General features: G+C 42.9%; 6 protein-coding genes and 1 long non-coding RNA gene across 8 annotated transcripts; 6 read left to right on the forward strand and 1 right to left on the reverse strand.

Annotated features, from left to right (window-relative positions):
• Positions 1-6271: 6271 nt before the first annotated feature.
• LOC125716440 (follistatin-related protein 3-like) lies at positions 6272-13826 on the reverse strand. The gene is made up of 5 exons (XM_048988723.1): positions 13524-13826; positions 12441-12626; positions 8940-9155; positions 8031-8258; positions 6272-7882 (listed from the first exon to the last, which is right to left on the reverse strand). Exons 1-5 carry the CDS (start codon positions 13588-13590, stop codon positions 7845-7847), a joined length of 735 nt encoding a protein of 244 aa, XP_048844680.1. The 5' UTR covers positions 13591-13826; the 3' UTR covers positions 6272-7844.
• Positions 13827-16145: 2319 nt separating this feature from the next.
• Positions 16146-23851, forward strand: LOC125716474 (basigin-like). Of its 2 annotated transcripts, none has more exons than XM_048988781.1 (8): positions 16146-16364; positions 19267-19429; positions 20481-20575; positions 20761-20894; positions 21013-21289; positions 22482-22506; positions 22595-22693; positions 23008-23851. In XM_048988781.1, the coding sequence occupies exons 1-7, from the start codon at positions 16307-16309 to the stop codon at positions 22653-22655; spliced, it is 813 nt and encodes a 270-aa protein (XP_048844738.1). In that variant the 5' UTR covers positions 16146-16306; the 3' UTR covers positions 22656-22693; positions 23008-23851. The 2 variants fall into 2 exon arrangements, with proteins under 2 accessions (XP_048844738.1, XP_048844737.1); XM_048988780.1 differs by having other exon boundaries at positions 16149-16364; positions 22595-22668.
• Positions 23852-26068: 2217 nt separating this feature from the next.
• LOC125716473 (potassium/sodium hyperpolarization-activated cyclic nucleotide-gated channel 2-like) lies at positions 26069-53596 on the forward strand. The gene is made up of 9 exons (XM_048988779.1): positions 26069-26336; positions 26508-27644; positions 31523-31946; positions 37147-37308; positions 39327-39545; positions 45416-45562; positions 45958-46198; positions 48186-48350; positions 49516-53596. Exons 2-9 carry the CDS (start codon positions 26542-26544, stop codon positions 50466-50468), a joined length of 3414 nt encoding a protein of 1137 aa, XP_048844736.1. The 5' UTR covers positions 26069-26336; positions 26508-26541; the 3' UTR covers positions 50469-53596.
• A 38-nt stretch (positions 53597-53634) lies between these two features.
• On the forward strand, positions 53635-56423 carry LOC125717158 (uncharacterized). Its single transcript, XR_007384485.1, has 2 exons — positions 53635-56053; positions 56234-56423. It is a non-coding gene; the product is annotated as an uncharacterized LOC125717158 (long non-coding RNA).
• Positions 56424-70960: 14537 nt separating this feature from the next.
• On the forward strand, positions 70961-89359 carry LOC125717150 (fibroblast growth factor 22-like). Its single transcript, XM_048990126.1, has 4 exons — positions 70961-71041; positions 79837-80585; positions 86243-86346; positions 87945-89359. Exons 2-4 carry the CDS (start codon positions 80255-80257, stop codon positions 88140-88142), a joined length of 633 nt encoding a protein of 210 aa, XP_048846083.1. The 5' UTR covers positions 70961-71041; positions 79837-80254; the 3' UTR covers positions 88143-89359.
• Positions 89360-89891: 532 nt separating this feature from the next.
• Positions 89892-99513, forward strand: zmp:0000000521 (spindlin-W). Its single transcript, XM_048988784.1, has 5 exons — positions 89892-90016; positions 92219-92260; positions 92914-93161; positions 93730-93963; positions 96025-99513. The coding sequence occupies exons 2-5, from the start codon at positions 92241-92243 to the stop codon at positions 96228-96230; spliced, it is 708 nt and encodes a 235-aa protein (XP_048844741.1). The 5' UTR covers positions 89892-90016; positions 92219-92240; the 3' UTR covers positions 96231-99513.
• A 2524-nt stretch (positions 99514-102037) lies between these two features.
• On the forward strand, positions 102038-107934 carry LOC125716476 (hydroxysteroid 11-beta-dehydrogenase 1-like protein). The gene is made up of 7 exons (XM_048988783.1): positions 102038-102291; positions 106030-106160; positions 106263-106374; positions 106463-106554; positions 107104-107197; positions 107318-107483; positions 107632-107934. The coding sequence occupies exons 1-7, from the start codon at positions 102186-102188 to the stop codon at positions 107804-107806; spliced, it is 876 nt and encodes a 291-aa protein (XP_048844740.1). The 5' UTR covers positions 102038-102185; the 3' UTR covers positions 107807-107934.
• The last annotated feature ends 15182 nt before the right edge of the window (positions 107935-123116 follow it).

Here is a 123116-nt window from a genome sequence, read left to right on the forward strand (position 1 = left end):
GGAATGTAGGTTTTTCCCTGTGATGGATTCTGCTCACAGGGACAGGTGGGGGCGGATTAACTTCTCTGGGGGCCCTAGGCTGACATGGTATGCCATTGGAGATATTTTTGCATCCGAAAGAGAAAAGAGAAGAAATCATAAACAATGAAACATCAATAATATTCTAATCAAAGTGTGGGTTGCTAGTGTAAAACTTACCGATCTGGGTGGGATCTGGAGTGCTGTAGGTAAAATCTGGTATTGGGGAGGGTTGGTATCACATTGGAGGATCGACAAATCAAAGTTAATAAGTTCAACTATTCTCTCTTTTGTGGAGGTTAGTCTTGATTTTTTTGCAGACGTTCGTTTAATTGTGCTCTCTTCTGCCTCTGTTCACAAGTTGTCTACCGCTTTAGCAAGACAGCACCAGACAAAGGAGTTGTAATGCTAGTTTGGTATCTTTGTGCCGTTTTCTTCTTGATCAGCTACTTTTTGCCAGTGCGAAGACTCAACATGGAATTACAGCCAGGACGGGGGGCAACTTTGTCTATCCTGAGAGCTGTCGCTAAAAAGGCAAATAACATGCATGTTACTATAATTTAAATGATTATATTATGTTATATCCTTAAATGTAACTTATGGAAATTCTGTCTTCATGGGTCCCCTAGTTCTCGGGGCCTCAGACAGACGTTTAGCCCGCCCCTGAGGACAGGCTGACGATAAGTCTGCATCAAATTAATGGTTATGGAAAACGAATGGGCATTGATATTTTTCTCGGCAACAGGAAACAAAATCATTAAATATGCAGATTTATAACCCAGTAATACCTGATCGAAGAGGCTTTGTTTCAGTTAGGTGCTTGAAATATCCAGTATTAACAAATGAAAAATTACAAGTTTTATTGAATTTGGTTCATAGATGTATCAGCTAAGCAAATACAGTTTCTATGCCAGACAGTCAAAGGAAATGTTTAAAGTTTATCTGGGTAGTAAGTGTATATTTGCTCAGAACAAGAAACACAGTTTAGCATTATAACATAGTTAACTTAAGAACAACACAACAAGGATAACCAGGAAACTGTGGTTCTCCAAAAAGTTCAGGTCCCAAAACACCCCAGCCATTCCATGCATTTGTTAAATTTCAACACCAGATCACTTAATTCATTAAATTAGTTAAAAAAAGTCAATGAGGTGTTGATTAGGCAAACAATGTGTGTTAGTGCTTGAGTAAAATAATACATGGGTGTATTGGATGGTTGTGTCAAATACTGGGCTGATGTTAGAAGAGGAGTTGAATGGATTAACTGAAGCTCCTGACTTGTATTTGCATGATTTCACACATTGTGATGCTGACATATGATTGCCTCAGTGAACAGGTGTACCTAATAAAGTGGCCCATGAGTGTACAGTATTTAGCATCTATATTCATAAATCATAGCAAATTTCAGTAAGGTAAAGAATAATGTAAACTAAAACAGATGGAATACAGTTTAAAAACCAAAGGAGCCAGTGAGATGAGAAGCAGCTATTATGGGTGAAACAGACTTTCCTGGGACCAATTAAGCTCCCAGTTAACGAGTGGATCTGCCCCCAGAGGACAGCTGCAAAGTCTGTCTTCTCATTCAGTCTTTTGGGAAGCTTAGGGACGGGTCAAAGGAAGTGGTGGGAGAACCTCTCTCCTGTAGCATCTCGAAGTACATTTACACTGTTATACCAAAAACCATAGAAGATAGTTTAGGGCGGAAATTTATGGTGAGCCGACAAACCTTTAATGACCCTGGAAGTGCGTCATGGAAAACTTCACACTGCTGACCAGTATAAAGTTGGTAACGTATTTTTCTTCCTGAAGTCATTTTGGTCTTGCCTCAATTGTGTTTTATGAATTACCCATCCATCCATGCTCTATTGCTGCTTGTCCTATTCAGGGTCACGGGGGGTCAGAAGTTTATCTGTGCAAGACAGGGAACAGCCCAGGATGAGGCACCAACCCATCACGGAACATTTGCACCAGTCACTCACACACGCACACCTATGGACAATATGGTAACCCCAATTTTCCTCAGCACGTTTTTGGAGTGTGGGGGAGAAGCAGGAGTACCCGGAGGAATCCCCATGACGATAAGGGGGGGAACATGTAAACTCCACACACATAGAACCCTACCGGAGACTCGAACCCTGGTCCCAGAGGCATGAGTGCTAACCACTGCTCCAAGATAGTCCAATTTGCAGTCGTTTCCTGAAATCATTCATTAGGGATTCTTATGGTTGGATCGTGTATTTAAGAAGGTGACAGCCGGGCGTTTTGTGTTTACTTGTGATGTAAAGGTCTTCAGGGGAGCCAGAAGCTGCATGTTAGAAGCTGCATGTTAGAAGCTTCACTCACATACGCAGTAAAGCATTTTTATGAGTGGGAACATCACTGAGCTTCATAAGAAGCTTTAGAAATGAAACAGCTGCAGAAATGTCGTCAATGCACAAGCCATCAGATGTATTATATTATGTCTGACATTCATTAAAACAGGACCGTTTATGGCTGGTCTCTCTTACATAAACAGGAAGCTCAGGAAGCCGCACACTGCAGCCCGAGTTTAATGTGACTCTGCTCTGATTGGTTGCTGGGAGTACATAGCAAACCTCCCACATCACTGATTGGCAGGGTGCCGGGGATTACAGCCACTTAATCACCCAATCAGCATACACTAGAGACCTGAAGTGTTTTAGGTGGCCCGACCCATCCCGAAGATTCTCTGCATGGATTTTTTTGACCTGCGACGGACGCAGCATCCGATGGAGGATTCAGCCCCTGAATTGGGACATAAGGTTGATTGCGGAGAACGCCGTAAGCGACTATTTTGGTAATATGATAGAATCGACGCGTGCTTAGACGGAGGAAACTGCAAGTGTCAGTGAAGAAGGCAACAGCTCAGCAGCCACAACATCCTTGTAAAACTGAGATATTGTGGATAAATACGGTAAAAACGCTTGAAGTATTGCCATCCATACAACATGCATGCTCCTCCAGACGCAAACATCAGCAATTAGTCTAGTGATTTTGGTCCATTCAATTTGTTGCCTTTTTCCTGTGTTGTAAATCTGTTTGTGCAATTTTAGGGGAATTTTAAGCAGAAACCGAGCCTTGACACAATGACTTCAATTTTATTGTGATAATTATCAGTATCAAGTGATATGAAAAACACGATTGTGATACTTCTGCAGCAGTACAGGTGGTCCTGGACCCACCTAGAAGGAGCTCAGCCCACCCATTCAGAGTCACGACGAGCGATACAGTACGATACAGTACGATACAGTGATTGTGTCTGGCAGGTATGTGTGTGCGTGGTTAGATCAGTCAGGGGAAAAATGCTGTTGAGAGGCAAATAGATTTTTCTTTTTCTCTGTTCACTTAGCCTTAGTAATGCCACAGGTCATTTAAAAACTTTGAAATATAGTTGAGGGCAGAGTAATTTTATCTCCAAACAAATCGTTATGGGACTGGCCCACTTGATTTTTACATTATGATTTCTGGCTCCGCTATCGTCGCGATAAACTGTTTTTCCATATCGCCTAGCTGTAGGTGGAGCCCAGGCCCCCTGCAATCCTGGCATTATTAATCTGCTGGACGAGGGTTGGAATATAGTTATTAATTCATTCCAGCGATGACAGCGGATGTTGAAATGCTCTGCTGCACTCTGCGTAACCCATTAATCTGCATCGGGCCTTTGGAGTTTTCGCCAGGCAGATGTCACCTGGTCGGGAGCAGGCAGATGGTTTTCCGTAAAAACATCGTCCTCGCAGTCCTTCATCTTTGATGCACAAGCTAATCTCTCCTTCCCTCGGCAGCATGTGAATTCAAGATTTTCGACATATTTGTACTCCGTTCGATCAGTATGTCCCAGGTTAATGAGTGTGATGCAGAGTGAACTACAGGCCACAATTCTACCCCAAAGCTTTTATGAGAGTTTTCTCATTAAAAAAAGAGGTTCGCAGATTCAGGAGCAGCTCCTCAGTAAGGATGGGAAGCGCCATCGGAGCGGAGGCGGCTCTCATCAGGAAGACGACCTTGCCAGATGAACGCAGGCTTTGCTGAAGGTCATCATCTGGTAAGAGAAGGGATGACGCACGGCTTTGTGAGGCCATCTGGGGCGCGGCGCGGAAATGATTACGATTAGTGCATAATCCGCATGTATACAACGGCGTTTGGTATGACAGCGATGAAGGAATGCGGTGGTCAGTGAGTCAGCCGGGAGTGTGGAGTCACTGAAGAACTGGGTACAGAAACTGTGCTGCCCACAGAAATACGGGTTTCACTGTGGTCACATGACGTGGGCCACGCCCCCCCTGGTAGAACGCGACTTTGGGTTACTGCATGATGTTACACACTCGCTCTTTCTGTAATTACAGCCGTTTTCACACCCTCTGGGGTTGTGAACATGCAGAAGCCTTTCATCACGTAGCCTGTATATTACAAAGCTGTGGGATGTGTTTACAAGGTATTTAGCATTGAATTCAAAGGCTTTACTTGAAAATCCTGATGCTCCTGTCTTGATTGCCTCATTATATACATTACATACAATATAAAGTTATAGACTTACGTCATATTTGAGTAATCAACCAGAAATATAGTATGCACTGAAGCTGCCCTTTCCGTAAGCCGTACTGAAATAATCGCTTTGTTTTTGAATGGTCAGATCATATATTCTCGTATCAGCATTGTAAACTTTAATGGCTGAAGTTGGATGGCATCATATTCCATTTTATTTTGTTTTTTTTTTTTTGCAGAAATTTCAAAAACAAGGGAGAAGGAATGTCGATGACACGATTTTTACTGTTTTTTTTTGCACTTTTTATTGTTTATGTTTAAGAGCAGCAATTGGACCTGAGTTTAAAAGACTGGATCTGAAACTAAACCAGATGCTTCTACAGCCTTTCAAGCAGATGAAAACAAGGCAGGAATATTCCATACGAGCCGACAGATCCAAGTCAGAACGGCACCTCCTCCGCAGCCCCCCACGCCTGCCTCGAGCATGGCTACTTCCCATGGCAGTCGTGGGGCCACCCCAGGAGCCATTCTCCATGGCTATGGACAGCCGCATGCCCCTCTGCAGGCCAGATCCCCGGGTGGACGTGGGGGCCGTGAACTGTTTGCTAGATGTCAGCAGAGCTTCTCCTTGAAGCCTGGACTGCCCTTCATGTCACACATCAGCATGACCCCCCCACATTTAACATAAAATATTAGTATTATGCCAGTGTGCCCCCCCACATTCAAAATGCTTCTGATGCCCCTGATGTCACGCCTCCTTTCAAGAGGTGGAGTCTAGTTTAATCACTTACAACTCAGGAAAATATCAAGAGACCATAGCAAAATCTTTACTTTCACCCAGTTCTCAATTTATGGGTGTGAATCGGTGTAAAATCTAAATTTTTTTGCAAACTCCAGCCTGGCTCTTCCCTGTTTCTCGCTGATGAAGGGCTTCTTCCTTCCTTTATGGGTCTTCAGTCCTGCTTCCAGGAACCTGATACAAACTGTCCTAGCAGAGCACATCACACCACTTAATGTTTCCCACTCCTTTTGAAGGTCACTTGATGTCACGCTCTGATTCACGAGGCACTGTTGGATAAGTTGCTGGTCATCTCTGGCATTAGAAATTGGCTTCCGCCCTCTACCTGTCTGGTTTTTGTCGTTCCCAGTGTCTCCTGTTTCACATTGTTCCTGTGTACTGTGGTCTTAGAAACTCTGAGCCTGGAAACAGCCTGCCGCTTAGTGTAGCCTTCAGCCAGCAGAACCAGGATTAAACCAGAATTCAAAAAGGCAGATTCTTAAAAAATATGGAGTGATCTCAGTTTGTTCAAGAGCTGTGAGATTCAAGCTCACGGGGGCTCAAAGATGGTCCTGGATGAACTGGATCAAATTCCAGACAGAGCTGAGGGGGTGCCAATTTAGCAAGCAACCGGTGCCCCCCACACAGTGGCATATACCATCTGAGACAATGTGACATTGCACAAAGAAGTTTGCCCATGAGGTACTGCATTCAGTATTCAGTCATGCCGAAGCTGAGGTCTCGTTCAGCCATGACACTCTATTCCTGTTACAGGTCCTGTGTCCTGTGTGGTGTAAACCCAGCTCTGCGGTCTGGTACATGTGAAACAGTCTGGCTCTCAAATCACTACTAGGGTGGAAAATGCAATGAAAAACAACACAATTGATCCAGGTCCTCGAAAAAATAAAAAGATCAAAAATGTCAACAGGAAAATGAGTAATGCTGAACTGAACAAAATAAAGAAGACACACAGACTTCGTTGTAATGTGTATTTAAAGGGCAATATAAAAATAATTACCTTGTCTGTCACAATACAATATACCTCTATTAACAAGCAAATTTACAGAACAAGCAGATTTACAACAGATGAAAACACAATCAGATATTGTTGTAATTTTATGAATTATAATGAAAATAAATCTGCAATACAAAACATCTCTGGACACATTTTTATGTGTCCAATCCTTTGTGTTAAAGTAACAGTCCACTGAGTGTTTAGTTATCCAGAGTTGACTTCACAGGCAAAATAATAGCATGTTGGCAAATGAAGTTTGTAACTGGTTGACTGCAGATGGATCAAAGTTCAATTCCAGTCCACGAAAAACATCCACCCACCCACAGAGCCTGTTGATCTCTCAAATGTTACTGCACAACAGTCGAAAAGTAGGATCTGTATATGATACGTACATAACCGAATGATTATCTAAGAATATTCTCAACATGAACCATGATTTAAATTTTGTTCATGCATAATAGATGAACGCAATTAGATTCAAGTACCTAAGAAATAGTTTTGTAATTTTAATATAGTAACATACAAAAAACATCTCACACATTTACAGTATACATTAAAAATTAGTGGTCCATGATTGGTAACCTTGTGTTCTATAAAAATAGGAGATATTTTATTTACAGGTTACATATTTACCATCATTTATGTGTTTACTCTTCAATAATCTCATAATTTTGAAAGATAGCTTTGGAAATATGAAACTTCCACACCCCCTTTTTTACTAGGACAATCAAGTAAAGATTTTGGTAACACTTTACTTGACAGGGCACAAATAATATAGTATTATACTATTAATTGTGTATTAATTAACCAGAAATGAAGTTACATACTGACCTCATGTTAATTCATCATTAATGAATCGTGACGCATGTTTTATCTGAAGTAGTTACTGTATTTGTTACTATACCTGTTAATTCTGTAAACCCTAAAGAAACAAGTAATGAATAACACAAGTGACATACTGATCTCATGTTTGTTCAACATTAATGAATTGACATCTTTTATCTCAAGTAGCTGCTATATTTATGGTTTGTACTTCAGTAGTAACCGAGTTATTACTAAATATTTATTCACTGTCAAATAAAGTGTAACCGAGATCTTATTGTTCTGAAGAGAAGTATGTGTTTGGTTTATATAACCACTCCTGGTTTAGTGACCGAATTCCTTTCCAATGCCCAAGTCTTTAAGCGAAATAGTCACTAAGTGAAAATCATGGTAACTTAGGTGTGATTGCGGTCATGCTTAAAACATTACTGCAGCCTTTTGTTCTCAATTAGTTTCATCCTTTCCACATTCAGAACATTCTATGTCAAAGACCTCCTGACCCCAGCATTCATAATTGTCAGGCATAGGAAATTTGGTCGAAAATGTGCGCGTTGGTCGGAAAATGAATCTTTGATTACCGTCATAAACTGGTCACAAACTGAGGTAGTCGCTGAACAAGGAGTGGTTTCTTTGTTTGTAGGAACAGGAAAATATCCAGGCAGTCTGTACTACGCCAATCGCAGGGAATCCAGAGAAGCTGAACAAGCAGGGCTACAGGGCATTTTCCACAGCACGTTTAAGAGGGATACCTGTGGGAGACAGGACAGCGTCCAATGAGAGCAGCCGGTGATGACCTCACTGATGTGGTGATGACCTCACTGATGTGGTGATGACCTCACTGATGTGGTGATGACCTCACTGACGCAGTTAACAAGGGGTGGGATGCCCCCATCTTACCCGAACATGGGCCATAATGCCGGACGCCAATGGAGCGCCCACGGAAGCAGGTGGCCCGGCGCAGGTGGCAGGCGCTGGCATAGGTGATGTTGTTGTTGCCACAGATGGACCGCTCTGTGATCAGGGGCAATGGGCAGAGGGCAGTGCGGCACATGACACAGTGGGCACTCTCTGTCTGGTCTGTGACACAGGTGTGCGTGCCTGGGCACACAACCTTGGAGCAGTTTTCTGGGGGGGGGGGGTGGGGAGGTGGGCAGAAACATTTGTTACTCCTTCATTCCTCCTTAATTACGCCAATTTAAGTCAAATTGCTTTCATATTCTAAGAACAACAACCGCAACCAATAAACTAGCAATCAACAAATCATTATCAATAATAATAATAATAATAATAATAATAATAATAATAATAGAAGATTCAGTAGGCTGCAGGGGGTGCATCACAAAGCCGGATTTTTGGGTTAGCAAAACGCTAAATGTAGGCGAACGAAGACGAAGTCCATTTAAACTGGGGCACCTTAAATCCAGAAAGTTATCTAGCTGATCAACAGGCCTCAAGTCCCCTGCAACTCTAAGCATGATGAACGGTACAAGTTTGATGGATGGTTAGTAATAATACTCGGTGACAGTCCTCCTGTAATCCGGCTAACTAGCGTCTCTGATTTGCCTAAAGGGTATGATGGTGAGGGTGTGTGCCCTGTGAGGCACTGGCAGCCCACCAGGGTGCATCCCCGCTCCCCCGAACTGGAGCAGTTAGAAAATGGATGGGAGAATGGTGATGATTATACTGATTGCTGATTATTATTATTATAGAAGTTCACCCTTTACACCTAGCCATATTTTGCTTGAATAATTTGTTTGCCAGTAAATGCTTTTGAAGATGCTGTGGCTTCCAGAAGGCTCTGCTTACTCTTACACTCGCCCCGGTACATGACCTCCAGATCCGGCTGACCCTGGCACCGGGACAGCAGCAGGGCGCACTCGTCCCGGTAGGTGCTGCTGTCGCTGCCGCACACAGGCTCCCCCCGAGTCATGTTGGTACAGTCCGGTGAGCACGCGCAGTGGGGCCGGCCGCCCTTCATCTGGCACACCTTCGCCGGGCCGCAGTTCACCCCCTCGCACGTCTCTGTGAAAATGGCATGTCAGGACCGGTCAGGCGCTTTTCATTCTCTTTCCTTTGTACGCCGGCATAAAAGTGCTTCGATAACGTAAGTAATTTCCACTGTGGTAATGATCCTTATAGTTTAAGCACAGCCTGATTTGTGAGAAACTGGGCTCATCACGGAAGAGCTGATTCACAGTTTAACTGGTGAGTATTTGCAGATCACACACCCACTCACTCACTGAGATCACGTCACGGAAATGAACACACATACAGACAAACACCCCCCTACCATAAACAAAGCCTTCCAGGAACTGGAGGAAGAATGAGTCTGGACTGGAACTGATTTTCAACAACGTAATCTAGTGCCTGGTCCAGGCATGGCTGTTAGACTGCGTGGACGTCACATGCTGGGTACATTACACTGGTTAGTCACTGATCTCCAGCACCATTACTCAACTGTAAATTGGTCTTGCCCAGGCACAATCCCCAAATATCCGGTAAAAAGGGATTAACTGTTTTTTGCTAGAAGCTCCTAATATCCAGTTGTTTCCTTGCGTCTGAAGGGCCAGCACTGTCTGCAACAACATCCAGGACTTGTGGCATTTCTTAATTCACACCAACTGGCAGGAAATGGCTATTTCAAAAATTGCCCATTATATACAGGAAAGTGCAGGTTAAAGGTACTGCATAAGTCTGAGTACCAACACTGCTTTGAAACACTGGATAATGAGAGCATGTGTTTGCCTGTTCAGCCGCCTGCTCTGTGTCAGTTCCCCGTTTGACCAACAGGTGCCGCTGGCCATCACGTTTGTTCTTGCTTCCGAGTGTGTTCTCCTGTTCCTTGGGTTGCTACTAAGCAGGCAGCTGTGTCATCCAAGCTCTCTTTTTATCAAGGGTTTACCTTTATAATTTAACATTTATGATTCCTTGTGTAACCTGTGTTAGTTATTATTTGCTATATTTCTGTACCGTTCCTTGTTTTGCTCCCTGTATGCAGTAATATTCAGTTACCCTTATTATTCTAGTCTCTCGTAATGTTTGAACCTTTTGGTATCTGTCGAAAGGCCTTATCTGTGCTTCAATAGTCCTAGTCCTTAATGACTGTTGCTCACACCTGTCTCTCAATGTCATGTGTGTTTTGAAATGCCTGCCCTTCCTTGAGTTTTCAGTCAGTCATTGTGTGCATTTCTGTTGGTGTGTGTCCTGATTTGCTGCTTCACTGCGTACTGCTGCTCCTGGTTCCTATGCATATCGTTGCCTTTGTGTCCTACCTGTGCCCCATAGATGTTAGAATTAGTCTTTGACTGTTCACCTGCTCGTCAGGACCCCTCCTGGTCCCCTTGTTTTCTGGTTTCCCATTTATGTTCAGTTTGCCAAACAGAAAATCCCCTTTGCCTAAGAACTATTTTTGTCAAGCCACACAATAACAGTGTATGAAACTGAACATCCCTTTAGTTATGGAGTAAAAATGCATTAAATAACAAATGAATCTTTAATTAGAAGCAAGTACAGTGGTACCTCAGTATATGTCCTTAATCCATTCCAGATCTTTGGACTTATACCAAACAGGACGTATACCAAATGATTAATCCATTCTATGGAAATAAGAAATCCTATTGTTATTGGCATATTATATATTAATGGGGTTGTATAAAATAATTTAAACACTGCTTAATACTAAAATACATAAACACAAATTTCACCCCCTTTGCAATGTTAGCCGATTTAACATCGTCTTTGTTTTTCACAATCTTAGATGCTGTCGTTCTCGGCATATGCTGCAGCCAAGTCCCGGACACGCATGCCGCCTTCATACTTTTCAACAATCCCTTTTTTCACCTCCTAGGTGATCCTAACCATTTTCTTCATTGCTTGGCTCTTCTCGTTAACTTTCTTAGAACTCATGGTTAATGAATTTACTAAAAAATTACGTAAAAAAACACAAAATCACTTCACAGAGAGTCATAACGCGGGTTGCTCACTGAATGATAGCAACTGGCGAACTGACGCTCGTGGGCAGTCGTGCCTTCATCTCGAGAGCGGTAAATAAGGGTAGCGCACGGTGTCATGATTCATTTTGACCCATACATGTTCTAGCATGTGAGACATACAAACAAAGGTCATATACCAAGCAAAATTTTTCACATCCAAACAGGATGTATACCAAGTTGGACTTATTCCAAAGCAGAAGTATACCAAGGTATACTTGAAGTTCACGTGATATGGGGCCTTTTAACCAGAGTTGGAGCAGAATGAACATGAATCAGGAAAGGGGACCCGAAACTGTGCCCTTCCCACCACCCCTAAGAAAAACTGGGATTTGACAGCAGTTGCTGGCTGCTTAGGTGGCGCCGAGACCTTGAAGCGGACCCCAAAAGAACAGGATACACCTGGAGTCAGTTGGAGCACAAAGCAGAGAATGGAGATGCCTGGAAATGGCTTGTTAGCAGCCTGTGGCCCAGGAGGGGTAACAGGTAGAAGCAGAAGATGAAGGTTCTGGCTGCTTTGTCCTTCTTTACTTTGGCTATCGAATTCCAGGTCGACATTATTTACAGGTCAGAAGCCCATTCATCAGGGAACAGATTTCTGTGAAGAATCTCTCCAAGAACATGTTTCCAGCAGAACGTAAGATTTATCTCGTTCCCTTTATGTGGAGAAGATGGAACGGTCCCAGAGGGTAGCTTTGGCTCCTGATTCCCCAAAGTCCTCATCGACTGAAGGAACATCCAGAACTGGAAGCATATTTAAATGTTTTCCATTTAGAAATAATGATGTTACTATGGTTTGGGATTAAATTATATATAATATAACTATTTAAAAAAAAACACTAGAAAAGCAGAAGCCTGTGGGCACAGATATAACTCATTCAGATCAGAGTTTAGGATTCACTGCTGGGGAATAGGACAGACCTATAAATCTAGACTTGCAACACAGGAAGATTTTCGGCCCTCGGGAGAATTGCGTTTTATAAGAATCCAGAACTTTGCCTGTTTCAAATTGGCAACAGCTTCCACAACGGCATGGAAAAAACAAACTATCCTTAACTGAACTGGAGCCCTTAGCTTTCAGGAGTTAAGCATCTTCAGTCCGAGCAACATGAAATTGTCCAGAATCCCAGGCATTAGTATGTGATTAATAAAAAAATAAAGCCTTTAAGATATTTATTATTGGACGTCCAGGCCGTACATGTACCATATGTACATCGGGAGCTATGGAGGATTTAAACAAGTCCTTTCAATGTTAAATTGACGATGCCAATGTTTTCTCTATAGTCTAAGTGGCAGAGATACCTTATAACGCTCTTACCTTTGCATGGCCTGCAGGGGACCATACCCAGCAATCCAAGCAGGCTGACCTCATTAATGGAAGCGCTACTGTTGGACCAGGCTTTGTCCAGACTGCTCCCGCCACAGCACTCTTCGAAGCTGACCTGTCGCATCAGCACCATAGAGCAGCGCGGCTCACTTCCCTGCTGCAGCCAGCAGAGCCCCCCTATGCGGGACAAGCGTTACGGAACGGTACATACACATACACTACATCCATAAAGTTCATATATATATATATATATATATATATATATATATATATATATATATATATATATATATATATATATATATATACACACACACACGACACTCCCTACATGAGGCATGTAAGGACAATTTACGGAAAACTGTTTTAATTAATGTAACGTTTGGCTGACATCTGAACACAATCTTCCCATCTGGTGCCTATTAACACTCAAATGACTTGGAATTTCACTGCCACGGCGATAAACACTCGCTCATATGGCTGCCAAAGTGCAGTCGCTGATCGGAATATTTTAGTTACACCCGGCAAACGTCAAACATTTGCATCGTGAAGCTTAACAAACAACTGTTGAGCCCTTTTAAAGGCTCAATAGCCCCTTTAAGCTCATTGCGCACCGCTTTTGTTTACTGTTATGTCGTTTTTGAAAAAATCAGATTCAATTTACAATAAAGAATTTCACAATTTTAGAATTAGACAGTAGCATTTATCCATACATCCTATATGATTGTTTTAAAAGTTATATAAGGAATTAAAGTAACGTTTTCTTAATTCCCACTTAAGTCCACTCTTAAAACGACAGGCACACATCTGTGACAATCCCTATAATGCCTATACTATAAAGGTTAAACGTTTTCAGATGAAAATGAGAAAGGTTTAAGGCTTTCAGTTTAAAATTCCTACTGGGAGGGATTTAAAAAAAAAAACAGATAACAAAAACCTAAAAATATCTCTCAGTTTGTGTGCCGGTTCACTATTTTTAAACTAACACGAACGTCAATTCGAAACCCATCAAAACGATAATAGTAAAGTCTGATAACACCAGAAAGATCATATCGGACATATATGAGTACTTACCGTTTGTAGCATAATGTCCGATTATGTCACACAGTATCAGAAAATTCACGGAGAAAGCAATCCTCATGTCGGTCTTTTTTGTAATTTGCAGCTACTATTTGAAATTAAAAGATAAACGTTTTATATATGTTAGTACTTGTTAATAACCAAACGCTGTGACTTGTTGACAGATTGAAAAAGTTTCAAAAGAAGGCTCACGTGAATGAGCCCCGCTCTGCCTCAGTATAAATATTCGAGCTGCCCGCTACTCGGATTGGTGACGGCTTCAGTAAGAGTGGGCGGGACAATGTAAGTAACTTTCAGAAGCATGGAGAAAGCGCAGTTCGGTAGAAGCCAAGGATGCTTGCCGTCGAAGTTGTTCCTTCACATGTATTTTAAGGAATTGGCCTAATTAAGAAGTTGTCTTTTTGGGTGAAATCCCGTATTTCTTCCAGGGGGCTGAGCCAAGGTCGAATCCTAGAATCACCCCTGCTTGTACTGAGGGTAGTAACTGAGGACTGCCCTTTTAGCCTATAGACCACGGGACCTGAAAGTGGGGGCTGCGAGATTATTTCCAGAGCGTGTTTATAAAAATTTTGAAACTTCAACCTGTCAGTTGTTATAAATCTACTGCAGCGTACCCCCACCTTACGTGCAGAGCGGGACCCATACCGTGGGAATGCATGGCCCACACATACATGTCCTGTTGCCTATAGCTTTCTAATCTGGTGATACCCATTAGGTGTACGACTGAATGTAATTTAAAAAAGTTCACTGTGGGCTTTGCCTTTAGTCAACCGACATACGTTGCTTAATTGTATCGGTGTCATTGGTTTTATCATTTGCAAAACGTAATCATTAATAATGTAATAAACACACCAGTATGAATGAGTGTTTCAGATTAAACATAACAGAAAATAAAAACAACGAAGTGCTTGTAATGGATAATGCCAATATGACGACCTCCAGTATTAGGCCTATCTATTATTCCAGAAATCCATATTTCAGTACTTGCTGCTTTTATATATAGGCCTACTATTGCTTATTTACTGTAAACGCTTAGCCTATATTTTTGCTTCTGTTAAAATTTAGTAAAGCGTTTACGAAGCCTATAAGTTTGGACACAAGAAAGATCGGCACCATGGGGAGGGGTGACCATCTGTGGCCCCCTAAAAATAATCAGTCAGAGATGCTGAAAAAGATTGCCATATAAGCCCCGTGCCCCCAAGAGACGTGGCTACAGGTCGTTTGCCACCCCCGCCCCCCGATCCTCAACAGAATAGCCAGAAGCAGAAGCTCTACCAGTTGAGAACAATCTCTAGACTGACCTCTAGTGGCTGTATTACATACTTAAGTATTTTGACTGCTTAGGTCTATAGTGGTGTTCTTGCAGTATGTCTGTTACACCGTCAGAGATTCATAATTTTAATTTACTGTTTGTAAATGAACAGATAGTTACACTGTACATCATTATTCAACCGTATAGGGCATGCAAACATTACGGTTTAGAATTTATTTCAGATTCTTGGGTCGTCTTCCTTGAAAGGGACTAATCCTGTCCTAGTTCAAATTGTCTTAATTTCCTTTGAATTCTTCCTTTGATTGGATAGACTTATTCTTAATTTCTACCCCTTTAGCTTAGCATATGAGTGTTGTTGCTGAAATATATGTTGATTGTGAAGCTGATTTTTATTCAGATTATGTTCAACTTCACCTGCTTACCTAAATGTACTTCCTGGATGACTTGTATTTCTACATTAATATCACAAATAATTGCATTGTCATATTTTATATTTAACTTCCAAGTAAATGGCTTTGATGTGAAATATGGATTGTGAAAGATAATCCATGCAAAGCCATAAAATAAATTATGCAGTTATACAGTACATCATAGTGTCGTTTTAAAGGTTAGCTCAAGCAAAATATATCTTAGCCTTTTGAAAATATATTTATGATTATTGCTTAAGTAATATAACACCTAGTTTTTGTGAAAGTGGCTGAGTTGCTATCATCTAAGAAAGATGTTTCTGTTTCCGTAATGGAAGATGTTGTATTCAATTTCAAAATGAGTTTTTTCTTTATGCATATTCAGTGATAAGTATAGATTATGCCTAGATTGAATGAAACAAATCAGTAGAATTTTTATGTGAACATGCATTGAACTGTGTGTTTTACTGCTGATGTATTAGAATATAATTCTACTTTATTTTGAAATACGAAACACAGGAATATTTCATAATACATGATATCTGTGTATGGGGATATTTTGCCGCGATAAAGCAAAATCCAAAACTTGCTGGGTCAAGACCTAGTTTGAACTCTAGAGAATTTGTTTGAATTAAGTCGTATCATACCAATACCAATCCCCAGTTAGAAAAACAGACTGAAAATTAATTTTGATGAGAATAAAAAAAACCATTAGCAAAGTATGCTAATACAGCCAAAGTGTATGGTCAAAGCCTGGATCACTTTGTAATGCATTTTGTGGATTTGATGGGACATCTGGATTAGTGGTTTAACTAAAGAGAGTCTTGAACATCTTGTCCAATCACAAGTCAACAAGAACAAGACCCCATTTCAAGGCCAGACGCAGGACGGGTGGAGCTTGCGGAAGAACTCGAATCTTTCCACCGGAAGTGAGCGTGCCGGCGTGTGATGCGCACATGCGTACGTGCGCGGCGGGTGTGGAGCAAATAGCCTTCGGTCGGTCGCCTTCTTCTAAAGCGAAGGTTGTTATTAAGGTGAAGTGTTGGTGGCCGAGAGGAGAGGTTTCTGTGCTTTTACGGCTGGGCTAAAATCCGAAAATGATGCTCTTTACGTTCGGGTTTTTCTTTTTATGCCTTTACAAAGCCAGTGCTTCAGGTGAGTTGTTTTTTTAATGTTAATATGTATTACATAACCGAACACGCAGTCTATGTAACGTATTGGCTGCCCCTCGAAAAATAATTAAGCAAACGGAAGTGTCTTTAGGTTATTCGTCAGATTGTTGACGTTAATAATGTTTGCTATTAGCCATTTTTATGTATAAATGTATCTATTGGTTTTGTTTGTAGGGTGGTCACTTTGTTACAGGTGGTATGCGAGAAAATTGTTTGCTGTAAGTAGCTACTTGGTCAACAAGCTAATCATTGCGCGGCGTGTTGGCTACCATAGCGATAAGTGCCAGCAGTAAGTAAAAGATAAGTGGTTCGATGGCCTCCCCGTTTTCCGGGCCGAATCAGTGTTTTAGTAACGAGCAGACATGTTGGCTCCTCACTGCGTTTGGCTTGTGCGTTTCACTGGGCGTGAAATAATGTAGCAGCGTCTGATTCATCTTTGTAATATTTCAAAATGAGTGACTAGTTAAGCTGGGCAGCCTCTTGGCTAACAGCTAAACTGTTAGCGACGATCTGGTCTTAACTAGTATACAGTATAACGTTAGCCCACTAACTGCGTGTATTTATGACCAGAGTCGATGGAAAATGCTTCTGGAGACAAGTTCGAAATGTTACATTAAAGTGTTTTAAGCCGGTTGATGGCACGATGCTTTGATATTTTTTGTATTTTAACCTATTAACTTAAAAAAATAGGTGGATTCAGCGCGCTGTCGATTAAAGTGCTTAACGTAATTGGTTTCAATTCGTTTTAAAGTTGATGTATAACATGCAAGGGTAAATACGTATATTTACGATTAAACTTTCATTATCATAATGTAGACGCCGATTTCGCCCGTCTTAACATAATGGCTTGCACGCCTGCATTGTTCTAGCGGATTAAATTTTAGGCCCCCGCATTAAAATCATTTTTTCCCCTGATAACACGGGTGTCCTTAATACGATATGTCGGGTTACCTTGGATTCAGGGAAAATGAGCGGCAGCACTAAACTTGCTGCAGTTTGACAGTGTTAAATTTTAGGTTACTACATTGACCTTGTGGTAAACTGTTTTGAAACTACTTCTAAAATGTATTATTTATTAACCAAGTGCTATGTCAGCATTTAAGTCATCATTACAATAACGGGAACTGACTGATTTTAAACCATTTGATATGGTTTAGACCCTCTGTGGGTTGTGGTAGATTTTTTTTTGTCTTTACATTTCATGTTTTTTTTCCCTTCCCACATGAAAGATATTGCCACAGTGGTTTAAGGTGAAATGGGGGGTGGGGGTCTGATGGGTCATGTGGGCCTGAGTATTTCAAAGGGACTATTTTGCAATGACTGCCATGTTCTGTTAGGGGGAGTGCATAGCTCAGGGAGTATCGCATTTAAAGTTATGTGCTAATGCATCAATACGTAGCATTTCAGCCCTCGTTTCTGTAATAATGTCCTTGCACACTTTTCCAAACTAAATTTGATTTGAGGAGTCTGTTTAAGATGCTACCACAGTCAAATTCTTATAAAATTGTAGTGAGTTGCTATTCTGTTGAACATATTTCTAATACATTTTCCCACCTTTTTGTGCCACAGTTTCCCCATACCCTTTAAACACTCCTTGCCCGCACATCCACCGAAAATAGTTTCATCTTCACAAATTGTTATAATCATGCTGCTGTGGATTTCACATGTTGATTTACCCTGAATATTTTATTTAAGCTTGTCTGCTTCCCTGACAGGTAAACTGCTGTTAAATCCAGAGCCTCTGTTCACCATTTCATGTTTTGTTTTCTAATTATCTTTTTTTCTTTTCTCTTGTCTGTGCTCCCATTGACCATCAGGCATCTTACCAATGACCCATTTTGATTCTTACCAATGTAGCATTCAGTCAGTTTAGTGAGGTTACCCTTGACCCAAATGGAATATACTGAAGACTGTGGGTAATGTTTTATCTTTTGGGGGGACATGCGGGAGCATGGTGTGAGGGAAGGGGAGGTGCTTAGCGAGAATTTTATCCAGCTGCGTAATTGACTAGGTTGCTGGCTGGTCTTCAGCTCCGAGCTTTCAGTCAGTGGGAGGATCGGCATGCAGCTGTTTGCCCGCTGAGGGCAGTATGTGCTGCCAAACCGTTTTTAGAGGGTGAGCGTGACTTGTTCAGTGCCCCCAGCCCATACTTCTGTTCCCGCTGGCCCCCATGTTCTGCATCCTCCTGCCAGAATTGTTTTAGGGGTGCTGTACCAGCTTTATATCATTCCCTATAAAGGCTGCTGGCTGCTTTAAGCATACCTTCGTTTGAACCCTCTGTCTTGTAGTAGGTTCTCGCCTTTGCATTGTGTCCACATGTCACTTAAACGTGGGGGGCCAGCTTACTGTGACCCCCAGATGGTGTAGCCTTTACTTGGCTTTCCTTTTGTCCGTTATCTAACCAAGACTTGTTTGGTAAGTGCTCCTCTGCATTTCTGTCCATCTCTCCTTTCGTCTCTCCTGTGTTCGTTTGCTGTGGACTTCTGGTTTTGCATTGCTCCCGTTCAACGTACCTGTTTATGAGGTTGGGAGAGCTGTCTCAGTGGTGCTGGTTAGTGGAGCCCAGCATTGTGCATGTGAGTTTTCATTGCATCTGGTTTAGTTGGAAGATGACACCAGTTGCCTCCAGTTGACAGTGACTTGTTGGGACCATTCCCAGCAGCTGACGTTGCCTTTTAAGCAGGCTAATTTATTAGCTGAGGGCTAGAATGCAATGAAAACTGCAGGCGCTCCAACCATCCGGATAGTTCTGGATCCATTAGTGTGGTTAGTTTGCATAGTATATGCTTCTTTGCCACCTCTGAGACACTATGGCCCTTGGTAAACCTAGGTTGTAGTGAATGTCACACGCGCGTCACTAACTTAAAATTGATGTTGTTCTGCAGATATTGTGGCCGCACCCCTGGAAGTGTACAATGCCACTTCTGCCGTTCTAACCTGTAACTTCAGCAGCACCGAGTGGGTGGTCAAGAGTCACTACTGGACCAAAAATGATAAGATTATCGAGGCTACGAAGAAGGACTCTTCAGCAAGGCACATGGAGTACAGGTATGAGACTAACCCCTTTTGTCTAACGGGGGGTGTCGTTTGCTTGTGCGAGTGACCGGTTGTTTGAGGCTTCTCTGTTCGAGTCTTTTTTTTTTTTTTTTTTTTTTTAAACTGGGACACCTGACGCAGGGTCCAAAGACCATTGGAGAATGCTAGTGTTTGCCAAGTTCCTAAGATGTAAACTGAGTACTGATCAGTTTGTTAAACCTATGGGGCTCTGGCATCCAAGGGCTGTCTTAGTGCTGCTTAGAGTCAACAAGATTCTAAACTTTAAAGCATAGTGTTTACTGCCGGAGAAGGAGTCCTGATAGATGACCTTTAACCCCCCTCCCTTGCCATTGGTTTATTGATGATTGGGGCTTTTCTTCTGATTTAGGCCTGACAGTCTGGTTAAGGAGAATGGGGTGCGTGAATGCTGCCCGCAGTTGAGTTGCTGACGGAGCACTTTAGTAATGTGTGATTGCTATTAGCAGACGCGATATAATAACTAGACAGTTGTTAATTATTGCTTGCCCTTCGAATTACAGCTCTGTGCTGTGTGGCTTTGTGCATGCGTAATTTGGGAGAGAAGCGCACTTACCGTCATTCCCATATCATCACCTGGCTGCACAGCCTTAATTTTGGTTCACGTTTTAAAATAAAATGATCTGAAATATGATTCAACACTAGGTTAAGGATTTGGTCTGTTTTAATTTTACTAAGTTTGTAATGTAAATGTAAGAATGCAAATTTTAGTGAGCTTCACAAACGACTCTGTGTGGAAATTGTTCTGCAGCAAGGCTCTCAAAAGGCCTTTTTTCGATCCTTTGTGTGTGAATGTAAAGTGTGTTATATAAACCTTGTTTGATACACCTGTGGTTTCAGCTAGCTAGAACCAAGTGGAATTCAGCTGTAATTTGAGGAGAAACTTCTCCACTTGCAGCCCCCTTCTGGATTTCACCTGTTTTTTGTCTAGTTTTGAACATGGAAAATCTGTGGTCTTGTGTGACTTTTCACTGAATCTGTCATTGAATGTTCTGGTGCCATCCTCATTTTGCTTTCTTAATGCTAGGTTGGACAAAATTGATCCTGCTTCTGGAGGAGTGTATGCCTGCGTCTTTACTTTTGTAGATGGTCACACCGAACATAAGACTATCGAAGTCAAAAGTAAGTAATTCATATTCAAATTAATCGGTAAATGAATCATTTGGCTTGACCTCACTTGCGTGGAACTGCATGGTGGTTGGACAACCTAGTGAATAATGTATTTCTTTTTGGAAAATGTAATTTTGGCTCCCTGTGGGGGGCGATTTTTGTAATAATGGATAATATAATAATGGTTTCTACTTCAGCTGTTCCCCATGTGGGAGCGTCCAAACATTCTGAACATGGCAATGAGAAGGATAAGGGTGTCTTGGTATGTGTCAGCCATGGGTATCCATTGCCTAACACTTGGGTTTGGTTGATCAAGGATGACATGCACGAGGTATGTGCTTGTTTTTGCTGTATTTTTTTTTTCTGTGTGTGTTGGTTACTGGCTTGAATTGTTTATCTTTCGTAGAGGTATTTTAGTTTTTCCTCCCCCCCCCTTCATCCTAACACAGAAAATAATTACCAATAACACTGAAAAGTATGAGATAAAGAGCACACCCAACAAAACGACCCTGAATATCTTTGATCTGGACATCCAACTCGATGCCGCCACATACGTGTGTCGTGGGATCAACGAACTCGGCGTGGAGGAGGACAGCATTCAGCTGCGTGTGCGCAGTCGGCTGGCTGCCCTTTGGCCCTTCCTTGGCATTGTGGCGGAGGTCATTGTCCTCATCGCCGTGATTTTCATTTACGAGAAGCGCAGGAAGCCCGACGAGATCAGCGACGGTATGCTTCCTTTTTCTCCACTCCCAACTCTAACACAATATGTCATCTGTCCCTGACAGAAGTGCTGCAGCTCCTCATATCTATGCTAATAGTTCAGGTTAAAATTCGGAATGTGGGCTTCTAATGTCTTATTGCCACAACTACACTGCTTAAAATTTTCTTTATTTTTGGATCTTTAATACAGTTGTAAATTTCATTTCCTTGTGTGTCAAGTTCTGTTTTTCTTTTAGTTTCTGTTCCAATGTTTATTCACTGATTTTGTTATTTGTTGCGGCTTTTTACACATTGGTAAGTTAAACCTGCATGATAGATTGAAGTGGGTTTCCTTTTTAGCCCCCTTACCCCCCCGATAAATTAATTTAATGCTGGCTTATTAGTAACTAAATTGCTTATGGTTGCAGAAATTTTAAAATGACTCTCTCCCTGGTTGCCTTTCAAAGAAAGGTCTGGTGCCGGTGGAAGTCTGCATCTCTTTCTGGCCCTATGTGCACTGTTGCACAGTAGGGTGTCTGGCAGAGGCAGTTCTGCATGAAAAGCTGACACATGATATAGTTGAGATGTTTGTCCCATGTAGCTTCTGTGCTGGTTGGGGTGGAGTCCTGTTTTTGCGATTCGCTCCTTCCCCCCACCCAAGGACCTGTGCTTGCATTTTGCCGCAGCTAGATTGTATATTAAGATCATAATTAACAAAACGCAGTTTTCATTTTGCTTAAAGGTTGGCTTGACTTGGTTTTATTTTAGCATGTTTTAAAATCCAAAAAAAATCCTGTACCTTTAGCAAGTTGAAGGTGAAACTCAGACTAAGGTTTTATAGACTTGAACCAGAGGCGGATAGTTCGGGTCCAGAAAGTATAAATCCAGATCATGATTTTCTTCCACCCAGTTAAGTATTCTTTGGCTGCCTCTTTATACTCAACTGGTTGGCTGCAACAAAATCTTGGTCTGGATTTTTACTTTGTGAATCTGAACTATCCACCACCTGACTTGCTCTAGTGATTTCTTCCTGATTAATAGCCTTAGGCCCATATTGCTCTGGCTAAGAGTGTGAAAATGACTTCCTGTGTGATGTGGGTGTTATGCTATTTAGCTGTGTGCTGTTTTCTGATGGTTATGCTAAGTTTGGTGTTTATCCTGTGTGCAACTAAACTAATTGAATGTCTTTCACTCCTTATGTGCGGATGGCATCCTGTAGATGACGACTCAGGTGCTGCTCCTCTGTAAGTAAAACATTTGTTTTTGCGTCTTGATGACGTTACCTGCTTTGAGTTGGAGTCTGAGTTGTCTGCGTTTTTTTTCCCCCTACAGGAAAGGCGATACCACTGCCAATCACACAGACAAGAACATCCGGCAGAGGAACTCCAACTGAATGGCGTCCTCAGGTGTGAGAGCTGTTCCGCTGCTGTGGTACTGATGCGATTTGCTTTTGCTCGATCCTGACCTCACTTTCAGTAGTGTTGACTGCTCCCTTTTTTTGTCATATTGCTCATTTCTCTTTGCCTATGTCTGATCCAAAAATAAAATTTCCTTGTGGTTTAAGGATTATCGGAAGCTGAATTATTGCTGAAACAGCTTGTAAATTTTGCATCCCAATTACCATATCATTTGCCAAACAAAAGAAGACCTGGATGGGGCTGTATGTTGCACGTTAAGTTCCGGTTATTTAATTTGTAGATGTATCACAATGGTGATTTTATTAACTTTTTTTTTTGTCCTTGCAGGAATCTAGGAGACTACAATCCAGAAGCATCATCATGCGGAATTGCATTAATTCTAGATCGCCGTTGGTGTTGAAATATCACAGATTTTTAGTGTAGATGCACACGCCCAGGGTTGAGTGAGTGGTCTCCTAGATGCGCTAGTGCTTTTTTGCCCTTGTATTAATGTTGCTGCTTTGACAGCCAAGCTACTGTACATCTTGAATTTAGGGTGTCGTTGTGGAGGGGAAACTACAGCATGGTTACTGCTTTGCATTTTCATTTTCGGTGTGTTAATATCAATACCTGAATGTGTGTTATGTAAATCTAGGGTTTTCGTCCTCCTGTTTTTTTGTGTTTTGCCACATTTTAATTGCCAGACTAACAACTTGTGCTAAAGACCCACATTTGAAATGGATTTTTCTAAAAGCACATGGGTCCACATGCTTGCCTGTGTTCAATCTTAGCACGGAAGCTTTGGGTGGCTCCGATTTTACAGCTTGCATGTGTTTTCTTAAGACAATTTATTACAGTGCTTTAATGACCTCTTTTTGTGCACATTTTATAAGTAATTGTAATATGTTCTTCACCCCCCCCAGAATCTCATATCTGCCATTGTGGACTTTAAGTGCATAATGTAACATGGCTGACTCCATGTGAAATTTATTTGACCAGTTTGTTGGGGAGGGGGTTGATCATGATGACCAAGTGGGATATAATGTTGAGGTATGTTAGCGAGAAAGCTTAAAGTCCGTTATGCCATCTAATTTCTGAAGCATTAATTTGAATTGTGACTGGTTGTCAAATTTTATTCTAAAGCATGTTGACACCAAGGACATTTTGTGGAACATTAAAGAGACAATTAATACGTGTGTGTGTGATTTTATGTGTGGGGGGGGGCACTGTGTATAATGCAGTGCCCTTAAATCGTGGGGAGGCTCTGAAAGATGCACGGTGGGTTGGGGGTGCCATGTACAGTCTTTGCTTGATTTAATTCAGTGGGAAACAATAGAGTCTACTGGTGCCGAACATAGATGATTTCACCCATCGTGCTAATCGGAGACTTATTTCACCATTACCGTCATGTGGCGTGACCGGGCTGTGATTGTCTGACGTGTGTAAAGGTAAGGCACCCCTGGGCAGTGGCGTCCTCTTGTATTTCGGGTTTGAGCGTTTCCATTGTACATTAACCTTGTGGTGTCAGTGATGTCCTTGTGAATCACCCAACCGCCGACAGATGCTATCAGCGGTGGTATTAAGTCGTTTTGTGATGCTTCCCATTTCAGCTACTGGCTCTTGTTTTTTGCAGCAAGTGCTTTGCGACGCTCTGCATGCAGTGCTGCATTCAGTCATCGCGGGAATAGTGTCTCTCCTCCGCACACGCTTCTAACACGTGTAAAAGATGTGTAAATGGCTTCGGGTAATATTGTCATTTTTTCCTGGGTTTTATTAAACGGTGCCGCACTGTTAAGGCCATTACACTGCCTCATGTCTTTAGCTCCTGGCTTCTTTGAGTCCCTCTGCACATTGACAGTACGAAAATCCTATTTCTCCTCTCCTCGTGTACTTGCCCACACAGGTTGTGAATCCTAATATTCCCAATCGCCAGTCAATAGCTCTACATTAAATACAGTATCTCACCCCAGTGAAATTGGAGCATTATGATAATGGCTTGGCTTAAGGGTTGAGGTTTTTGCAAGTTTTGCAGGTCATTCTTATGTCAAAGACAAAGCTCCATTTGAATTCATCTAGATTATGGGTATTGTGGGCAGTTGCCCACTGTCCTGTCTGTTTCCTTTGCATACTCTGGCTTTGTCCCAAAGTCCAGATATGCACAGAGGTTTACTGGTGTCTCCAAGTTGTCCATAGTATGTTTTTGTATGTATATCCCCCGCATTCGTCCAGGGTACACCCCAGCCTTGTGGCTCCAGGCCCACTGAGAACCTGACCAGGATAACTGCTTAGAGGATGAATTCCCAAGGTTCCCCATGTGACGTATTTGTACTGTCCCATTTTCAATGGGCACTTTCATTTAAAGCATAGCGAGGAACCAGGCTGACAGCCGAGCACAGCACAGCACTCCCTTGTCTGAATCATTTTCATGTCAAATCATAGATGTAACAGTGATGTTCCCATTTCAAGTTTTGTCACACATGCAAAGACTGTATATGTGTGTAGTGAAATGCTTTCCTCACTCCCTCCACTGAAAAGACCTAAAACGAAAAAAAATTTTTTAAATTAGATCAAACAGTAGGGCAAAACATAAAAGCGATAATTTAATTATGTGCATTTGTATTAGTAGTTTGTCAGAACAGAGTGGTGACGGTACAGAATGTGCGGTGTGTTAGCTCTTATGAGCCCTCGTTTAGTAAGCAGGCTGCCTGAGGGCAGAAACTCAATCTAAGTCTCTTAGTATCGGCCTCTGGGTTGAGGTAGCATCTCCCTGACTGCAGCAGAGAGAGAAGGCTGTTGGGATGGGTTGGGCATTGTATTATTTTTCCTTTGCTTCACCCCTACACCACCTGCTGTAGGCGTGCTACAGGCTGGGAAGTTTACACCCTGCGCTCAGCTCTGCTTTCCTGCTTGCTGCGTAACTGGTGAGGTTCCTGGCCTGGATACTACCGCCGGTGCCGTTGCAGAATGCCGGAGTCGCATTCACTGGCCACATTTCCTCATTGTCATTGCAAGATAACAGTACGATCAACCGAAGGAGCATAAATCCCCCGTCTTGCCATTCATACCCTGCCTGTCACATTGTTTTCATGTGACCTTGTATAATTTCCATGTACTCTCTGCACAATGTTTTATGAAGGTAAGTGTATAAAACATATAACGTTTAACGAAAAAATTTGTGCGCACAAAAGCGAATTATATTTCTGATTTGTTGAAATTTGTCATTTAAGCAGAAAGTTCTTGTAAACTGCAAGCACAAATCCAGCTTTATTGTAAAATCGATCGAAAATGTTTACCTTGCATTGATTTGTAGCAGTCAATGCTCCCTTTTAAACACGAGAGGGCGCCAGGATACCATCTGAACTCCCAAATATCCACGGCAATCGAGCCTTTTAAAACTTGGCTTTCTAAAAACCTGCAAATGATGTCATCACTAAAACAACGGCATTATACCATACCATTTTGTGACACCTTATAAACGCGATATTTATTTTCAAAATAAGTGAAATGAAATACAATCTATTTATGTAAGCTTCTTATTAAAGAAACACCGTTAAAATATAAAATGTCTACCTACTTTGGGATATACTACAAATAATGAAAATTACATTTGAACGTCCCAACATTATCTGATTATGTGTGAAAGCTATTGAATTGAAATTGAAAACTAAAGATCCTTGGTAGGTCTAAAAATGGATATGCGTCTAACTAACCTTGTGAAACCGCTATGCACAACGGTATAGTTTACAAAAAAGTCACGTATGTTTCCGTTTTCTCCCCCTGTCCATGTCTCTCGCTCGCCGTCCCTCTCTCTCCCTCCCCTCTCTCCTCTCGTCTGGGTTTCTCTCAAGATAATTGGAGGCAAAATTTGATCTTCCCAATGTCATGGACAAAAAGGAGGTTTCTCCGGGCTGCGCGGCTGCAATGAAAAGGAAGGCGAGCGGCAGCCGGGGCAGCCATAGCGGCGCTGCAGAATCTGCGCCGGACGGTGCCGTAAACGCGAACGCTACCGAGGACTGCCCGTCGCCTGCCTCCGGCACTATCGATGACCGGCCCGCTCCATATTTAAAGCCTCGGGCTGACAGGAGTGCCGTCATGGACGAAGCAGAGGACGGCGAGGAGGAGCTGAGATTCCAGCAGCCGCGGCTGCGTCGCTCTGGTGGCAGTGGGAGCAGCGGCGGCGGCGGCGGCGGCGGTGGCAGCATCAGGATGAAGAACTTTAAGCCAGGAGGGGGAGTTGCGGCGACGGCGAGCAAGAAGTCGAGCAGCGAGCTCTCTCTTCTGCAATGCGAGGCGTCCGAGGCGACCGCTACCTCCTCCGAGGTCTGCTCGGGAGATGGTGCTGTACGAGGCGGCATGGATAGGGGCATAGCAGGAGACACGCCTACGGGGGGACCGCCGACTGCGGCGGCTGCCAACGCAGGTGGACAGGGAAGCCCAACTCCCGTCACGGGCATGAAATGCAACAAAAACGGGGAGTGCAGGAGAGACTCCGGCACTACGGGCAGCCTGTGTTCCGGCATCTCAAAGCAGGACAAAATGAGCACTAGAGGAGGGGAGGACGCGAGTAAGCGGGGTGTCACCAATTCAACCGCCAGCATGGACGGCTCGGCAGCCCCCGTTGGGTCCCTTGCACAGGGACAGGGGGGTGACACTCTGGTCTCCGAGAAAAAGGACTCGAAGGTCTCTTTTTCCAACGCGCCCAGCAGAAAAGCATCGTCTGCCATCCACGGCCAGAGTCAAACCCGGCAGGCCAGAAATTCTGTCACGTTTCATAAGTCCGAAGATGGACCTCAGATCGTGGCCGAGGACGCTGAGCACCGAGGCAGTCAGGCCAGCTTCATGCAGCGGCAGTTCAGCAGTATGCTGCAGCCAGGAGTTAACAAATTCTCCTTACGTATGTTTGGAAGTCAAAAGGCAGTAGAACGGGAACAGGAGCGGGTTAAATCAGCGGGCAACTGGATTATTCATCCTTACAGCGATTTCAGGTAAGGGGTTGAATTGTACTGGCCACATGGCCACATCCCAACGTGACAGGAAACTACTGGACGGAGCTCACTTAAGTACAGCTAGCCGGTTCTTCTCGGCTCGTGTAAATTTAAGTGAGAATAAAAGGACCAGAGCGATGGGGCGAATTACTTTTCACTGGGGTCTTTTTAAGGTGCTCGTCACGTGCGAAATTTCTAAGCTCGCGCGGTGGCGTCTCGCACTTGGGATGAGGCTCGCGAGTCGTTACGCGGTTTTCTGCAACGTGAACATAACCGGTCTGGTGACTTTTAAAGGCATTTTGTAGATATGAACTATATATATATATATATATATATATATATATATATATATATATATATATATATATATATATATATATATATATATATATATATATAATGCGGTTTTCTACTATTGTTCTTTGAAGAATATATGGAAACATGTATTTGTATTATATTTCTGTTATATGAAAAAAATTCATATAAAATATACTTCAGTATATTAAGTGACATGAACGTTACAAGTTAATGCTGAAGATTGACTTTTTAAAATATAATGATTTATTATTACCTCAGTTTGAATGTTTTCGCTTTTGAGCCAACCCTTTTATATAGAGTAAGTGATCTGGCCTAAAACGCAGTGATTAGCAGTGCACCTTCACAAGTGACCCCAGTGATTTGACAGAAAACATTCAAGACATTACCGGTCGTCATTAACTAGTCTTTATTGTTAATAATTCTTATAATTACAAGCAAATGATTTTCTTATTTAATTCTAATACTTATGTTATTGCCTAAAGGCAATGTATTCATGAGCGTTTCGACCTTTTTGCTTACTGCTGGTTTGTCATTAGCGATCAGAATAGAAATGATATTACGTTTGTAGGCAATTTAAATAATTATTCTGTATTTCTGTCGAATTTTCCGATAAATGCATTTTAGATTTCGGTGTCAGCGTATATATATTAAATAACATATTGTTAAATAAGAACAAAATTTGCTGATTTGCAGAACGACTCTATGTCAGTAGTAAGAAAATTCGTGACTTTGTCGTCGTGAATCGCGTGGTGTGAGTCCTCACTTTGCAATGTCACCTTGACCTAACAGCGTGATTGCAAACAGAAGGTCCCTATGTGCTTGGAAATTCAGTGCTATTCAGCATGTCTCCGGCTTTAGATTTTCTTTAAAAAGCCAAATAATTGGCACTTTTGCAAGCACTCAGTAGCTGAAATCAAGCTTGAAAGGTAATGATTGGACACAGCTGTCCGTGTCCTGTTATATTCAGTGTGATGTTATAATAAAAATGTCTGCTGTAGTATTTTAGTGTGGTAAGAGTAGTCTAATGAAAACTGGATGTTCTGGAGCTTCATCGAGTTATACCACGATTTATGTACATACAAAATATTCCAAGGTTAAAGAGTAATGACATTAGTGGATTATATGTGTTTGCTAACTGCTTATTTGCAGATTTTATCTGTACTCTTTAGGTATAAACACGCAGATGAACGTGAATCTACCAAGTTGTTTTCATCAAATTCCAAACTTCCAGAACCCAGGGTGAAAGTATTTTTGCAATTCTCTTTAACCGTACACTAGTAAAATGATCAAATTTCAGGTGCATAATATTTTTGGCTTTAGAACTTCACCGTCTGCCTCGACAGACAATGTGCAGTAGCCGCTGTAGTCACCGTTGCCATATTTTCAGCACCACGGATAGCTCACATGGGACAGTGCATGTGTCACGCGTAGGGTGGAAAAAGCTGGCTGTAAACGAGACCAAATTGTTCAGACATTTTTGATAGTTTTGATAGTACTCTGTTATATTATTTAATCACTGTCACCACTTTATATTCGGTTTCATCAACGCTGGGGGTTACTGATAAGGCAGGCAATGTGATAAGTAGTTCTACAAATTTTAAAATCGATTTGGAATAAAAAAATAAAATAATAAAATTTCAGACCACAAAGGGCCTCTTGCACTGATTACTACAAAGTACCTTAGATGAATATGCATGAAGTATTTAGTATTGCCAGGTTTAGTTATAGACTGCGGCACACAATAACAAACCCAAAATATTGCATGCCAAAACATAAATTAAAATGAACATAAACATTTAATTAAATAAATTAAAAAACACATATATTAAAAAGTACATGAGTGGTTCGGATTGAGTGAAGCTTCTGTGTTTAACCACAAGCATTGCGCTTGGGATGAGAGCTTGAGGCAGCCATTTACCTGACACCCCTGGAACTGGGCTAGGGAACTCATTCAAGGGCCTAACAGTGATGTGACTATTCTGCCTTCCACGGGAGTTCAAACCAGCAACCTTAAGATCACAGATGTAGAGGCCTAACTTATTGAGATGCACATCACCCCCTCTGTTGATATTGATTGGTTGTGGTCATGTTAAGGCATCTCACTGAGGGTAGGCAGCCAAGTGGAAACCATGCTTGTCTTCAATACAATTAATATTTACTTTAATTAATTACACTTACTAGTATATACATGTCTGCAGTTATAATTGATTCAGTTACTGCGGCTTAGCTTCCTGGTTTGCATTGTGTTGGTGTAATCTGACACCTATGTAATATGTCATGATGCAATTGGGCGACGATATTGTAAGTGCAGAGGAGACCTGATCACTGTGACTGTTGTATGACGTGGGTCATTGCATCCTGGATCCAAGTGTGCGATTTGGCCCCCCTGTGGGGACGTGACTCAGCAGCACAGTGGGTGGGGCGGGGAGGGGGGCACTCTGATGCAGAGATGGCCTTGAGCACTCGCTCCAGCTATTGGAAAGGGTATCCCACTGTTTCCTGGACCAGTCAGCTCTGTCTGCTCCTACACCTCTGACAACTTCGCTGTTCATATGAATCTCTTTATTTTTTTCGTGATTCGTGTGGTCAACAAATTGAAATTTCAGCTGGAGCGTTTTTCTGGTTTAAGTTCCCAGATGGACCCTGCTGTTTACTTTTACTGCAGCTGAAGTTATATGTCCTGGACTTCAGCAAAATATCTTAGTGGGCGAAGTGTAAACTTCATGATCTTCTTTAGGCTGTTTTTCTGCTGACCAACTACATAATAGATTCGTTACATGAACATATGGGAGGCCAAGCATGTTCCCCCCATCTTTATTCACTTAATTAGAAATTTTACTATGTAAGGCACAGAGACAGTGAAGTAGCTATAAGAAGGTTTGTAGAACCTTATTCTAGAACCCTCCGGTATGTATGCATTCTTGTCCTGTGTTATTAAATCTGAGACTCTGTAGAGGTCATGTATATTTAAGACCAATTTTTCAGTTTCCAGTTTTATATTCCTCCCTCGTTGACAGAGTTAAAAATCAATTCGACAGATGGCTCTGGTTTCATCAGCCGCTGCTGCCTTCAGAATATCCTTGTATTGACCTTGCAGTCTGTAAAAAGGTAAAGCTTAATCACTAGCATTTCTGAAAGATGTTGGGATGAATTCTTTTTCATACACGTCTCAGTACATACACGCTTTCTCAGAGGGTGGTGCACAGATTAGGACAGTATCCTTTCAGCTGGATACTGCCATAGCAGCAGATTGTAGCCAATCGGATTGTTGTTGTATGCCAAAATGGCAACACAAATGCTCACTGAGTAATGTTAATTAAAAGAATCCTCTCTCAAAATCCAAAGTGGATATTTTATTTTTAATGGGAAATGGTAGACTGGCTGAAATACAGCTGAGTAATTTGTGATAATAATTGTAAATGTTGAAATAAAGTGTATGTAATTGGAAGCAAAAGCAATATTTAATTTGGTCACTTGGATAAAAAAGTTTTCAATTTCCAGGCAAAGCTCACAATTTTAACATCTCTTCTTATGTTTGTCTTTATTTCCTGCCATTGCAGGTTCTACTGGGATTTCACAATGTTGCTATTTATGGTAGGAAACCTCATCATCATCCCTGTGGGCATCACTTTTTTCAAAGATGAGACCACCACACCATGGATTATCTTCAATGTCGTGTCAGACACTTTCTTCCTTATGGACCTAGTGCTCAACTTCCGCACTGGCATTGTGATCGAGGACAACACAGACATCATCCTTGACCCCAAGGAAATAAAGAAGAAGTACCTGAAGACCTGGTTCGTGGTGGACTTTGTGTCCTCCATCCCAGTGGATTATATTTTCCTGATTGTGGAGAAGGGCATTGATTCAGAGGTCTACAAGACAGCACGTGCCCTAAGGATAGTGCGTTTCACAAAGATCCTCAGTTTGCTCCGCCTTCTGCGCCTTTCCAGGCTCATCCGCTACATCCACCAGTGGGAGGAGGTATGTGGGCTCATGGACAAAGACATTAAGGTATACCCACCAATGAAAGGGCAAGGATGAGCTTAATTCAAAGTATAATGCTATGGTCTATGTTGCGCTGGTCAAACAATATATTATTTACATGTGGGGATAAAAATTAAGTGAATAGTAATAGATGTGCTACTTTGGTTACCAAAACACATGACAATGTAGTGTGTCTATATTTAATATAATTTTCAGTTGAGTGGTTCCCCAGCACGCAACCTTTGGAGGCTGAAGTGAATAAGAAGGTCTGTGTAGTCAATCTTTAGCTCTTATGTTGCTCGTCAGTAGTTCTTAGTAGGAAGTGAAACACACTAGAATCATCTCTGTTGTTATACTTAGTTAGTTTGGAAACCAGATGTATCAGTTTCATAAGCAGCATTGGTCTGATTGCGTATTGGCAGCTATTTAGATGAAATGAATAAGATGTTACGCACTATCATATCTTAGCTCAGAGTTTCAGCGGCGCTAATAATGCTAACTCCTTTTTCTGCTGTAATTGAAGCTGTGGGTAACAACAGCGTGCACACTGCACACTATTCATGTTGATTGGTGTCATTGCAGTGAGGGTAAGTGAGGGAATATATGCCTGTGAGTGTAATTGAACTCTAGAAAACACAAAGGTAAATTCTTTGCCATCTGCTGCACCATTATAAGTGCACTCTGGGACTTTGATGCATCACGGGCACAATGAGATAATCAGAAGCAGGACTCGAGAGTCTGGATAGAGATCAACTAGGTCCCATCCACACAGCCATCCTCCCTCATCCACACTAGATCCCTTTCTCCTTATCCATACTCTCCACCTCCTTCATTATCCATAATAATATTCTTCTCATCCATGCTGCCTTCCTCTCCGCTTTATCTGTACTCTAGTGTTCTCTCAGCATTTTGGGATTGTTTCTCCAGCTGTGCTTGCAGTCTGGAATGGAAAGCATAACAATAACAAGGCTTCTGGTGACTGTGGTAGATGCCATCCATCATCACATGTCATTCTGGCCCGGCAGAAGCCCCTTTCCTCAGGAACAGAACCACCCACCCCCCCCCACCCCTTTCCTGTTGTATGTCACTGTGCTAATGGATTCCATTTAAATACATGTGGTGTGGCACAAATCCAGGAGGCATGGGGTTCGCAGCTCCTTATCGAACCTCTTGTTTATCCCCAGCCTCATCAGTGTATTATCACATGCAGGCCCAGAGTTACTTAGCAGTATTTCCGGAATTACAAGAAGAACGGAACAGCCCTGTTGTTCTCTTGTGAGAACCCAGTCTGTCTGCTCATCGTATCAAGTTCTGCCTTGTTAGTTGTAACAGCAAACCCAAAAAAGCCATTGAAACACAGCCAGGTAATAGAGACGAACTACAGGAATCTGGACCAATAAAGCATGTACCTGATTCCTTTTCCACCCTCGCTTCGGCTACAAGTATCGTCCTCTAGCCGGGTGCAATGACTCGGGTGTTTATGTGTGCTCGTCACTTCATAAATGCAACATTCCTCTCGATTGTAGAGTAGTGACACAAGCACAGGAGCAGACCTTTGTAGGCTAAAGATCGGAGAAACTCATTTGCTGCAGAGCTGGTCAGAACCTTTTAAAACAGTCTCCTTAAAATCGTCATTGTTATATCTATATGAATTTGAGTGATTTGCAAACACCAGAACACTTTAGCTCTGGAGATTTGCTTAAAATGACCAAGATTAATAGTGTTTCCCTTTCATTTATGATAGGAATTCCTGTCTACATGATGGACATATCGAACCAAGATGAAAAGCACTCATCTTTTTTTAAGATGTTTTTTTGTTTTTCGATTGTTTGTGGCTCACTCTCTGAAAGCGTGTTGAATGTCCAATGTTCTTAAAAGTCAGTAGGAGTCCACCTTTTCTCCATTTAGCAGTCAGCATTGTGCTGTCTCTGGTATGGCAGACCATAATGCACCACAATAAAACACTGGTACCAGTGTCTCATGAGTGGAGTTGACAAGGGTTTCATCCAGAGTCCGCTTCTTGCATATATTACGGTGGTTGGGTTTTAACAATAAATATCCTGTAAAAATACATGTGTTTTAAAAAGTATCTGTTTTGACAGGTGAAGATTAATGGATTGGGTGATCGATAAAGCGGCCAGGCGTAATGCAGAGGCATTGACGCTCCCAGAGCTGATGACAGATGCCTGAGGAGCCGTGTAGGAGGCCCAGGGAGGTCCTGCAGGATTGTGCCAGCGGTGCTGTCAGTCTGTATCAGGGGGCACCGCTAAACCACATCATCTGTCACTTTCCAGTACAGGTGATTGATGGCGGCATCTCTCAGTGATGGTTGTTGCCCCTCTCTGGATCTCATCCCCACCTGTTACCCAGAGTTGATCTCATCCAGTGTGGAAACTCTACTTTCTCTATTCTCATGGTCTCTGAATCAACGTAGATAAGAAATGGGGGGCTGGGGAGCCACAGAACAGAATCATCTTGAGCACATAGACCATAGTGGCCAGAGCATGGCTGTTTCTCCGTATGTCTACTTGACCGTACTTGTGTTCTCATGTACACGTAATGTCATCTTCCATTGCCCAAGACCAGTTACAATACTAAGAACAGAAGGACAGAGGACAAAAAATATCCTAGGATGTAATTTTTGCCGCACCCCAAATATAAAGGGTCCATCAGTTGCATCCCTGCCAAACGAGAACAATGCCATGATTCATTGCGGCCCAAGTTCATTCTTGGGAGGCAGGTTAGCACGATCGCTCTTGTTAAGACCACAAGTACGATCTTTGTGTTCTTGGTATTGAGAAACACCCCATATTTCCTGAAGACCTTGACACTGTGAGACAATTATAAAAATAGAAGGAAGCCTTTAAGGGACAAATTGTAATGGTACCACACTGGCCATACTCAGTACTCAGTTAGACAGGCTGCATTTTGTTCCGGTGTAGGTATGTTTCTGGAGCCTTGGTTCCTAGCAAATTAAAAGTGCGGAGGCTGGATGGCAGGACTGTGAGTTTCACGTCAACAAGGGGAGGAGCCATCAAGTGCTTGGAAGCTCTGAGGCCCTAGCAGACGGGGGACACGTCCTCTGAGGTTGTATCAGGGATATAAACTTTGCTCTTGTGTGCCTGCCGTTGTCTCAGGTGTGGCCTGCTTTGTTGGTCACGCTGAGCACCATACGCTTGGCACTGCTGGAGCCCTGAGCCAGGCAGAGTGGCCTGGCTATGTGCCCATTCCCAGAAAACCACACGCACAACTTACTTTTATATATAGAAATATATTTATGAGAAGGGCATAAATGCTGGCTCAGTAATGTAACTACAAAAGCCATACAAGCAATAAAATTCACTTATTGGGCATTATTAGAAGTTTTTTTCTGCCTGAAAGTTTTCCTTGCAGGACAGATAATAGCCTGGTTTTCTCTTTGTTACGTTACATGACAAGGCATTGCTGTGTGACATTAGACATTAAACTAATATAACTCCTTGTTATTCCCATTTTTATAGCCAGAAGCATTAATATGTGTTGAGATATTACTTTTTAAAACACTATTGTGGGTGACATGGTGTCTCAGTGGTTAACACACTTGCTTAACAAATTCAAGTATTATTTCTGCTTCTTACGTGTGTGGAGTTTGCATATTCACCCCTGGTCACACCCATAGTGTGTAAATATGTGCAGTACTGTATAAAAGTCAAAGAGAATTATGTTTAAATGATATTCATGATGGCGTGAAGTATAATATTATGTCCGTCAAATTGTGTCAGCTTAGCCCTTTCTAAACCATTCCTATTGTCGACCAAGTATTTGCTGTGACCATCCAATGCACTATTTTTTGACTTGGCCAATAGCAAACCATGTTTGGCTAACCGACCCCTCATGAAGTTATTAGACTAATTAAATTACTTAATTAATTCAGCTGGTGGCAAAATGTAACATTATGCGGAGTGCATGGAATGGCTGCGGTGCCCCTGAGGAGAGGTTTGGGAACTGAAGCGATGTTCATCTCGCCATCCAACAAGGCATCAGTGACTTTTTGGAGCAAATTGAAATTCTTGTTAGTTTTCATTGTGTTACTGTTAATTTACACATATTCTAATGTTAAATTGTGTTTTCTGAGCAAATATACAGTTCCTACCCAGATAAATAGGCTTCAAACATTTCCTTTGACTGCCTAAGACTTTTGCACAGTACTGCATGGTGTGCTCTGCTGTGGACATGTGTCTTGTACTGGATGTACACCAGCCATGTGCATTATGAAGGTGTAGCTAATGTAAATGTTACCGGATATCCTGATTTGCCAATGAGCTGTTTTATTAAATCTTTTATTTTTATTTAACTCCTCATTGTTATAACTTAAAATTTGTCACACCTGGCCTTCAGCAGGGTGTTAAACTTGAATCTCTTCACAAAAAAATTAAAGGCCAAAATTGTGAAAACAAAAGGGATTTTAGTCTCTTTGGAGAACAATGGCAGTGATGTTTTCCATCTTTGTGTACTGAGCATTTATCTGCTGTTGAGCAGCCTTACATTTCTTATGCTGCCATGATTTCCACCATAGTCTCGTCTTCCGAATGTGAAGCTGCAGCTGAAAGCCAGATACATCCTTGTGTGTCCCTGGTGTGGTGGCATTTCAGGAACCAGATGCAAGCCAACACTTTTTCCCCCCAGGGGAGACCATGGTGAAGCCTGACTCATTCTCAGAATGAATTTTAAGTGGCCATGGGATGCATCATCGTGTGATTTCCGGATCTATTTGATTTGTTTTATTGTAAGAATGTGGTAATATGTGTCAGTTTTTCAAGTGAGATGTATATAAATGCTGTGCAAATCTGGGCCTAGGCAGTAGACATGATGACAAACGGCACAAAATCTCTGTCAGCTTCTGCCTGGAACTGTGATGTGGTGCTGGGAATGAAAACATTGGCATGCTGGTGGTAGAAGCATTAAAACAAGTGCATTGAATCTGCTTTTTGACTCTAATCAAGCTTGAATTTGTGATGCTTCTTTATAACAGGGAAGCAATAAAGATGCTGATGATATTCTGGTGTTGGTGTGGCCAGTGCACGGCTAATAGGTCATCAATTTTCTCCTTCCTTTGTCCCCAGTTTTCTCTTAGCTCTCTGGAACATTCCAGACTCCTGGAGGAAGTGGAGATGGTACCCGGCCATGTCTTACCTCCCTTCTCGGTGCTGTGTTGCAGATCTTCCACATGACCTATGACCTGGCCAGCGCGGTGATGCGCATCTTCAATCTGATCGGCATGATGCTACTGCTGTGCCACTGGGACGGCTGCCTTCAGTTCCTGGTGCCCATGTTGCAGGATTTTCCTGCCGACTGCTGGGTGTCACTTAACAAGATGGTGGTATGCGCCAGAACTCCCCCTCTCTCCCCAAGTCATTTGCTTTAGTTATCTTGAATGGTGGAAGCAACAATTCCACATTGAGTTATTGTGTGGTATACGAGACGGATGGAATGGTATATCCAGTTCTCTTTGGACAGCTAATGAGCTATGTGGTATAAAGGGCTATATTTAGCTCAATTAGGAAGATAATTAGTTCCACCCACTTCCTGTTTCAGGCAACTGTGAAACCTTGCACAAGAGCTACAATACTGTGGAAAATCTTAGCCTGCCGAAGCTTATGTTTAAATTATCTTCATGCTCGTGTAAAATATTATTTTATGTCTGCAAATGTGTGTCAGCTAAAGCATTTCCAAATGTCTCCAAAAGTCACTCCAGTTTATGTTTAGTAAGCATCCAATATACTTAGTATAACATGTTCGATTACTCAATACTTCATCAAGTTTTTTAACTAATTAAGTTAATTTATTAAGTGAGCTGGTGAAATTTAACGAATACATTCAAGGGGTGGTTTAGGAACTAAAGCAATGTTCTTCTAGCCATCCGACAAAACATCAGTAGCTTTTCGGAATAGAAGAAGTCGTCACTTGTTACTTCTTGCTAGTCGTTTGCATGTATTTTAATATTAAATTGTGTTTTATCTGAACAGGTACACATTTACTACCCACATAAATAGCTTTAAACAATTTCTTTGATGGCCTAGGACGTTTTGCACAGTACTGTAGCTCTCTGTGTTACAAATTATCACTTCAAGGTCTTGTCCTTCAGGCTTACTCCATGAACAAAATAACAAAGTCATGTAGACATTTAGACCATCATGTGCAAGTATTTTCATTCGTCAGTAACTGAGCTGTTAGGACTGTTTCTGTTCAATTCCCTGACAAAATGCAAGTCACATGACTCACCTCTATGGTAACAGGGAATGTGAAACTGGTATTTGAAAAGATCCAACAAATTATTATACTGCATAGAAATAAGCACCTTATGCCACAGTGTTCAGAACAGGGAGATAAATGGCAGATGACTTATGTTAGTGTTTTAAAATCAGATGAGCTCTGTTGGTTTTGTGCTGCTTAGTCAGTAGGTACATTTCCAATGGCTGTAAAACACTGTGCTTTTAAAACCACACTCTGCATTTGCAATTTCTGCACAGAGATGGAGCTATTTAGTTTCCCTACATGCCAAGTGTGATATATAATGAGTTATTTTTGCAATTGTAAAGGACGCAGAATAGCTTATGGTTGTCTACTCGATACATCGCCATGATGAGTTCAGGCCCTCAGTAAGGATATTTTAATGGTGCTTCTTTATTGTGTGTGTGTGTGTGTGTGTGATGAGTGCCGTAGTCTTAAACACAAACCTGTATAGTCCTACTTGATTGTAGCAGCTCAATTCAATGGCTAATGGCAGGGCAGTACCATTATTGCAAGGGGACTCGTGGGATGGCATTAATGGCACTGGAATCTTTCAGGCATTCAACCTCCTATACTGAGATGGTGATGTGTATTTTTAGTGGCTCTTTATGGTGTGACCACAGGCAGTCATTATAAAGGTATAATAGGCAGTGTACCTTATTGTAAGCATCATCATGGCCTAATATCAGAATTATCTATCTGTCAGTTTTATCACATGGAGAGTTATATCTGTCGACATTTATTTAGCTTATTATTTAGCTTATTCCTTGATCTACCTGTGATTTTTGCTTGGAGGCTTCCAAATGGCAATATTTCACATCACTGAGACCAATGTCACATTGTACCACTATTAGATTTGGAAAAAAAATGGTTGTTAAAAGTATAAAACCTGTTAAAACCTGTGATGGTGGCTGTTCAGGCTACATGTCACAACCCCAGTGGGACAGTCATTGTTTTGAAGATCCCCCTCTCAACGTACAGACAGGAGAGTTTGCTCCTTGGGTTTGATAATCCTTTGATTCAGTCACATGTCCACTCGCTCACAACACCCCCCTGATGTCGTTTGCCAAGCTTGTGGCCCACCTCCATTTCTACATCCCTGTGCAGAATGACACCTGGAGTGAGCTGTACTCCTTCGCCGTCTTCAAGGCCATGAGTCACATGCTGTGCATCGGTTATGGCCGCCAGGCCCCCGAGAGCCTGTCAGACATCTGGCTCACCATGCTCAGCATGATCGTGGGCGCCACCTGCTATGCTGTCTTCATTGGCCACGCCACCGCCCTCATCCAGTCCCTCGACTCCTCCCGGCGGCAGTACCAGGAGAAGGTAAGAGCTTTCATACTCTTAAAGCCATAGGCCATAAACTCACTTTAGACTGCAGCCTAAGCACAGAGCATTGACATTATAAGTATAGCATGAAAAGTGACCTTTCTAGTCATCTTGCTAGTTAGATAATAATACCTAAATGTGACCCTGCACAGGGCACGTGGATATAGAAAATGGATGGATGGATGGATGTGAAGATTTCCTCTTGTGTTCACTTGAATCAATATAAAGGCCAAGCTTCCATTGTGTGCTCAGAATGACCTTTTCTATATAGAATTACTGTCTTTGTGACCTGAACTGCTTCCTAGCTAGTTTTCATTGTGGTCTTGTGTTCTTGGGTCAGCCAGTGGATTGACCTTGTCTGTGTCTGTTAGGATTTTGTACCTCTGGATCATGTTGTGTTGTAAATACCTTTATCTGTGATTAAACAGATATTATGCTTCTGTCCTGGAATGGCAGTTTTGTCACTTGGAAATAATTGTGTTACTTCAGAATAGCCGAGTTCTCCACTACTATATGTATTTGTCATGCTTTAGGTAAAAGTGGGACTGGCCAGTCTCCACATCATGTCTGATCCTTCATATGAGGAAACTCTGGACATTTACAGGGCATAGAATGTGGACCTTAACTTTTGCAACTTGCTTCGAGGAGCACTGGGTCACAAGGAGCTCTGACTCCCATGCATATTTTAGTTAGAGATGCACAGTATATTGGTATTGTGCGTTGTCAAAAATCAAGACATTGGCATCATTTTCATGTGTCTATCTTGGTTAACATTGTTACAGATACATGACTAGTAAAATAATGGAGATGAAAGCATTGGACGACCAGCTATTTTCCATAATGCAGGGAACGAGGGATTTTGTCAGCTTATTCACTACTTAAAACCCCACTATTGTCACGCAAATTAACCGCTACTTCGCTGATTTCTCGCTGCCTGAATTATATGGCGTGCCTGCAGTGCACATTGATGAGTTCTTAAGAAGTAATGCATCGCTTTCACTACAGATTTGTGGAGCTCAGAGGTTAGCTGGTTATCGGTATTGGTAATATTAGACACAAATATCAATTATTCGTATTGACTAAAATTTCCACATTGGTGCACCACTAATTTTAGTAGCATTTTGTTTTCCCTTCGGAAGCCTGGGTTTGTTTTGTTGGTTGCAGCCTCTTCCATTAGTAGATCACAACATTAGGTTTTATTTCCATTGTAGTACTTTTTTGCATAAACATTTCCCATTGCATATTGGTCATGAACCTGGTGCCTGAAAAAATGGGTCCTATGGTTCTTAGTAAGGCTTGTTGAGGAAGCCACATGGAGCAGATTTTGATTTTCTAAGGTACAGCTGAATGTGGATCCATGAAGTGTTCAGGGTTGAATGAGGACAGAATGACAGAGGATCGTATATATCCATATCTGCCAAGTTGGTTGTCTTGACAGTTGGTGTTGGGGCGGAGTGCATGTGGCCTGCCCATGCTAAGCAATGGATTTTTCAGCGTGTCCAGTGCTAAACCAAGGAGAGAAACAGGCGCATGAGGAGGGTGCATGACTTTCCCTTTTGACAGGGGGTCGATGAAATAAAAAAAGCTTGCATTCCATGCAAGGTGACGCCCCAGCGCATGCGTGGCTGCTTTGTCCTTCAGCCTGGGTCTCACGGCCTCTATCTATGGGGGCGTGGCCTGCTGGCTTGTGCCGGCAGCTGACCTTTTCCTTTGATTGTTTTTGAATTCATTTTGGAGGAAAGCTCTGGTTTGGGCAGCTGGTGGATCCTTCCTCTGTGCCTCCTTCACTCAGTGTGACTTTGACTATCCTGCGTATGAGCGTTCAAGCAGCAATCACTGATAAACCCGTGTAAATTAACCTTTCCTGCTAACTGCACAAACTAATACACATTGGAGGAGCGAAAATAAGAGAAAGAAGGACATTATAAATAAGTAAATACTAGTCCTCCTTAATCAATGGCTTCATGTTTGAGATGATGCTCTGATAAGTGCACACTTAATGAAACCAGTCAGAGGAGGAGAAAAACTAGGGACTGGAAGAAGATGTGCTTTCTGCATCCTGTGGTTCCTCTCTAAGCCGCCAGTGCTGGGAAAGGAAATATTTATAATCTGCCGCCAATTGGGGCTGTGTCACTTTCAGGAAAGCCCCCCAGGGACTGCTGGAGAGGTCTGTGCGTGACCCTGACGCCCCAGTCCCAGTTCACTGTAGCCAAAGCTGGCGAGTGCCATGACGAGCGCTCGCTACCAGCTATCTCCGTGGTGGAAATATTTGAAAAATCATAGTACGTTTTGTGGAAATCTGAAGGGCAAATGGGATATGATTGGAGGGCTGTGGCACTGCGGTGTTTTGGCCACTGCAGTGGAGCACGGGTGTGTCACGCTCCTGCGGAGGGGCTCTGTGTCAGCCGTCTCCACGGGATGCCGGCGTGATGGGACTGTGCGGGCACTAATCTGGACAGGCTGATTGTGGGACGGCCTCACGGAAGCAGGCGTGGCCTAATGTGAAGGAGAACATATGCTCTATGCTGTTCATACCATTATCTATGTGTGTAGCATTTTATTTTTTTATGTAATGTTTGCTGCCGGCACGGTTTATTTAAACCATCATTCAGACAGAGAGAGAGGAGTGACTCTGAGCAGAGAAACTCAGACCTACAGCATTTTGGTTGCAAATCGGCACGGTTTTAAAGTATGCAGATGAGCAAAGATGCTGGCCGGCGGGGAGAGAGGCGGTCCGCGGCACCTGACAGGTGGCCATTCATCATCTGCTCGCTCGCGGTCTCCCTAACATGACCTCCCAGAGGCACTTGGCTTCTGACTCCGGCCGCGTCCGCTCCAGCTGGGTGGCGCGATTCGCTGTCTGTTCTCCTCTTACACCGATTTGTCTCTGTGTCAGTGCTGCCGTTTATTATTCTGTAGGGTTGCGGGCCCAGCTGAGCTTAGCTGGACTCTGATAGATCAGTCCCGAGTCGACTAAATTAAACACACAAAGAAACGAGGAGCTGAGTACAGGAAAGACAAGAAACCTGTAAAGAGAGCGAGGTGTTGCAGGGGCATGGAACTGACGTTATCATGCTCTTGATTTCTGGGGGAGAGAAAGCGCGACACATCCCTTTGCACATATTGAGAGAAATGGGCAGAAGTCATGGACTTATCTGGATACCTGACTGTCTGTAATTGTTAAATGCATCCACTTTCTGGCTACAAGAAGTTAATTGCACCTCATTTAGCTCATGATTTGGGATTAATTCTCATCTCTTCTCAGCCCTATGTGTGTGGAATGCATTTTCTTTCTGTGAATATTCTCCCAGCTCATAAACATGCTGCTGAGGTAAATCTCATGCATCTGATTTCCATAAACGCTTACCTAGTGCAGTGAACCAGGAGCCTATCCAATGAAGCACTGGGTACTATTCAGAAAGCACCCTGGATGGGATACCAGTCAATAGCAGGGCACATGCACTCTCAGGGCAATCTAGAGGTACCTCTTCACCTAACTGCATATTTCAGACTGTGGGTGTAAGCTACAGTAGGGGGAGAATACCCTTGGAAACACAAAGAGAACCACACGCACACAGTGCCAGTGTGTATATGTGTGCATGCCCTGTAACGACCTGTGTTTCATCACACAGTGTCCTCTTACATCATACTTCCTGCTAACAAAAATGAAAGCACAGAGAGTTAGCATCTCTTTATCTTCTTTCCAAATGCATTATTTAACTATTGGAATTATGCTTGAGACAGTACGTACAGATACATTTTATCATACATATTGTTGATTTGTTAATTATTGGTTAAATTCCAGTACAACATATGCTGTTTCTTGAACTTGATAAGCAGTAACCTCTACGGGGCAAATAAATTCAAAATTACAAGTGTATTAAAGAACACTTAAAGGGATACGGGCAGCATTTTGATGAATAAAGATGAATTCTGAATTCCAGCAGGAGAAGGCAGTTTTAATATAAATTCTGAAGATGAAATGGTAGGTCGTTGTGCATCTGTGTGCTTGTGTGTGTAAGTGCCTGCATTTGTATATAAGTGTGCTTGGTTTTTATGTGTGTGACTTTGTAAATGTTATCCTACCCTTATAGGGATATTTTTGGGAATTATGTCTCCTTCAAGGAAAGTTCACCCTAAAAATAGAAGCCCTCTTCCCCTTGGCTTTTCCTAAAAAAAGCACACTTCTGATTGGTTACCTTTCCCCATTGGATTAATGACTGGTTTAACCAGCAGTGACAGTATATGTTAATCCCTCACAACATATGTTTCAGAACCTCTTGCAGAATATAAACAGAAAGCAAAATATTTTAATGGAATCATCAGTATGATCGAGGGGCAGTTTCTTCGCTGCTTATACATCCCCCACTGTGTCCCCCTGTGGTGGAACAGGGATCAGCACCATCATCTTTCAGTGAGGTACATCATCATCGTCTGCTTGTGTAATAGCTCCCCTACTACACCCAGAATCACCGTACACAGTTCAAAAGGCCTCTGAGCAGTCCGTGCACTTAATTTTCGAATGCCTGCTGTGGGAGCTATCGCTATTGATCAGGAATCGTCAACCTGTCTGCATGCAGACAAACGTGTCCATGGCAAGACTCACTGTTCTATATATATTCACTGTTATATATATATGTTTTTTTTTGAACACCCCGTCCGTGGTAGAAATTGAATTTTGATCAGACTGTCCATCAGATTTCATCATGCCGTTGACCCCTGCTATTGACGGTCAAGAGGTTGTCATATTCAGCGGATGCATTCGTGTCATCTATAGCTTCCCGATTCTCAACTGTCCCCTTTAACTACAAGCGTATTTCACGAATGTTCCAGCACTCCACTTAGACCTGCGTCACAGTGGCAGTCATTTAAGTATAAAACAATTATATTTATTCATCTAACTCATCGCTCTTCCATATGTGTTATCTAGTACAGGGCGACGGTGACCAAAATGTTTATGGTGAGTCTTTTGTTTCAGTCTCTGCATATTTCTCTTTTGGTGTTGGTGTTATTTTTGCAGCAGTTATGGCAAATAAACTCTTGATTCAATTTGTTTACTTAAATTCTTTTTCCAGTTTGAGGATAACTTTGGAATGTACCAGTCAACTAGGCTTAATTGTCACATACTGTAAGGCGTTCTTTGTGAGAATGGGTGTTATTTTTGCGTGGCTCATAGAGCACCCCATGCTCATGAAGATGGATTTGCTCTCCTGTGTTGTAAGGCATAGAAGGCCTTGCTTGTACTGTGGCATTTATATTTGGCTTATTTAATGGTACAAGACAGCCCGTGTCACCTGACCCAGCAGAATGTTTTGTACTTGCAGTGCCAGCCTCTTTGTGTCTGATAACAGCATTAACAAGGTCAGGAATATTACATGAAGGGGATGTAAAGCAGCCTCGATTTGAATGTTGCATTATTCTTGGTTTCAGATTCAAATCTGGTACGGAGAGTTTAGGGCTCGGGGCTAACATTTCAGGAAAGGTAGGTGTTTGGTTAGGGTTAGTTAGCTTCACATGTTGACTGTGGAGGTGACTGCTGGTTAAGGTTAAAGGCCTGTCTAGTCTGCAATGAGCAGGAAAATTGTTTTTGTAAAATAATGCTTATATATGAGTAATGAACACACTATGAGATCATGCCGGTTTTGTTTTTCTTAAAATTTATATCAGTATTCAGTGTCACCATCAATAACAAATGTTGGAATGATTATATAATAAGGAGGGTGAACCAAGGTGGCTCATTGCCTGAGAGCAGCAAGCCGAATTCTTTGTTTGAAGCCTAGGATGGAATTCAGTTCTTCATTCACTGTGGTGCTCAGGATCCATTGTCAGAAAAAGCAAACATCTCATCACTGCTTGTTTCTCCACAGTACAAACAAGTGGAGCAGTACATGTCCTTCCACAAACTGCCCGCAGACTTCCGGCAGAAAATCCACGACTACTACGAGCATCGATACCAGGGCAAGATGTTTGATGAGGAGAGCATATTGGAAGAGCTCAGCGAACCACTACGAGAGGTGAGAATGAGACCAAAGTGTAGGTGAGAGTTGTTAGTCTGCAATAAATTGCCTCGCTGTTATGCAGATGAATGCCAGCAATAAGACTACAACAATTTCAGCGGCATTTTAACCATTACCATACAGTGAAAAAGTGGACTTGCCTAAAATGCTTAGAGGAAGGTGTGGGAAGAGCTTAAAACTGCATTCCTCATGACAGTTTGCAAGGAGGCTCAGGTGCTAGAAAGTGTAAATGGCCTCTGTTACATCTAGAGCTAGACTGAATAAGAAAGCATGCATTTATATTTCAGAAAGCTGTGCTATCTTTTGCAATATGGCAAAGCACTTTGAATGACATTGGAAAAAAAAACTGCTGAACATGTGATATTAGACCATCCATTTTCTGACTCATGCAGGAAATTGTGAACTTCAACTGCCGCAAGCTGGTGGCCTCAATGCCCCTGTTTGCCAACGCCGAGCCCAACTTCGTGACGGCCATGCTGACCAAGCTGCGCTTCGAGGTCTTCCAGCCCCGGGATTACATCATCCGCGAAGGCACCATTGGCAAGAAGATGTACTTCATCCAACATGGGGTGGTGAGCGTGCTCACCAAGGGCACCTTGGGTATGAAGCTCTCTGATGGCTCTTACTTTGGAGGTACGACGATCGATCTCATTCTCTGCCACTGTATAGACTTCTTACTTCCCATATGTGAGTTGCATTTCATACACAATTTTAATCACAGTAGTGGGTAATAAAATAGCACAGACCATTTATATATGAGTGCTTGTATTATCTTGAAGTTTGGTTTCAGTGAGAAAATGCCCTTTAATTGGTTGTTTGGTGTCTGTTTGATTCTGGTAATTTATATACCCTATCCAGTCAAATCGTGTTAGAGTCACTGCCTGTAATATGTTCACATAAATATTACAGCAACAAGATAATGAAGATAAATAGCTGACTGATTTCAGCATTTAACTTCTATCTTGCCCCCCAAGCTTCCTGCCAGAATGCCCCAGATTCAGAGGTTTCCCTCTGAGCTGGTTTCAGGACCCATATGTGCTGCTGACCCAGAAAAAAATCAGTGGTTTCTCCCATGTCTCTGGGCTGGAAATCAGAAGCATCTGGATCCAGGGTTCAGCGATGCTACAAAAAGCCAGCAGCCAATATTGCAAAAGGTCAAAGTTCAGTGATGCTATATGTATTATAGTACTGGGCTTCTTGATGCCTCCTACAGCTAACCTCCATAGGGCGGCTGCATGTGTTCCATTCCCAGGCTGATATTTTCATTCTCCTGACCTGCCCCATTCTCTTCTTCCCACCTGCCTGGCAACCAATCACCTCCTATGAACTTGACATGGTTATGTGTCTGCAGTTTGCATGAATGGGCATATGGAAATGGTCACTATTGACCCTCTGAAGTTTGCCTGTACTAATGAATGAAAATACACATGTGTAGCATCTGTAATGCTTGAGTTTGTGTGGTATTCAACGTTGGACATGCGGTACTTGAATAAGTTGTATTCAGAAAGTCTTGTGCATGAGTACCCTTGATGTGCCTTAACTAACAGAAAGATAAGTCTTAATAGATTCACAAGGTTTAATGAACGAATTACACTGTTGTTAATTGTTCTAGTTTCTCAGTCTTGTTTGGGAAATGTTTGCGGGTGACTAGACTCTAAGCAATGAATGAGATTGCAAGAGCTCCTGATTGGTTAGCCTAACTTCCTGCACAGTGATCAGAAAATTGCATTGTCTTCAAGGTGACTGGAGAGCAGTCAGAACCATAAAACACAGCAGCATCTTTTGGTTTCTTACTGTAGCGATGCCCCCGGACACCCAGATCATAATTTTGAAATCAGTCACCCTTGTGTGTTGGGCCCAAGTATAATTAGCAGTGCTGCACCTCTAAAACGAGGCTAAACAATGTCTTGTTTTTCCTTTAATTAATCTGACCCCACCTCAGACCTCAGGACAGAATTCCTTACAGAGAGAGGAGGCAGTGCAGGGGAATGTCATCCTGAAGTGTCCCATGTCCCTGCAGCGTGACACAGAGGGATAACGCTTATTAAATATGGCTTAGACTCGAGACATATCCAGGAGAAACAGCTTTATTTGGAAAGAATGTTATTTTAATGCACAATAAACACAACTTAAACCTACTGATATAATGTAAATTGTGCTACTGACCAGTGACCCTTTTAAAACCTTATTTTAAAAACGCAGTAGTTTATTTAAAAAGTGATGCTTCTGAGAATTGCTGAGAATCCTGTTTTCCTTTGAGCTGCGTTTGCCTCCCTCTGCTTGGCTTACTGGCTTTATTCATTGAGCGGAGAGGTTATCAACGGCTTGGCACTGCAGTCAGACACCTGTTCAAAGATCGATCCCTACAGCTGCAGCACACTGCCTGCTTTTAATGTATTTCTTGCTTTTCCTCTAAAGAAAGGTGGGTTAGAATAGGAAGACAGTTTTAAACCATTTAGATTCAAATGGGGACATTCGCAGTTGCGGTTTGAACAGGGACAGACACCACTGGAACCCTGTTTAGACCGCAGTACTATTTACACCCTACTGATGGGCTTTTAAAACGGGTGAGACATATAGTGACAGGCTTAAAGTAACAGCTCTCCCCTGTCCGCCACAGAGATTTGCCTGCTAACTCGGGGAAGGCGCACGGCCAGTGTACGCGCAGAGACTTACTGTCGCCTGTACTCACTGTCTGTGGACAATTTCAACGAGGTCCTGGAAGAATATCCCATGATGCGGCGTGCCTTCGAGACCGTGGCCATCGACCGACTCGATCGCATCGGTAAGCAGGCCTTGCAGATGTTTTGTGCACTTTTTAAAGAGCCTCTCTTGAACTCATAAACATACGTGTCTTCAGAAGTCTGTACCATCTGTAGAAAACTGAGAAAACTTCACCTCATGAATATCATCAAATCATATGATTGTTACTTGTTATGTTCACTTTTACAGTGTTACTTATTCATCAGCTGTTTCACAGTTGCAATAAAAATGCATGAAATTTATGCATTTTGACTGAGATGTTTGCCTGTCTGTACTTTACGTACCTTGCTACTGTATGTGAAGGAATTCCCTCCTTGGATGAATGAAGTTCATCTTACCTAATATTAGATTGGGACTTAATGTAGATTGAAAATAGATGTTCCAGGACATTGTAAAAGTATTTCTTTCTTTTGCTATATTTTGATTGTGTACCAGCTGACTGGACAGTGTATTTTCAGAGAGAAGGCCTTCAACACGAATGCCTTTGCAGGGTACATGGACTGAGAGAAATACCGGGACATTATACACAAATATGTGGGAATGGAAGCAGACATATATATATACATACGCCAACACGTCCCGCTGCCTTTCGTTTAGCTTGAAATCTCACACCACCAAAATTCATAACGTTTAAAAACTTTTTTTGAATTAATATCCCACAAATTTCCCCACAAATGCTTTTTTTTCTTAGGTTTTGCTGTGTTTGTGTGGACATTTTGTCGAAATTTACTATATTAAGCACAGGAAAACATGTACACGTACAAATACACAGTGTTGGAATGACTCAGCAGAAAAAAAGCAGGCAGTGTTCCCTTTAAGAGGCTGGTGCTACCGGGTGTGTGTTTGCAGAGGGGGAGGTCTGCTACGGAGAGGCTTTCAGGCTGCGGGTTTCTGCTGCTTTGCGGACTTCCTCTGTAGTCAAGCACACAGCAGATGTATATGTATGTGTTTACTGATTCAAGTTTTAGAATTGGTTGCATCATTACAGGCTGGTGTAACTGAATTATCAGATAACTGTCGGCCGAAATATACAATGTTTAAAAACCAACCACATCAGCTGATGAATAGATGTATACAGAAGGGAACCTTTGGTGTACAATAGAATAATTTTCATTTGATCTTAATGTGTATTGATGTCAAATGCTTCTCTCTGGAAACAGCTAATGATATGCGACTCTGCTCTTCAGGAAAGAAGAACTCTATCCTGATGCACAAGGTCCAGCATGACCTGAACTCGGGCGTGTTCAACAACCGTGAAAACGAACTCATCCAGGAGATCGTGAAGTATGACCGGGAGATGGTGCAGCCTGTGGACCTGCAGCAGGCGCGCGCCCTCTCCAGCACCCCGCCCGTGCACGGCGGTATCTTCGCCCCGCCGGGCCAGCCCCCGGCCGGCTCTGCCATCGGCACTCTGCAGCAGGCCGTGGCCCTCAGCTTCTGCCCCCCCATGGTGTGCCCGCTGGCGGGCCCCAGCACCCTGCAGTCACCACGCATGGCGCGGCGCTTTCAGGTAGTGCAGGGCATCTCCAGCCCCATCTCCATGTCCCCGCTTGGGCCCCAGCCGTCCCTGCCGGGAGGGGCCTTTGCCTCGGCCCTCGCCAGCCCGCCCGTTCAGAGCCCGCTGGCCGCTGGAGGAATGGCTCGGACCTTCCAGTACAGTGGCAGCCCGCTGGGCGCCGTGCCATCGAGCTCCCAGCTTTCTCTGGCTCAGCAGTCCTTGGGGCTGGGGCCCGGCTCACAGCGGCCCATCTCCCACCGGGCTGGTGGTGTGAGCCCCGATGCTGCGGTTCTGTCGGCCTCGCAGCTCTCGCTCCCCCAGGAGGGGGGTCTTCAGGCCGGTCCCAGCCCTCCACAATCTGCCTGTGTTTCCTCCATGTCTATTGGGTCGCCTGCTGGGGCACAGCCTGTCACACCAGGGTCCTCAGGGGTCAAAGGCCCCATGCAACACAGGGTGTCACTGTCCCATCAGGCGTCTCTGGGGACCACTCCCATCTCATCCCCTTCCCTCCCCGGCACACCCACTGGGACGGGGGCAGCCCCCAGCCCCAGCCAGCTAGACTCTGGGGCCGCCAGGAAAGAGTCCTCCACCTGCCTTCCTGAGACAGACACTGCGAGACACAGGCTGTCGTCCAACTTGTGACCTGGACGGAGCAGCGTAGCTTTGAATACGTGACCTTAACGGCCGCCTTTCTCTTACTGAGCCCCCAGCCTTGAATCTCACTGTCTGAATGTACTAATGAATCTGTGGGAATGTGCGGGACAATAATAATAATGGACTGATATTAGTGAAAACACAAAGTCTACACAAGTATAATCGTTAAACGGATTAATGCAGATAGTCTGTTTGTAAGCCACCACGCAGACACATAGCCACCGCGCTTCCCCCATTCTGCCTTGATGCCTCAGTAAAACGCTTCCCTCATCGCACATGCATCGATGCATCATAACTAATATATCCTGCACACACTGCGCAGTGCTAAAACAATGCAAACTGGCTGGAGCTGGAACAAATGTAAAATCAGGGACCTGCTTTAGGCGAACTAATGCTTTGCAACTATGGTTTAATGTGTCCTTTTTCTGCAGTCAGTGGTAGCTCAGCAACTGTGTCCTTCCCATGATGCTGTAATTTTAGTATTGTTTAAAAAATGAAAAAGGGAAAAAAAAAAACTATTAGTGTTTTAGACCGCTGGTCGATCTTAAATCGATTTGTAACAAAAAAAAATGAAGAATCTTAATTGTATTTTCTCCAGACCAAAGCTGAGCTTGAACACAAAGTAGAGTTGTATCTATGTTAACTAAGAAAAAAGTGTAAAGAAAATGCCATTTATTTAATTGCCTTGATTCCAACTTCAGAAGCCATATCCATGTCTGTGAATGCACATGTATGTGTATCTGTGTGCGCGTTTGTATGCATGTTGCTTTAGGAATGAATGATTTTTCCATTTTCTTTTATTGGTTTGGCCTATTCTCTTTCACTTCTTTTTTTAAAAGCAGCTGACAGTGAAACCCTGACTATCGGGTCATTTCAGTAAAATTCATTAAGAAACGGCTTGCCAGCTAACAGCAGTTAGCCAGGCAGTGATTTGTATTCTCATTTGTTTATGATTCACCGAAAAGTATTTTTGTATGTTGGACCCTGGGGAATGGGTCAGTGTTGTATTAATAAGAGGTTCTGCAGTATATTTACTGCCAATCTGTTCTGTGCCCATCTCTGGTGTAAGCTATGGAATGATACCCATCTCGCTACATGCAGTATAGAACACCACCATCTTCTGTAACCATTGTTTATTAAGTCACATTTGGCCAAACCCCTTCATTAGGTTTTCTTTTGATATCAGTTTTAAAGTGCCGGTATAGTTTTCTTTCAACTAATATGCTGTTAATAATTTACAGTTAAATACAGTCCGCTGTCCCTTTTTGAATATGGAATGATGGACCTGGTCCCTCACACCTTGAATCTCGCCACCTGATTGTTCATAATCTTAAATACTTGGGACAACGCTATACTTTATTATATGTGTATGCTGCAACCTGAGTAATAAGGTTTCTTTTGACAGGTATCTCTATGATTTATGTCTGCAGTCGAAGAAGAAAAACAGGCCTCCAGACCAAAGCAGGCTTGGTATTGATAAGTGCAGTTCCTAGAAGTCCTTTGATACAGGAATGGTATGTTCTGTTTGTGTTTGGTTTTTGATAAATCAAAAATCCTACGTCTTCTGTGACCAATAGCACAAAGCAGTTCGATGTGAGAATTTCCAAATGATAAATATGTCGATTACACCAATATAAACTTTGGGAATCAGATGGAAACATCACACATTTGGTCACATGTGTAAGTCCAAGCTTGTGTGAAGGTAATGTTTGCTGGACTGGCAGATTGATATGGATGAGTAGATTTTGGGTGTGTCATTTTGACTGCCCGTGGCTTTGAGCGAGGGGATCGTTAACGATTTATGCCATATGCAAGTACTGCACCACAGTAGCCACTGTCTTTAGTCATTGAGCAGTTAAACTACCCTCTGATACTTCTGGAACATACACTACACCAAGAACTTAAACATGGACATAATAAGTCAAGTTCCTTAAGTTCCTTAAGAACTTTTCGAAATTGTGGTGTTTCTTGAGAATATACTGCACACATTAATCGCATAATGAGTGCTCACCTGTGTTTTTCCTCTACTGTGTGTGCAATTCATCAACCCAGCCAAACACTTGAATATATGTTTATATGTTTCTAAAATTAATTTTCAAACTTTAAGTGCAATAGGGTATATATAACTCCTTATGTAAAAGTATATCGGAAAGTCCTCTCTCTTCTTGTCCTCTATGATAACATATCATGTAAGTTTTTAATCTTTGCAATAAGACATACATTAAAATGCCCACTACTCAGAAATTGTATGTTTTTGTGTTTCTATGGCTCATATTCTCTTAGTGAGTTTGTCAGCTGCCTTTTTTCGGTGTGTGTTTGTTATAGTATCTGTAAATTATATGAAAGCTCAGCTTTAAGTTGCGTCTGAATGAGTAATTCCTTTGTATGGGCTACTTAAGCACTTCAGTAGCTAAATGCAGTGTTCGTCACGTTCATATTTTCTGTCTTTCGGTATTCAAGGCCAATATGTAACCTGGATTTCTGTTGTTTCTGAAATCAACCAGAATATAAGAAGCAAAGCATAATATTTGCTTTTTAAGGATTTGTATTTTATTCAGTCGTTTCTACATCTTAATTGTCTTCGCACAAATAAGGAGCACTAGTGCCGATTTATTGTTTATTGCATGTTGTCTATGATCCTCCATTTTTCAGTTTGAGGAATGACAAAAACATTACTTTAAGATAGGGATTAATAACTTGAAACATGTTTGGAGGGTCCCTTCTCTTTGAATCACTGTAGTAAAGTATTCTGCTGTATAAATGGGTAAAAGCTTTAGCTAAGTTAACAAAATGAAGGAAACAATACTGGCCTGTAACATACTGCAACTCTGAAGCAATGTAAAGGCAATTTTTAAAGTTGATTTTGCAGATGTGTGACACACAATATGACTCATATCAAGCCTTAATAAGTGAATTTCATTTTAGGCCTTTTTTTTTCATGTCTATCGCATCAGAGTCTGAGTAGTGTTAGGTACTGTCCTGTTGTGTAATGTGCAAGTGGAAAATATTGATGCTTTAATGACGTTGTAAAGTTATGAATCATAACATTGGGGATGTCTGTATTTTTATGAAGCCGTTACTATTCAATAAAAAATATTTGATCTGTTTAAGAGTGGGTGGGGGTGGGGGTTGGGGTGGGAATTATGACCTTTGATAACCAGCTATTACATTGATAACCTGTAGCCTTTTTATGTTGAATGTATGTAAGTGATGATGGACCTGTAAAAAACACAAAAAAAAAAACAAAACAGCAATCGATATAGGAGCCACATGTATCAGTTGATGTTGGTGTTGTATGATGTAGATGTGTCTGCTGTAAACCTGTACTCAGTTCTCAAAGACATGGACTTTGTGTAGCGGGAAAACTGCTTCCGACACTTTCCTCATATGTCATTCCAGCACAGATTTACATAGAAACATCGTGTTAAATTCTTTTTTAAAGGCTATGTTATGCCCATAAAGGCCCACCTAGAGTTTCCTAGGTTCGAAAAGTTTTATAAAAACCTGTCATGGTCTGCAGAGGACCAGGTTGCAATCCTGTTTCTCTGAAACATACTAGGATTGAATATGGGCAGCCTTTAGTCGTTTTTCGTTATTCCAGACATTTTGAGCTGGCTTTTAGTTCATTAATGATCACTTTCTCTATTATGAGTACTGTGCACTGTTTTAAATACTTTGCTAACTATAAAAAAATCTAAACAGTGACAATGAAGAACTACGGCCTGTTCTAGTAAAATGTAAATAAATACTTTATTATATAAATGATATTATATAAGCTATATTAAATTATGTGGGATACAAATGAAAACACTTTAAGAATATATCCAAGAATACACAGCAACTTGTCAGTCCTAAAGTTGCCATGTGTTAAAGTGAATATTTCAAAGGGCTTTGTTTCATTTAGAGATTTATTTTAATTATTTACATACCCATACCTTTTCATATGGTATGCATTTTACTTCAGTGTAATTCTGTTTTCCCTTTGCTGTCTTGAAATCACCTAAAATGTTTGCCCGCTATTTGGCCAGTGGAGATTGGTGGCACCGACTGAGTAATTGAGTTGTGCTTCCCTGATTTCCATGTCACTTCCGTTCCTCACTGTGTGAAATCAAATGGTTGTGACAATCTGCTTTATTTGTCGAAGGCCTTTCAGACAGAAGCTGCATTCACATGTACAGGAACATGTTTATCTCAGTAACATGTTTAACACCTAAATCTCTACCAGCTGCCAGTGGAGTTGTGACTGAGTTTGATGAAACGATGAGTGAATATTGATAAAATGGTGCACAGGGACACTGTTTCAGCTTGGTCGTCATTTTTTTATGTATGCTGATTGTGGACTTTGCCCTTACTAGCTGCTATATGAATGGAATCCTTTCTGTTTCATTAAGACTGAGTAAGTATGTACTGCTGCTTACTGAAGAGAGTTAGCTCTCCTCGTTGTTTGTATACTTGTAAACAAAAGATGGAAAAGGGAGCCTGTTTGTGTGTGTTTACTGCTTTATTGGATTATAGTTACTGATGATGGAAGAGTGCAACATTAAGAAGAAGCCAGATAAAATGACTATGAAGTGAACGTGTTGATTTCTGCTGCACCAGGAATTTTACTTGAGAATTAAATGGTAATTATTGAGAGCGATAAATTTTTCAAGGCCAAAATTGCGTAGCACTTGGTACTAACAGTAGTCAAAATGCCTTGGTTCAAGTCCAAGTTAATCAGGGTTTTCTGTGTTGAGAAGCGTAAATCTTTTTCTTTTTAAAGTGTGTCCTAATGTGTATGTACTATATATTGCCAGTGCCTAGTATGCCTAGTTTCAACTGTCTGTAAATCTTATATTTATTATTTTCTTGTGTGTGTTTGGCTATAAGTCCCTGTAGTAATTTATTTTCCTTGTAATTTATGTTAAAAATGCCACTACATAGCATTTCCTGAATAAAAAGTGTAATTCCCTTTTGAGGACGACATACATTAGCAGGGGCCCCCAGCGGACCCCTGCACAATCGGACTTTCCCAGTCCTGTCTATAGGCTGCCCTGCCCTGTACTTATGTAGGTGTGCTGTGCACAGGAGCGTTGGGGGCTATCGGAGCCCGCATCGCTCCTGTTCCATCATTTATCGCCACTTTGTGCGTGTGATTTTTTTTGGAAAGGCCCTCTTTTGGCCTACAGACATCGGTGCAGACAGCAAGCAAGCAGAAGAGTAAAGCCAGTCAAATGTAAGCATCTTGATAGAGTCATCATTAAGGTCTCCTGTAAAAGGAGGCATGTTGAATGCTGGGCTCTGTCTGTAACCCTGAGCCAAGTAAGCTGTTGTATGTTTGTGCTTTATTAAAGCAAAACTATATAGCTAGAAGATTGCCTGTGGAAAAAAATTCTGTTTTACACAGCAAACTGGCTCTGTGTGCCCGACTTTTGGCTGGTGAGAGCTTATGCAGTCCAGCTGGTGACCCCAGCTGGAACACAGCAGAGAGTCGCTTGGGAAGGATGTGGAGAGACGGAAATTGGGGATGTTACATGATTACTGACAGGAAGAAACCACGGCACCCATAGAAGGAGCATCATTAGAAAAGGAAGGTGAGGCTTAGCAAGCAGGAAAATGGCTAATGGCTGCATATATGAATGTTTTTTTTTCTTCTCTGCATTCCATCCCCTGTTTCATTTGATCCCCATACAAGCCCTGTAGTAAACGTCTTGCTCTGACGCCATACCTGCATTGGTCCCTGGAGACCACCTGATGTACTTGTGCTTGGTCAGTGTTTTCAGAACTAGGCACAAGACATCCTAAAGACAAACTGCACTGCGTCTGCACTGATGTCGGGGCCCAGTTGACCTGCTGAGTGTCTGAAGTTGAACTAAGTGGCGGTTCATCCAGTAAGTGTGTCTCTCCCTCACTGGCAATCCTAATAATCATTGTGCAATAAAACTCGAGAGTATTGGCACACTATCCCGGCTGGTTTCTCTCTATTTGTGCTGGTGTCTTATATCTGAGTGAAATTTATTTCACTGTATAAAAATGACTTGCACACATGAGAAACTTAATGCTTCCCTCTCATTTTGACAACTTTTATTTGTGCCTCCTGTCCTTTTATGTATGCGTAGATAGGTGTTTGCATGTGTATTACTATTTTCCTTAACGTAAGGTAACGTTTAGTGTAACGTACGTTTATTGTAACTAAGCTATTTCATTAGTTCTCATGCTGTTTATGCATATGAATATGAGAACATATATAGCATATAGGGGTTGGGCAATGAAACTGAAAAACCCAGTTTTAGACAACAATAATTTATTACTATGGTGTAGGGCCTCCTTTTGCGGCCGATACAGCATCAATTCGTCTTGGGAATGACAGGGAGAAGTCCTGCACAGTGGCCAGAGGGATTCTGAGCCGTTCCTCTCGCATAACAGTGGTCTAGTCACTACGTGATGCTGGTGGAGGAAAACACTCCCTGGCTCACTACTCCAAAAGATCTCAAGGTGGCTCAATAATATTCAGGTCTGGTGACTGTGCAGGCCGTGGGAGATGTTCAACTTCACTTTCATGTCCATCAAGCCACTTACATGTCTTGCTGTGTATATTGGTGCATTGTCATCCTGATGCATGCCATCACCTTCAGGATACAATCTTTGAGCCATTTGGTGAACATGGTCCTCCAGAATGGTTCAGTAGTCCTTGGCAGGTGGCACGCCCATCTAGAAAAGTTATGCAGCCCAAACCAACACTACTCCACACCGTAACTCTCCTGGATGTGTCAAAGACAGCGAAGGGGGACTCATCAGAGAACAAAATATATTTGACATTGTCCACCGCCCAAGATTGGCACCATTGTATCTGATGGTTGGCGTTGGCATAAGCGACCAAAGGTTTGGCTGTAGTAGCCCGACCATGAATATTGACCTTGTGGAGCTCCCGATGAATAGTTTTGGTGGAAACAGGAGAGTCAAGGTGCGCAATTAATTCTTCAGTGTGTTGGGCAGCTCTGGTTTTATGGTTCTTGAATACAATCCGGGTTGGTACCCGAACATCCCTATCAGACAGCTTCCTATTGCATCCACAGTTACTCCTGCTGGACGTGGTCCATCCTCCGTGGTGATATGCTGACATTAGCCTGCATACCGTGGCTCTCGATGCACCACAAAAGACTTGCTACTCTGGTCAAAGATGCACCAGTGAAACATGCACCAATGATTTATCCTCCTTTGAACTCTGATATGTCTCCCATTATGTTGTGTGCATTGCAATATTATGTACAGCTGTGTTATTGCTCTGCAATTCAACCTTCACACTCTGTTCTGACGGATGGAATGTGCAGTCAGTGAAGATTGGCCACCAGGACACACACATATAGGTGTGAAACCTCAAACACTATTTCGGCCAGAGTTTCGGTTTCGTTGTCCAACCCCTGTATGTGCTTCTGACCATGTTTTCTTCCAACTGCATACACCACTGATCCCACCCCCCCACCTCCGAAAGCTTATCTGCAGAGGAGTGTGTCTGAGTCACCAGCCACTCCACGCTGGTGCACAGGTCACCTCAAGGTCCCATCCACCCCCACCAGGGATACGGATGACCTGTGCTGCGTAACAGGAATCTCTGAGTGCTGGCACAGGAGACACAGCACTGTAAAAGGCTTTTTTTTGTTTTGGTTTGTGTTTTTCTTTGTTTATAGGTTAACCAACCTAAAATCAGCCTGATGCTTCATGATAACATCCCACCCCCCTTGCTTGTGCCAACACTGTGAGGTGCGTCACACCCCCATGCTGAAACGGCTGGCCTGTAAAGACACACGCAGCACGTACGTCACATCAGGATACCCCGTGTTTCTTGTTCGCTCACCGCTACGTCAGACATTACAGGAGCGTCCAAAGGCACAGGGACAGAATTTATCACAGTGTATAATATGCGATTCCTTATGTATCGATCTGTGTTTGCACTGATGCCGATTATGTATTATCACAACAACACGATATGGGATGCAGTATTATTTCATATTCATTCTCTCTGTATCTCGCAAATCACTGAGAGAGTGCAGTACTGCTTACTTGATAGCTGCCCGTCACTTCAGATTAGTGATAGTACTGTCAAAGGGGCAGTATGAAGTACTACATATTTTAAATCTATGTTATGGCAATGCCGTGGAGCGAAATTAAGTACTCCGGTCACGGATAGGCCACAGAGCTAGTCACACACACACCATAAGATAAAAATTAAATATAGAGGTATTGGAGTATAAAGTACGGAATATAAATTAGCAGTATGTACAGTGTCCAGTACGCAGAAGCAGACTGGATGCAACATAAAACAGAGCCAGGTAATTCACTATATAATAGTAATAACTCAGTTCCTGTGTTATAAAGAGCATTGCACATATGGGCTTATTACCACAGATACTGGTGAGAAAACTCAAGACACTTGGTCTTTCAATGGAGTTTACCCATCTGGGTCCTGGACTTGACTAACAGATCACAGTATTTATTTCGTTCCATGGCATGTGTGTCATGTATGGCATGACAGTAAAGTTTCTTCAATCTTCTTGAATCTTGAATATGGTGTTTCAAGAACATAGATTTAAAATATGTTGTAGTTCATACTGAATCCATGCATAAGAATTAGAAAACAGGAACAGGTATTAAGTTTAATTTTAACAATATTATTACATGAATAAATATGTATACATAATACAGTCACATAATACATCCATTTCCATCCATTTTCCAAACCGCTTATCCTATTGGGTCGCGGGGGGTCCGGAGCCTATCCCGGAAACAATGGGCACGAGGCAGGGAACAACCCAGGATGGGGGGCCAGCCCATCGCAGGGCACACTCACACACCATTCACTCACACATGCACACCTACGGGCAATTTAGCGACTCCAATTAGCCTCAGCATGTTTTTGGACTGTGGGGGGAAACCGGAGTACCCGGAGGAAACCCCACGACGACATGGGGAGAACATGCAAACTCCACACACATGTGACCCAGGCGGAGACTCGAACCCGGGTCCCAGAGGTGTGAGGCAACAGTGCTAACCACTGCACCACCATGCCACCCTCACATAATACAGTTTTCACATTATTCCAAAATGCCTGTATTAGCGCTACTGTTTCCAACTATATATTTTCAGTAAAAGACAAAATGATGGGGTTTTGTGGTCTTCATGGATTAGGACTGTGCCTGCGATCAGAAGGTTTCTGGTTCAAATCCCGTGTCTGGCAGTATGGTGCCGCTATTAAGCAAGGTTCTACAAATCCCATGGTTCCTAAGCCATTCTAAGCCCATGGTGGTATCAGCAGGGGTGACACTCTTTTGATTGGCTACTTCAGCTGTGACGTCACTCTCTCCTACAACAGTAACAGGATGTCAGTTGTAGAAACCCTGCAAGGTACCTGGAGCGAAAGAAGACTATATATCAAGGAATTTCGGTTGGCACTGTTAGGTAGAAGGAACTATATTTACATTTAATTTTCTGGCAGATGCCTTTATCCACCCTGAGAATGCAGACAGCCCCTGGAGAAGCTTGTAGTTAAGGGCCTTGCTCAAGTTCCCAGTGATGAGATCACCCATCTGACCCTGAGAGGTTATCCAGCGACCTTCTGATTACAATTGCAGCATCGGGACCCGCTGTGCACATTATCCTTACGGCCATGTGTTTATCAAAATAATTATATGGAATGTAGATATTTTGTTTGTCAAGGAAATGAACAACACAGTGCAAACAGAGCCCTCAGATGGGAAGTGAAAATGGAAACTGCCAGTGAAATGGCAGTTTTTAAACAAAGCCCTAAGAATGGATGTTCCTAAAATAGAGAGTTCTTTGGAGTTGGTGGCTTTTTCCGCCAGATACCCCAGAGGTAAATCAAAGGTGCACCTAGCAGAAACCATGAATGTTCTGTAGGTACCCACCAGTGCTAGACAGCTTATTTGACAGACAGTCAGCTGGTGTTGTGTCACTGCCCCCCTGTGGAGCAGAGAAGCGACGGCAGGTTTAGTTGCTCTACTCCTGTACATGAAAATCCACCTTACATGACATTAGTCATTTTTGGTCCAGCTATTGAAGCCGAGTGCTCATGTGCACGAAGGCAGTGTCTCGAGCTGTAGGCAGGAAGCTTGGTCATCGATTTCTGCTCGCGATCCTTTCACTTGTATGCTTGTTCGAGGCACAAATGAAATGATATATCGCTCTATATTTACATTCTTTTACACTGCACACTGATGCAAAATTCTGCCTTTCCCGACAGTTGACCCCAAAGAGAAAAAAAATAGAGTGTACCGGTATATGACAGGACGGTTTAATAATATCCCTCTTTCTCACGTGGTCTGTGCCTGTGTCTACAGCTGTACCATCTTGTATAATGGCATCTAAATGGATGGTTACTGATTTAGTGGGGAAACTTGAATGATTAAATGAATGCTGCACTTGGTAGAGCATGCAGTTAGGCAGCGGAGCGGAGGGTGTATTTAAAGTACGGATATTGCAATAAATCTTGTGGTAAATACGGGGGGGGGGGTGTCTGGATCAGTGGGTCTGGATTCGACCATGATTGCAATGTTGCCACTTCAAATCCTGGGGCTGCCAGATTAAGGCTGTTGTTGGGCCCTTGAGCGCAGCCCTTAACCCCCAGCTCCAGGGGCGCTGCACACTGGCTGACCCTGTGCTGTAACGCCCCCCCCAAGCTTGCACTCACTGTTATATGTGTCTGTGTGTCTTATGGAGAGCAAGATGGGATAAGCAAGAAGACAGTATCCCCACGGGGATCAATAAAGTATCGCTATTCTATTCGAATAATTATAATTACCTACACCCTTCACTCCACAGGCAAAAACTTAGGCTGAACCATAATTGCAATAAATTAATTAAGGAAGAGGATTGATTAAATAAACAGCTGTCAAGTGACAACCTAATTTAAGGCTCTTTGTTTACGTGGTGAGTAACCTGCAATAGGTGCTACAGTATTTCATCTACTGAACATTTTAGGTTTGCAGCTTGTGTGATGTTTACATTGGTGAGTCTTGGGCGCCCAGCACCCTGTTGGTGGGTTGTGGTTTTTCCCTCCTCAGTCCACTCTCAGTGGGTACTGACCACGGCTGACCATGAGTGCCCCACAAGCCTGGCCCTTTCGGAGCTGCTCTGGCCCAGTCTTCTGGCCAAAATGAGTTGGTCCTTGTCAGAGTCACTCACATCTTTATCCCTGCCCATTTCTTCTGCATTCTACAAGTACTGTATGTTAGCTTACTGCCTAATATATCCCACACATGCACCATTTTATGAGATAATCAACCTTATTCACGTCACATGGGGTTGGTCATAATATTTCAGTTCATTTGTGCCTGTTCTCCCGTACAGGACAGCTTAAATAGATGATCTGCTCACAAGTCAGGGCCACGTTTTAGGATCAGTATCTGGAAATAACAGTCACAGCAGAGTAATAGCATTTTATTCATTTAATTTATCATTTAATCGTTTAATTCCTTTAAGGTACAACAGTAGGATTTTTTTTAGAAACCCTAGTCTGTCAGACCTCACCCAGTCGCTTCCCTGGAGGACCATGGTAACAAAAGAATAGAACCCCACCCTTCTGGGCCGTTATGGAGAACCAGGTTTCAGGTTTTACCCAGACACCCATCCCTCCATTCTCAAACCTAATTTGTTCTGTAAAAAAAGAAGAAACAGAGGGGGAAAGTTCAAAAACAGGAAACAGTATTCCTATTATAAATTATGAAAAAATGACGACTTCCAAATCAATGTATTTACTCAAAAATACACTTAAACCTACAGAACCATTAAGAATATTATTCTGTGCTTTGTAAGAAATAAAAAGAAATGTTGAAGAAGTGTTTTTCCCATAAAAGTAGGTAGCTAGTAATGGAAGGTAATTTAATGTTTAAATGGATTTTTTTTTTTAATATACATTCGGTTATAATATGGCGAGTTTAGCTGTTGTTAGTTGGCCATTGGGATGTGGAGGCAATCAGCTGGTAGCAGGAGAGAGTGGTGTTACAGTGAGACCCAGAAGGTAAGGACAGGGTCAGAGTCATTTCACCCTGGATTTGTGTCATTTTTAATTAGATATATGTTCAGATAATTCAAAAAATTTGGTTCCTAGTTCATCCGGTATATCTAACTCAGGATTGACATGCCAAGTGTTTCGCTCTGCCACTGACTCTCACACACAGACTCTGTTCCTCTTCCTTGATGTCCACACACCTACCTGACCCTCTGTACCATCCTCTCCCCCTCTGCATGCAGCCTGCTGATGGGACGGAGCCAGCCGATAGTCTAGTACAACGTTTCCCATTTGCAGGGGCTTGATATGTAGAAACAGTGAGGCGCAAACAACCCAAAATGCAGCCTCCCTTGGGCTAAACAGCCCACCTGATTCCGGAATATATCTATTTCATATTTCACACCTCACATTTCATCATCTACTGAAATGCCGTGAAAAACGCGTCTGCTTTGAGACAGGGGCAATGAGGCGACTCTGCCGTCTACAGTCACGGAGCAGGTCAGTGTGTTAAATCCCCCAAAGGTGCAATTCATCCTGTGCACCCCTGCAGTGTGCTGTGATCTCATAGCTGAGAGGCGAGTTAAGCCGGTTTCAGCCATGCAGGAGGAGTCGTAGCCAGCAGTGAGAACTCCACAGCTGGCTGCGGGCAGGGAGGGCCCTTCGGGTGCCCTGAGCCACAGCGCCCCCAGCTGGAACACAGCCGTTTCGTAACATCATATGCCATCACAGGCATTGGCCGTGTTCCAGCATGTGTCACCTGGATGAGAAACCAAGTGTCACCACACATTCTATCCTTCTATCTTAACCACTTATCTAATACAAGGTCAAGGTGTCAAGTTGGAACCTGTCCCAGAAAGCACAGTGCACCAGGCAGCAAATGCCCTGGACGGGAGACTCATCCATCATTGAGCAGATAGCATAGAATTCCTACTGTACTGTTCAAAAGTATGGTGTCACCTAGAAATTTCCCATGGAATAGCCTTAATTTCTCAGAACAAGAAAACACGTGATGAATTTCAGAAGAAAGTTCAGTAATACGTTTCTTAAAGCAGTCATCATAATGCATAATAGATACCTTCATATAAATATGGTTATAACTATTTATAAAAAGGAATATGCAGTACGAATGCTTTATGAGGTTCTCATTTATAATGCACTATAGATAACCTCATAATGCATTATAATGGTCGATATAGTCCATTATCATGCATTATGAAGATATTTATAGTGCATTATACATGATGTCTTCATAAAGCAGTCATAACGCTTAATAAATATGGCTATAATACATTCTACCTTTTTTTAAATAGTTAGAGCTGGGTTTATAATACTTTATAAATGCATTTTAATGTATTAAGAAGGTATCTATAATGCATTATGATGATTGCTTTAATAAAGTTCTACTGAACTTTCTTTGTTTCTGGCCATTTTGAGTGTTCAATTGAACCCACAATTGCTGATGCTCCCGATACTCAGCTAACCTAAAGAAGGCCAGTTTTATTGCTTCTTTAATCAGCAGATTAAAATTTCAAATGGGATTTCTAATGATCAAATTTGCCATTTAAAATGATAAACTTGAATTAGCTAACACGGCATGCCACTGGAACACAGATTGACGTGTACTGACATTGGGCCTCTTTACGGCAATTTAAATATTGCATTAAAAATCAGCCATTTCCAACTACAATAGTCATTTTATAATATTAATAATCTACACCGTATTCCCGATTAACTTAATGTTATTTTAAAGGACAAAAAATTGCTTTTCTTTTGGAAAAAAGGAAGTGATCGCAAACTTTTGAAGGGTGGTGAATGCATTTTTCTGTTTACTGAGCTATTCCATACTACAGAACTGTACTGTATTATGCTGAAAACTTTGTAAGAATGTAAAAGCACTTGGGGTAAGATACTGTAATGGGTAGCATGGCTGATAGGTTACTGACAGTACCATTTTTGCTTGTGCCTCCACTCCTCTGGCGCCCTCTTCAGTTACTGCATAGCGAAAGCTTGCCACCTTCTTTGTTCTACCTGAAGGTCAGCCCCATCGTCGTTTTGTAGCACTAAAGCCACGTCATCTGTAATTGGCTGGCATACGGAGACCCTGGCAAGCAGCCAACACTCCCTCATCAGCCCAGCTAATGGGGGCTAATCTGCACCCACTGACAACAGCTGCACAAAGGGGTCCTGCCAGCCACTTCAAAGACACCGACACTGATAGAGCTGTTATACCGTAAAGGGGTCCTGCCAGCTGCACCACAGACACCGACGCTGATGGGGCTGTTATACCGTAAAGGGGTCCTGCCAGCCGCCCCACAGACACCGGCGCTGATGGGGCTGTTATACCGTAAAGGGGTCCTGCCAGCCGCCCCACAGACACCGGCGCTGATGGGGCTGTTATACCGTAAAGGGGTCCTGCCAGCCGCCCCACAGACACCGGCGCTGATGGGGCTGTTATACCGTAAAGGGGTCCTGCCAGCCGCCCCACAGACACCGGCGCTGATGGGGCTGTTGTACCGTAAAGGGGTCCTGCCAGCCGCCCCACAGACACCGACGCTGATGGGGCTGTTATACCGTAAAGGGCTCCTGCCAGCCGCCCCACAGACACCGACGCTGATGGGGCTGTTATACCGTAAAGGGGTCCTGCCAGCCGCCCCACAGACACCGGCGCTGATGGGGCTGTTATACCGTAAAGGGGTCCTGCCAGCCTCCCCACAGACACCGAAGCTGATGGGGCTGTTATACCGTAAAGGGGTCCTGCCAGCCGCCCCACAGACACTGGCGCTGATGGGGCTGTTATACCGTAAAGGGGTCCTGCCAGCCGCCCCACAGACACCGGCGCTGATGGGGCTGTTATACCGTAAAGGGGTCCTGCCAGCCGCACCACAGACACCGGCGCTGATGGGGCTGTTATACCGTAAAGGGGTCCTGCCAGCCGCCCCACAGACACCGAAGCTGATGGGGCTGTTATACCGTAAAGGGGTCCTGCCAGCCGCCCCACAGACACCGACGCTGATGGGGCTGTTATACCGTAAAGGGGATGAAGAAGAGTGTCAAGTATGACATTAGGAGCCACAATAGCCAGTGAGGGAAAATTGCATAAACAAGCACAAATGCACAGTATGCACAGTCATTGTCAGGTGCATTATGATGCAGAAGTACCTTCTGAAACTGTCATCACAGCGTGATGCATTACAGGTGCAGGACTTGCGCCCTCTAATAATGTTACTGGCTGCCTTCTGACTTATGCAGTACTACAAGCTGTGGCTGAAAATGTGCTGAAATGCATTAAATTCACGTAAGGCTGAATGCTTTTATTCATGCACACATAGTGCAAAGTTGTACTGAAATTATACAGAACCCTGTACAAGTGGAATTATCTTGCCAGGGAGGGAGAAAGGGTATGAGGACGGGGTCCCTGCCTTTCGCCGCGTCAGCGTGCTATTGTCTCAGCTCCCAGGACATTCGTATGACTAATGAAACATATTAAAGTCTCCTGGCCTGTCGGACAGTCTCTACTGCAGAGGAAAATGAGAGGGCATTCCTCGCCTCTCTCGGGACATGGGGAGGAGAGTGAGTCTGTGCAGAGGTGGGAAGTAAGACACAGACAGATGCTGGTGGGGGGAGCAAGCGGCTGGCTGGGCCCCACCCCCACGCGTCTTGGGATTTGCTTTGATGTGTCCCGTTTAGCCTCCCGATCCAGCAGCTGCTTGCCGAGGAATCTGCTGTTTTAGTGGGAAATGCGCCGAGCATCAGGTTAAATGTGGGGATGAAGTTTCATCCTGCTTCCTACATTAAGTCTCAAGAAAAGTCCTCAACAATTCTGGTAATGCAGAACACCTGGAACTGCCAGGGAACACCAAGCCCACCATCCCCAAACAAAAGATACATTTTATACTGCTGCCTTCACTTAGAGTCATCATCCCAGCCTTCACCCAGAGTCACCATCCCAGAGTCACCATCTCAGCCCTCACCCAGAGTCACCATCCCAGAGTCACCATCCCAGCCCTCACCCAGAGTCACCATTCCAGCCTTCACTCAGTCACCATCCCAGCCCTCACACAGAGTCACCATCCCAGCCTTCACCCAGAGTCACCATCCCAGCCCTCACCCAGAGTCACCTCCCAGCCCTCACCCATAGTCACCATCCCAGCCTTCACCTAGAGTCACCATCCCAGCCCTCACACAGAGTCACCATCCCAGCCCTCACCCAGTCACCATCCCAGAGTCACCATCCCAGCCCTCACCCAGAGTCACCTCCCAGCCCTCACCCAGAGTCACTATCCCAGAGTCACCATCCCAGAGTCACCATCCCAGCCCTCACCCAGAGTCACCATCCCAGCCTTCACCTAGAGTCACCATCCCAGCCCTCACGCAGAGTCACCATCCCAGCCTTCACCCAGAGTCACCATCCCAGCCCTCACCCAGAGTCACCATCACAGCCCTCACCCAGAGTCACCATCCCAGCCTGCACCAGGAACCTCAGGTAAACCACAGGCAGTCGGACGATCTTCTGCTCCTCTGCCATCTTTCATTCTCACAAAACCAAGGGAACATGGTCGTGTGAGTTAAGCATAGGACAGAAAATAATCAACACGCGTTAAAAATATAATTTAATACCCCAATGATATGTGCATTAATGCAAGACCACGTGCAGACTCTTTGACAGAGATATTTTAAGCTATGTTAATAACCCATTTTCTTATGTGTTTTGTTTTACCTACGCTGTGGTATACATTTGGCTCACTAGTCACAAGGTAAGATCTACAGATAGAGAGCTATTACTGCATTTCCTGGGCTGAAAAAAGCAAAGTCATGGTTGTACCGCCAAAGGCGAGAGTTACGTATGAAATCTGACAAGAATCCGAGGAACTAATAGAAAATCCAAATTTGCACAACAGCAGCATGGCAATAAGTGGTATTTCTGTTGCAAACTTCACTTCCCGTTTTCACTGTGCTTTTGGGGAGTACTGTACATGTCCCTCACGGTTCTCTAAGCCAGCACCCCCTCAGAAGATGGCGCCCTAGGCGGCCGCCTGTGTCGCCCAACGGGTTGACCAACTGCTCCCAAGCGTTGGTGCTGTCACTAACACAGGAGAAACACGTTGGTTTATGAATGGGCAGCCCGGGTGCATGAAGGTACATTACAGGGGTTCGATTGCACTGAAATTCGGTAATGTTTGGCTCCGCCCCCCTGAGAATGACATGCTCAAACATGTCATAGTTTCATCATAGATGGCAGCATCCTCCTCCTGAGCCACAAAACCATTAGCCCCCCGTGTACTGGTCGGCCTCTGCAGCGACATACTGCGCTACACGATGGAACAAAGGTCAGCAGAGAACCGAAGAGATTCCCTCATTTCCCCTGACAATTTGAAAGCAGGCAGCTCACAGTTAGATAGAATGGACGACATTTCAGAAAAGAAAGGATGTAGTTTTAATGATCGTGGGAAAGAGCTCCTAGAATTCAGTGTGTGATTGCTGGCAGGAAGCCAGGCATCATGCGGCGCTCAAGGTTTCTGGTTTTTTCATGTGTTCTTACAACAGCCAAGAGCTCGAGTTACCCCACAAGAGGATACCTGGTAATGGATTAACTCATCATAATTAATCACGGAAGGAGACAACAGGGTCATATTTAATTGCGAAGATTTGATTTCCTTACCTTTTCTTTAATGACCTGTGCCATCTTCAAGAATAAGATCGAAACAGCAGATTACTTTAAATACATATAATTAAATAATCTGGTAAAACAAAAGAAGCAGTTAGACAATCTTCATTATAGCCTTTGCACGCTGTGAAGATTCGGAATTTCTCAAGGATGAGACAATCTTTCACGGCTGTTCATTTGGATCATTTTCGCATGTTTCAGCACGGTGACATGCTTGAAAAGGTCCTGTTTTGAAAACCTTGCCTCTGGCATTATCTGAAGTTTATAAAATCATTAGACCAGGAAATTGGAAGGAAAACCTATGTATGAACATGGAGGTTTGGACACCACTGCATCGGTTTTTGTTTCTCTGTATGGGGCTGGTTCCATGTAGCTGTTTTCTCAGTGGGCCACAGACCACCCCACTCCACACAGAATATATTTTTTTCCTCAAAATTCTTACAACAGTAACTTTATCATAGCCATGTGGATAAAACTGATGGTTGTATGTATTTTTTTGTGCTACTGTATCATTGACATTTTTATTAGTGCCTCCATTTACACAATGTAAATACGAAGAAATAATCCCTTTGTGTTTAATTTTCCATTATTCAAAGGAATTACCCAGTACAGGGAGCCTGGAACTTATCACAGGCTGCAAAAGACGCAAAGCACTGATATACCCTGTATGGGATGCCAGGCTATCACAGGGCTGGGTACACCCTGGACCGGATTCCAGGCCGTCACAGAGCACAGGGCTGGGTACACCCTGGATGGGATGTAAGGCCCTCGCAGGGCACAGGGCTGGGCACACCCTGGACCGGATTCCAGGCCGTCACAGAGCACAGGGCTGGGTACACCCTGGATGGGATGTAAGGCCCTCGCAGGGCACAGGGCTGGGTACACCCTGGATGGGATTCCAGGCTGTCACAGAGCACAGGGCTGGGTACACCCTGGACGGGATTCCAGGCCGTCGGAGGGCACAGGGCTGGGTACACCCTGGATGGGATGTAAGGCCCTCGCAGGGCACAGGGCTGGGTACACCCTGGATGGGATTCCAGGCCGTCACAGGGCACAGGGCTGGGTACACCCTGGATGGGATGTAAGGCCCTCACAGGGCACAGGGATGGGTACACCCTGGACGGGATTCCAGGCCGTCACAGGGCACAGGGCTGGGTACACCCTGGATGGGATGTAAGGCCCTCGCAGGGCACAGGGCTGGGTACACCCTGGACGGGATTCCAGGCTGTCACAGGGCACAGGGCTGGGTACACCCTGGACGGGATGTAAGGCCCTCGCAGGGCACAGGGCTGGGTACACCCTGGACGGGATTCCAGGCTGTCACAGATCACAGGGCTGGGTACACCCTGGACGGGATTCCAAGCCGTCACAGGGCACAGGGCTGGGTACACCCTGGATGGGATACCAGGCCGTAGCAGGGCACAGGGCTGGGGTATACCCTGGATGGGATGCCAGGCCGTCGCAGGGCACAGGACTGGATATACTCTGGACGGGATTCCAGGCCGTCATAGGCCACAGGGCTGGGTACACCCTGAACGGGATGCCAGGTCGTCGCAGGGCACAGGGCTGGGTACACCCTGGATGGGATTCCAGGTCATCGCAGGGCCCAGGGCTGGGTACACCCTGGACGGGATTCCAGGTCATCGCAGGGCCCAGGGCTGGGTACACCCTGGACGGGATGCCAGGTCATCGCAGGGCCCAGGGCTGGGTACACCCTGGACGGGATACCAGGCCGTCGCAGGGCACAGGGCTGGGTACACCCTGGACGGGATTCCAGGCCGTCACAGGGCACAGGGCTGGGTACACCCTGGATGGGATGCCAGGCCGTCGCAGGGCACAGGGCTGGGTACACCCTGGACGGGATGCCAGGACATTGCAGGGCACAGGGCTGGGTACACTCTGGACGGGATGCCAGGTCATCGCAGGGCCCAGGGCTGGGTACACCCTGGACGGGATACCAGGCCGTCGCAGGGCACAGGGCTGGGTACACCCTGGATGGGATACCAGGCTGTCGCAGGGCACAGGGCTGGGTACACCCTGGACGGGATTCCAGGCCGTCACAGGGCACAGGGCTGAGTACACCCTGGATGGGATGCCAGGCCGTCGCAGGGCACAGGGCTGGGTACACCCTGGACGGGATGCCAGGTCATCGCAGGGCCCAGGGCTGGGGTATACCCTGGACGGGATGCCAGGACATCGCAGGGCACAGGGCTGGGTACACTCTGGACGGGATGCCAGGTCATCGCAGGGCCCAGGGCTGGGGTATACCCTGGACGGGATGCCAGGACATCACATGGCACAGGGCTGGGTACACCCTGGACGGGATGCCAGGACATCACATGGCACTAGACTGGATACACCCTAGATAGGATGCCAGGCCATCACAGGGCACAGGGCTGGGGTACACCCTAGATAGGATGCCAGGCCATCGCAGGGCACAGGGCTGGGTACACCCTAGATAGGATGCCAGTCCATCGCAGGGCACAGGGCTGATCCAAAGGACATGGTAGAGCCACACACAATATGAGGAGAAAATGCAAACCAGCACAGAATAACATGGGGCTGCGCTTGAGTTCTGCTGCCTGGTTTCTCACATTTATCAAATTTAATTCTCTAAAATGCAGTTGTGCTGAGCTCATGTAAGCCAAGCAGGGCTGATACCTCCACAGTGCTGTGGAAACTATGCAACTGAAGATCTCAGTACAACTGCTGGCGGCAGATCATTACACAAATGGCAAGTATTATCATGCAGGGTATCTGGAAAGGGGGAGAGTCACGCTGGGACACCCAGCAGAGGGAATCAGGGATCAGAGCGATGGTATTTACTGCTATTCACTGACAGCTATGAAGCATGGAGTGAGCCACAGAGGGTACTGATGGGGTCTGGGCAAGGTAAGGCAATGTTATTTACTTTGTTTTTCATATGCTACTAACTGGCGGTATTTATAGATTTCCAGCGCGCTATTGTCAATGTGTGCATTATATATATAGTCACAGCTCAGGAAAAAATTAAGAAACCACAGCAAAATTTTCAGCTGCAGTCATTTCAAAATTTATGGGTATGCGTCTGTGTAAAATATACATTTTTTGCAACCTCCAGCCTGGCTCTTCCCTGCCTATCATTGATGAAGGGCTTCTTCCTTCCTTTATAGGACTTCAGTGCTGATTCTAGGAGCCTGATACAAACTGTCCTAGCAGTGCACTTCACACCTGCTCTTAATCTTTCCAATACTTTTTGAAGGTCACTCAAGGTCATCCTGCAACACTGCCGGATAAATTGACAGTCATCTCTGGCATTAGAATGTTACTTCTACGCTCTACCTGCCTGCTTTCTGGTCGTTCCCAGTGTCTCCTGCTTCACCTTATTCTTCTGTACTGCTGTCTTACAAACTTTGAGCCTGGAAGCAGCCTGCAGCTCAGTGTAGCCTCTGCCAGCAGAACCAGGATTGAACCAGGATTTAAAAATGCAGTTTTAAAAAAAATGTACATTAGCTTCTTAATTTTTTCCAGAGCTCTACATACAAGTGTGTGTGTGTGTGTGTGTGTGTGTGCGTGTGTATATTATTGGGTTATGTATATATTACATTGTGGGGAACAAATGTCCCCACAATGTGATACAAAAAAAATATTTCAAAATTCAATTTTATAAAATTCTGTAACTACAATCAAAAATCCCGAAATGCCAAAAGTCTCATATTTTGTTTGGTTACTTATGGTTAAGGTTAGGGCTGGATGGGGGTTAAGGTCGTCATGTTAGGATTAGTTTTCCCCATAGAAATGAATGGAGAATCCCAACAAAAGTAACGTCTGCAAACTACGAAATACAAACGTCTGCGTGTTGTATGTGCAAATTTCTGTGGCTTTCTTTGTGAATATTCTGGGTATATTTCATGGATCACTGATGAAGTCCAAAGGTTTCTTTCAAGAACAGGCAGTAACTGTAAAAATGCCCCAGATGGTGCTCTTTGCTAGCCAGGCCAGTGCTGTGCATAGCAGGCTCTGCCTTTTGATGGGAATTTCAAAAGGAAATTCACAGATTAGGTCAGAGGAACAGTAGAGAATGTCTTACTCCGAGCAAAGCACTGGGGCATAGTCGGCTGTAAACTTTATAAATAAAATGTTCTGGAATCCTTATGTGAAACTATATGTATTCTCCAACTGATGTCTGTTCTGGATAGAAAGCCTGAGTAGGGCAATTTTTTTTAATGCAACAGGCTGATTTGTTAACAGGTGGATGTTTTGATGCTGTGGTTAAGCAGTGCCCTCTAGAGACAGCAAAGCAAACTGCAGGGATTGAGGCTGAGTGGGGAATCTCTTGGGCCAGTGACCGGAAAGCAGTTCCATTATTGCCTCACTTTTACCTACTAAGCACATTAATAAAATTATACTGGTGAGCAAAACAAAAATATATCTACAATTACTCCATTAATTACTCCATTAATTTATTATCTATTAATTATCAGTAAACTGACACTATGTATTGCATTTTTTAAGCTGTTGTGTTTTTCATTATTATTTAAATACAACTTTCAATGTATTATATGCACATAACAGCCTCCCCCTTGTATCTGGGTGGCATAGCAATACAGCCAACTTGACTTGACTTGCCTCAGCAATGTTAATTCCTGGGCCTTTTGGGATTAATTAAAGCAATGTCTTCAAAAAAGAAATAATTCAAATAGACTCATGTACCTCATCCAAATTTATAGTGACTTGGTTTACGAAAGGAGGCCATTTAAAGCGAAGGGGGTGACTTTCATGTGTATGACTTTCTTTGGCCCTATAGAAAAGCAGGTGCCACGGCCTCTAAAGGCGCAGACTAGAGCACGATCGTACCCAGTTTGTAAGACAATGGGAGGGGGTATGGGATCCATAGCTGCTCTGAGGTGTGTGGAATATAGAATAGAGGCTCCCCTGTGATTTCAGTGCAATGAGAGATCAGAGAACAGCTTTCAACGCCAGAGAAGACAGACAGTTTGCTGCCGAAGGCTCCCGGTCAGAACAATGTCACTGTTCTCACCTTACGGTCATTGATCTACCTCTGAACCCCCCACCGCACTCACCGATCTTACACCAACCCACCCAGTGTAGACTGTGTCACCGAGAAGGCCCTCCAGATGGTCAGCGCATAATTGGCGGGAAGCGATAAGGCAAGGCGATGGGATTATAGATGACCTTCCTGGAATAAAGACTCAAACCGCTTTATGACCAGGGTACATAAGAACATAAGAAATTTACAATCGAGAGGAGGCCATTCGGCCCATCAAGCTCGTTTAAGGAGAACTTAACTAATAGCTCAGAGTTGTTAAAATCTTATCTAGTTCTGATTTATCTTGCGCTACACTAGCAGGAGGACTATTCCATACTCCAACTACACGCTGTGTAAAGAAACTCTTTCTCACATTTATTTTAAAATGTTCTACCGCTAATTTCCACCTGTTGCCACGAGTTCTGGTATTTGAACTAATATTGAAGTAGCCATTCGGCTGAACAGCATCCAGACCTGTTGGAATCTTATATACCTGGATCATAACAAGGTTCATAGCATAGATATTCTGTTATGTTTCAGGCTATTTTCCTGTCCAGATCAATGTAAATGTGTTGCAATTTAAGTTAGTGTTTCTCAAGCTGGTGCCCGGGGAACATCAGGCAGTCCACGTTTTTGCTAAATGCGGACTGTCTGGCAGGGAGCTGGGGGAGAGCAAGAACGTGAACCGTCTGGGAGGTCCCCTAGGAGCAGATTGAGAGACACTGGTTTGGATAAGTATGTAGCGCAGGGTGAAAACTCCTTTTGTCTTAGGAATCATTTCAACAGATGAAAAGAAGTGTGTTCAGAGATGCTTTTCTGCCCACCGCTGTCGTACCTGGCTGTTATTCTTACGTCTATGGCCTTTCTGTCGGCTCTGACGAGTCTAAACATTCCCCTCTGATTTCTCTCATGTTTTTTGTGTCACAGAGCTGCCTCTGATTGGATGTCTTTGGTTAATTGCACCATTCTCTGAAAGCAATAGACACAGTGGTACGTAAAAATCCCAGGACGCCGGCTGTGTCTGAGATGCTGGAACCGGCACGTCTGGTACCACCAATCATACCGCATTTAAAGGCACTAAGATCAGACGCCTTATAGCCGCTTTAATCCTCAGTCACACAGTTACTGAGCCTGGCTGCATGCTGCATTTATTCAGTTGCAACCACATGGTTTGCAGTTTGTGTGTGTGTGTGTGTGTGTGGGGCGGGAAGCTGGCTGTTTAACGAGCAGGTGTATCTAATAAAATGGCCACTGAGGGTTTGTGTTTCAAAGGAGTTTAAAACTACAAGACATTTAAGTTGCTCGGTACAGAGATATAGCCTGAGGCAGATAATACATATATCCATATTCTGAACTTTGATCACCATAGCTATGGTGTCACACACTTATATATCCCTTTGTTACATACCACACAGCTCTCTGGCGCAGGAGTAATTTTTGACTGTATATTTAGGCGTTTTGTTTGATCATATACTTATTCCAGTTTTTTTGTGAAATTCATCTGTTTGTGAAGTAAAATAAAAACATCTAATGTGACTTACAGTTGGAACATGAGCGTCCTGTCCGAGATCTGATCCTTCATTGCCTCAAACAACCGCAGGCAGGATTCTGAAAATGGATATATACCGGTAAACCTGGGAAGCGGATATTTTCTACCAAAAGAATCAAAATACCAGATTGTTCCCCACAGGATGAAACCTCAATGGGAATAAAGGAAACACACCTACCCACAAGAGAGGCTGCTTAATTAGTGCATGTGTGACTCTACATTCTCAGTCTGCGCTGTGGGCTACTGGGCCAGCCTCCCTTTGTGTTTAAGGCCAATATCTCACATATTCATAAAACTTCCACTTCTACCTGTGCAACAGTGTGTAAGTCAAGCAGAAACTGAACTTCAAGAAAGTTTTAGTGACACTTTACTTGAGGGGGCACACATTACTTAATAACTATTACTACTCAAGTACAAATCGTGTAAATCATGAACAAATATAGTAACTGCATGAAATACATGATTGATTAATGATGAATGAACATGGGATCAATAACTAACTAGCACTCGTGTTCTGGTTTAATACGGTAAGTAATAAATTCCAAAAGAGCAAATCTGGCAGCGATACAGTGAGTTTTTATTTAACGTTGAGAATGCTTGTACAAACCTCGCCAGCCTCATGCCTTCCGTAATAGCAATATACTTGCATTAAACTCACAGTAGACAGCGTCCAAATGGAACTTGACTATGGCAAATACGTATTGATCCAAAAATGTGCGAGATGATTAGCTTGATTTACTTTATATCAAATTGAATCTAAACAAATTTCAAAGACAGCTTAAGTAGCCATTTAACAAATATATATATTTTGTTATTTGAAAATAAAATGAAATGCAAAAAAACTGATTTGCATTAGATAATTTTAGTGAATGCAGTTTGGTAAATTGTAGCATTGTATTATGTTAGATCTAGAGATTTGGTCTGCATCTCAAAACCATATGAAACTTAGCCTTCAATGGCTTGCAGGTTAAAACATGCTTTTGTAAACTGTTGACAGCAACCTTCCAAAATGCATCAAATGTGCAAGTGACTGCTAGTTATCAGTGCATGGTTCATTTATCTCTTTGGCATTTTGAAATTATTTCCGATCGACGATTGTATGAGGGAATTAATGGGTGTCTCAGGATGGGGTGCTGAAACACTGGGGGGTGTGTGAATGACTTCTTGAAAAGCCTGGTGACGAGTGGGACAGAATACAGGGCACAAGAGGGATCACTCGCCTGCTCCGGAAACTGACTGGCTTCCATTTCTCTATTACGGTGGTTCCAACAGTAATTACGACAAAGAGATGAAAGAGCCATAATTGAATACCCATGTCATTATGGAGAACCAGATGGACATCACTCTGCCATATTTGTAGCGAGAAAGATTACTGCAGCATGACAAATGGCATGGGTTCAGGTAGTAACAAGGGATGACATCTATAAAACAACTCATGGGAATATTTTGAAGGCGGAAAGAAGAAAATTATTGGTTCAGAGAAATAACCAATCAAATTACAGAAGAGGTGGGTCCGAGTAACTAGAGGAGGCGGGGCCAACCAATCAGATATCTTGGTTCAGCCCCCTCTAGTTGCTTGGTTATGAGTGAATTAGATCAAAGTCACATGGTATGATTCCCATCAGAATGGTAATATAAAAACTTTGCTTACTGTTCCTAGCAGATTATCACACTAGTATGCTGTTACACTACACCACTCAGAGTGAACTGTACCCAGTTTACTACTGTCCTGAACGGATTGTCAGATTAAACAAGCATTCCTAGACCAAAACCAAACCAATCTGTCAAGCATGAACTCCCAAAGGATGTATCAGAAACAGCACAAATGATTGGCTGCTCCTCATGCCCAGGTTTCATAGGCACTTGACATCTTGTGTAAAACAGTGTTTCTGTTATGAAGGTCAATGTAGTACTATGACCTGGCGCACAAGACGGCAGCGTGTGTCTTTGTGGGTTACAACTCTGCGCCTGTGATCAGAATGTCAAGGGCTCAAATTCCAGGACCAGCAAGTTGAAGCTGCTGTTGGGCCCTTGAGGACCCAGAGCTGCTGCATGCTGGCTGACCCTGTGTATCTCTCAAGGGAGAGCATCATGGGATATGCATAAAGAACGATTCCATATATTTGCACTAATGGCAAATAAAGCATTTTTTTCAAGGTTTAAGCAACTTAGATATATAGATTTTAATAAGCACCTGCAGGTGAGAATTACTATCCAGTAACTACTCCAATGCATCAGTTATTTTAGGATGAGTTATATGATGCCTGCAATGGTTTTGCACATTGTTGTGTAAGTTTTAAGGGTCTTGTAAAAGGCTGTTCAAGTCATGGTCTTCAATGGCTGAGCACTATTAATTTTCTAGGCAGGTGTGAAGCCTCCGGACCCAATCAGAATCAGTAATTATTAAACTAACTACCTGGGAGAACTGAAAACTAGGCCTGGATTTGGAATCGAGGGTCAGATTAGAAGATCCTGGTCTTATAAATCAGTGCAAGGTTTATATATGTGTGTGTGTGTGTGTGTGTGTGTGTGTGTGTGTGTGTGTGTATATGGGTTATGTATATATTATATTGTGATTAAAAACGTGTTATTTTGATGTTGTGGAGTCAGTACCCACAAGTGGAAATTCAATTTTATAAAAATCTTTAAGTACAATCAAAAGAGCTACTTATGCTTTAGTACTTATGGTTACTTATGATTAAGCTTAGGGCTGGGTAGAGGTTAAGGTCATCATTGTTGGGATTAGGGTTTTGTCCGTAGAAAGAGTGGACAGTCCCCACAAAGATATGAATACAAGCATGTGTGTATTTGTTTGCATGTTATTCATGCGTGTTTCATCCCACAATCCGAACATGGGCACTTTGGTATCCCAGAACTGCATGTAATGCAGGATTGGTCACTGCCGCCCAGTCCATGGTGTTCTCCAGCCTTCTTCCCTGTGCTGTCTGCCTGTCCTCTCTGTTACCCTGACCAGGGTAAGTGTTTGGAATGGAACGCATGGATCATGCTTACAAATGCATGAATTTTTCACGCCATTTGAAGCTCAGAGGGTCACTGCACTTCCTTTGAGATTCCATTTGAGTTGTAAGAAAGTACTTGAATATTCTGCAAGGTTTTTTTTATAAAATTAAAAGGCAGCCAGAAAGGAAAATGATTTTCCTTTTCTTTTGAAATTACAAATGAACCAAAGTCAAATAGAAATGTGGAATCTGGAAACAAATATCCAGATCATTTTATCCGCATATTTTAAGTTACTTGGGATTGATTCTAGGTTGTCTAAGCAGATCTGACAATCCTGGCACAGTCCATTATCCCCGTGTATCCAGCAGAAAGTAATTCAATATTCTATAGTGAATCACAGCCTATATAGTAACAGTAAAAAGTTTGGACACATCTAACCATAGAAAGGTTTACTCCTACCATTCTCTATATTTTAGAATAGAGGCGGGAGACTACTCTTTCCCACAATTTCCACAATTCTTCAAGTCAACCTCTGCTGTAATCATCACGCACAATGATGTGCGTGTAGATGGCATGTCGAGTGAAACTGGGACCCTGTGTCTTCAGCAGGTCTCTGCATAAAACGGATTATAAACAGCAGCTGCCATGTGATAAGTCTGGCTTTTCCTGCCACACGACTCCTTTGAACAGCAGATATCACTTGCACTTATCTGGGAGAGTTACATAAGGGCATGAAATCTATATAGATACACATCTCATGCATGACAACTGTGACTAGTATCTCATTGTCAGATGTATGGTATTTTTATCAGTTTGCAATAATAGACAATGGTCACGAATAAGGATATGCAAATGCCACAGTTGCTTTGGTATAGGTATCATGCCCAGTAAACTAGGTTCCTTTAGGCACCAATATTTTTACATCCCCAGTAAGCTGGTATTTTTCCCCTGTAATAGAACAGCGTGATTGAAAGGTTCTGACAGTTGTATTTGCCACCTGAGGTGAATTCTTGCAAGTCATTAATTTTTGTTACCATATAAATAACTGTGGTGCTTCCCTGTAAGTCTATACTCAGTTTATTTATTGCCCAGTTATATCAGGATATTGTTAACATTTTGACACAGATTCCAATGTTATTCGAGAGCATAATCTGTGTGTGCTCAAAAACCAGCGCTTTCAGTAGTCTGTGAAAAGGTAAGGCCTTGTACGAATTATTTTTAAATGTTTCAAAAGAAGAAAGTTATTAGTGAGATATTGCATACACATTCTTTTTATTTATTCACGTTCAAAGGTCAACAGGAGGCTTTAAAATGCAATAATTCTGCTATTTGGTGCAAAGAAATTTGAATTAAAGTTTGAAGTCGAAGGTTTACTGACTGGAAATGTATGCATCATTCTGGACTTTCATTTAGTTAAATGTTGTGTGGAGCTGATGCAGGGACTGGTGATGTCACAGGAAGTGGCACTGGCTGTCAAAGAGGTGAGTGGCTGTCGCAGGTGGCGAATAACTGCGAAAGGGCCACTTAACTGCAAAGTAAACGGAAATTCCAGATTTACCTCAAGCTCCCCCTCCTGCCAGATAATGGTCTGGCCCCGGAGAGACTTTCAGAAGTTCAGGACACCCTCAGTAGCCTTGAATGGACCCCGTTTTTGCTATGGGCAGAGTGTCAGGCATTGTAAGGAGTGACTCAGCAGCCCCAGGAAAAATGATGCGTTTGCATGTGTTCTGGCTGAAACTCTTATTCTGTATGGCTCTTTCTCTCTGTATTTTTTTGTCTTCACAGTATGTAGATTTTAAAAACACACACAGTCACCCACCCCCCCCCCCCCCAACACACACACACACACATACATATGCATTTGTATTCATATCTTTGTGGGGACCCTCCATTAGTTTCTATGGGCAAAACCCTAATACCAACAATGACCCATTAACCCCTACCCAGCCCTACCCTAAGATTTTTATAAAACCGAGTTTCCTCTGGTGGAGGCAGGAAAAATGTCCCCCCAAGGTCAAAATAACAGGTTTTTTGGGGACATTTTATCATACATAATGTAATATATACATAACCCACAGACACACACACACACAGACACACCCAGATTCACACTCTCTCTCATTCATCTCCTTCTCCGTCACGTGTCAGGCAGCCAGTGTGTCCCGCCCCGCAGTGCCCGGAGAAGCCTGAAGCGCAGCAGTATGTAGCGGGATCTCCCCGGCGCAGGCAGAGGACTTTAACGAGAGTGAGAGACCTGACTGCCAGAGAAGAGAGTGAAGAGCACTGAAAGAGTTAAAGGGCTCGAAATCAGGGACACGGGTTCTGCTGGGAGGGCTACCTTCTGCCCAACAAGAGGAGCAAAGCAGGGGGAGAAGAAGCCGAAGCCTCCAACCATCCGCCAGTGGCCTGTGCATGGACTGTGTAGCAGGACAGACACTTTGGGCTGGAGGAGATACCTATCTGACCTGTCTGATTCATCAGACCTCCTAGGCAAAAGAACCCCCACCCCCAGCAGGGACCTCTGTGCCTCACAGGCCCTGAGAGGAGCATGGCAGCCTGACCCATCATGCCCAGCCGGACCGCTTACAGTGCCGGTCTGCTCCCTGTATCCGCCACCCAAGCCCATGCCCCCACCTATGCCCCCATCACCCTGCTGTGCCTGCTGCTGCTGCTGAGAATCAGCACCATCTCCGGGGTCCTGTTGGGTGCCAGTGTGGGGCACAAGCCGCAGGGGACGGCGGGCCATCTCTCCTGGGCGCAGGGGCGCCAGACCCGCAGCTACGGCCACCTGGAGGGGGAGACACGACTGCGGAGGCTGTATTCGGCCACGCGCTTCTTCCTGAGCATCGACACCAAGGGACGGGTAAGCGGCACCCGGAAGAACAACCACACCGACTGTGAGTATCCCGCTCGCCGCCGCGTGACACGCGCAGACTCTAACGTCAGCTTCATGCCAGTCAATGGCTGTAGCCACGTACAGCGTGATCGCTGTCAGGTGAATGACACCTGGCCCCGTCTCCATTCATTTCCGGGTGGAACCAGAGGGCTTCTAAGGTGAACATGGGAATGAATGATGAATTTGTCTTTGATGTCCGGTACGTGTGAAGTCCACGCCGAGTCCTGGCTCCACCTTGTCGGTGGCCCACAGCCACTCCAGCCACCCCCTACTTGTCTCCCAGTTCAGCTTTTCCAGACCTTGTTCCCAGTCCCTCGGGAACAGTAACAGAGGCGGCTCCCCAGTGCCCCCAAGTGGGCAGATGCTGGAAAAGTGCAGTCAGTAAGGTCTGGCGGTGCTGAGTGTGGAACAATCTGGGGTGGGGGGAGGGGGCTGGAAATACAGCATGGCAGCCTCAGAGGTGGATAATTCATGTCTGGAGAGTAGATGTCCAGACCAAGATTTTGTTTCAACCAACCAGTTCAGTATAAAGAGTCACAGTCACAGAGTACTCAACTGGCTGGTTGAAACAAAATCTTGGTCTGAATTTGTCCTCTCCATACCAGAACTACCCTACTCTGGGCAGCGTGGCTGGGTAATGTTTGTAGTTGTGCATGAACACAGAGGGTTATAACTGACTGTTTCTTTGGTTATAAGAATTAACCTCCAGTGTGATGATGGTTGCAATCCAATAGTTTTCGTTCTCAGAACCAATTAAAGCAAAAAGGCCTCAACCATCTCAGGACTGAACTGCGGCAACTCCATGTAGCAGGAAGCATATAACCTGAAATCACAGAGGCAGTAGCAACTACATCACTCAAGGTGCTTCAAATGAGCATTGCCAAGACATAACGTGCTCTCCTGGATAGCGTGGGAACAATGTGTGCGATGGCAAACAGAGTAAAATTACAGTACGAGCAAGGTATTTGATATCTGAGTTGGGCACATTAACAATTATTCGTTAGATTTTTCTGGATTGTTCTGTTTGCAAAATAGCAAAAAACGTAAGGCTGCCTTCACATCCTGCTGTAGATGTGAGTATTGTGGGTGTGTGTGGCTGAAGACATGAAGAGACTGACCAATCAGCAGAGCTTTTTTGTGATGCCCGACGTTTGTAGAGCACACCAGAACCATTTTAGGGATTATTTTTATACCTCCTTTGGTTTTAAAACATATAAAATAAGTAATTTAGGGTGCTTTTTATAGCAGATTTTACTTTAGTCTCGAGTTAATTAGGTGTAATATAGTATACTTTTTAGTTCATAGTAAAACGCATTGTTGCAAAATCTCAGAATGAGGTGGTTTGTTACTACTGTACTCGCTGAAGAATGTGGTGACTCTTCTGGCACCTTCCATTTTCCAAAAGAATATAAGCAGTGGTACATGTCTGACCTCTGAGTGACTGCTGATGTTATAGACAGCTGTGCTCTCCTTTCATAGAAAAGGCAAAAAACACGGAAAGACTTTGCGACAGATTTATGTGCTTGTTTAGTTTGGTCAGGGGAACTTTGGAAAGGATTTATGTTTTTCTGTGTTTGTTTATTTATTTTAAATTGAGTTGCCATCATTTATGGCAGAAGGAAGTCCAGTAAAAATAATAATACTACTAATAATTTGTAAGAACTCTTGTTAATAGCATGACGAGTTTTGACATGACAGGCATGAGATGGTGGTAGAGGACATGAACAGTGCTGGCTGTCATTGGGGTTGATGTCTGTTGGACTTGTTTGTTGTGATGCACTGGCAAAAAACACTAAAGGGGACTCCTAAACTCATGGGAATCTTTTTCCAGGCAGGCATGGAAGGATAAAGCGGCTTGATGATTTAAAATATATTGAAATGACCTAAGATCATAATTTGGCAGTTTTAAGAGCGAAAAACAACAACTACCTAATGTTTTCTGTAGTTGTTTTTTTTACTAGGTTCATTACTAGGTTTGTACTGGCATGAAGAAGCTGTCTGTGTGTTCTGTATGATCCCCTGCGTGCCTTGGGGGGGTGATACAGTCTGTAAAGACTTAATCTACTCATAAAATAAAATTGAAATTTATATTTTCGCAAACAGAGTGAGGTTTAAAACGTGGTTCATATGAAGGGCTGGGTTTAACTGCTTCCCAGGCAAGACGGATTTAAATCCTAGACGCAGCTTTAACACAATGCTCGGGGTTATGTGCCAGTCTAGATATTGTCATCGCTGTTCTTACCACAATGCCAGTCTTACTGCCAAAAAGTGTGACCTTTAGGAAACGTTTCGTCTCTCTGCAAAACCAAGAGTCAACATCTTTACAATTAGTGGGAAAACTTCTGATTTCGGTGGCACAGAGGGGGTTTACATGCCTTTAGGGCACAGTTAACCTGGTCCTCAGGGACCCCCAGATGGTCCACATTTTTGCTCCCTCCCAACCCCCTGCCAGACAGTCCACATTATTTTTGCTCCCTCCCAGTTCCCTAGGGAGCAAAAACATGGACTGTCTGAAGGTCCCCAAGGACCGGATTGAGAAATACTGCCTCTAAGGCAGGGGTGGGCAGTCATATCCATAAAGGGCCATTGTGTATGCAGGTTTTCGCTGCAACTCCCTAATTAGATTACTAATTAGAGGACTGATTTGCTGAAGAGTCCTCACACCTGGGTTTGAACAGCTGACCTAAAGGTTATCCCAAAGACCTGCATACACACCAGCCCTTTGTGGATAAGGTTGCCTACCCTGCCCTAAGGGATTTTCTATCCCACACAGCTCAGATACAGTTGACTATTTTACCTTCTATTAAACCTTTGCAGTGAGAAACAGCTGCATTAAGGCAACAGCATGGAAAGTGATGTTTCAGCACATGTAAGGTCACTGATTATTTGACTTGCGGGGTTTTCGTCATGTGAGATACATTAATGTTTCCCAGAAGAGCTCAGGGATTGACAACCGGTAGACCATGCAAAACTCATCAGTATTGCACCCCCAGTATGGCACATTGTAATTAAATACTAGTGATGATAGAAAAAGACAACGATTCCTTAAGATAATTTTCTGTTTTGTAGGATAACCTGATCAGTGAGCTTTGTCATCCTGTTGAACTGTGTTAGGTTATGATTAAGAGGATTACCTTCCCTTTTTTAACAGACCTACATGCTTTTTGAGGCGTTGCGTTGACGTCTTGTGCAATCATACCTGAATTAAAATGCACAGGAGGAGCTTGAGTTGCTGTTTCAGACACAGGAGCAGAGCGTGTTAGTAGATTAGAGCATCCCTCCTTTCACTGCTGTTTCCTCACCACTCTCTGCTGTTGGTGATGTCACGATGGGCTGTGCAGTCAACAGGCGTTACTTTTCCAGCTGATCCCAAGCTGCGTTTTATCCAAGCAGCATGTCAGCATAATCAAATAGCCAACAGTAAGCCCTGCAGGGGGAATCTGTTATTAAAATTGTCAGGTTGCTTTATTTTAGACTCATTGTAGACTTGCAAAAACAGCAGGTGGGCAGCTGCAACTTGTGGTTTGAAAATTTTACTACCAATGAAATTGTCATCAAAGATAAAGATGATTATTAGTCCCCAAAATTAGTTCACTGCTTGAATTTTCAGATCTATACTATTTGGGGCCTTTTGCTTTGACGTGTGTTGTGATTGTTTTCTTAAAGAATGTTGTGACAAGGGTGGGGCATGTTCGACACAGGCACAATCTGCCAACAGGGATTTTTAAGTAACAAGGGAGAGTCAACTACAGGTTTATATGTATTTTGTAACGCGAACTCTATCTGCTGTATAATATGCTGTTGTGAAATGCTGTCAGTTGTATTTCCACCGAAAATCTTTGCATCCTGCGGATCAGATATCAGTCTTTACACAGAGGAAGTAACCTGAAAAATATGATGAAATGATATGATGGTTTGAAAAATGTAACCACAAAAGAATTAGGACTTTTGTGATGTTTACAGGTTAAAGGTAAGACAGGAATAAACATCTCAAGACTTCGGCTGACCAAATAACCATAATAGCTGTGGAATCTTCAATATGATGTAATAAATATATTCAAAGACTGTAGGCTTTGCTATCTATCTTCATCCTGTATCTGTCTCAGTCGATGGTGCTATAGAATATCAGAGATTGCTACATTTGGAAATAGTACAGATAAGCCCCGGGAACATCTGCCCCATCTTCCCGTAGGGTGAGCGATTTGCATGCTGTCTCTCTCAGGATCTTCGTCTTAGTTTACATATTCTCTTTCTGGCATCGGCTGTGCTTTTTGGTCGGAAGCTAAATTTGGATTCGCAGCAGCAACACAACACTGGCCTTCCTGCTGCACTCGAAGGACCGCCTCTCATACCAGCCTGCTAACGTTAACGGACGCAATTGCGTAGATGGGGGGGGGGGGGGGGTTATTACGTCACCTTAAAGACGCACGGTAATGTTAGGAGCATCTTCACAGCACGTTCAAACGTCAGAAATGCAACTGCAGACGAGTTCGGTTGCCCGAATGGCGTGAGGCGATTACGTAAGTTACTGTGGATCATTAATAAAAATATAAGGGTGCATATCTTTTTAGATTTTGCTTTATGCTGCTATTTAACTGCAATACTATTTATTGGAACAAGGAAATACTTTGTCCCCGCGACCCAGTAGGATAAGCGGTTTGGAAAATGGATGGATGGATGGATGGAAATACTTTGTCTCAGAGATATTACGCACTGAAGAGCTTTGTTTTGAAAATATCTTCCACTGAAAGTCATACTACTTCAAGGTAGAGTGTGGCTACTGGGTATGATGAGCGCAGCACAGACGGCTGCCAGATTATTGTGACGAACAAGGGCCTTTGCCTCATTTCTGGCACTGAGGAAAGCCATTCAGGTAGCCTGTGATAATTTCCCCTTGAGAGTCCATCAAAGGCGAATCACCAAGCAGCAAGTGGTCAGCACTGCAGGCCTTTTCTGGCTGGAGTATTGATCTAGGTGTCAAAGGTTAAGTTGAAAGAGCACATAGTCTGCCAGCGCACATTACAATCACCTGACAATTGCCCCATTGTACTTTAAGACCTGATCATTTTAATGCATGTTTCTTTTTTGATATTAGTGCTGTTTGCCAGCTTTAAAAAGCACAATGCAGGTCCCTCTGATGTGTTCCGGTCTCATTTAAAATGAGCCCTTTGCGTTTCCTCCACACCCCACGTCAGGTGGGAAATGCATATAATAGTATGACAATCAAAGCCTCGAAGCGAAACTTGAAATTACGATAGCACAGGGAGTTATTTGAGACAAGTACTTCACCTGTTTGAAATGACTTGGGACTTCACTGGTTTCATCTGAGGGTTTTTTTTAAGCCACATAAAGCAAGACCTAGACTTACTTTTAGTCAGTAAAGGGTTTCCTTTAACCCACTACACTATGGCAAAGTAGGTGAGGACATATTGCATTACGTATGAAGGACATCTGCATCTGTGTGATTCTTTTGCTTTGGATGCAAGTAGCTTATGCATAACTAAATTTTCTGAGTGTGTATCTTTGATTGAACCCTTGTTATTTTGGAAAAATGTCCTCAAAGTTGCTGGAGCCCCGGCTTTCCAGGTGCACGGGGGCCAAGCCGAGCCTGGGAGATGCAAAGTTCCTTTCCTCTAATGGAGAGCTGCTGTTTTTCAGGCCTGATGGAAATACGATCCGTCAGCACAGGAGTCGTCGTCATCAGGTCTGTCAGCACGGGGCTGTATTTGGCCATGTCCAAAAGAGGGGATCTCTATGGATCGGTAGGTACACCCTACAGCACTGTCCGAAATTTCATTTATTTGAAGGGTCGGTCTTCAACGTCGGGTTTTGAGCCCTATCACCATTCTGTGTGGAGTTTGCATGTTCAGCCCATTTCCTCTGGTTGTTAGACTAATTGCTGCTTCTAATCGCTTCATAGTGCATGCATAATGGACTGGCATCCCATCCAGTGTGTACCCCTGTCTTCTGTGCCATGGTAGAAGGAGGGATGAAATGATCTACTTATCTATTCTTTGTTATTGTCTACAGTTTCATAAGCTTCCAGAACCGTCAGATTTTTCCTAAACTATGAAAACCTGAGCTTAGCTTAACAGATGTAGAATGTAGACTTCAGCCAGAGTCATGTGGTGTAACATATGGACATGTGAGGGGTCAGACCTGTCTTAGGGCCCTTCACAGCTTGCACAAACCTGGCTCAGCACTAGTCATAAACTTCTCTTTGTTTCAGCAAATACACGTTCACCAAGCAAAACACAATCACCAAGCAAAACACAATCACCAAGCAAGACTACAGAGAAAGCCCAGGCTGAAAAGGGACACTCTGCGTCCCGCTCTGCGTCATTCCTTACTATTCACTATTAGTGCAATTAAAGCAATATGCATTTGACTCTTGAATTTCGGACATATTTCCCCTCACATTACTGATCTTCTCTTTTTATCTACTTTAACCTATAGCCCTGTTGGCTCATAGCAAACATCAGTACCATAAACAGATGGCCTGATATGACACCAATGATAAACAATGTTCATAAAATGAATCTAAAACAAAATCTTTCAAACACTTCCCCAAATCTCCATCCATAAATAGATCACTAATTGAGTTTAAGTTTTTTGTCTATACAAATGCTCCTCTACTTACGAACTTTCAACTTATGAACTTTCAGACATACAAACGAAGTGGACTGTAAGTCCAATCTGTGCTAATTGGACTCCTGTTTCCTGTCCACAACATCAATTTTTTTTCTGCGTGCCAGTTCCGCCCAGTATGACCTCTTTCCACTACTCCCCCCATGCAGCAGCGTAGCGTGTGTACGTGTGTAGTGTATACCCTTAAAATGATGTTGAATAACGACTTACGAACATTTCAAGTTACGAACAGCCGTTTTGAACGTAACTCATTCGTAAGTAGAGGAGCGTCTATAATCATTACCTGAAGTAAGATTTTACAGCAGGTAATTGTTTGTTTTGTTTTCTATACGTAATGAAATGACCAAAATCACAACCTGTGATATTCTTGGCAGTTTCGTTGCCAGTTAGAATTTGCTGTTCAGTATTATAAATCAGAAACTGATGGAGCACCCCTTTATTTTAACATTACATGGGAATACTGTTTAAAAAGAGGATGTTGGCAGTGAGAAAAGAATGCCTTTAAATTATATTAATTTTATTCTCAGGTGACTCCTGTTACAAACAAAAAAAATCTCAGGATGATAAAATTTATAGGAAAAATCCAGTTCTTTGTTCAGATTGTAAGTAATACCATTTCTGCTGGGTATATAGGACACTGTTGGATCGTCTGCAAAATTAGATATAATTTTTGGGTGGGATTCCCTTTTATTTTCCTGCACCCCTTATCCAGGTGGCATACACTGCAGCGGAATGCCAGTTCCGGGAACGCATTGAGGAGAACGGCTACAACACATACGCGGCCCGCCAATGGAGCCTCAAAGGACGGCCGATGTTTGTGTCACTGGGGACTCGGGGGAAACCCCGGAGCGGCCGCAAGGCCCGCCGTCGCCACCGGTCTACCCACTTCCTGCCCATGCCGCCCATATAAGGAGGCAGCGACCCTGTCTGCAGCATCGCTGCCACCAACAGCATGACTGTAAACTAATAAGACTAAAAATCAGTCTCTGTGTTTTTTTTTTCAGAAGGGGGAGTATGCAGAAGGGGGGGGGGACTTGTATTTATTCATTTTTAAGCTGCTAAAAGTTCATAGATGAATACTGATACTGATGTTGTTACGGAAAGGGTGGTTTGAATTAAAGTCAAACCATTATGCAGCTAGGTACTGCATATAATTCAATTTCAACTTATTTCTTTCTGTTCTTGCAAGAACCTTAAAATTATGTACTGGATGTGGATATTGTGGGGGCTGGGGTGCCAGTTGAACATCATCGGTATCAGCACAACATAACTGAGAGAAGTCCCTCAGGATTGTCGAAACCAAAACAAGATGCTCAATTCATTATACAGGCTAAGCCTGCAGCAACATCCTTTGGCTGCTTGTCTGGTTACTTGGCAACACCTTTCCTGACTCATTCTGTCCCCCTGTTGGATCACACATCACTGTTTTTAGTCATTTTTACCAAAGCACTGCTAGAAACGTTTTTGTATGTTGGTTTGCTTAATAAAACATCTGGTAATGGTACACGTTTCTTTAAAGATTTATGTGATTCTTGTTTTCATTCCACTGAAGTTTAGTCTGTCCGTGACACAGGAAAGGTGCTCCAGAAGTTTACAGAGGTCAGCTGTATTGTAAACAACGGCCACAGATATTCATATGAAGCATAAACAAATCCTACCCCAATGATAACAAAAGTATTTAAATACAGCATAAATGATAGGCCTGCAGAAAATATACAACAGTTTAAAAACAATCATCCTGTTTACAACAATTCCTTTCAACGAACAGAACGATTTACGTGATCATGCGAACAGAAGAAGGGCTTCCCTTTGCACCTGAGGCCCAGATAAATCTCCCTGGCAAATTGATGTCAGAGACCTATTCTTCAGCAATAGGTACACCTTCTATATATGACACTTTCAAGCTTTATAAAACTCAATATATGCGAGCTTCTTTGTAATATTGTGCGTTTTGGATAGTCTACGTTTGAATGTGTTTTAAGACAGATATGACCTCTAAAATATAACCATTCGCATTTACTTCTAAGAGAATGGTGACCCCTACTGTTCATTTGCCTGTTAAATATTTGATATTTTCCCTCACGCTACGGCCTGTATTTTGCGCATGTGTAAAAAAACAGACATCTGATGTATTGTGTTTTGTTAGCTTGAAACATAATAAATATTAATTCAACAAATACATTTCTGGTTTTAAATATGATAACAAAAGTTGCCTGTAAACTTTTCTGAATAATATATTACTTGGGTCGGCATTATTATATAAATTCTATATGTTTCATATACATGTACACTCGATGAATCCATACAGTTTTCATTAGCGAATCTGAAAACGGAAGTGCGGCGCAGAGAGATACAGTTAAAATAAAATGTCCAGTACGATATACTAGTGCACAGTGGGTAATGTCGTTCACTGGAGGATAATTTTAATGTTTGGAAATCATTTCATATATAAAGTGCGTATTTTCAATTATATTGAACCAGAATACAAAAAAAACAGTCCCCAAATGTTATGTACCGTGTGTTTGGTTTTGCGTTTCATTCTTCCACTTCCATCTATTCTCACTAACTTAAAATGCCAGTCAGGAATTAACATCAAATCCCACTGTGCACTGCGAGAACGTATTTACGTCGGGAAGGGCTGCCTAGTTTATCAGGTTTTGGGAGTTGTAGTTTTTTATACGACGCTTTCTTTTTACCCGTTTTGCTCAAGGTTTGTGGAGCTCGCGTAAGGTACACTGCTCTCTGCAGAGAATTACATCACACAGACATGAACATAGACGTCAGGTAATTCTCAGTTAATATCACTTGTTAAATCGGGTGACGGAAAGAATTAAGGACATGTAATTGAGGCTATTTAATCCCATGGGTTTGCCTGTTGCGCATGCTACAATATTGTCATGACAGTTGTCGCTTAATATATCTGAATTAAATGCGAGCCTAGTTTATTGTGGCACATGACGTAGTCCGCGATTTGGTCTCTGCTGTTGAGAAAATATTATTAGGGAGATATAGGAAGCGATTATTTTAACAAAATACGTTTTGGCGGATATATAATAACAGAAACCACGCATTCCTGTACTATGTATGCACATAGATGACAGTAATTGATGACAATAATAGATCACCGAATATTACACCTCAAACACAATGGCCAGTGAATAAATGAGCCTCTCCTTTAAGATGTCATTTTGGAGCTCGGAATGAAAACAGTGTTTTCCTGGACACTGCAGCATTTTGTGAAACAAGATGCAATATGGGCGACATTGTTATTGTTGATATCCGGTTGTAGCGCTGGAGTAAATATATAATTTTGACCGCCAGTGTAATTAAACGTAATTATTTTTAATTGAAATGCAACAAAATATTTTAATTTCACCTGATGGAAATCGCATACATTATTGATTGGCCACGTCATCGTATCATTGTATCTATGACATATTGATACATATAGAAATATTATCATATATACATATTGCTCGGAAACTTGATCGTTTTTTATTGCTGCTCATTACAATTGATGTCTTTTTGTAACTGCTAGTAATTATACGAGGTTTCCGTTGTGCACAGCCTTCACAGCTGTTCAGAGAAACGACAGCGATGAAACATGCAGGAAGTAAAGCTTCAGTTATGACCGATAACCATTTTTACGATGTGACAAATGGCGACATGCAAACCAACAAATTCGTTGCAGCGTCATGGATTGTTTCGGCTTTAAAGCAGCGCAGTATTTAGATAACTTTTATCCATTTGCGGATCTGGTACGGATTAACTAAATAGGTGAAGGATTTGCAGTTGTCATTAACGATGTCTTGAGAAAGTAGGTGTGTGAAGTGTGACAGCGGTGGTTGTGGACGTGTGGGAGACACAAATCCTTCACATCTCACAATTTCCTGACTGCGTCACTCTGTCACTATCACGCCGCTATAACGTGACAGTCGTCGTCGCTGTTTTCCGGATTCCATGTGGAAACGCCTCTGAAGCACCCTTGATCTCTGATCTCTAAACTCTTTAACAGGAACGGGAAAATGATTACAGAATGATTTTTTTAATTTAATTATTTTTTCCCCTTGTCCTGTCCGGCAGCTTTAGCAAGCAGAATCATGGTCTGATTGCACTGCTGTGCCAAACATGTTTGCTTTACCATGAGGTGCTCTATAAACTCTGTATAGGCCTCTCATGTTGATAGATTTCTTTTTGTTTTATTTATTTATTTCGGTTTTAGCACATGTAAAATATTGCAGTGGCTGAGCTGGCCAAAGAGGATGGACAGAGTAGGAGGGGGGAGAAAAAGAAAGAAAGGAAAAGAACAAAAGAACAAAAAAAAGAAGGAGTAAGTGAGAAAGATAAGTCAAGAACCATAGACGTAAACTAGAAAGCACAATCTTCAATTGCTGCATTTGTAACGGAGAGGGAAGAAAAAAGAGGCAAAATATCAACAGCATCTGAAAGAAGTGCAAAAATGGATAAATACAAAAATAAAGAATAAAGAAAGTAACACAGCTATACAAACATTCAAAAATTGTTCTGTGTGAATGGAAGGATTACAAAATGATTTGACCTACGTAAAATCCCTCCAAAAGCATAAGCCGTGATTTTTACATTTTGCGCTATTAAAGATCAGTTATCATTACATGGGGACAGCTTAGGTTAAACCAGGGTTTCCAACCAGGGTCATTTTGAGCTCGAGTCCAGTCTGCACACACATTTACATGTATGTTCAGTTTTATTACCTTCTGCAAACTACCCCAACGCTTTTGGTGTAGCTGATTTTAAGTTCATTATTTATAATTTTAGGTTTATATTACTTACAGGAATGATATAGATTTGCCGTAAGACTGAGCGTCGCGGCAGATGCGTGAGATTTGGCAACCCTGATTAAATACTGGAATTTTAAATGAACAAACAACCTTTTTTTCTGAGGGTCGAGTGTTTGGGATTTAGATTTAGTCTGAGCCATCTCTGTTTAATTTTTTATTTTCTCTGCAGCACTGTTTGAATATATGGGAACATGTCCAAGAAAAAAGGCAGGTATGCTGAAATACTCCTTAAGCACCACAGGCTGCTCTTACCTCTGTATGATGTACAGTGTTCTTTTTCATGTTGTTGTTTATTCATTACTATTCTAGGTTAGTAGGATATCAGTTTAAATGGTGCATCTCTACCACAATTTGTCTTTCAGGATATTAAGGCTGCATAAATTGACACGGCCCAAGGCAGCTGCTCTGTGTTTAATGGGCAGTTCTGTTGGGTTTGATCCACCATGATAACTTTGAGGGATGGAGGTTCGGGTCAGCAGTGCAGTAGCTAGGCCCGAGACCTGACCTCTAACATCACATGTTTGTGATGAAATGGCTTTTGAATTAAGGCAAGACTAAGACAGGCCTCTGCATAACCAGAGCCCAGATACAAAAGCTGTTTGTCAATGCACTGAAATGGTCATTAAGGCCAAAGATGGCCCAACACACTATATATTACCCATGAATTTAAAACAACATTTGTGACACCAGAGTGGGCTCACTGTTGTTGTCATTATGGCGAACATTCTGACGCATTCAGCTAAGGGGATATGAGTGGTACCCATTTTGGTGTATCCTATGTTGTGTATACATGCTATGAGATGGAGCAGCTCCCATTCAGGTGGTGGGGGTACTGTGTGCACCCGGCGGGGGGGTTCCGTGCAGGAAACGCAGCAGTGGGGAGCTGGGCGACACCCTGACTCCTGACCCCAACAACATGGTGGGCATGCGGATCCAGCACAGCTGGCGGGAGAAGGGCGCTCTCACCAAGTGGAAGGGCACCGTCCTCGACCGCTTGACCGTCAACAACTCGCTCTTCATGGTCAAGTACGACGGCTTCGATTGCGTCTACGGCATCGAGCTCTTCAAAGATGCTCGGGTCTCCAACCTGCAGGTCCTCACTGAGAAAGTCGGTGAGTGACAGTATAGGGCCGCTACGCCGGTTTGGTGTGGAGGGTGTGCTGTTATCTATTTGATCCGGTGCTTTATTTCCTATTGCAAAATTAAAGATAATTTACATGATACATCAGTATTATTATAGGGCTGGGCAATTAGTCGAATTTTAATTTCAATTACGATTTTGGCTTCCAACAATTATCAAAACAAAATAAATTGAGATAAAATGATTATTGTGCCGCATTTTGTTTCACAATGTTGCTCCCGTTTTGTCTTATATTATAAATCCAGAGAACCCCATTCCATCCCCTTTAATTTGTTTCTCATTTGAATTAAATTTAGAGTTCATGGAAAACTACGGTTAAAAATATATTTTTTTCGACGTTCGATAAAATTCATGATATTTCTAAAGTCGGTAAGTAACTGTGTTAAATAACCATTGTCTCAGTACTGACCAAAATAATCATGATTATGATTTTTGCCATAATCAAGCAGCTCTAATATATTAGACGTAGAAATGCTTTTATTGTTTTCCACATTCCTTGCGTTAAAAACAATGTCTGACATCTATGCCCTCTTGCGCAGTGAACAATAAGATCAAGGTCCCTCACGATGCAGAGGAGCTAGTGGGCAAAGCGGTGGAGCATCTATTTGAGAAGGAAGATGGAGAAAAGAATGAATGGAGGGGAATGGTGCTCTCTCGAGCTCCCATCATGACCAACTGGTACTACATCACCTATGAGAAGGACCCTGTGCTCTACATGTACCAGCTCTGGGACGACTACAAGGATGGAGACCTGCGTATTTTACCCGAAGCAGGTAAACCAGCACTTGCTGACGTATGCCTGAAATTTCTAGAGGAACGGTTTTGAGTAGGGGCTGCGCAATATCACGTCGCGATTATATTACGCATGTGCAAAAATCACCAGAGCTTTGGATAGCGGGTGTAAAACTTTGCTCGGACACCAACTTTTCGGTACCATCCCGGCATTTGCTTACGTTCACAGTCGGGCAAGCAGATTAGTATCATAGTGTCTATTAACATAGTTGTGTGAAGAGGCGGCGAAGAAGGGGGACAGCTTAGCAAAGACACGACATCTTTTAAAAAGGAGATATTGTGGATAAACAAGGCAGAAAGATGGTGCTGGTGTGACGGTACTTTTTGTATTTTAAAGTCTGACGTTAAAAATATAAGGATATGCAGTATTTATACAGATTACTAACTTTTGGGCATAATTATTAGCATTAATAATTAATTTTATGCACACTACTAATCTTATCAAATTGTGGGTACAAGTAAACATCTATATAGTACCTAAAAGCTGCTGTCTGGACAAATTTTTACGCCGTTACCTAGAGTCCAATAATGCACATTATTGCATATGTGCACTACATGTACGCTATATTGCCAAAAGTATTGGGACACCTGCCTTTACACGCACATGAACGTTAATGACATCCCATTCTTAATACATAGGCTTTAATATGGAGTTGGCCCACCCTTTTTACAGCTATAACACCTTCAGCTCTTCTGGGAAGGCTGTCCACCAGGTTTAGGAGTGTGGTTATGGGAATTTTGCCTTGCGATGGGCTGGCCCCCCATCCTGGGCTGTTCCCTGCCTCGTGCCCATTGCTTCCGGGATAGGCTCTGGTCCCCCCGCGACCCAGTAGGATAAGCGGTTTGGAAAATGGATGGTTGGATTATGGGAATTTTTGACCATTCTTCCAGGAGAGCATTTGTGAGATCAGGCACTGATCTTGGATGAGAAGGCCTGGCTCACAGTCTCCGGTCTAATTCATCCCAAAGGTGTTCTATCGGGTTGAGGTCAGGGCTCTGTGCAGGCCAGTCAAGTTCCTCCACACCAGACTCGCTCATCCATGCCCTTTTGGACCTTGCTTTGTTTGCAGTCATGTTGGAACAGGAAAGGGGCCAAACTGTTCCCACAAATTTGGGAGCATGAAATTGTCCAAAATGGCTTTCTTTCCTTTCCTTTCACTGGAACTAAGAGGCCAAGCTCAAGCCCTGAAAATCAACCCCACACCATAATCCACCCCCACCAAACTTTACACTTGGCACAATGCAATCAGGCAAGTACTGATCTCCTACCAACTGCCAAACTCAGACTCGTCCTTCGGATTGCCAGACAGAGAAGCGTGATTGGTCACTCCAGAGAACGTGTCTCCACTGCTCTAGAGTCCAGTGGCGGCGTGCTTTACATCACTGATGGTGGTGCTTTGCATTACACTTCATAATGTAAGGCTTGGATGCAGCTGCTCAGCCCTGGAAACCCATTCCATGAAGTTCTCTCCGCACTATTCTTGAGCTAATCTGAAGGCCACATGAAGTTGAGGTCTGTAGCCATTGACTCTGCAGACAGTTGGCGACTTCTGCACACTGTGCACCTCAGCATGTGTTGTCCCTGGTCTGTGATTTTACGTGGCCTACCACTTCATGGCGGAATTGCTGTTGTTCCCAATTGTTTCAACTTTATTATAATACCACTAACAGTTGACCATTGAATATTTAGTATTGAGGAAATTTCACAAATGGAGTTTTTGCACAGGTGGCATCGTGTCACGGTACCACAGTTGAATTCACGGAGCTCCTGAGAGCGACCCATTCTTTCGCGAATGTTTGTAGAAGCAGTCTGCATGCCTAGGTGCTTGATTTTATACACCTGTGGTTATGGAAGTGATTGTAACACCTGAATTCAATGATTTGGTGGGGTGTCCAAATACTTTTGGCAATATGGTGTATGGCAATTATATCATGATATCGTATTGCGTAGACCAAGTTTTGAGAGCAAGGAGATTAAAAATGTGAATATTTATTGTATTATAATTTTTGATGTATTTTGTATGTTTCCCTTTGTTTTTTAGAGAACAAGCACCTACTCCCAGCTGACAGGAAGCCAGGGGAAGAGATAGAGAGCCTCGTGGGTAAGCAGGTGGAGTACGTTACTGACAAGGGCGTGAAGAGAACCGGCTTAGTCATCTACCAGGTTCCTGCCAAGCCGTCAGTCTACTACATCAAATACGACGATGACTTTCATATCCATGTCTATGACCTGGTCAAGACGACCTAAAAGGACCCAGCCTTTTGTCCTTTTTGCTTGCTGATCATTGCTGGCCATTTTGATGTCCCATTGCATTCTGGGAAAGAGACGGTGGTATACTAGGCTATTGTTAAACCCACAATTGTCCAGATGAATCCGTTTATAAAGGGTCTTTTTGTCCGCAGCATTCACTTTGGGTGTCGTTCTATAGACAACCACAGAGGGTTTAGGGTGCTTCCTTACAGTGATGGAAGGATCCTTCAAATGAGCAAAGCGCAACAGCAATGAAGGCACATAGATATTTGTGAGTTTGCTAGATTGTCTGACATGGAGCATCCTGTATGAAATACCTTAGGCTGTGAAGGTCATACGCAAGCTATATTTATTTTCTAAATATTTTTCATTCTGTCATACATTCTTATTTCAAGAGGGTAGCTTTACAAGTTATTTGACATTTTTTTAGAATGACTTTCTGAGCTGAGAATAACATATCATTTCAGGAGTTTTAAATTTACAATTTTAATAATGTGAAGGAGCAGAATGCCTTGTTTAGGGCAGCAGTATCTGTGCTTTAAATTTTATGTGTTAATACAATCAGTACTTTGATGATTAAGAGTCAGTGCACTATAATGTGAGATTTTTAGCTTTTAAGAATGATTGTCACATAAAGCATCATTGATTCATTTGAATGAAGATTTAGGTAAATGAGAAATGTCATTGATATAAATTCCGAACAAACAAACTACAAAGTAGATTTGGCGGAGTTGACGATGGTGTCAGAACTAACTAACGTGATCGCCTACTTCAATCCCAGATATTTGTGGTAATTTGAAAAATGCCAGAAATCGATATTTTTCTTTTTTTCTGCATTTATTGTTATTTTGGTTTCTAATTTAAAAATGTATATTTAAATGGTTTAATGTCACCTTGAATGTATTGTGTAGATTGACGCTATTCCATGACTTTGATAATGTATATTTTTTTGAACGTGCTGTGAGACAGCCAAACCTTTCTGCACAGAGCCACCCATAAAATATATTGAAAGGAATCAGAATACAGTGAACACAGAATTTAATAAGTTCATGATTTGCATTTTAAATTGTGATTCACGTGTATTTAAGTTATATTTTAATAGGTACTAACCTAGAAATAAGACCCTAGAGTGGCTATAAAAAAGTTTTTAAAGCAAGTTGCTTATAAACCTGAAACAGATATTGAAATGAGCTATAATAGACGACCAGTGGGGGAGTGTGCGTTCATTAACCTTGGTGATGGTCACAGTGATCTAGTAAGAATGAGTGATGAAGTGTAAGGTGGTTTGGCCTTAACATCTACTGCATTGTGATAAATACTGTCTGTCTCATCACCAGCTCTATGAGAAGTCCAGCAGGCTGGGCTTGAGCTCCCAATCAGAAGGAGCCCTCGGTGATCATGTGACCATGTCATGTCCCTATTTGGTGCACCGTCAGAGTGTCCTTTGCTCAATGTAGCCACTGCCCTATTGACAGATCCAATCTGCAGGGAGCTGAGTTTTTCGTAGCGCTTTCACAGCGGTTGCTTCTGGCCGTCTTAGCCAGCTTCCACCCTGGTATCCCTCTCGCCATCGTGTAAATGCATAAACTGTTCATTTGTGCACAGCACATAATGTGTCCATTTTATAAATCACACAAAGCAGGCTGAGACTATAACAGCTGAATACAGCACAGGTTCCTTGTACATACACATTTATCACAAACGGGCATAATTAGTGTCCTCTGGGACGAAAATAATATTACTTGTGATATTAAACCATACAGCTATATATATATTTAATTTGTGCATTATATGAATTGTATGTATCCATCCAAATTTAAAAAGTCCCATTTTGGGCAATTAGCATGAATTCATCTCTGACCACAGTACCAACAGGCATTTTCGCCTGGTTTTACTCAACCGGTAATGAATTAGGATAATGCACTCTGCTAACGTTCGCTCATATTATCCCACGGGTAGTTCGTATACTTGTCAGTAGGGAAAATAAGCAGCACACTGTCACCTTACTTCATTAACTTGTGTGAAGAAAAAAAAGTTTTGCATGATAATTTGCATTTCTTGCATTATTCCCATTGTGAATACCAAACTGTCCATTAAATGATGCAATTAGGTCCTCGGAGTGTGGTTGTAATCTGTTTTTGTGCTTTTGATTTAATGTACTTGTAAATGCTCCCTAGAAATACCCTTCAAATGTCTTGTTGGATCAGGCTGATTTGATCCACAGCGGTGCCCCTTCACTCTCCTTTATGTGTGAGGAAACAGACAAGCTCTCTCTTCACATGTTGATAACTGTTACTGTCATTTGAATAAATCTTTTGTTACTAAATGATTAACTACTGGTGTGTGGGAATGTCAGTGACAGGAAATAAGTCAAAAATATGACAACACACAAGAACCAGACAATATATACAAAACATTAACCGATTCCTAAGGCATGTCGCAGTACCATCTGCTACAATTTGTTTTAATGTAATTTTACTAAAAACAGAAAAAAACATTCTTTTGTACATATCTATGTACATTATTGTAAATGAATTTTGAACATGTGTTCAGTGTTTCCAGCACTGCTGTTGTGTCCAAAACAGTTGAAAATGTCATTAAATTAAACACTGGGATGCTGTCCATAGAAGCTAAGCTGTAATGGGATTTTGGGTGCTGGTTTGCATTATTGCTATCGACATTAAGGACACTGTTGTGTACTTCAACGTTGCTGTTCAGCACTTTTGAAAGATTAGAATGGTTAACCCAGAAATGCTACAAAGTAGCATTAGCTCTGTACATAAAAGTCTGTATTTACAGCTCTAGTAATTGGCGTGGTTTTGTAAACCGTTCAACAAAGCAGTACAAAGTCAACGCTATTTGGAGGTGTATTTGTTTGTAAATTGTCCATCTATGTTATTTACACAATAATATTCTTAATCCTGGATAGCAGGGCTTCTTAAATCTATGATTTTTCTATGAGCGTGGAAGTAAGATCACCCTTCGGACACTTATGGGTATGTATGTATCAGCGCTTAGGACCGGAAAACCTCATGGCCAACACCAATTAAGAACAAATCATGTTTTCTGGTATTTATGGGTATCTAATCCTTGCTTGTGCTAGTTCCTTTGTAACGTGTGGTTTTGTGCATTCTCCAAGCTTGCTGGAAGGCTGCGCGCTTAAACCTTCCCACGCTGTACTTGTTATCACTGCTGTTAACCAAAGCTTTGCTAAGTAGTGTTGAATTCATCATCCCGTTTGTGTAATGATACTATGGTTAATAAAGAGATATTTTTTGCACTTTTGATGTCATTGAATATATTTATACTCGCTAGTCATTTTATTACGGACACCATTAATCCTGGGATGGCCTGCTCTGGCTTTCAGAACAGCTTGTACTCGTCTTGGTGTGGACTCAACAAGGTGCGAGAAGCATTGTTTCGACATTTTTGGCTCATGTTGACACGATCACGTCATGTAATTACCGTGACTCTCCTGTTCCTCCACATCCCAAATGTGTTCTGTTGGATTCAGATCTGGTTATGGGGGAGGCCATTTAATTACCCCGAACCCTTTGGCACATTCCTAGAACCAGTTTGACTCATGCTTTGTGACATGATTGTATGAGCTTGTTTTCAAGATTCAAGTTGTATTTGTACACTGGTGTAATGAAATGCTTTTCCTACCTGTAGCCCTGGACTGTGCTCAAAAAGAATACAGCTGATATGAAGAATATATCCATCCATCCATCCATCCATCCATCATCTTCCGCTGGATCCGAGGTTGGGTCGCGGGGGCAACAGTCTCAGCAGGGAAACCCAGACTTCCCTCTCCCCGGCCACTTCATCCAGCTCCTCCAGGGGAATCCCGAGGCGTTCCCAGGCCAGCCGAGAGACATAGTCCCTCCAGCATGTCCTGGGTCTTCCCCGAGGTCTCCTCCCAGTGGGACATGCCCGAAACACCTCACCAGGGAGGCGTCCAGGAGGCATCCTAATCAGATGCCCGAGCCACCTCATCTGGCTCCTCTCAATGCGGAGGAGCAGTGACTCTATTCTGAGTCTCTCCCGAATGACCGAGCTCTTCACCCTATCTCATTTCGCCAGCTTGCACTTGCGATCTCGTTCTTTCAGTCACTACCCACAGTTCGTGACCATAGGTGAGGGCAGGAACGTAGATTGACTGGTAAATTGAGAGCTTTGCCTTTTGGCTCAGATCCTTCTTCACCATGACAGACCGATGCAGCACCCGCATCACTGCTGACGCCGCACCGATCCGCCTGTCGATCTCCCGCTCCATATAAAAGCAATAATATAGATATGCAGTTTAAGTCCGAAAGTAGTAAAATGAGGAATGTCTGAAACAGTGTGGTGACAGTATAAAGCATGTTTCATGTTACCTCTAACGCAGGACTATTCAAATCACGGTCCTCCAAGTCCGAGTCCTGCTGATTTTCCAGCCTTCCTTTACCTGTGAGTCAGGTGTGAAGCCTCTGGCCAATCAGAATCAGTCATTATTAAACTAACTACCTGGGAGAACTGAAAACAAGGCCTGGATTTGGAATCGAGGGGCGTATATAAGGAGCCCTGCTTTAAAGAGTTCTCATGTAGTAATCGGACAGCCTGCGAGAAGAATCTTGATCTAAGTCTCTTGGTATCGACCTTCCTGTTGCATTAGCACTTGATAGCATAGTAGGTGTTTGTCTCTACATTGTCTCCTGGAGAGAGACTATCAATCTGTTCATTCATTTTTGAATATTGCTGCTCCCGCTATTAGTTGCCTGCCTAAGGATCTGAGTGGTCCGGGCCTGAGGACTGCAATATATCCTTCTGGGACCCTAAGCATGCACTTACTTCTGCCCGTTCTTCCATTCTCTGACCCTGCAGCCCCATATCTATTGGATACTGATGCCAGCAACACTGGGATTGGAACCGTCCTCTCCCAAGGGGAAGAGAGCAAGTGATCGTGTACCTCAAAGTCCACGTCAGAGTGGGCAGAGGAGCATGCAAATGCTGGACCAGAATCTGGCCACCAGAGCGACCAGGCTGGGGACTCATGGGAGTTTTACTTGCAGAAAAATGTCCTGAGGGCAGAAGGAAAAAATGATTGGTTGAGAGAGACAAACAATACATACAACTGGAAGGGATAGAATAATCGCATGCGTACATGGTACGGAAAGACAATAAGTGCAAAATGGCAAAAAGACACAGGTGAATGTAGTAAATTACAGACAGTAGGTTTCCAGCTGGCTGGTTTCAGAGCTGCTGGATGTGTTGAACAGCCAGAGAAGAAGCTACAGTGGAACATGTGTGGGCCATGGATTTTCACCTGGGGGGGATACGTCTGTGGAGAGACGTGCATCTCATCAGCTTAGACTCTCCTTCTCTCTAAATCTTTACCTTAGTTATTATTCTGTATACTAGAGCTGGATCAATGATACAAAATCTAAATACTTAAAAGTTGTGAACTTTTCGAAGACATTACAAAACAATGCAACAATTCTTTCAATTCATTCAGGCTTGTGGCATTTCACCCATTATTACTGCTCCACGTGGTTTGTCTTGTTTTCTTTCGCATCGAAGCCGAAATATTTGCAGATCGGTACGTAACTCCCCGACTTAAAACCGACTGTGACACATCTGCAAAGCAGCTAGAGTTCAGACATAGAAATCCATGGTTCCTGCTTGACATGCTAGACGCATGGATTACGCGCTGCAAACCGGTTAGATCGGCGCAATCCAATCATGCGCAGCTACAACCAGCACCGCGTAAAGTTACTACTTCTCATTGGATCCGTGTCTAATCCGGCACTTCCTGACATTTTCGTCTTGTTTCTATTCGCTGACAAAAGTGTCAGTACATTATCTCATAGTTAGTGGCTTTCCGAATAGTTATTATAGTAGAACATACTAAAAGTGCACGGACTCTCTCGTAATACCAGCGCCGGTCAATAAAATTTCTATCATCTAAGAGAAATGTGCATTTTTCATTCCTTTGGCTCTTCCGTGATGTTTCTTGCGAAACTAACTGCAGTGATTGTTATAATAACAGCGTTCCTTTGGAGGGACACATTTGATCCAGGTGAGTTTTTTTCTTTATTTTTTCTTTTTAATTTTTATGAACTGTACAATATTTAATGCACAACAATATAGAACAATAAATAACGTTTACATTATTTCCATGGATCACGAAAGGAGAGGCGCCTTATGATATGAATAAACCTATATGTTACATTGCCTTTCAACGCCTTTCACGTGTACTATTTTAAACAACCAGTATATGCTGTAACACATAAGCACATAAGCTATACATTTTCTAAAAAACAGTTGGATGTTCTTCCATATTTTCCGGTCCCCCTGCCCCCCTCCCCCGTCGAAGAACATGCAATCTGCCAAGTCGCCAGTCAGACAGTACGTACATTACATGCATACAGCTATCAGAAGCCAACTAAGTTTAATGCAACTAAGCTGCCAATAGATGCCTAGTTATACGTGTGAGTAGTATTAGAGCAAGAGCTATACATGGCAGGAACATCGCATCATAATAATTAACATCAAATTGCAACACTAAGAGCACTAAGAGATCATGAGAGATTGTAGAGAAAAGCCAGTACAGATGTTCCTGGATCAGATGGATCTTGAAGGTTAAGAGGGAATCTGATGACTGGGTGTACAGTACTGTGCAAAAGTCTTAGGCAGTCAAAGAAAATGCTTAAGGCTGTATATTTTAGTAGTAATTGCAAGTTTGCTCAGAAAACAGCACAATTTAATATAACATATGCAAATCTGAAGTAACACAATAAACAAGAATTTCATCTGTTTTCTAAAACGTTGCTGATATCTTGTTGGAGGGCTAAATAACCTGCGTTTTGTTTCCTAATCCTCTGTTCAGGGGCACCTCAGCCATTTAATGTATTTGCTAAATTTCTCAACCAGCTCTAATAATTCATTTGATTTGTTAAATAACTCAATGGGGTATTGATTAGCCAAACATGGTGGGGTTGTGGTTGAGTAAAAAAAAAAACCATGGTTTGGACAATTGCTGCAAATACTGCGGTGATTTTAGGAGAGGTTTTGAAACGGCTGAGCTGTCACACTTAGACAGACTTAAGATCAAGTTGAAGATCAGTTAAACATCATTTTGCTTCACTGCCTAAGACTGTTACATAGTACTGTAGTTTGGTAGCTTATTCCACCACTGGAGGACCCCACACAAGAACCTTTTAGAGTAAGACCTTCCACGTGGTGGATGGATCACCAGGCAGGGCTGGCTATCTAACCAAGTACGGGGTGATGTGATATAGGTGTTGATAAGCTTCTTGATGGAGATGAGTGCCGTCCCATTAATGACAAGGGCTTGAACCTGATATGCAGCCCAACAGGGAGCCAATGTAGAGAGACAAGGATGGGGGTCTTGTGAGAACATTTCGGCTAATGAAAAGGAGGAAGCTGCAGCATACATTGCCCAGGCACTGTCTAGAAAAGGCTTTCTGTCAGAGCCCAGTCAAACACAAGACTTGCAATAGAAGCCTCCCAGGGGCGAGTATTCATTTAAAATGTGTAGAATGGCTTTGAGTAGAGTTTATAAAAAGGCGATAAGAAGTCAGGATGCTTGGACTTTGTCAATGTAGGATGGTTCCAGCTTGACTTTGTGGTCTGTAATGGACGCAGGGCATGGTGCAGGCGAGAAAGGTGATGGTCCACTTACGGCTCCAGACAAAGGGGCTTATTAAACAAGCAGAACACACTTCAGAAGGCACAAAATAAAGGGGACTGCAAAGGATCAAAAGGCAAAAGGGGAAAACAAGAACTAACTTAAAGACACCATAGAATGATACAAGAAGGGAGCAGGACACAGCAATTGGACAGAGCAACACAGAGTAAACCTTTACAGATAAACATAACATGACTCACTGGAGAATTAAGCAGGAGCAGGAACTTAAATACACATAAGACTAACAAGACAATGCAGGACAAGTGAGAACAATACCCAAATAACCAATCAAAGCACAGGACAATGAGCAACAGGTGGAGCTAATTAGCAGAACTAGAAAGCTTTAGACATCAAAACAAGGATAAAAATCAGACACTAGTACTACAATGCAAATCAACTCAATGCGGAACAAAATGGAGCAAAACAAAAGTAAGAACAGAACACAAAAAAGGGCAAACCGATGACTGAGGAAGAAATAGGATACACACACTGGGGAAACAGAAACTGATGGCATCCGGTCAGCCTTGAACCCCTGACCAACAGTCCAAGCCACACGTTCAACCTACTGAAGGATGCAGTGCTCTGGGGAATAGGCAAAATACATTAGAGACAAGCATGATGACAGAGGAAGGAACAGGATCTCTAGCAACACCTGCTGGCCAAGGAGGGAAGAGACATGAAGGGCAGGGATAGATGTGCGCTGACCCTGACAGTGGTCTAATGTATGCCTCGGTTTTTTTGCTTAAAATTAGTAGCCCTCTATGCAGCAAAAATGCAACACTGTCAATGACGGCAAGAAGATGAATACGGCAGCAGCAACATGTCGTGAACAAGGTTCACATCATTGTTAAAAGTGAAGGAAATGGCTGTGGGTCAGAGGAAAGGGAACTGCTGCTGCACAGTGTGTTTTGGCCCTTTAAATAAAACATAAACCCTGGCGACCTGCGATATGACTGAAATGATGGTCCACAAAGCACTGCTGATAACAGTGTGTTCCAAGCAGTGTTACAGGATTGTAGGCACTAATCCCAACCAATTTATTTCTTGTTATTGGTCCAGTTAGTTCTCAGTTGAAACTACAACTGTATTATGGTTTTAATCTTTTCAGTTTTACATATTTACAGAGGATGCTGATATTTGTGCCAAGTAGTTTAATTTCTGTATGAGACAAATAATAAATAATTGAACTGAATATTGATAAGTATTTTTTTTTATGGAACAGTGAGATAAATGAAACACCTTTGGCCAAAAGTGACTGACTGCTTACATGACATCTAAGAGGTTATAAAGGGCCTGTCATTTTACTCTTGCTTTTGTTATTGAAGTCTCTATTCTTATCTGCAGTTACAGACCTTTGTGATCATCTATGTGCTGAGCTTCCTGTGGTCTTTGTGCTGTAGGACTTGCAGTCTAGGTTAAATATTGAGCTAATTTTATGGTCTGCCTTTAAACGATTAGATGCTGTATAAATGCCCAGCCTTGAAAAAAAGGCCAAGCTTGGCACCCAGCTCTCGAGATATGTTTTGGTTTTCGGTAAAGTTATGAGACTCATCTTGGGCACTCGCTTCCATAAATGGGCGGGGTCTCCAATAAGAGAGGAAATGTACAAACATTCATTTTTAGTACTATAAAAGAAGCTTATTTCCTGAAAATTATTCATCTTTGGCCTAAAGTGTTATGGCACAAGTCTCCAACTCCAGTCCTGCAGAAGCCCAGTCCTGCACAGCTTAGTTCACTCCCTGATCCTCCACACCTGATTTAGCTCCAGAAATGGGTGGTAATTATCAGAGAAGTAGAACCAGGTGTGTTAAATGAGGGGGGAACCCAAACATGTGCAGCGCTGGGACTCGCCAGGACTGTGTTAAGGGTTGGAAGATGAATCAGTGGATAGAGTCATGAACTGTGATATACAGCCACTTTGAATAGTGGGGCAGACAACATTTGAAGCATCGGGTACCATATTAATTATCAGAGGTGGTTACTTAAGATGTTACTTGCACAGGGTTTTCAGAAACAAATGCAGAATGATGCTTACAATTGTATTAGAGATAAGATGTTATTGTATTGCTCCTCTTAAATTGGATTGACAGGTGTTGTTCTTGACAGAGTCCCTTAGGGGGGCCCGGGTGCTGGTGACAGGTTCTAGTACAGGCCTTGGGGAGCAGATAGCCTACCACTATGCCCGGTTTGGCGCCCAGGTCGTCGTCACGGCAAGAAGAGAGAGTGTCTTGCAGAAGGTCTGTGAGGTTTCTTGCTATATGCATTCTATATATAGAGTCTTCATTCAAACTGATTGCACTGTTTAGGATCTTCTAAATGGACTCCCTCTTTTGATGCAGGTTAGCCAGAAGTGTCTGGAGCTGGGAGCTCAGAGAGCGTTGTATGTGTCGGGTGACATGGCAGACGCTTCAGATCCCGGCAGAGTGCTCAGATTTGCTCTCGACCAGCTAGGCAAGTGACTGGCCTGTATGGCTCTGCAGTCTGCTCGATGTGTGGTCTGACTAAAATGCAACCAAACCGGTTTGTTTTGTTCTCACAGGGGGCCTTGATTACCTTGTGCTGAACCACATTGGACCCTCACCTTTCGCTATGTGGGATGGCGACGTAGAACATGCCCGCTGGCTTATGCAGGTAACTTCGGAGCTGATCTACACGTTTCTCCAGCTCTGATCCAATTCAGTACAATGTTAAAATTTAATAACGGTAAGCTTGATTCCTGTCCTAGGCTCTCTGTGTGTGGAGTTTGCATGTTTGCCCTGTGTCTGCTTTCTTTGGACATTTCGCCATGAGGTTTAGCTGAATCGCTGCCATGAATTGCTCATAGCTTGGGTGTGCCTTGAGATGGACAGATATTGAGTTTCCTGCCTCGGGATTCCCTAGAAAGGGTCCAGGCTCAACACAATGCTGTACTGGATTAGTGACCAGGGCCACCGTAAAGGGGGGGTGGGGGGGGGGGGAGTTAGGATGATTCCATGGGCCCCTGACTTATAGGGCCCCTAAAAATTTTCAAACGTAATTTGATTGGTCTGGGTTAAGGGCTCAAAATGATATACTTTCATGTGCCCGAAAATCTCTAGTAGCAGCCCTGTTAGTGACAATGGAAAATCGATATATGTATTATATAGGTGTATTATTAAAGGGTCTTTATTGTTGTATAATTCATATTCTTTGCTTTGGAAGGTGAACTTTCTCAGCTATATAGAGATGGCTGCTAAGGCGATGCCTTACTTGGAGGACAGCCGAGGATCCATCATTGTTGTGTCTTCATTATTGGGTGAGAACCCATCCTGAGGCACCAGGACCCTCTGCCTATCATCTTAGTGCACCGCCTCACTCAGATCTCCATGCCTGTCCTCGCTATACATCATCACCAACATGTACTCTGCTCCCGTAGGGAAGATGACCACTCCTTTCTCTGCGCCTTACTCTGCCACCAAGTCTGCACTGAACGGCTTCTTCGGCACGCTGCAGCACGAGCTGTCCATGCAGAAGAGCAATGTGTCCGTAACTATCAGCATCCTGGCTCTGATTGACACAGAGTCTGCCATGGAGAAGATCAGGTGACAGCCATGAAGTGGCGCTTAATCTTCGGGCTCACAGCCAGTGTGTCGGTGCACTTTGGGTTCAGCTTGGGCTTGGTGAAGTCAACATGGCATTGTGGTATTGGGCCATTCTTATGTTAACATCTCCCCCACTCATGTCTTCTAGAGGACACTCAAACGCGGTGCCTTTCCCTGCCACTGAAGCCGCCCTACACGTCATCAAGGCTGGACAGGCACGTCAGCAGGAGTCCTTCTACCCATTTTACACCTACTGTCTCTGCCTCATCCGAGATTGGTTCCCTTACTTCCGTGATCTCGTCATCCGGAGCTCCTTCTACTAGAATCTGGGGGATGAGGATGCTTGAACCAGAGTGTGTGTTTGTTTGACTGGATGTGGAACAGCTGTCATTGAGGTTTGTGAAGACTGTGCTGGAACAAGGTAGACAGAGAGGAGAGAGTATCCCCCCCCCCCAGGCTGATACCAGGGAAAGTGATTACAAATTGTGCTCCATCAAATTCATAGACAAATGTTGGGGGGGGGGGGGGGATCTAGAAACATCTGTGTTTCTGTGTAATTAGCATATTACAATACACTGTTATAGACATTTTTTCTAATTAAAAAAACTGAAAGTGAAAGAGAATAATGGGTGACAATCTGCTTCTCGACTTGCTATGTAGCAAATGCATGTGCAGATGTTATCAGAGTCTTGGCCTTCAGTGTCACCCCCACACTCATCTCCATCCTGCTTAATTTCCATTTTTTTTCTGCTGGGTTTTGCCAAATTACAGCTTTTCTGAATCGCTAAAGCACATTTCCTCAAACCTTCCGCCCTTTTCCCAAAGCATTAAACACACAAACCTATTTTCTAACTACATTCACAAAACCCTATCTTACAAAATCAAACGATGTACTAGAACTATGCTGTCTTTCCTGAAAACCAAACTGGTTTCAGATCACACAAGTCAGACAGAACATGAACACTACTGAGTGGTTATTGGGCATGATAGCAAAAAACTGAGAACACAACTAATCAAAACTGTTGCTGGAATGTAGAGAAATGTTTGCTATAGATATGCTGTCTTGCACGCTGGGTTGCAAAACTGGAATCCAACAGACTGTAATAAGAAAAAAATAATTGTTGAGTAAAAATGCTTCTATGCAATTATATGTATAGCAGTATGTTATATTAGTGAATTTTAGCATTCGGAAAAGGACAACGTTAAAAAAATCCGAATAAAAAACACATTACAGTAAAATGTTGCACGACTATCAAGCCCGATTCAAGGAAAAATATTCATTCTGCCTTATCGTCAGAGGTGGAGATTTCAGGTCCAGAAAGTATAAATCCAGACCAGGATTTTGTTTCAATCAACCAGTTGAGCATAATGAGTCACAGTCACAGAGTACTCAACTGGTTGGTTGAAACAAAATCCTGGACTGGATTTGTACTTTCTGGACCTGAAATCTCATCTCTGCTTATCGTCATGTCTCAGGGCTGGGATAGGACTGAGAACTTCATTTACATCACACACTTCACTGGGGAAAGAATCCTCTGTGGTGTCCATCCATACCTTGACGTCGACATTCGACTCTCCTATGACACTGGCGCGCTCATCCAGCATGTTCGCTATGTTCCAGGCACCTGTTGGCTTTTTCACAGGTTTAGAAACATGTGAACAGTCGTGATGTTCAATCATGACTGTTGCGCCCTCAAAGTTCACCACAGTGCAAAATGTGTTTTAATGAACAAGAATATGTTTCGAGTTTTGCAGAAAAGGGCGACGCGGGTCTGCACATTGTGCCTAGGTGAACACTATTTACGGTTTTGTGGAATGAATTATTAATTTGATAACTACATTTTGGCAAGGATTATGTCCCAAGAACGCTGTTTAGTATCTTGAAAAATAGTAATATTTTAGACTGAATTGTAATACAGCTTTTGTTTGTGTGGAATCCAAAGTATGGTTTTCTAAAACATTAATAGGATTTTTAAATATGGCTTAAAATCCATATTAAATAAGGCACAGTTAGCAGGGCCGGGTCGGTTGTTTCTGGGCCACCCCAACCCCCTTTAGGGCTTTCAGAAACTAAATAAATAACTAGCTAGTACAGTCAGACAGTTGTGACTTGTTAGTTGAACACCTCAGGGGTCCGATGCAAGTAAGTGGTTTGAATGGTGTCCAGCACGGTAGCTGGCTTTGAGCTGAAATTGAGATATTACATAGTATAGTTTCACCACAAGATGGCGGTAATGAACAGGGTAGACAAAGTAACCGGTGGCTTATTGGAAGCACTGTTGCCTCATACCTCCGTGGTTGGGGCTTGAATCCTGCCTCTGCTGCTGTGTGTGTTTGTTTATATTACATTGTTGGGACCATTTTTCGGGTTCCCACAAAGATCTATGAATGCAATCAAAAAACTAAAAATACTATAAATCTTTTGCTTGGTTGCTTATGGTTAAGATTAGAGCTTAGTAAGGTTTTCCCCATAGAAATGAATGGAAAGTGCCCACAATGATATAAGTACAAGCCTGTGTGTGTTTGTTTGCATGTTATTCATGCGTGTTTCATCACACAATCCGAACATGGGCACTTTGGTATCCCAGAACTGCATGTAATGCAGGATTGGTCACTGCCGCCCAGTCCATGGTGTTCTCCAGCCTTCTTCCCTGTGCTGTCTGCCTGTCCTCTCTGTTACCCTGACCAGGGTAAGTGTTTGGAATGGAATGCATGGAACATGCTTACAAATGCATGAATTTTTCACGCCATTTGAAGCTCAGAGGGTCACTGCACTTCCTTTGAGATTCCATTTGAGTTGCAAGAAAGTACTTGAATATTCTGCAAGGTTTTTTTTATAAAATTAAAAGGCATGTAAAAAATTTAAATAAAATTAATAAAATATAAAATTAAAACGCCCGTCTCACGAGGTGGCCTCCTGGATGCTCTGCCAGCTGTCCTGAAGGAGCTCCCACAGCTTCTGAGCTCTCATTGGCCGCTCTTCCTTTAACTTCTCCAAAAAACATTTCTATTATGTTTAGGTCAGGTGATCAGGTCATGTGATGCGACACTCTATCATTCTCCTTTGTAGGCCACTTGGCGTGTCCAAACTTCTGACTCGCACTATATATATTGCATCAGGATATTGGTATAACATAACCTGGAGAATGTTCCATCCTACATTTATTACAGTTTGAATATATGCACCATATGCTTGATATATTACCATTTAGGCACTTGACAGGTTGAGTATAGACTATAGCCTGGATGTGTTACTTTCTGATGCACACAGCCTGGCATTTATTACAGTCGATGTTTTGCAGCATGACATTCCTGTATAACCAGCATCAAGGTGATTAGGATGAATGTGGTCAAAGGCTTCCAGTGTTGGCTTCACGATCAGCTAAAGATACTCTGGCTGGGACCCTTCTCCTTTACGCTTGCAGACGTTTGACCACTCAGTCACCTTAATCAGGGCGGAACCTCTGATCAGGGTGGGGTTTCAGTTCTGCGGTCCTGTTGTGCATTGGTCATGCCCCTGCCACTCTCTACCCCACTTCCACAAGGCACACAGCCTAGGGTCATGATGGCTGCTTCCCAGGGTCCACCGGGCTTATAGTCCACTCTCACATCATCACAGCTAAACATAGCAGGACGCTCCACCAATAGGATTTATACCATGTGCATACAAACCACACATGGACGACTGCTTGAGTATGTACCCACAAACAGGAAAGCAGGCATGCAAATACACACATGGGAGACTGCATGAGTATGCACTGACATGCAGGGAAGCAGGCATGCAAATGCACACATGTGTGACTGCAGGAGTAGGTATATAACCTCACACAGGAGAGCAGGCATGCAAATACACACATGTGTGACTGCAGCAGTATGTATATAACCTCACACAGGAGAGCAGGCATGCAAATACACACATGTGTGACTGCAGCAGTATGTATATAACCTCACACAGGAGAGCAGGCATACAAATACACACATTCTCCACAGAGGGGCAGTTTTTCCTTTCCAAAGACAAGTAAAGCCTTTCTGTCTGTATCCAACTAAGGGTGTGGACTGGGAGCTATTCATTCTCTTTCGATGCTCTATGTGCCCCTTTTGAATTGATTTGGCAGTTTGTAACCACTTGTGTGACAGAATCACGGAGAAGAGCTGAACAAAGGGATAATTTACAGGACTGTTTTGAAAGAGCTTCAATTATTTCTGTCATCGTGCATTTGCTGGTTTTGTGGTGCTGCAAAGCATCCCTCGACGTCTCTTCTAAGCTGGGAAGGGCGATATATAGTCATTGCTACTACAGTAACACTCACTGGTTGTGATTAAAAATGCTCTCTACATTTTACCAGTACATCTGGTTTATTGTCATTGTTATGCACTGGAGAGACTGCACTGTGTTTGGATCAACTAAACCAATTCCTAACTAATTCCTCTTTTTAAAAAGCCAACTGGGCAACTCCATGAAAAGTTCCATTTGATGTCACATCCATAACACCAATAAAATGCTGTGTATTTCTACCAAGTAAATTTATATATTAATATTCAGGATTTAAGGACATTCAACCCAAGAGGTTACATGAAAAGAGATGCAGATTGACTCATTGGTATTAAGCTTGTTCATGCTCTGAAGTATTTTGTTTGCCAATACGAGTCTAAATGTCACATCCATAAGGATAGAGTTGCCAATTTATTAAGTGAGGCAGCAGTCTGGTGAAAGAATGATAAGGTTTGAAATGTAAGTGTTTACCGTGACTTTTCTTAAAGGTACAGTACCAAGAAAGCTAATTTAGGTTCAAACAGAATCAGGAATCACTGAATTGGCCATGTGCTATGAATTTGTTTTGGCGATATTGGTGCTTGCATTCACAGACGACATATAAATGAACAAACATAGGGGGGCGGCATGGTGGTGCAGTAGTTAGCACTATTGCCTCACACCTCTGGGACCCGGGTTCGAGTCTCCGCCTGGGTCACATGTGTGTGGAGTTTGCATGTTCTCCCCATGTCGTCGTGGGGTTTCCTCCAGGTACTCCGGTTTCCCCCCACAGTCCAAAAACATGCTGAGGCTAATTGGAGATGCTAAAATTACCAATAGGTGTGCATGTGAGAGTGAATGGTGTGTGAGTGTGCCCTGCGATGGGCTGGCCCCCCATCCTGGGTTGTTCCCTGCCTCGTGCCCATTGCTTCCGGGATAGGCTCCAGACCCCCCCGCGACCCAGTAGGATAAGCGGTTTGGAAAATGGATGGATGGATGGAACAAACATAGAATGAGTAGAAATAGTTGAATAAAACAAGGCAGTGCCCAGGTGTAGTAAAAGTGCGGTAAATCATGACGTGTCCGTGGGATTGGCGAGTCAGGCGTAGGGATGCACGGCCTTTTCCGTTGTCCTTGATGAACAGAGTGTGTGGCCTGTGCACCGCGCCAACCCCGGAGCTGCTGACAGTTATGGTGTTTGGCTTAATACCAAAGGCCTGTGAGGAATTACAGCCCCCCCCCCCCCTCACCGTGCACCCCATCCCTTATTCTGTGTCCAACATGCTGCTTTTACAGCTCAGCGCACATTCAAAGGGTGATATTAAGAGGGTGCTGACTTCTGGGGGGGCAGGGGTGAAACCACGGACTTCACCGGCTCCGCTGGGTGCCGTTTCCCCGGGGGATGGGCTCCCGTAACCACGGTGACAGCCCGCAACATCATGCTCGGCTTAGCATAATCTGCAGAATAGAACGTATTAGCATTTTATTTCTTATCAAGCTTTTCAACAGTAAAACTGGTGCAACAGAGGCAGTCCACAGGTTACGAATGAGATTATGTCTGTCTTTAAGTGGAGTTTGTGGGTAAGTACAAAGAATAATAATAATAATCGCAATTATAATAATACAATAATAATAAAAGTAGCCACATAGTACTGTACATTATTACGTTACTGCGCGTTATTACATTCCATTGTATTTAACTAGAATTTTTTATATAAAAGGCTCTATGGCAGTCCGTTTGTAAGTACGAGTTGTCCATTTGTCAGATGTTCTTACCGCAGGGCTGCCTGCATCCGCTGACTGCTGTTTTAGTCTGGAAGGCTCATTTCACCTATATTCTGCTCTTTAAAGTCATATGTTCTCTCTTTGTGAGGAATCACCCATCGAAATGGAGTCACCATCTCTATCATCTCATTGCACACCTTATTGTCATTGTTCCTTTTCATCCCCCCAGTGTCCTGTAGTAACTGACAGGCTTTTGGCAGAAAGGGAGGCTGACTGAGACAAGCATTTATCCTGATTGCTTCAGTGTGAGTGTAGTCTCTGCATGTGAAACACAAAGGCCACTGTACGCGTGCCTTTTGTGTGTGTTAACGTGATGGATTGTCACGTGCCACACAAACGCAGACACACCGTGTACAGCCCTGTCCTGCATGTAGCACACATACGCAAGCCGCAACCCACTCCTGAAGAGAAGCACCACCTTTTTCTGTTCTGTGGAAGCTAATAACTATTGCTTCTAATGTAAACACTGAAATGTTAATTCATTTGTATATTGAAAAAGAAGGGGGTGAGGTCAGTAATGGAGCAGAATCCCAAGTGGATATGGGAAGAAGGGAAGGTGAGAAACAGAGTTTAAGAGACCAGTTTGTCTTTGAGGTGCCCGGTATTAGCCAACATCACCCTCAGGGGTCCATAGGCATGCTGGGAGAAGATGATCCCTGTTTCACTCTCCACGGGGGGAAGGCATTCAGATTGTCGACAGATGAGTGAAATTAATAAAATGCATGTTTGTCTCATAGCTTTCATGTCTTAATGTGTTTTTTTTTCCAGTACACAAAAGGGTTAAATGAGGTAGAGGGCAATAAGTGTTCTGTAAGGAAACATGTTTAAATAGCAGAAAATGACTCACATTTTTTCTCAGCTACTGTTAATAAGTACTATATGTTAAAAGATCTTGAGATGGTGTGTAGTAAGAATAGTCTGTTCTTTAAGCTGAAATCCACATTTTCCGGAAGTTTGTCCTTCTAGCATGTGAAGTTGCATATGGGTGCTCAATGGTGACACCACCCCACCCGCCACCCCCCCATGGTGACCCCCCCCAGCTAGACTCATGGGGCATTGGAAACCATTATGTGTAATACATTCCCCATCTGGGAGACATTACAAATAGCCACTTTCAAAGGACACCGAAAAAAAGCACGGAAATAAAGAGATGCTAATTGTAGAGGATTCAGGAATGTTAGTATCTTTCACGCATCTTAGTCTATTCCTCCAACCCCGAGACTGACCCCCTTTCCTGAATACACACCCCCATCCCTTTCCAAACACACACACACACACAACCTCCTTCGGGCCCGGCTCTCTGCCTGGGTATTAACCACAGCATCTGGGCCTGGTGGACGCCTCTTTGGGGATTTAACATACTGCTCGATTTTAGCTTTAGTCTGTCTGCTGAAACATCTGGCAGGCCTTCTGCTTCCCTCATTAAGCACCGATCTGGGACTCTCCATACAACCTGAAGTTGTACAGCTGCATTGGAAAACAGACAGGAAGTGGACATTTTAGCCTATTATTTTTTAACAGGAAATAGCATAAGTTTAGAGGATTTACGGAATGATTAAGGTCTCCAGTTTTATAACTTAATGACAATGATGTTCTGTTCATTTAACTGCAAAGATGCATCTACAATACAGACAAATGATAGAGTTGATGATTATATGAGCCAGTGCAGGACTTTCCTATCCTGACATAGAGTGACTTTTACACGCGTCTTGCTTGTGAGATATTCTGGCTGGTTTGGTACAGTGACCAGCTGACCTCCATTCTTCCTGGCACATTGCGGAAATTGCCTCTTGGGGGGTTCATCTGGCCTCATCCATCAGCGCCCCACCCCCAAACTCCTGCCATGGGGAGCATCCCCCTCATGCCAAATCTGGCATAGCCAGAACAACAGGAGCCAAAATAAACTGAATGCGACCTTTACATGGCAAGGGGTGGTATTCTGCTTGCAGAAAAGCCCATTGTACTTTATCTTGAAGAATTCACCTTCTTTGATATCAGGTAATTAGATAGAGAAAATTCCTTTATGCTGAATTTTTGGACTGTGAAAATGTGTCTTTAGCAAATAAATATATTTAAATAAACAATATTTAATATAAATTAATATTATTGGGTAACGCTTTACGTTAACTGCACTTTCATAATGCATTCATAATGTATTCATTGAACATTTATAAGTACACCTTAATATCCTAACGCACCTTAACAGCTTTATTATACATTAAAAACAAACTTTAAAATCATATAATTATATAATGTTTGTTATTAATGTTTATTAAAGCTTATTAATGTTCTATGAATGCATAATGAATGAATTATGAAGGTGCAGTTATTGTAATGTACCGTAAAGCATTACCTACTACTGTCATTGGGCAATGAATTGGCTGTTTAAATGTAGTCAGCAAACATTTTGTTGTCTAAACACAGGAATTTAAGTGGTTCAAACCAAAATGCTCCACTGATTTATTAACAAGGTGGACATCTCTAAGGTTCATAGCTGTGGCTAAGTACCCGCACGTTCATGGGACCATTCAGATGACATTCGGTAGAACGTGAGCCTGGCTTCCGCATCTTCATCTTGAGTCTCCTTGTCAGCTATATTTAACTCAGTCTGTCTCAGTTCGATCCACATGGGTTTTTTACCCAGTTCTGGAGAGCGGCAGGCATGGAGACCGAAGCAGCACTCTGACAGGTGTTTGCTTTGGCACCGGGCTGCCCCGTAAGGAAGCTGCAGCCAAATGCTGAGCTGTGGCCTTGAAAGAGGCCTTCAGCCTGGGATCTAGCAGCTGAGAGCTGGCTCCCATCCAGAGGGGGCTGCCGGGCAGGACAAACATCACACAAGTGTGACCTCATGGAGCTCACACATGGTCAAACGGCCATTGAAATCGCTAAACCTTTAGCATCACGTGGCCAAATTTGGCCTAGTGGTCAAAGCTGCTAAAACCGTAAACGTCATGTGAGTCATTGTGCCGAAGCCATTCGTTCTCAGTTTTTATTTGGGGCAGGTATGTAGCGTGTCCGGGGTGGGGATTACCTTGGCACAAAATCCAAGCCACCCTCCCATTGAATCATGAAAGTGATTTGAAGTTCTACCTCATCATGTTGCCATAGCAACACATCCAACATCTTAACCATGCTGTGTGGCAGACTTACTTATATTAAGCTGGCTGGGAGGTTTGTCGTGTTTAACTCTGGCCAGTGAAATAGCCACAATTTGTTTGCGATTTGGTATATGAGGCAATGCGCTCACTCAAACACATCTCTAGAACAATAGGAGCGTTAAGTCTCTCTTACAGAGCCTCATAGTGATATAGGTTCGGTAGGCAGATAGGAATGATATCCATCTCTTTTACATACCCGCTTCTCATATTCAGCGTCACAGGGTTCCAAAGTCAACCACAGAGACTACAGGCACAAGGTGGGGAACAAACCCAGGATGGGGCGTCAACCCACCACAGGGCATTTGGTAGCTCCAATTAACCTCAGTATGTTTTTGTACCGTGGGGGGTAACCCCACAACAACACATGGAGAAGATGAAAACACACGTGGAACACGTGGCAGAGATTTGAATCCAGGTCCCAGAGGTGTGAGGCGACAGTACGTACCACTGCACCACCATGGCAATAAAGGGAGGATGCATCTTATTAAATTACTCGTCATTTAACTAAAATATGTTGCACTGAATGTGGCACAGATTCTTTGTGTAGGGCTACAATGTTTGGGCAGCAGAACCTTTCTCTGTGCTGTGAGCAATACCGAGGATCTCTGTGAAGCTGTCAGTCTGCATTGCTCTATGAAAGATATATGCCGCGTCCTTTATTTCAATCCATTTCTGCTTGTGCTTTATGATTTATTTCCATCCTTGCTTACCACTTCTATTTTTTGCCCTGCTAAATTTCCTTTATTATTAGTTTTTAAAAAATCCCATGGCAATGTGTGGAAAATATCATTTGAAGAATGCTCCTGGAAATAGGAATAATTTATTGACTTCTACATTGTATTGCAGGTGCACAAATAAAGGAGACTCGTAAGTAATTGCTAGCGATACTTGTCAGACACACACAGCGTCAGGGCTGTAATGTTGCTGGTGCCTCTGACAATGGGATTACATTTCCAGTGACAGAAAAGCACGAATTACTTTATCCTGACTGACTGCCAACGTAGGATCTGAAATGAGTATTTTAAGTAATTGTTAATATGCATTTTTATAAATGGGTTATCATATACTGTACACATACAATACAGCTATACTAATAAGCCTGAAATACAGTAAACCGTGGGATAGAAAGTTCGAATGGCGTATAGCAGATTTAGATATGCATGGGAATTATTGCCAATCTTCTTCAACGTTTCCATGGCAGTTTAATATCTACTAGTTAAAATTTCTTTCTTGCTTGTTCTATCACGTAAGCGATGGCTTGTTTGCACTGAAATATACAGCACATTCACTCAGTGTTCCGCTAGTTCATTCTTTTATACTTAAATTGGAGCACATGCATACAGTACCCAGTATGGCATATAACTGTATTAATCTATGCAGATCTGCTTTCCACAACACTGATAATCCCAGTCTTACTAAGTCCTGAGTTTGCCAATTTTTCCTGAATTTGTTTAGGGACTTGTGACATATGGGTCCTTGTATATTGATATTGTTGTTATATTATGGGGTTTTGGGTTAAGTGTGGAGATCTTTCTTTATATGACAGCTCACACTAGCAGAGGCACGTTAACATGGTCAGAGGCCCCTGGGCTTTCTGAGTTTTCGTCGGACCCCCTACTATTTTCTACAGTGGTGTAACAAAGGAGATCGAAGCAAATGCAGAGACGGTTATAAATATTCCGCCAGATTTTTTGGAGCAACCGGCATTATCTGATTTCTTTCAGCTCTTAGGTTTTTCGTTTGGCAGCTCCGCCGTCGACGCTTCACAACCTGGACATCGATCTGATCAGATCACTAATCAGTCAACCAACCACCAGGCAAAAACTCTAAGTCACTTACTGGCACATAACAATACTGAAATATGTTATTACACAAGGTTGGTTGAGGCCCCTGGACTTTAGCCTGGGTAAACCCATGCATTAAGGTGCATCTGTACTCTGGTGTACTGTGAGAATTTCGGGGAATCCAACCTCCACTTGTGCCCCCTTTAGCCACGCCTCTGTGGCCCCTGGTTCGACCCCAGCAGAGGTAAGACAGCACCACAATTGGAACTCCCAGAGAGAGGATATGGAACAAATTAGTATTGTAATGCAGAGACTCGAGCCTGCAGGGCAGGGATTCATATGCACCCCCACCCCTGCATTTACGCCCCCCCCCCCCCCCCACCGGGTCTCAAGCCACTCCAGACAAAGTGGAGTGATAATACATTTCTTGTATTAATTTGATGAGGCTGCTTGTTTTGTAGTAATAACCTTCATTCATTCTCTTGATATGGGAAAAACATGTTTCTTTTTCTTTTCCATTTTTCATTCCAGTGTTGCGGCTGAACCCAGATAAGTCAACATTAATGTTTAATGTGCTCGTGCCTGATTTTGACAACACAGAGGAGAACCTCAGATCTGTATGCTGATGATGACACTTTAATTTATTAACTATACCAGACTTCTAAGTCATACAGCTGTGGATTTATTGACTCCGCCGGGATTTTACTTCCTTTGTTAACATAATACATATTAACACACTTCATTTAATGCCTTCTGCTTCCTCCACTCACCCGGGCATAACTAGACTACATCACATCACTTTCTTGTATCTGCCATATCACCATGTTCCGCACCCGACGCTTTCATTGCAACTGTTTCTATTGAACTTTAAATCTCATCTCCCATAACTGTTTTTTTTAAATGTCCTGTCTAATTGTCCTGTATGTTTTGCACTGTTTCTACAGTTTGCACTATGGAATTGCACTTTATTTAAAGTATCTGATATATACGTAATGCCCTCCCCTCTGTACAGCCCTCGTCTTGCTTCTTGTTCCACCACGATGTTTCACTAATACACTGTTTTTGTATCACTTTTTAGTCTGACTTTTCACAGTCCAGAAGTGTAGCAGGTTCCAGAAGTTCCCAAAAGATTTTTTTTTTGCCCTCATAATAAAATACGTATAATAAAAATGTACAAATGTTCTTTTTTTCTTTTGAGATTTCAGTGCACGAATGTTTGACTGTGGAATTTCAGCAGATCCATTTGAAAAATTGCACACAGCGTTTAAAACAACAAGAAGTGATGATCGCTTGGGGAAAACAAACAGGGCCGAATGGGTTTGGAGACTGAGACCCTGGGGGGATGGGATACGTATGTGTGTGTGTGTGTGTGTGTGTGGGGGGGGGCATGTGATTCCCTTTTGTTCCACCATGTGTGCCCCCCCCCCCCCCACCCGCCTTTCCTGTTTTAGGAGAAACTTATTCGCTAACAAGGCTAATTAACTGTTATTAGTGATCATACTCACCGGTGGTGCAGTAATAGGAAGCGGAGGAAGGTTCAAAATAACAAAAGGAGAAAAGTCATTGGAAGTAAATTGGGGATAAATTGCAGTAAATTAGCTGGAAATGCTTCAAAGCAATTTGAAGGCGTCTACAGTGTATATTCTCAAAATATCATTATTTATTTCTCAGAGAAACATTTCCATGTGAAATCTATTATTTCGCCATACAGTATTGATGAATGGAGATGCCCACATTCAGAACAGCTAGAATAGCCTTTAATCATGAAAAAAGTGCAATAACAAGGCTAATGAAAAGAGGTGTTATTGTTACTATATGCATACAAACACACATGCAGTATGTACATATATGGTATGTATATAAACAGGACTGACATGTGACCTTTGCCTGGGGCTCCAGCCTTTTCCACAGGAATTCCCACCAAATGGTGGCGACCGAGTGCATCTTACTCGGAAAAACTGATTTCTACTTCTGATTTCTATCATTCTTTCCTTTTTTTAAAAGAAAGACAAATGGTGGACGTGAATGAAAGCAACAAAACTCAGATTTAAAAGTTCTTTACAATAATCATATTTAAAAAAATGTGGCTGTAATGAAGTGTTTAAATAAAATGAGGTTAATTAGTGGCTCTGAAATGCACTTTTGACTAGCGACGGGAAACTGATGAAGGGATCAGACGCGACGTCACTCGGCCCTGACAGTCCATTTCTGCCACGAATATTCTCAGTTACGCATCACCCAGCATCCTCTGTGGCAGCACATGTGTACGCATCATTACGGACAACAGTTCGTCTTTTGACGTTTGGTCTTTTAATGTTTCTTTTCAGTTCCTCTCACCTGCATTCTCTCACCATGTTTGTTGTACATGAGTTTTACTTTATTTCTGCTGTACTGAAAGCCTCACCAACTCTCCCCGATGTTCGTCATTTTAATGAATCTTATCAGCACTTTTCTCTTCATTGTTGTGTAGTCAATGGTTTCCAAGGTCACAGATACATTGGTCATGATCTTTTATCCAAGTGACTGTTCCCTACACAACCACACAACTGTATGATTCACTATTTGTATGAATAGGATCATAAAGTAACACGCATTAGATTTTGTCATGGTAATGAGGTAAGAGGAAAAGTGCTTCATCCCTGCCAGCTCACATTCTCAGTGTGTGGCAGGTTTGATCCCGAAAGCCCCACATTCTGATGCTAAGGACCCACGGGCTGAGTAAACATGGCATGTGGGGGGTTTGGGTTTTGGGGGGAGGGGTGTGAATTGTGCCCCCCCCCCCAGGGTAGCAATGTGCCTTATGCATTATATGCTCCTTAACCACCAACTGCAAAGTAGCAGGTGTCACTGCACGGTGATCCGCTGGCTTCCGATCTACCAGCGTGTAACTGGCTCCAGCTCTGAATTTCACAATTTCAACATTCCCAGCAGAAAAACAGACACTTTTAATTGCGATCCTCAATTTCTGTTGGAAGCTGAGAAGAACGATGCTGGCGGCTATAGGGGACAATCACCCGAGGCAGAGGACTTCAAGAAAGTGCAGGGAGTGTTATTTTAATTTAAGATTAGTGCTCAAACTGCCAGCATCCAGCACATCTGCTTGGCGTTGATTCTGCGGCTGGTTCCTGCTCGGTTTGTCAGGAAATATGGCAACAAAAATCAGCTAAGACAGAAGCAGCAAGTAATACAGGCAATGTAATGCATTATGATAGGGATAGTTCTGGTTCTGCCTTCTCATTGGTTGATCTCTGTCTGAGGTGACACATGACAACCTTCTGATGTTTAATTGCCATTTTCAAGCACAACACTAAAACATATTCTCTGTATTTTCAGAGTAGAAATATCAACCTTTCGATCAGCCCAACATACATACACCACATACATACATACACCTTTACCTGATAACTATTTACATTTTAATCAGGATTAGGACAGGAAGATCTGTCTATTAAGTAATCTGACTTTGCAAAGGTCTACAGGAAAAAATCTTTTCTATTTACAAGTTTTGGACAATTCCTTGAAGATCCAATGAAAAGAGTGGAACACACTCCACTTTATATGTAGACCTTATATGTAGACCTTAAATTCAAGAATGTGACAAAACAGACCAGCTTCAGTAGGTCCATTTTCCCAGGCAAAGAATTCAAATCAGCCTGGGATTTCATGCCTGGAAAAAAAAAAAATTCTAAACTTTACAAAATACATTTAAAAGGGTATGACTAATTTCTCAGAATGTCAACATCAATGTCAGCTTTATATAAGAAAGCGCTTTTCAAACAATACACTTTGATCAAAGTGATGTCTAGCATAGAAACTAATGAACACCTCTGAATTAAAAAATACTAAAAACCAGTTATAAAAGTAATCAATAATAAAACTAAATAACGCCCACTGCAAACAAAAATCTAAAAATCAAAGCAAATGAAAAGCCAAAGAATAAAAATGCATTTAGAGTAGTGATTTAACAGTAGCTGACAAGGCTAACAAGTGTAAACAGTCTAACGCTTTTAATATTTCTCTCACCTTATAGTTTCTTCTTGGTTGAGTGCGTAGGGGAGCAAACACATGGCAGCAAGTGAAAGACCAGGCAGGTACAAAACATCAGCAGCCATGTGTGCAAGGAAAACTCATCACGGGCCTTGGATGAGGTAGGTTCCCCTCCATCAGACCATCCTGACATCCCTGTTTTTACAAACTGTGCTTCCACCTGCCCAAGTATTCACAACTGTGTGAATAATAAGGTGGTCTGTATGGGTTGGGGGGAGGGGGAGTTAAACTGCCAGGAAGTTAAATGTTTTCGCTGTTTTGCAGTGTGTGTCGAACAGATGTTCAGGCACGCGAGAGAGCTATCTGCCATCTGCCAGCTCACTGAGAACGTCAACCCTGGATCCATTAAAAAAAGCTGGAAAAATGCAGCATCCAAATCACTCATGCTTCCCCCTCCCACTCTAGAAGCTATATCTTAGTTTTTTTTTGCCAGCAGTTTCTCAACAAAATGACAAAATATGATTCATTATAAGCTTCTCCAGAAATGACAATGAGTAAATGATTAAGCTTTAACATCTGATTCATATGCAGCATCTCCAATACCTAATTTCAGCCCATAGAATGATAGATGATAGTGTCTATGATCCTGAATGTCACATAAAGTCAG

Source organism: Brienomyrus brachyistius, chromosome 21, assembly GCF_023856365.1.
Source record: "Brienomyrus brachyistius isolate T26 chromosome 21, BBRACH_0.4, whole genome shotgun sequence".
In the NCBI taxonomy this organism is placed as follows: Eukaryota; Metazoa; Chordata; class Actinopteri; order Osteoglossiformes; family Mormyridae; genus Brienomyrus; species Brienomyrus brachyistius.

Bases quoted from the DNA above. Each gene is read 5' to 3' on its own strand.
- LOC125716474 (XM_048988781.1), top strand. From the start codon at position 16,307: ATGATGCTCTTTACGTTCGGGTTTTTCTTTTTATGCCTTTACAAAGCC. The intron at 16,365-19,266 runs GTGAGTTGTTTT...GTTGTTCTGCAG, and splicing joins TTACAAAGCCAGTGCTTCAG to ATATTGTGGCCGCACCCCTG. The intron at 19,430-20,480 runs GTATGAGACTAA...TCTTAATGCTAG, and splicing joins GCAAGGCACATGGAGTACAG to GTTGGACAAAATTGATCCTG.
- LOC125716440 (XM_048988723.1), bottom strand. From the start codon at position 13,590: ATGAGGATTGCTTTCTCCGTGAATTTTCTGATACTGTGTGACATAATC. The intron at 12,627-13,523 runs GTAAGTACTCAT...TGTCCCGCATAG, and splicing joins CGGACATTATGCTACAAACG to GGGGGCTCTGCTGGCTGCAG. The intron at 7,883-8,030 runs GTAAGATGGGGG...TGTCTCCCACAG, and splicing joins GCATTATGGCCCATGTTCGG to GTATCCCTCTTAAACGTGCT.
- zmp:0000000521 (XM_048988784.1), top strand. From the start codon at position 92,241: ATGTCCAAGAAAAAAGGCAG. The intron at 92,261-92,913 runs GTATGCTGAAAT...GGTTCCGTGCAG, and splicing joins ATGTCCAAGAAAAAAGGCAG to GAAACGCAGCAGTGGGGAGC. The intron at 93,964-96,024 runs GTAAACCAGCAC...TTTGTTTTTTAG, and splicing joins GCGTATTTTACCCGAAGCAG to AGAACAAGCACCTACTCCCA.
- LOC125716476 (XM_048988783.1), top strand. From the start codon at position 102,186: ATGTGCATTTTTCATTCCTTTGGCTCTTCCGTGATGTTTCTTGCGAAA. The intron at 102,292-106,029 runs GTGAGTTTTTTT...TGTTCTTGACAG, and splicing joins GAGGGACACATTTGATCCAG to AGTCCCTTAGGGGGGCCCGG. The intron at 106,555-107,103 runs GTAACTTCGGAG...TTGCTTTGGAAG, and splicing joins ATGCCCGCTGGCTTATGCAG to GTGAACTTTCTCAGCTATAT.
- LOC125717150 (XM_048990126.1), top strand. From the start codon at position 80,255: ATGCCCAGCCGGACCGCTTACAGTGCCGGTCTGCTCCCTGTATCCGCC. The intron at 80,586-86,242 runs GTGAGTATCCCG...GCTGTTTTTCAG, and splicing joins GAAGAACAACCACACCGACT to GCCTGATGGAAATACGATCC. The intron at 86,347-87,944 runs GTAGGTACACCC...CCCCTTATCCAG, and splicing joins GAGGGGATCTCTATGGATCG to GTGGCATACACTGCAGCGGA.
- LOC125716473 (XM_048988779.1), top strand. From the start codon at position 26,542: ATGGACAAAAAGGAGGTTTCTCCGGGCTGCGCGGCTGCAATGAAAAGG. The intron at 37,309-39,326 runs GTATGCGCCAGA...ATCCCTGTGCAG, and splicing joins TGTCACTTAACAAGATGGTG to AATGACACCTGGAGTGAGCT. The intron at 39,546-45,415 runs GTAAGAGCTTTC...GTTTCTCCACAG, and splicing joins GGCGGCAGTACCAGGAGAAG to TACAAACAAGTGGAGCAGTA.